The sequence below is a fragment of the Myodes glareolus genome, chromosome 4, assembly GCF_982192425.1.
Source record: "Myodes glareolus chromosome 4, mMyoGla1.1, whole genome shotgun sequence".
Classification (NCBI taxonomy): Eukaryota; Metazoa; Chordata; class Mammalia; order Rodentia; family Cricetidae; genus Myodes; species Myodes glareolus.
Genome location: NC_142029.1, coordinates 107,638,194 through 107,782,372, shown reverse-complemented (window position 1 = coordinate 107,782,372; position 144,179 = coordinate 107,638,194). Strand labels below are relative to the sequence as shown.

The 144,179-nt window shown below is 37.7% G+C and overlaps 2 protein-coding genes and 1 pseudogene across 8 annotated transcripts; 1 reads left to right on the top strand and 2 right to left on the bottom strand.

The window, feature by feature from the left end:
* Window positions 1-9,540: 9,540 nt before the first annotated feature.
* LOC148122428 (Nuclear RNase P) lies at window positions 9,541-9,725 on the bottom strand (annotated as a pseudogene).
* Window positions 9,726-66,870: 57,145 nt separating this feature from the next.
* Chordc1 (cysteine and histidine rich domain containing 1) lies at window positions 66,871-88,649 on the top strand. Its single transcript, XM_048434250.3, has 11 exons — window positions 66,871-67,081; window positions 70,731-70,780; window positions 74,487-74,543; window positions 75,344-75,501; window positions 77,317-77,420; window positions 78,153-78,211; window positions 83,359-83,429; window positions 84,352-84,457; window positions 86,497-86,616; window positions 87,133-87,195; window positions 87,424-88,649. Exons 1-11 carry the CDS (start codon window positions 67,018-67,020, stop codon window positions 87,568-87,570), a joined length of 999 nt encoding a protein of 332 aa, XP_048290207.1. The 5' UTR covers window positions 66,871-67,017; the 3' UTR covers window positions 87,571-88,649.
* Window positions 88,650-93,048: 4,399 nt separating this feature from the next.
* Naalad2 (N-acetylated alpha-linked acidic dipeptidase 2) lies at window positions 93,049-143,979 on the bottom strand. 7 transcript variants are annotated; one of them, XM_048434202.3, is made up of 21 exons: window positions 143,850-143,979; window positions 140,192-140,312; window positions 137,685-137,815; window positions 136,948-137,059; window positions 134,237-134,423; window positions 132,457-132,558; window positions 130,781-130,906; window positions 128,308-128,494; window positions 122,586-122,679; window positions 121,393-121,491; window positions 116,753-116,838; window positions 116,373-116,492; window positions 115,983-116,065; window positions 113,489-113,552; window positions 112,431-112,498; window positions 109,039-109,130; window positions 106,053-106,143; window positions 102,446-102,710; window positions 96,848-96,929; window positions 95,672-95,764; window positions 93,049-93,357 (listed from the first exon to the last, which is right to left on the bottom strand). In XM_048434202.3, the coding sequence occupies exons 2-21, from the start codon at window positions 140,254-140,256 to the stop codon at window positions 93,168-93,170; spliced, it is 2,337 nt and encodes a 778-aa protein (XP_048290159.3). In that variant the 5' UTR covers window positions 140,257-140,312; window positions 143,850-143,979; the 3' UTR covers window positions 93,049-93,167. The 7 variants fall into 7 exon arrangements, with proteins under 7 accessions (XP_048290159.3, XP_048290168.3, XP_085546017.2 ...); XM_048434211.3 differs by lacking the exons at window positions 140,192-140,312; window positions 143,850-143,979 and having other exon boundaries at window positions 96,848-96,896; window positions 137,685-138,060; XM_085689891.2 differs by lacking the exons at window positions 140,192-140,312; window positions 143,850-143,979 and having other exon boundaries at window positions 137,685-138,056.
* Between the last annotated feature and the right edge of the window lie 200 nt (window positions 143,980-144,179).

Below are 144,179 nucleotides of genomic sequence, written 5' to 3'. Positions count from 1 at the left end.
AGTGCACAAAGCAAGTACGGAGATACGCAGCTTAAATCAGATGAAGATTTACTACATGCAAAACAGTGACCAGCTGCTCTCTAGCCCCAGTGAGACAGGCCATAGTAAACTGGCAGAAGTTGCATTACAAAAATTTGGTTCTATGTAAGAAGTGTTGAGTTTGAGAGTGGAGGAAAAATATCTCCTAAGAGGAGTATGCTTCCTCCATTCCAAAGAAGAAGTTCTGTATAAACACATAGACATAGAAACGGGATCTCCTGCATATACACAATGGGCTCCTCAGGGGTGGTCTACTAAGCACGTACTTTTCTGATGAAAGTTCCCAAAGCCGTCCTCTGGGCAGAAATAAATAATTTCATATAAGTATGTCTGAGATGAGACCAAGCAATTTTAAAAAGCTTTGGCGTCCCTTTCATAACAATTTTTAGAGCAAAGTGTCCTGTCTGAAATGATCTTCTTGACCTCTCTTACAGAAGCATCAATCGCTATGGTGAAAATAGTCTTCTCAGTAAATTTATGTAGAATTTTAATCATTGTACATAGGAAATGTAAGGTCAATGAGCTGACAATATGCAGGAAAGCCATTGCTCAGGCTTCCGAGGTTGACAAGAACAGCTACAAAACACGAAGGTCCCCATACTTCAAAGGACACTATCAATCATATGGAGAGACAACCTACATAATAGGAAAAAATCTTTGCCAGATATAGATCTGATAGGATACTGGTGTCTATAATACACAAAAAAAATTTAAAGAACTAAAAAAATGGAACTAAACATCAAAAAAATCAAACAACTCAGTTAAATATGCCCTATAGAACTGAACAGAAATTTTTCAAATGAAGAAATACAAATGCCTAAAAAATAGCTTTTTAAATCTACAATATTCTTTGCCATCTGAGAAATATAATTGAAACTACTACAAACCAGATGGTGGCACATTCTTTTAATCCCAGCATTTGGGAGGCAGAGGAAGGCAGTTCTCTGTGAGTTCGAGGCCAGCCTGGTCTGCAAAAAGAGTTCCAGGACAGCCAAGGTTGTTACACAGAGATACCCTGTTTCAAAAAAAGAAAAAAAAAGTAAAAGCTACTCCATTTAGAATAGATAAAATCAGGAAAACAAATGGAAGCATGGAAGTACAGGGAACCACTTTTTCAATCCATTTTATTGAGGGAGCAGAAACTGATTCAGTCACTATGGAAATAAAAAAGATCTTTCGCAGAATGATATTAATAGAATTACTACATGATCCAACCAAAGCACTGTTGGGCACATAACCGAAGAATTCTATATCATACTATAGAGATACTTTCTCATCCTCATCCATTGCTACTCTATTTGCAATTATTATGAAGTGGAAACGGGCTAAATTAATAAAATTACGAGTTTAGAAGGGGGAATAATGCCCTTTCCATAAGCTACAGGCTATCCGACAAATATCCCAATGCTAGATAAGAATTACCTTTCTTTGAGCTGTTCAAGGGGGCAAAAGAAACCACAGATTGAAGCAGGTAATTGTCATTCCTCTTTTTCGCCCATCAGAACTTAATGGTAGGACTGTGTTGCTCAAGCTATCACACAGTTGAGTCTAAGGATATGGAGAAAACAAGCTGGCTAGTTTTGTATTCTAGAAGGTGCTAGACAGGTCACTGGAACAAACAAGTAATCAACAGCTGTTGTACAATATTATTTTAAGGTGTGTTACTTTTGTTTATGCTCTGAAACATTTGTTTAATGATGTAAAGATGTATTTAATCAAACATAATTCACCTGTGGTCAGGAGGTTGCGTCAGCAGCTAGCTGACAGGAAATAGTAGGACAGAGTTAGGTAGAGAAGGGTTCTGTTTTGTGTTTTTTTTTTTACTTTTTAAGTGTTTTTTTTAAGAAACTATCTTTTCTTATTTTACATGCCAAATCCATTTCCCACTCTCTCCCCTCCTCCTGCTCCTTCCACCTTCTCCCCGTCTCCAATCTCCCATCCCACTGCCCATCCACTCCTTAAAGAGGGCAAGGCTTCCCATGGGGAGTCAACAAAGTCTAGCACATTGCTTTGAGGCTGGATCAAGGCCCTCACCACTATATCTAGGCTGGGCAAGGTATCCATTCAGGAAGAATGGTTCCAAAAAGCAAGAACAAGCAGTAGGAATAAATTCTGCTCTCACTGCCAGTGGCCCCACAGTTTGCCCTACTATGCAACCATCACCCACATTCAGAGGGCCTAGTTTGGATCCTATGCTGGTTCCCTCTCTGTCCAGCCAAATTTGAAAGGCTTCCATTAGCTTAGGTAAGCTGTTTCAGTGGGTATCCCCATCATGGTCTTGATCTCTTTGCTCATATTCTCACTCCTCCCTCTCTTCAACTGGACTTAGGAAGCTAAGCCCAATGCTCCTCTGTGGTTCTCTGCATCTGCTTCCATCAGTTGCTAGATGTAGGTTCGATGATTACATTTAATATAGTAATCAATCTGACTACAGTGCAAGACCAATTCAGGAACCCTTTCCACTATTGCTTAGGATCTCCTGGGAATCTCTCTAGTGCTAGGTTTCTTGCTAACCCCATAATGGCTCTCTCAATCAAGACATCTGTTTACTTGTTCTACATCTCTGTCCTTCCCCCATCTTGGCTATTCCTCTCCCTCTAGTTCTCCCCCCTTTTTTTTCCTTCTCCTCCTCCCCTTCCACTTTCCCTTCTTCCCCCAACCCCACACTCCTAATTTTTTCAGGAGATCTTGTCTATTTCCCCTTCCCAGGAGGATCTATATATGTTTCTCTTAGGGTTCTCCTTGTTACTTAGCTTCTCTGGGCTCCTTATCCTTTGCTTTACAGCTAATATTCACCTATGAGTGAGTACATACCATGCTCATCTTTCTGGGTCTGGGTTACCTCACTGAGGATGATTTTTTTCTAGTTCCATCCATTTGCATACAAATTTCAAGATGTCATTGATTTTTTTACTGCTGAATAGTACTCTATTGTGTAGTGGGAAGTAGCCTTCAATGCATGGGTGTAGGAGACCACTTCCTAAATATAACCTCAGTAGCACAGACACTGAGAGGAAACAATAAATAAATCAGACCTCCTGAAACTGAGAAGCTTTTGTAAAGTTAAGGACATAGTCAATACAGCATAAAGGCAGATCTTCACCAACCTCACATCAGACAGAGAACTGATCTCTAAAATATATAAAGAACTCAAGAAATTAGACATCAAAATATCAAATAATCCAATTTAAAAATAGGGTACAGATCTAAACATATAATTCTCAACAGAAGAATTTCAAATGGCTGAAAGACACTTAAGGAAATGTTCATCATCATTAGCCATCAGGGAAATGCAAATCAAAATGACTCTGAGATACCAACTTACAGCAGTCAGAATGGCTAAGACCAAAAACACCAATAATAGCTTATGCTGGAGAGGATGTGGAGTAATGATGTGTGTATTGCTGGTGGAAATACAAACTTGTACAATCACTCTGGAAATCAGTATGGTGGTTTCTCAGAAAACTGGGAATCAACCTGCCTCAGGATTCAGCAATACCACACTTGGACATATACCCAAAAATGCTCAACAATACTATAAGGACATTCGTTCAACTATGTTCATAGCAGCATTATTTGCAACAGCCAGAACCCGAAAACAACCTAGATGCCCCTCGACTGAAGAATGAATAAAGAAAATGAAGAAGGGTTTTAAAGGAGAGACAAAGAGAGCACCAGGTCTTCTGGAAAGACTCAAGAAAGAGAGGTGGTGAACTATTTGCTATTCAGCCTCTCTGAGGAACAGAATTCCACCTCAAACCTTGAATACTGAGTTCTTTAGAGGGACAGAAATTTAGTTAAGTTCCCTTTTTAACTGTTAATGAGTCTTGCCTCAAGGAACAGAATTTCCTCAGGCTACTGCCCTCCTAGGCTCACCACTGCTGATAAAAATGGAGATGTAGTTGCTAATTCAATCAGCTGTGGATTAAAAAGAGCAACAATTTTAAAAAGAGGACAATAATGATAAATGGCAATAACCAGCTAGGAACCTAGCAAGCTGTAGTAAGGAGCAGCCTGGCATAATATGTACACTGGCACAATACCGCAATGAATATTAAAGAGATAACCAACCACTTTCTAGTTAGAGTTAAGACCTGCTTAACTGAGTTAAATATCTACAGCTGAATTGGTTATAGGTTCTGTGAGAGAATCTATTGCTATCATTTTGTTCAATGGAGAAAGTATCCAACACAAAATGTTTTCTTTATACTCATAGATTAGAATATTTCTCAACACTCATCAGAATAGCTTCATTTTTTCAGTTAATGGCAGTTAGTATAGAGACTCATAATACTCAGAGGGCAGAGAGTGAGTGACTGTGGCAAGCTCAGCCTCTAAGAAAACTGCTGCATCCTCCTCCCTTCCCCAAGGGCTCAGGGATCAGAGAAGAGGAAGCAGAAAGAGTGGAAGAGCCACAGGTTTCAGAGGAGTGCTACAAAACAGAGTTTTCCAGACAGGGTGGAATGTTGCGCACATGAATTCACACTGGGTGTAGCTGCATGCACAAGACCAAGATCAAGCCAGTCAAAAATTCTAGCATGAATAGAGCAAGACTTGCAAAGTTCAAGTCCTAGCTGAAGAGTTATTAGCAGCTGAAGGCTTCTCAGGAGGAGAAAGTCAGTTTTCTTCTGGGATGTGACCTCAGATAAGTTGTCAGTGCTCCAATGATGGCCTTACATAGAAGCACATACTGGTATCATTAATTGGACACAGTGGGTTCTTTTTTTTTTTTTTTTAGCCTTTGTGATTTATTAAGACAATAAGAGTACAGGACAATTAACAATACTGACTTTATGAGTTTCTTAAAAGAAAAAAACCAATACAAAGAATTAGAGGAAGGTAGATATGTTATCCTGAAGGAAAAATAATAGAATCAACAAATATTCAAAACTTGTTTGTGTTTAGGACAAGAAACACTAATAACATAATACATGTCTGGAGGAACTATGTGGTAGAAATAGCAATTATTAATTCTATGTAGACAGTGTCCAGGATTGACACAGTAGGTTCTTAAAAAGTCCTAGAAATTATGAGGAAAACATGGTAGGGTAGTTCTAATAGAAATTGGAGGAGAGATAGTAGATGGTGAATTTGATCAAAATACATTGTATACATGTGTGAAATTTGCAGAAATAAAAGATGTTCTCAATCTTCAAAACAATATAAAAATCATACAGTCAGCTAAACTACATGCTCAGCATTGTGAGGCATATCTGTAGCTGCAGCACTCAGGAGGCTGAGGCAGGAAGATCACACATTCAAGGAAAGTCTGAACTACATAGTTAAGCTACACTGAATCAAACTTCATACTTGGCTTTGTTCCCAGACCAAACAAAACATCAGTCAACACAGAATAATATTCAGAATGTATCTATGAACTTGATTTCACAGTCAATTCCCCCAAAGTAAGTCATGTATTATCTTGATCTATGAGACATTGAACTTCATTCCTTCCTTTTGTTAGAACTTAAAAGTTGACTCAGTAAGTTAGTTAAGTTTGTATGACACTGCTAAGCACAAAAACTGAAAATGGAGAGGATAAATAAAAGCCCAGATATTATGGCCAGGCAGCCTGTCACTCATGTTCATGATTTTAAATATTTTCTTATTCTAAAATTTTTAATTAATATTGGGTAGCAAACTTTCTACAGATTCAACTGTCAACCCCATCTCCAGAAAAAAAAAAAAGGAAGAAAGAAAGGAAGAAAGAAAGAAAGAAAGAAGGAAAGAAAGAAAGAAAGAAAGAAGAAATCAAATTAGGCAGAGGTACTTGGAAAGAGTAGAAAATGAAGTGATACTAGTTTTATAAATTTTGGGGGGGGCTATTGATTTGATAAGTTGAAAAGAATGATGAAGGATAACAGACTAGGAATCACTGGCCATGTGAAATCTTCCTAAGTGGCCTTCTGAAGAGAAGGTACAATAGCAATGACTGAAAGGGGAGCAACCCCGGCTGTGCAGACCGAAGTCCACACTTCTGAGGATGATCGGGTATGAAACAACATCAAAGAGAAAAGCAGAAACCAATCATCTTCGTCAAGGCAAAAAATTCCTTAATTTCTGCTCAACAAAATAACAAGCTATCTGATCTAGGCTTAGTCAACTGAAGCCCATCGCAAGCATTCACTACTTTAAGTTGGTCACAATGACCTTATCATTGCTGTTTGCTAACACCGGCTACATTACTGATCTCACTGTTCCCAGAGCACATGTTTTTAAGAGATGTGTTCAAGAGAACACTGAGAAGCAAAGGTCAACTAGATTAAAATGAGTGACATGGTAACCCTCCAGTCCCTAGTTGATCTCTCCTCACAGGTCACAATAGTTTGAGTGGCGGTTTTTGTCACTTGCAAACAAATGATGCAAACCAGTAAAATTTTCTCCTTTTTTCTCCATTGGGTATGGGAAAGAAACTAATAACATGCAAAGAAATATACTTTAGAAAGTCCTGGCTTTAATTATATGGTCACTAAGAATATTTTTCAGTTTCTATCATAGAAAGTTTGTACTTATGTGTTACAAACACAGAAATGTGATTCCCATAGTTAATGCAAGCAGTGTCTCTTGCCAGACACAGACATAGTGCTGTCTGTCTTTAAAGTATCATATTAATAAGAAATTTGAAACCAGACATGTTTAAGTCTCTGTCGGTGTCCTGCATTACTTCATCATTAATGGAAATGGCAAAAACCTCAATAAAAATTACTTCCAGAACATGAATGACGATTACAGTTTTAAACAGATGTCATATAAAAATAATTTGCTTTAATCAAAGCATGGATTGTTGCTATGATGCCACATTTATAGTTAACCTTAGGGATTTCCTCATTTAGAGTAGAATGAATTCTAACTAGACATAAGTACATTTCCTGAAAATTAAATCCACATAGTCTAATACATTGAAAATAAAAACAGGTGTGAATGACTTTTACTAGTAATAAATTATGCCAAGATACACTATCCAGCTGTGCACCAGAAATTCAAGAAATCTCAAGATATGTTCAGGTATTAGAGGCTTAAAGATATTCAAATTATGTTTCTTTATGTCTTTTATACCCAATTTAAACCATTTTACTAAAATGCAGACAGAATTTCCAGTTACACATTCTTAATTTCCCAATTGTTATTTACCAAAACTTCAACTCTGTGATGAATCATTCAACCTGTCTTTGACATAAGCTATAAATATTTTTCCAAAGCTAATTTCATTTAGGCATAAATTTGTAAACAATAAACAGCAGAGACATGAATTCATTCTTATGGTTACAGTGAAGAACCACTAAAGTCATCTAATAAAGTTGATTTCAAATCTCATTTTGCTACTTGAAGAGTAATCTAATTGCTATGACCTGAGTGTCTAGGTCCCTCCAAAACTCAGGTTGGAATCTAATCCCCAACTAAATGATGTTAAGAGATGAGAGCTTAAGTGGTGCTTCAACCATGAATGGGTTATTCTATGAAAGGCTCTAGATGGCTCATCTTCTTTCTTCCCCCCTCCAGAAGATACAAAGTAAGACCTCATTGGTGTGGGAAGTTTTTCTATATATGTGTTGCTTTTATTGGTTTATGAATGAAGAAGCTGCTTAGGCATAAGTCAAGGCAGAATGGACCAGAAATTACAAGCAGAGATAGAGGAGAAAAGAAGGCAGAATCAGGAAGATGTCATGTAGCTGCTAAAGGAGACAGATGCCAGAACTTTACCTAGAAAGCCACAGCCTTGTGGTGATGCACTGAATAATAGAAATAGGTTAATTCAAGATATAAGAACTAGTCAATAAGAAGCCTAAGATAATAGGCCAATAGGCAGTGTTTTAATTAATATAGTTTCGATGGATTATTTCAGGTCTCGGCAGCTGGGAAACAAGCCAGCAGTCTCCATTTACACCCCATCCTGGAATTACAGGTCCCTAGCAGACAGCAAACCTGCCTTGAGGTTTCTATAACTGAGCCAGTCTGCAGCTGTTTGCTAGAGCGGTGCGGCGCGCATCCTGACCAGCAGGAATGAACGCCACTAAAAACGAGAATTCCTTCCCTGGTCACGTCTTTATTCGGAGCCCTTTGATTGAGGAAAATTGGGGGAAGGGAAGATAGAGCAGGGACAAGAGAAAGCTTAGAGAGAGCGGAAGTAGAGTCCCGAGGCAGCTGCTTTTAAATGGTGGAGAGGCTTGAACGCTGTCCTGATTGGTTAATGCCATTCTGCTGGTCTGAGCATGTGCAAGCAAGGGTGCAGGCAAGGGTGCTCAGCCCCACGTGGCTACCTCCAAACTGCAGGACCACCTGTGCCTCCAGGTGGCTCCCAACAGCTCCCCCTATTATTGTCTTTAAGAGCAATAAGGCAAAACTATTTTCCAATCTGGTCCCCACCTCACTTGGGCTAGCAGGTAGCACACCAATCAAAGACATACAGCACTTCCACCTAGACACAGCATGTCAAGAATATCTCTGCTCCCACCCATTCCTAAGGAAGGAAAAGGCAAAGTAGAGTCAGTCAGAAAATTGTTAAGAGATAAGAGGTTGCACAGGGTGTTGCTCAAGTCGATGGTGTGAAACAGCTGCTCTTGGCACCGCCCAGAAGGTCATCTCTGCTGCCTCCGCACGAATCTTCCACAGCAGGACACTCAGCATCCACTGGATCATCTTTCTTCTTTATTTCTCTTGTCAGTCTCGCTGGCACCCAGATGTATGTCAGCATTTCTAGAAAAACATAAACAAAACTCTCCTCCCAAATAAACATTTAAGAGTATTAAAAACTCTCAGTGTAAAAATTCAGCACAATCAGTACTGGAAGTAGGCTGGTTTTGAACTTAGAGACTTGCAGGTCTCCGTTTCAAAGAGCAAATCTTGTTTGTCTGTGCCATCAAAGCAGGCCTTAGAATTAGATGGAATTGCTTTCAAACAGAGCATCTCTGTCTGCTGTTGTTTTTCCAGCAAAATTTTGAATTAAAAATTAAGTGTAAAGAATGCAAGAGAAATCCTTTCTCTGGGGGAAGCTGTCACTGGTAGTCCCCCTCTTTTGTCTAACACCAAAACAGTTGTCACTGGGAATAGAACTCATGACCTTTGGAAGAGCAGGCAGTGCTCTTAACCATTGAGCCATCTCTCCAGCTCCCCTATTCAGATGGAAAAACCTCTAGGTAGCATTGTTTTATTCCACCCGTTGCCTCAGGCAAAAGGTCCGCCTTTGTTACCTAGGATACGGTAACCAGGTTGACGCGCCTTTATTATGATAATCACGACCAGTTCTGCCTGAAGTTTATGAGGGAAAATGGACGTCGTTAATCTCTCTGGCTGCTTCCTGCTGACGACGGGACGATGTTTGGGGGATAAATGTTTTTATCTGACTGAATTTTTGGCGACAAATGTTTTTATCTGACTAAATTTTTGGGGACAGCGGCTGTGAGCGGCGGCAGCAGCAGCGGACGGCGGCGGCTGCCACAGCTCCGCCTCTGAGGCCCATTATGGCGCGCTCCGCATGGCCCCGCCCCGGGCCGTGCGTGTTTCCGCGGGCGATCTGTGCACCCTGCCTCACCTCAGGCAATGAACTCGTACCGCCGGCCGTGAGTCTCCGGTGAGGGGGGGCCTCTCCTGCCCAGTCAGGGCCGTGGGGGCCCCAGTCTCAGACCTTCCCAGGGGCCGGGGAGTGACGAGCACTCAGCACGTGGCCCCGCCGATGAGCTTCCTCCACCCGCCCATGTTGCTATGGAAACGCGGTTCAGAGTTTGGCCCCTCTCCATCTTTAGGTCTTTAGCGGCGCTGCTGCTCAGAGCTCAAGTGCTGGGATTAAAGGCGTGCGCCACCACCGCCCGGCCACTTCCTCAATCAAAATTAAAGTTTTCTGTACGTGAGAGCCAGAGACTGAGCTCTCTTAACAAAATTAGGCGAAAATCACCTCAGAAAGTTCTGTGGCTCTTTAAGAACAGGAAAGGCAGTGATCGAGCCCGCCTCCCTACGAGACTGTTGCCTCGGGGTCTCTAACAGCGAGTTTGGACGGAGGAAGCCGCGGATCTCCCAACCGTAAACCTCGCTTTTTCTCAGTTCCACCTGCACTGAACTTAAGGGGTTTTTCTGCCCCGTTGCTTCTGGTACCTTCTTTCAGATACCTTAACTTTGATTCTTTCTATTTTCTTTTCTTTTTAGGCCTATACTTTTTCCATTCTTTTTCCTCCCCTTTCTGGAGGATTTAACTGACGTCACTCACCGCTCCACGTGTTCAGAGTTCTGAAATTCACGGCTCTCTGTGTCCTGGTGTCTGATCTCGGCTTTTTCTCCCGGGCTTTCAGCACGTTGCTGGGCGCTTCCTTCTCAGGGTCCCCCGGCGTAATTGTCAGGGTCCCTCGGCGTCCCGGGGTTTCGAGCACCAGTTGCGGCGCGCATCCTGACCAGCAGGAATGAACGCCACTAAAAACGAGAATTCCTTCCCTGGTCACGTCTTTATTCGGAGCCCTTTGATTGAGGAAAATTGGGGGAAGGGAAGATAGAGCAGGGACAAGAGAAAGCTTAGAGAGAGCGGAAGTAGAGTCCCAAGGCAGCTGCTTTTAAACGGTGGAGAGGCTTGAACGCTGTCCTGATTGGTTAATGCCATTCTGCTGGTCTGAGCATGTGCAAGCAAGGGTGCAGGCAAGGGTGCTCAGCCCCACGTGGCTACCTCCAAACTGCAGGACCACCTGTGCCTCCAGGTGGCTCCCAACAGCGCGGCAGAAAGGAACTAAGACATTCATCATAAGGAAGTGAGTGAGTGTTCCACTAGCTGCTCTGTTTGCTGGGTTGAGGTCTACACACCGCACTGCACTGTGAGTGAAACTCTACCGCAGATCAGAAATGATGTGGTGAGGACACAAGTCCCTCAAGAGCGCCTTAATTTCTCAATGTGAAGAACTCATTTTAGAGAAGTATCTAAGTCACTTTCACCATAACTGAATATTTTAAAGTATTTAGATATGCCTATTAATTGAAATGTAAATTGCAAATATTTCATGAAGACCTGTGGTTCCAGCAGTATAGAACATACTACAGGACTCCTGCAAATGAGGAAAGCTATGTGTGCTTTAGTAGGAGGGATTTTTATAGTTAATACAGGGTCATGTGGCTGTGCTTTGCAGAGTGTGAACAAAGTCTGAAAGTGTCAGGCGACAAGGACCAGAAATAAATGAAGCCAGAGAAACAGAATAAACACCAATTAACCTTTATCAAAGAAGATAAGAATAAGTATATAGTACATTTACAAACTAGCATGGACCTCCATTTTTTTACTTCTAAAATTAACTCATCTAGAAATACGAGGTGGACTGGCAATGTTTTAAAGAGGAAGTTCTCAAAGATTAACAATACCACCTTCTAAAAATTTTATAGTGCCGACAATCAGATAATTTCCCCAAATTTGGCAGGATTATGAATTAACTGATATATAACAATATAAACTGTCCAACCTTCATTCCAGAGGATAGATGTGTTTAGACTTTAAGCTTTCAACTGCTGACCTTCTGAAGTTGCAACTAATATGTGTATTCTGCCTTAATCTAAGCTATGTGGAGAAATGCCCTAACAAAAAATACAAAGAAACAGAAGCTGAAAAAATTGACTATAATCCTGGCTGAAATGTCCCGGTAGTAGTGGTCTACAGGACTCAGAATAGAAAAGGAGTTCACATACATTACCATTGTCAACTGAGATAGGATAGTGCTGCAATTGAAACCATCTAATGTAGGTGAGTATCAGTGTCACCACTTGCAGGAGCAGCAATTGTTAAATTGTATCGCCTACACTCACAAAGCTAATTTATAATTCACAGTAAATATGTGTCCCATGTGAGGACTTAGTAAGGATATGTGACTGCATTGTAACAGTAAAATAGAAATGAGAACTGAAGTATTATTATCATTGCTATACAAGTTTTCTAACTAAAATTTCAACTAATCTAATTGTGTTTCAGAAATAAATGAAAGCTGTAAAAATTAAAGATTTTAAAACAAGGTTATAAATAGGAGGAGGATTGCTGTGGATCTACAGCAAGTCACGGGATGTTTTTAATTGACTAAAATGAAATGTTTGGTAAAATCTCCCATCATGAAGAAATTAAGAATAGAAGTAACTGTATTTAATCTAGTAAATTCCAACATATATAGTCATTTCAGTTTTTAATTCAATAACAAAGAAGTGTCTTTAATATGACAGCATTTTATACAAATAGAAATACATATGTGTGGTAATGAGATTTTAAACACTTTATGCAAAGCAAATGAAATGTAGAAACAAAGAGAAATAGCAAACTGAAGATGGGAGAGAAGGGTGAATATCTACTTTTAAGAACACAATGTCATATGTCATGGCATGTTTGAAATTAACCCAAAGGACAAACAAGTGGTGACTCTTTGTCCACAGTGTACAATCCATTTAACAAGGGTTTCTTTTCAGTTTATTTCTGAATGGACTGAGCAGTTCAGCAGAATGCAGAGCTACTGAATTCCATTTGGAAGAATAGAATAAAACCAAATGGTGAGCAGGCTGGGGAAACATGTAGAGCCCCATGCAAATTAGAAATGCAGGGTCATTTGATAAAAAAAAATTACTGAGAAGTTCAGAATTAATAGTAATTAGTATTAATCCAGTGTAGGGCACTTCTAAACAAGAAGCTGGGGGCAACCACACAGGGCATGTTGCCTAGAACCTAGTTTTGACGATAAATTTGGGAGAACAAATGTTAAGGATCAGACTACAATCCTGTCAAAAGTTGGGGGCATTTCAGAGAGGTTACTGTGAGATTATTGATTGCCAGGTGGTAACTGTAACTATTAAAACACTAGGCCACAGGTGTTTGTTTGTTTATTAAACCACATAATAAAAACCCTGTTAATATCTGAGAGCAGGTGCTTAATCTATGCTAGGAAGATCATCTTTCTAGCAACAGAAAAAGTTAGCTGATGAACTTTCACTCTGATGCCTCAAGTCTCCTTCTATGTGAAACATAATGCACCCTTTTGTGTTAAGGACCATTCCAGAATTTTCTTTCCTTCTCAGACAGTATTTTACTGAACTTTATGGAAGCTGTGAGCTAATTTAACACTCCCGCTAACTGTAAAGATTTTTCCTCTGAAGGACCTAAATAGAGATGTATTACAAACATACACTTACTTACAAATTTTGACTCAACAGCTTGTCTAAGGTTATATGTCATATAAGATGTTACATGGAAAACATTTCACTACAAAATAGAGGTTCAATTAAAGAATATGATTCTCAAAGTCATATTTTCTACTCTCACACTAAAACATCCTTGAAGTTAATTACTGATATCATTTGTGTTTAGAAGTGTATGTAAGTGCAAAGTGTTTGTCTAAGCCCCAGGCACACTATAATTGTCTCAGAAGAGAAAGATAAAACTCATTTCTCTCTGTCTCTTGCTGCTCAGCACTTAATTCCCTGTATTTTAATCAGAAAATTCAGCATCTTCATGGAACAGGACATCCCAAAGAGACTTAATGCACAGCAAATAATGATAGCCACTATAATCCCTGATTTGTCACTTGATTCACTTGATTATAAGAGAAGAGTCTCATTACTACCCTTGATTGTTACAGTAAGGTCACAAAGCCCTGTCGTTAAGCATGCCCTTCATAATAGACCCTTTGAAGAATTACAGTTTAGTTTTACTAGTTCTGTATTTGGATGCATTTATGTTTGGGCATGTAAATTACCTGAAATAAGCTCTTTTTCGTCCCCTGAATTTATGATTTCATGTTTTGGCCTAGTAGAAGATGAGAAGATTGCTCCATTTTGTAAACTTCTTAATTCTAAACTTCAAGACTGCATTCTGTAGTTTTCTATGCAAAATGTCAGAATATCATCCATTTCCTCAGCCTTTCTGGATCATAGCTTTTTTATTTATCTTCCTTAAAAGTTTTATTTTTTTTATTTTTTTATCCCCTCGTATTTGCTTGAATATAGCACATGCATACATGCTTGTGTGCTCACATGGGTGTTTTTTCTGTGTATGTCTCTAAATTTTTACATAAAACCTTAAGCTACAAGAAATTCACTCAGTGAAAAATAATCTGAACTGAGGTAGAAGATGGAAAATCATGTGCTTTATTTTACTGAGTATCTATCCACAAACCTCAATCAAGAATGAGAAGAATATTAAGTACATGACTATAATGTCTATGGCTCTTATTCCTACTAATTATTATCAAGGATTTTTTAGCCTCTGAATACGTTTCTCAAAATCTCAAAATCTATTTGGCATTAACTAAGTCCTTTCTCTTTTTCTATGCCTCACTATATAGTCCCCAGTCTTTACTGGGGAGAGAAAAAGCTGATTTAACGGAAGTGATATTGTAGATATTCCAGCTGAGACCAGGAACCACCCCACAATAACTCTTTTATGAAGTTTTTCCATGAAAGATGAGAACTACAATTATTTGTAGATGAAAGGATACATATTCAGAAAACAGTTAAGAATCACAATAAACATTAATAATAAAGTACCAGTAGCGGGTTTCCCTCTAGGGTCATGACTGCACTGGTCCTGGGTAATTGGCTAGGTTTCCAGCACCAGGTGTTTTCCCTCTTGTTCAGTGGGCAGTAATTAGAGAGCCAGTGGTCATCACCAGGGTACAAGTACTACTGTTGTGCCCTGTGGATTGTTCTGACGTGGTTTTTGTTATTGTGGAGATTCACAGCATCATAGCTGGGTAAACTATTGCTTTCTTCACTTTCTTTGGAAGCTTGCACGGTGCCTCCTGGTACCACTAATACCAGTGCTCAGGGGGGAGGCTTTCAGTTCAGATCTAGTTCAGGTACTTTGAGTCTCATGTCCAAAGTGCACGGTGTCTTCAACAACCAAGACTTAGCTTCAACATCTGCAAGGCCATCAAGGAACACAGCAATAGATTACATTTTGGAGAACGTCTCTTGAATTCTCTTGAGCAACGACTTGGAAGAGGATTTCTTGTTACTTGTTTTGGTGTTTTTGTTGGTGATGGCTCTTGGTAAGAAGATTGTCAGCCCAAATGGGATAACATCATTTAAACTATGTGTGTATCCATCATATGACTGGGCATGTCTTTTTTATGTGCTCTTCTGTAACCTGTTTCTCTTCTTCACTGAAGTATCTGTTGAGGTCCTAAACCACTGTGGGGGTGTCCCATACGTGGCTGACAAAGTGACACTAAAAACCACCAAGGGAATCATCAATATTATAAGCGAGAAAAGCGTGGGAAGGATGCATGATTCCAGCAGCATTCTCCGATGTCCTGATGTCCACTGCTTCTTGCCAAGTGAGAAACTGTCTCCACGGGCTTTGCCTCACAGAGGTTGGACAAACATTCACATGCTGCTGCAAAAACGAGGCCACATGGCTCCCAACATTAGTTTTCACATATATCAATGCAATGTTCATGAGAGGTAACACATGTTGTAAGCTCATATTTTCCTTTCCAAGAAGTCGTCCAGTGAAAGAGCCACTTAGCACTAACTTTGACCATCAGCCTCTGCTCCCACCTGTGTTGCTGCTACTACAACATACTCAGCTCATTTCTCCTTCAATACACTGTTAGTAAATTACTTAGACCTCATGCTTGACTTCAGAATTCCCAATCTACTACATTCATGTAGTTCCCATGTTTACCTTTCATCTATTAGAATCATTGCTGCACTTAAGTCTTTAACTTGCTACTGTGTTTGATAAACTGTTCAGTTAACATCTACTTGCAAACGGACCTCCCAGTGCTGACTCACTCACCCCACTCTTGAGCTGCTCCCCAGTTTCCCGCTATAATGGTGCACTCTTTCCTCTGTGCTTCATGGTTATGAGCCTACTTATTTCTTTAAACTGTGTCTTCAGCGCCACCTTCTCTATGATTTTATCATGCTTTCATAGCCCCCTTAACAAAAGCAAATCTGTTATCCTCTGAATGTGTCACATTGTCTTGTTAATTTAACATTTTCTTGTTAAAATGTGCAGATTACATTTCACTTCATGTTAGGTAAATATTTGGCAAGAAGGAAATTATAAGGAAAGGTCTAGGGAGCATAAAAAATCAATTAAAATAAATGTCTTAAAAATCCATAAATAAAACTAGAACACAATATCATGCAGTAGGTATTTTATAGTGCACGTGATTGTTCTCATAGTGTTCTCATGATTTCACACATATACCAAAAGCCAACTAAACACTTAGGTTTCTATGCATTTCCTATTGTTGCTCCATATACAGATCTCCACCTCTGTGACCTTTGATTACTACTATTCTGCCCCACCTATAGCAGAATATTTAGGTCTTCTTGGTTCTTTGTCCAGTTATAAAAAGACTTCTACTGCCGTAAGATCTTGAAATGGTCTGTTTGCTGAAACCTGGACCCCTGTAATAAGCCTTGTGTCTATCCTTTCAGCGCTTCTGCTAGAAAGGACTGAATTTCTCAATTGGATCCTCCCTAAGAGCCTTGTGAGAGCATGGGCTACACCTCAATTGGATCCTCCCTAAGAGTCTTGTGAGAGCAGGGGCTACAACTCTTTGTCAAACTAACAATTGATCAGAGTCCATCAATAGAAGTCCTTCAATCTTCTATTTCCCTCCCGTCAGGGGTTCTACTTTGCTGCTGTTTGGGGTGCCTGTGTAAAGACACTGCTTATCTCTTCACATGATTAAAAATAATCACTAAGAAAAAGAAAATATCACATTTATCATCTCAATTGAATTTAATAGGAAGCAGGTTCAAGTAGTTCAATACTTTGAGTCATCCAATAGTTTGGATAGCTATGTTGTGAGAGTAGGATTTAGTAATTGTTTACGGAATGCAAAGAAATCTTCAGCTTTCCATGACTTTTCAAAGTGATCACTTGCTCCCCTGATTTATTTACTTGTGAAAGTTTTTATTGATTCTTATAAGATGAAATTTGCTTTTCTATATGGGATAGAATTTCTCAGTGCAGAAAGGAATACATTGGCTACAAAGTTTTACTAGCCACATTATTTTAGAGTTTGAGATAGAATTCCAATTATAATAGCTTTGTTATTTTAAAAATATACACTATAACTAACATCATAAACTTTTAAACAAAAATTTAGGTTTTATGATTTATAATTCATAACAATTATTACTGACTCAGAGAACACATATACCATATTACATTGTTCAGAATGAACCTTAACTCTAACCTTATTTCTCTGCTCTTTTAATGGTTTCTCTTCAATGTTCTTTTCTCAAAGATGGTATCAATCCCTAATCATTGCTTTGTATCATACTTAGAAAGTTACATTAGACTCCAATAAAAAAAATGCTATAGTGATTTATTAGAGGAGTGAGAAGACAAATTATTCACATACTTTATGCCCAATACTTGATGAGTTTATCACATTCTACAGACACTTAGAAGAATTATGTACTTGTTTTCATTAAATAGTCAGCACAATATCTATGCTTCTAGTTCATACATCAACTGACTCTCCCCTCCCCCACTTATCTCTACAACCAAGCTTTGACCTCTGTGATGGCAAAGGCCTTGTCTCTTGTTAACAGCCATTTCCAAGTTACAATCCAATGGAGTTATATGGAGTGTATGTAGGGGAGAAACTATTCAAAGGATGGATGAATTGATTTAATACATCAACAAGTTGACGGAAAATTAAATGTTTTACTTATATGATGTGAAATACCAATTTTATAATGGAAGATAGATTAAATTGACTACTTTATAGTAAACATGCAGGAATGATAACTCAAGAGAAAAGAACTAGCAGTCATAATAAAGAAAACAATGACCATGAAAATTGCTTCTTAATTCTTTATCATTTAAAGAGAAAGTATTCTTTCTGATTGTATTGTGGTTATTCATAACAAAATTATTTTTCTGATTATATAATTAACACATGATTTTATAAACATTTGTTTTTTAGTCTTCAAAGAAAATAAAAAAATATATCAAACATAAAGGAAAAGAGTTAATGTTTTACGAAGAAGCACAATGAGCTCCACAAACCACTAACATATTTCTTAAACAATCAATAATGATATGTCAACACAGGAGGTCCATTTATCTGGATTCTCCCCCACACACACACTTGTTCCTCACTGCCTGTGGTAGGTTTAAGAGCTGGATTGAAGTCGTGATAACAGGAGCACTGCCTCTGACTCTCACCAGCTGCAGCCAGACTGGGCAGCGCAGTAGAGCTGACCCTAGTGGTATAGGTGAAATTGAGCCAGCTCTGAGAGTGTGAAAACAGGAAAACCGACCCCGCCCCTTGCTTTCTGCTACATAGGGTGAACTGGAGAGCTCATCTTGGTGGTGATGACTGGGAAGAGCTGGTGGGCTGGCCAACCCTGCAGCCACCCAGGTCCAGAACCAGGGCTATGAGTTAGTCCATCCCAGCGTCCACCCCATCTATGATCTGCTGGTGCACATGAAGGGGCTGGTCCTGCAGACCCAAAGCTGCAGGATCTCCATGACACAGGACCACAGCAGGATCTCCAAGAAGAGTCGTGGGAGGGCCCTGTGTCGACAGTGTAGCAGAAACAAGAAGCCTTGAACCAGATCAATGACTCTGCAATGAGCATTTGCGAGTAAAGATATATGGACTAAAGTTGTTACTGTGTGATTCACAGTCTCACACTAAAGCTCCCATGTCAAGGTTTTTCTTTCTCTCTTCTCTTTTTCTTTTCTCTTAAATTTTATTTTGTTTGGGGGAGAGATTGCAAGGGCAAACAGCTGATATAAAGGGACAGGGAGATGAACGGGATTGAGATGCATCATGTGAAAACCTCAAAGAATAAAACAAAAAGTTTAAAGAAATAAAAAGCTGAGCACCGCAGGGAGGCAGGAGCAGGAGAGTCCGTACAACCCACTGGCCAGTCAGTCCAGCTGAATGCATGAGCTGACTCACTGAAAGATCCAATCTGAGAACAAAATTGTTTAAAGGTGGAAAGCTTTTAGAGAAAGATACTTGACATTGATCTCAGAACTGTACATTCATACGCATAGATGTGCACCAACATTCACATGTGCACATACCTATTGGGAACTGTGAACCTCCAGATCCTGAATTTCTTGTAAACAACTTGTTTTCCCCTGATCTGAGTGCCTACAGCTGCTCTGACCATGAGACCCTCAGGAGTTCCTGATGACAGGGGAATGGTTTCTGGTGCATTTGACTGGGGCGTGGCTATCCCCATATAAGCTGCCCCTGGACACAATAAAGGGGGCATTCTTGGGGCATTCTTGTTTCAAGGATGACCCGTGTCTTTGTCTGTGTGTCTTTGTGTGTTTCAATCTCCAGCCCCTTTCCCGGTTCACAAACTGTATGGCGGCACATAGAATGCAGACAGGCATGGTGTGCTGCACGTACCTATCCTAGTAAGTATGTACACTACACCACAGACACAGGAAGAGCATTCCAAAGGCTAAAATATTGAACTGTTTAATCAGAGCATATTATAATATTAATAAAAAAAATCAATGTTTGCTTAAACTGTGACTATCCTATATTGCACATGTTAGAGATGCTATAGAATTAAAGACAAGAATATTCCTGCTAGAGCCTCTATAGCATCATTTTGTACAAACATTTTGTTGAATGTAAATTGCAGTTTGACCTGAAGATTCAGCATGTTTCCACAGTGAAAGTAACAACATCTTCCATTTCGTCTTTCGTCTTTACTTACTATTCAAGTTGTCTGATTATATTTTAAGGGTTATTCCTGTTTAACTCGTTCCAAATCTGCCACATCCTTGTGTTGTGAAGTAAAAATGATAGCTAGATGATACCACTAGAAAAGATTAAACAGTAATCAAAAAAGAAAAACAGTTGATTAAAACCTGCCACCACCCACCCACAGAGCCCTTCTGCACTGCATCCAATCTCTGTCCAGAGATATCACTCACATTCTTATCCAGGGTCTATCTCTGGTGGGTCCCCCTAACACTTTCTTACCCACACTTTCTCCCCAACCCACCCGATCTAATCCAGATTGCACATCCAAAGACACAGTCTAGGTTAGCCATAACTACCTGTGCAACAACCTTCTTTTAGGAAGTCTCCACAACCAGCTCTTCCTGTCACCACCCATAGATTCCTGTTGTTCCATATCCAACCTTTCTTCCAGGCCATATTTTCCATATCTTTCTCCAGGAACAAACTCGGTGAGCTCATGGACTTGCCCCATTCACATATCCTCACACAGACCTAATTATGCCCCACATCCCATTCTACTCTGCCCATCCCTGTCTTCAGGGTTCTAGGCTTCTCCACGAATCCTCCCTACCTACTCCCTAACCCATAAGCTGCCAGCATGGCACATCCAACTATTCTATCCAGCCATATGTACACCCACACTCCAGAAAGAGACTAAGAAGTATATCCTGTATACCAGCCTAGTTCCCCATGTGACCAGACTTCATTCCACGCAAGTAATTTCCAATATCCAGGCCCAACCTGCCTACAGATTCTCTCTTCTGCCCAAACCTAGTCTGCTCAATTCAGACTTTGAACTAACAATAGAAGTCTACATGCCCACATCTTATTGCAAATACAAACAATGTAAAAGATTGACCCAATATGTTCTTTTCACAACCTACCAGGCATCTAGAAATGTTTGCCTTAATCTGTGTGAACTCCAGAACATAGAATTTAAAAGAATAACCACAAACTTCATCAGAGAACTCAAGGAATTTAAAGAACACACACACACACACATCAGTTCAATAAAATTTAGGAAAATAAATGCCTGAATGATGCTCAAGAAAACACAACCAAATGGCTGATGAGAATGACAAAGAAAACCAATGACATGAGAATGAAACACTGAACAGGAGGATTTAAGATGAAATGGCAATGGAATTTTAAAAAAAAAAACTCAATGAAAGAACTCAGAGGAAAGTCTTATGAGTAAAATGAATCAGGGGTAAGGTAGAATATCAGGACTCAAAGATAAAGTAGAGGATCTAGAACAAATAATCAAGTAATATGAAAATGAACGCACATACACATATACACACACATGTACACAAAAGGAACATACAAGAAATATGGGACAACAAGAGAAAATCAAATCTTCAGATTGCAAGTATAGATGAGAAAGAGTGGACCCAAATCAATGATACAAACCAGGTCTTCAACAATATCATAGAAGAAAACTCCTGCCAACTAAAGAAGAAAATATCCATACAGATCCAAGAAGCACAGTAAACACCAAATAGAATTTTCAGGAATGAAAATTCTCACACTATGTGGTGATTTGAAAGAAAATGGTCTTCAAAAGAAGAAGTACTGTTAGGGAGTATGGTTTTGTTGGAGTAGGTGTGGCCTTGTTGGAGGAATTATGTCATTGTAGGGGTGGGCTTTGAGGCTGCCTATGCCCAAACTACTCCCAGCGAGACAGTCTATTTCCTATTGGTTTTTTATCAAGAAGTAGCTACCAAGCTTCCCACCATGATGATAATGGACTGAACCTCTGAACTGTAAGACACCACTTCAATTAAATGTTTTCTTTTATAAGAATTGCTGTGGTCATAATGTCTCTTCACAACAGCAGAAACCCTCACTAAGGCATAACATATAGTTAAATCATTAAGTATGTAACAAAGAAAGTGTATTAAAAGATGTAAGAGCGAGAAAGTGAAGAAATACAACTCATATATAAAGGAAAACCCATCAGAATTACATGTGGTTTCTCAGGGAAAACTGTGAAAGCAGTAGAACATGAAGCAATGCATTCCAGGTTCAAAAAGACTGTGGCAGCCAGTCTAGACTAATAAAATCAACAAAATTATCCATCATAGTTGAAGGATAAAAAGAAAAACAAGAAAACAACCAAACTGTCCCACAATGTAAATAGCTTGAAACAATTTATATAACAGGAAAAATACAAGAATTGATATTTGAGGCTACAGAGAGAAATGAACACAGAAGAAAGTCTGTGAAAAAAAATGAGAAGCCATAATTATTAAAATACAAAGTATCAATGAGAAACATACCTCAACCTCAAAGACAGACATTGCCTTAGAGTAAAAAGCTGGGGGGGGGGGAATTCCAATCAAATGGACCTAAAAAAAATGCTGGTGTAGCTATTCTAATATCTAACAAAATAGACTTCAAACTAAAATCAATCAAAAGAGACAAAGAAGGACATTTCATATTAGTCACAGGAAAAATCCATCATGAGGAAATCTCAATACTGAATGTCTTTGCCCCAAACACAAGGGCACTCTCATATGTAAAAGAAACAGTTCCAAAGCTTAAGTCATACATTAAACCACACATTCTAATAGTGGAAGACTTCAACACCCTACTCTCACCACTGGACATGTCAGTCAGACAAAAATTAACAGAGAAATAAGGGAACTAATAGCTGTTATGACTCAGATGGACTTAACAGACATCTATAGAATATTCCATCCAAATATAAAAGAATCTATCTTCTTCTCAGCATCTCATGGAACCTTCTTAAAAACTGACCACATACTCGGTAACAAAACAAACCTCAACAGATACAAAAAGATTGGAATAACTGCAGGTTTCTTATCAGATCGACATAGAGTAAAACTAGAATTAAATAGCAACACTAATTCCAAAAAGCCCACAAACACATGGAAAGTAAGCAATGCTCACCTAAATCATCAATGGGTCAAGGAAGAAATAAAAGACTTCCTAAAATTCAATGAAAAATGACCACACAACATACCCAAATTTATGGGACACAATCAAAGCAGTGTTAAGAGAAAAGTTTATAGCCCTAAACACCTACATAAAGAAGCTGTTGTTGTTACAACCACTATTGTGCAGAGGAAAGAATACAAATCATGTTGTTCAAATTATATTTATATTAGTGGAACTATACCAATTTCAAAGAAAATTATGGGATTCCCAGGGGACCATTAAAAGAAAAGTGATTGTTCACAATTTTTATTAATATTGATTTTATTTCATATATTGTCTAGATTTTTCTTAAATATTAATACTAACATTATAATTATGAATATGTAGTAAGTTGTACATGTACAAAAATTTCCAATAATAACCAGAATGATTCATTTGTTAAATAAAAATGCCTCGCAGACATGGCGACAAGCCATCACGAGAGTCAGTTCCTCAATGGATGTTCACTCTTCCCAAGTGATGGTAGCTTATACCAAGTTGATCAGCACACCATGAGACTTATGAAATCAGGGAGTGTTGTCTGAACTGATCATTGTCTACCTGCTAGACCCTTGCATCTAGTGGATATTCAATAAATATTTTAGAAGATATAAAGAGAAACCAAAGGGAGGAAATCAAAAATTAGCACAATGAATGCATGTGTCCTAACCAAAATAAACAAAGAAAACCCCAATAATGGTGTATTAAAAAAAACAGGAGATATCAATAACTGTGTATTAAAAAACAGGAGATATATAGTACTGGAACAGAACATAGAATATAACCCAAGTTTATTTTAATGATATGTAAAAAAAAGTTCCACAACTCGTTTGATAAGAAACCTATCTTATAGAAGAAACAGAGATATTCAATACAGGCTTCTAGGCTTTCTGAAATGTTCAATTTTGGAAAGAACATGGATGCGTAGACAGGATAATTTAGGCTTATCAGGACTGCCATCTGAAAACAAAGCACAGCTTTGAAGTAAAATATTATACCTTATAGAACATTGTACTATAGCTATAGTTAAAGTAAGTGCCAGGCTTTTTAAATTGGGTTGATGTTTCTTCAAATACATAGCCATTTAGAAAGAAGAAAGTTCAAAGTGTAATGATGTTGCTCAAACATTCTTACTTTATCCTTCATTAATTTGACTAAAATTTCCTTGAACTAATTCATGTTTAAGCCTATAACATTAGATAGAATTTACTCAAATACTTTTATCTCAAGAGTAGTTTCTTAAGCTTGAAAGAATTACTCCAGACAAATAAGTTAGTATTATGCACAGTTTCCTGTATTTAAAGCAGGGCCTTGCTAAATTACCTTGGATGACTTTAGATCACAAACCTCCCAACATGATTTCCTGAGCAGCTGCAATCAGATCATTATACCCAACCTGCTACATGGTCTCTTAATTTTAGGGGAGTAGTACCTAAGAGTTAGATTTTCTACTGAAAATCTTATATTTTAAGTTGTTGACAAATATGTAAAGACTCCAAATTTCAAGTCATATATGAATTATATTTGTTCAACACAGTTTGCTAAAATACCATCTATTGCCGGGCAGTGGTGGCGCACGCCTTTAATCCCAGCACACGGGAGGCTGAGGCAGGTGGATCTCTACGACTTCGAGACCACTTTGGTCTACAAGAGCTAGTTCCAGGACAGGCACCAAAGCTACACAGAGAAACCCTGTCTCAGAAAACCAAAACAAAAAAACAAAAACAAACAAACAAATAAATAAATAAAATGTTATCTATCTTATAACTCGCATGCATTAATTATATGATTATGGAGTTCATAGAAAAATACGTCAATTTTCTTATGAATGTTGTGGTGTGAATGTGAACTGTCCCTCATAGCTCCGTGCGACTGAACGCATGGTTTTCGGATGGTGGTGTTGTTTTAGAAGGTTATGAAACTTTTAGGAGGTGGATGGAGCCTTGCTGAAGGAAGTGAGTCACTATGCTAAGTCTCTAGGCGTTGTAGGCCAGCTCCGCTTAAGGCTTATGTCTGCTTCCTCACTAGAGATTCAAAGCGATCAAGTGGCTCTGCTCCTGTTGTCAGGCCTTCTCTGCCTGGAGCCATGTCTCCTTCACCATAATGGAATGATGCCCTCAGATTATAAGGCAGTGTAGGTTTTTCATCCCTCTAAATAACTCTCTGTCTGGTATTTTGTTACAGAAACAAGAAACATAGCTAATAAAATGGATGAACAAAAAACAGTAATCTGTAGTAAAAAATAATTTATAAGATTCATAAGTCATAGCCAGGGGTGGTGATGCGCAGCTTTAAGCCCAGCACTCGGGAGGCAGAAGCAGGCAGATACCTGAATTCAAGGCCAGTCTGGTCTAAATCACAAGTTCCAGGACTATACCTAAACCACAAGTTTAGGACTATACAAGAAATGCTGTCCTTAAAAACAAAGATGAACAAATTATTAAAAACCACATATAAATACTATGTTTCTAGGATACTAACCCCCAAATACATAGTTAAATAAGTAAATGTCTTGAGTCGTGCTGTTCTTAGGAAACAGAAAGAGAAGCTCAGGGTCAATGGAAAGAGGGTGCTGTGCTTGCAGAGCTGATGGACCAAACAATGGCTTTTATCCCTTACTGCAGCAAGACTGCAGAATTCATGGATTTTAATGTTTGATTTTAAATAACTTTTATTTAATTAATTAGAAAATACATTTATAATAAAGAATTTAATATATTTAGTAATATTAAGTGTATTCAAATTGTTTTTTATCTTTTTTCTTTTACTTAACTTTTATTGATTCTTTGTGGATTTCACAACATGCATCCTGACCCCACTTATCTCCCCATCCCCTCACGTGCAACCTTCCCACTGAAACAAAACAATATTTAAAAGAAAAGTCAAAAAACAAAGGAAGCAATCAAACAATAGAGGGGGGGAGAGAGGGAGGGAGGGAAGGAAGGGAGAGAGACAGAGAGAGAGAAAGAGAGACAGAGAGACAGAGAGACAGAGAAGAATCTCATCATGGAACTTATAGTGTGGCCTGCTGAGTCAGGGCTGGAGAGATGGCTCATTCTCTAAAGGCTAAGCTCACAAAATTGTTTTTGTAGCAATCTCCAAACCATTTTCATTTTGTAAAATTGAAACTCTATACTCATTAAAAACTCATTTCTACTTCTTGCCCATGGCAACTTTACTTTCTGGTTCTGAATCGGCAATTTTACTACTTCACGTATAAATATTCTATCATATGTGATATCACAGCTTATTTATTCATTGATCCAGTGTTGAATATCTGATGTGTTTCCACTTTAAGCTATTATTACCTCTGAACACATGTTATAACTCAAAGTTTCGCCTGTTGCTCTTCTGCTTTTGTATAGACCATGAAAGCAGAGTTCATGGCTTTCTATCATACTTATTGCATCAAATTTTATTATAAATATGCAATTGGATATAAAGCTTGTCCTATGATACTTGCTTTATGCTTCCATTTAGCACTACATGTTGCTGTGTATGTACAGAGCAAATTGCTACAATGCTAAGGCACTGTATCTAACTCCAAATAAGCTATGATTCAAATCTAATTTCTTATAAACCACAAGTTGATGGAATTTGGGAAAGATTTTACCATGGATTATTCCTCAAGGTATTCAAATTTGAATGGGCCATAAGGCTGTGGTGGAAACAGTGGATGGTAGGCCTACCTGGAAGAAGTGTGTCATGGCTATATGCCACCGAGAGATATATGTGCTCGTGAGATTTAACCCTTCACCTGCTAGAACTCAGGATCACTCAACAAGAGAGTTCCTGTTGAGGAATTGTCTAAATGAGGTTTGCCTGTGGACATGCCTGTGGAAGATTGCCTTGGTTGTTAGCTGACATAAGAAGACCAAATCCATTGTGAGAAGCACTATTGCCTAGGCTAGGTTCTGAACTGTATAAGAATAAAGAAATCTAGGAAGCAAGCAAGTAGGCCTCGTGTTTCTGTCTGTTCTTGGCTGTGACCATTGGCGGTCGCAAGCTCGTGTCTCTGACTTTCCTGGAATGACGAATGTAACCTGAAACTGCACGCCAGATAAGCCCCTTCCTCCCCTAATTTACTTTTCCTTAGGATGTTTTGTCACAGAAACAAAAAAATAAAAGAAAATAAAAGGAGAACAAAACTAATACCCTGCCCCCAATGTCCTCTTTCTGCATGGTGTTTTGTTTTGTTTTGCCTGGTGACCATCACTGAACAAACCATCTCTTCCATCACATGCCCACGGCACCATGCTGTTCTGCTTCACAGCAATACCAAAGCAATGGAGGCAGACAAACATGGGCAACCACCTCTAAAACTGTGAGTCAAAATAATCTTTCATCCTATAAGTCTCTTTCTCCATGCTTTGTCTTAACCCTGGAATACTGAGTACACGTTAGGCAAGGCTTGAGGATTTCCATTTGTCCATGTCTTGTATACATAATAGACTATACAGTAATAATATCATTGTATGTATTTATGGTTACTTCACAACAATTGCTGGCTTATTAATTCACCAACTGACACACAATGGTGGAAGATATTTACAATCAGGTACACAAAACATTTATTATCAACCTTAGCACTTGTTCCAACTTTGAGAATTTGGTGAATACCTTTACAATATCGTATGTTATCTCTTCTACAATGTTGCACATAAATCTCCTTTACGATCTCACAAGTAAACACAGTCTTTCCTTTTGTTTCCCGACTTGAGCCTGTACATTGCTGGCATTACTATCCATCCACATTTTGTGCTTCACTGCTTTTATTTCTAGGAGTTTAATATTCTCTTTTTCTGTACATTTCTCAAGAGCAGAGCTTGTGCCTTCACTTATCTTTCTTTCACTAAAAGACTTAAAAGGAGCATCTACTAAGTTAAATTTAGACTCCAAAGTACTTCATTCTTTGTAATATATATAGCAGATTCTTTATAATAGTCTTAATTATTATTCATATACAAGATAAATATAAGAGGTATTATAATATTGAAAGTTTGAGGAGTCTTAAGATTCAAAACTTACCTGTTTTTAAAACATGTCTATTATTTATTAAACATAAAAATATATATGATTCTAAGATTCTCTGGAGAGGTCAACCAAAGCAATATACAGAAAAATATTGGATGTCAGTGTTAATGTAAGTGCAGCTGGTGTCTCTAACAATCACAGGGAGCTATTATCTCACATAGTGAGAATTGCAAGAGAATCAGAGTTTATCTGATTGTAAAAAAAAAAAACCCACAAGGTTTTACAATTTTATTTTTATTTACTCAATAGGCAGATATGAATATTACACCATCCACATGAATTACTTCAGTTTCCAAATAAACCATACTACATATGGCCTTTGGAAATTTTAACCTCACTCTTTCTATGAACAATCTTCTTCCTGGCATCTGGGATAGTTAATCTCTATGTATTTCAGAATAGTTCAAATTTTCTTCAGTAAAGTTTGCACCATTTTTCTCTCTAACACCAGCAGAAAGAAAAACTCGACCCTTGTTGTGTTGACTCCTCTGTAGCCATGTGGTCCACAATGGGGCAGTGTCTTAGCTTCCTTACTTCCACATGAATATTTCATTATCTTAAGTTTCTAAAGCGCTGAATCTACACCTTACTCCTAATTTATTTTCAGACTGTCATATACCAAATAAACAGTAACATGTTAATATAAATGACTGACATAAGTGGTTGAATAAAGACTGTGAGAACTTTCTTAACTGGAACTGTCTTACCAAACATCAAAAAGGATTAAAAGAAATCAGGAGTAGTGGCGCACAGCTGTGATCTCAGCATTTTGGAGGTGAGAGCAGGAAGATTTGAGGCCAATTTAGGCTATGTGTGAGACTTGGTCTATAAATAGAAATAATAAACAAGGTTAATATGTGTATTTGAGGACATATAGAGTAAATATGAAATGCCTTTCTGTGTCTTGCAATTATTTATGTCATCCCTACATTTTCTGTTTCTAAGTAACTATGTATTTTGTTTTATACAACCCCAAATATTAATAATCAAAAAAAAAAGCTGGATACAGTAGTAAGTCAGTCTGGCTGTATGGAATGTGATGATTCATCTTCAAGGAAACATAATTCTAGATTTGTCTTTAGAGAAGGTTTTAACTTAGGCAGATGACAATATTCTATGGGTGGAGTCCTATATTGAATCAAATGGAGGAAGCAAGTGGAGCAGCATCATTCTTCTGTTCCTGCTTTTGAACTGCAGGTGCCAAGATAGCCAGCCACCCGTGTTGTCTGCACTGCGGCTTCCTGTCCGTGATGGACGGTACCTCCAACCATAACACAAGATGAATGCTCATTGCTTAAGCTGATTTTGTCAAGTGTCCTCTCACAGAAACAAGAAAAACAATGGCTTTATAGCAATTTGTTTTCAGAGAAATAAATTTCCTTGAGAAATACATGTAAAGCTGTCATTGCATAAACAAAAAACATTTTTATAATTATCAGTATTATTTAGTTAATAATGATAATACATTAGAACATTAAAGACAGCTGTTCTTTTAGATACGATGAACTGTAGAAAAGACAAAATAAGAAGACACCAAAAATTCTATTGGAAGCTGGATCCAATACTTGAAGCACTGGGTCATTTCTGAGATTAGTCATTTTCCCCTACTGCAGTGGGGTCAGTAGGAAAGGTCTGAAGTAGAATGGTAAATGTAATGAGAGGACAAGCTGAAGAAATTATTCTGGAACACATTATCTTGGTTTCAAATAAAGATACTCTCTAAAGTATATTTCTTTCTCTGAAGGAAAGGAAATTGGTGGTCTCAGTTTGCTCCCTAGCAATTCCTAGAGTCAACTCCTGCAGCGGAGATGCAATGTGAATGCATCAATGTGTTTTCCATATTGAAATCTCTGTGGCGATGTATAGTGAGCTCCTGGTGGGGAGGTATTTGTGATCTGCTTTTACTGCCAGTAAATGCATTTATTGTTTGCATAGCTGCAGTGTGCCGAGATGCTCAACAAAATTTAAATATTTTAGAAATTAAAATAATTTGCAGTTTTCTATAAATAGTCTCCAAGGCATCAAACTAAGAACAGAATAAGCCCCAAACCTCAAAATCTGAAGTCTCCCTCACCCAAGTACACAGTTTGACTACTGAGGCTAACATTCACAATGGAAATCAAACATGCTATGCAGCATTACTAAGCTTGTTTTCAGAATGGAATACAATGTCATTTACTCAAAATATAATTCACTGGTTTGAAACACGATCAGTTGGCACGAAGTCAATTGTGTTTGATGACTTATTTCCAATAAACACAGGTTTAGTTTTCCCTACTACTTAACAGTTCATTTTTAAAAATCCATTTACACAATTTAAATAAATACAATGCAATAAACTTAAAGATCTATCTCTATCTCTTTCCATTTTCACCTTTTGCAATCTCTTTCCTGTGTATTTGTTTTAAAGGAGAACACTTAAGTGATGAGGGCCTGCCATCTACTGGTGTACAGGAAGCATTCCTAAACACTATGAAGTGTTAAAATGACTCACTGAAGAGCATTCCCCAGACAATATAAAAAGTGGTGACTAAATTCTAAAAATGAAGCCCTGATTAACATAATAATTTGTTTATTCTCTCACTTCTTTCAATAAATCAAATCTGAACCAGCCCAGTACCACCAAGAACTAAGCTAACCCTCTAGAATGAAAAGTTCACTCAATCTATAGCACTTAGTAAAAATCATTTCCCTCTTCTTGAGTGTTGTCAGTAGTACACAAATAGGGTTTTGTAGCATGAACTTGGGTAAATGGATTGAGACTTTGAAGACAATTACTAGAAGTGATTAAATATTTACAGGCTATGCCACTGGCAAAACTTCCAAGGGAGCATGCCCAAAGCACACAAATCTCATAAATTCCTAGTGTCTTCTCTTTCAAAACTCAGAACACCTATTTCAATGTACCTAATGACCTCTTTAAATATCACCATTTGCCAAGAATGAAGTAAGGACTGAAATGTAGCTCTGTTGAGTTGGCTTCTTAATGAGAGCAGGAGCCACAGAATAGGAATCCTGGATGTGGTTTCCACATCACACATGCTGGTCTCACCGCTCTAGTACCGATGCACATCAGAAATGGTTAGAGCACTCTAGGACTTTGACTGTCTTCCTATCATACCTACACTACTGACCACATCCACACAGAAACTTCTCGGCTGGGGAGCTAAAACATAAAACCTTTCTTAAATACAGATGCACGGCTTCTATGTCATCAAATTGGTCCAATCAAAGATGTGGAGAAGAAAAAGTGTGGCATTGTTAATCAATAGGCTTGAGAAGGTAAGCAAAGCTGCAATATGTTGCCCCTTAGCCAAAACTCATTGTACAGTTAAGTTCTCTTTGGACTCAAGCTTTAATTTGAATGTCATTTAAGTCATTTTTCTTCTTATTTTGAGTAAATACGCAAAGTAGCATGTTTCATCGTGGTATTTTCATGAATATATGACTATACTTTGCACTAATTCATACCACTTCTGCAACGCATTTCTTGTGTGCCCATTTTAAGCTTAGCTTGCACCTTGTATTATACTCTTTTACACAACTGCATTTGCTTCTTATTTTTTGTTCAAATTGTTCTATAAATTTTATTGTTTAATTGATACATGAACAAAAGCCATACAAATTTAAAAAATACCATTAGTATTTAAGTAAAATTTTATATTTTAAGGTTAAAATTTGATATTTAATTAATTATATATTACATTATGTTAGATATATATTAGATTATATATATATATGAAAAGCTATATTTCAGCACAGAAAAAAGTATTTAAACACTGGAATTTTATCACAAAACAGTACCTATGCCATGTATTCTTTATTGTATTTATTTATTTTACATCCTGACCAGTTTCCCCTCCCTCCCTCCTCTCCTCTCATTCCCTCCCCCACTCCAGTCTTACCACCACCACCCCCAATCCACTCCTCCTTTGTTTCTGTTCAGAAGAGGCAAGCATCTCATGGGTACCAACAAAGCATAGCATATCAAGTTACAGTAAGACTAAGAAACTCCTTTTATTAAGGATGGGCAAAGCAATACTGTATAAGGAATAGCTTACCAAGAGCCAGCCAAAGCATTAGGGACAGCCCCTGCTCCCATTGCTTGGAGTCCCTCAAGTAGAACAATCTTACACAATTGTTACATATATGTAGAGGGCCTGAGTCTGTATCATGGAGACTCCCTTGTTGTTGCTTCAGATTCTGTGAGTTCCTATGAGCAGGGTTAATTGTTTCTGTGGGGTTTCTTGTGATATCCTTGACCTCTCTTGTTCCTACAGTCCTTCCTCCCTTTCTTCAGAAGGATTCCCCAAGCTCAACCTAATGTTTGGCCATGGATCTCTGCATCTGTTTCCATCAATTGCTGGATGAAGGCTCCCTGAAGACAATTAATTGGTGACAATAGTCACTGTTCTGATAACAGTAGACGTTCAGTTCAGGCTATGTAACTACTTTTGCTAGGATTCTAAGCTGCAGTCATGCTTGTAGATTCATGGGTGTTTCCCTTACATCAGGTTTCTACCTGACCCCTAACTGCACCCCTTTACAATCATCCCTTTCAGTACTCTCCCTTTCCATTCACCCTGCAACATGCATCCTCAAGTTTTCATCCCCATCCACCCCCATTCCACTCAGGAGATCTATTCTATTTCCACTTCCCAGAGAGGTCTGTGTGTTCCTTGTTGGGCCTTCCTTGCTGCTTACCCTCTCTTGGTCTGTGGATTGTAGTATGACTAACTGAATGTCAGCATGTAAAGACTTCAAATAGATTCATATATATCACCCCATACAAAAATCAAGTCCAAATATGTTGTCTGAAGTTTCTGTCCTACCCGGTCCTTGTGCTGCCCAGTTCCCATAGTCGTTAATTCCCAAAGAAATCACACAGAGGTCTACATTAGTTATAAACTGATTGGTCCATTAGCTCAGGCTTCTTATTAACTCTTATAACATATTAGCCCATTATTCGTATCTGTGTTAGCCACATGGTTCAGTACCTTTTTCAGCGAGGCAGTCACATCTTGCTTCTTCTGTGTCTGGGCCAGGACTGCCGACCAAGCTTCCCTCTTCCCAGAATTATCCTGTTCTCATTGACCCACCTTTACTTCCTGTCTGGTTGTCCTGCCTATACTTCCTGCCTGGCTACTGATCAATCAGGGTTTATTTAAATATAATTGACAGAATACAGACAATTGTCCCACACCACAAATGGATCAAAGATCTCACATAAATCCAATTAAATGAACCTAATAAAAGAGAAAGTGGGAAACAGCTTTGAATGAACTGGTAAAGGAGTCAAATTTCTGAATATAACACCAGTATCACAGGCACTAAGATCTACAGTTAATAAATAGGACCTTGTGAAACTAAAAAGCTTCTGTAAAATAAAGGACACCATCAATAGGACAAAATGGCAGCCTGCAGAATAGGAAAAGATCTTCACCAACCCCACATCTGATAGAGGGCTGATCTCTAAAATACATAAAAAAAAAAACACAAGAAAAATCAAGACATCAGTAAACCAAATAATCCAGTTTAAAAATGAGGTACAGATCTAAACAGAGAATTCTCAACAGAAGAATTTCAAATAGCAGAGAAACGCTTTTAAAATTGTTGAGCATCCTTAACCGTCAGGGAAAAGCTTTTAATACTTTAAATGCTATTTTGTCATGCACTTGCTTCTTTATGCAGTTACCTCCTGTGCCTCTGACAAAATAAAAACAAAGAAAAAAGAGTCTTGTGTCTTCCACCTCTGTGTCTGTGAAATTTGACAGGGTTTAATGCCTCCTAGACATTACATAAATTTCTTGACTGATGACATAAACTCACTTTTCACAGATTTTTTTATAGCAATTAATCAAGCAAGATCTGAGGGTGTGACCTGGAAAGTGTTAATCTAAGCGCTAGAACAGAAAACAACAGACTACTGGCCAAATACAGCTGTCACATTTGTTAGTAAAATGATGTTGGAAGACAATGTACGCATGTGGCTCTTTATGATCTATGACTTTGGTGATAGTTGATTAGTTGCCATAAAGACAAGCTCAGAAGCATACAAATTTTCTCTCATGTTCTCTTATGGAATCTGTTTGACATTTCTATGTGTTGTTGTTTAATAGTACTGAGATCAAAGTCCAGGCCTCATACGTGATGCCAGGCAAGGGCTTTCCATTGAACAGTGCCTGGTCAACTGTCATCTCCTTAAACATACACACTTGTAGAGAACATGACGTCTGAAGCAGAGCTAATCAAGTACCTGTTGCCTTAGCCTTAAACCACAGGTGAGTACTCAGTGGTGGTACACATACAATTCAATTGCCTCCCACACCACAGCCCACCCCATTGTGACTTCCCTAGAGCTAACATCTCAGGACTTATGTATATTTTAGTAACAGTTTGTGTTTTAAGTTTCTGTTATGAAACTTAAATCCTTTAACTCTTTCCATCAATAATATAAAGGTGAGGACATCTCATTCCTGTATTCTAAAGACTGTCACAGCAGTCTAGAACTTTCAAGGTACAGACACCAATTAAGCTGCTATCTCTTATGACTTCATACGCATTTTGAAAACATTGTACTTCTTGAAATTTATTGAAATGTGTGTTGTTTTGTTGAAATTCTATTAAAATATAATTTTAAAATTCAAATAAAAATAGCACTTAAGTATTCAGCTGGCAATGCGGCTTTGTGACAAAATGTGAAATCATACACTCTCCACCTTCCAGGACCCTTGAAGCGGTGGGAAAAACTGAAGGTCTGACAACAAAGTCTTAGATTATCCTAAAAAACTCCTGTCTGTGTCAGCATCCCAGCTTTTAAGAAGTGGCAATTTACCAATTCCATAAAAGAACTATGGCATAGAAAATGACAGTGACAAATGATATATGTTGTTATAGCAACACCATTCCCTGCTCTATAATGAAAAGTCATCTAGACATCTGGTTATAAGGGATGGGACAATGAATTTGAGAAGAGCATCACTGTGAACCCATAGTCTTTCATTTCCTGGCTTTCTCTACTCAGTTATATCCTTGAGTATCACCTTAACATGAAAAACTAAAGAGGTTAGTGATACAAAACCAAAACGATAAACTCCCTGGTAGCCAGAGACGAATGTGGAGATATTTTATAAGGAAACTATACAATATATAAGATATTCTCATAAGAATGAAACATACAAATGTTTTTATAAGCAAATAAAACAATTGGAAATTGAAGGAAATAATCTTATTCCAATAGCCTAAAGCTACTACTTTTAATGTGTAGTAAAGACATAGTGTTTTTTCTTCCATGATTAAAAGGCAGATATATTGATGAAGTAAACTCAATCCACCAAATTTTTTCACCAGCTTCTGAGACCTGAAAGACATCAGAATGTATGCCAAAGACTATGGCTGGCCACTCTTCCCATTTTACTAACACCCACAATAAAAGATTTCTTCTAAAAATGTAATGCTTACTCAAAACATGTGTCTATTATTATGAAGATATTCTTTGGGTTCTTTTCCTTAATTGGATCTCTGAAAGGTAGAAAAATGACCTAGAGATTATGGTCTTCTATTTTGCATAAAAATATTACCTAATGTTCAGATCTTATAAGAAGAACAAGCCAGAAAAATAATCAATGCTGTGTAAAAAGTTATGAGTGTAGAGTTAGGCAGAGAGCACCTCTCAAGGAGGAGGTTGAGCTAAATAATAATAATAATAAAGGGAAAGAAGGAAAGGCAGAAGGTGATCAGGTAGTGACTACCAAAAGCACACATTCTAATGTTAGGAAAGAACCCTTCATAAAAACCGCTGATGATGCTGGTAGAGTGTTCAACTACTAAGCTCAATGTCCTGAATTTAATTCACAACATGCATGCATGCACATCACTTTCATATCATCGAAGAGAATGACGAAGAAACTGGCATGAAATGGCAGGCAAGCAGGTTTCAGTTTACATGTAACCTTGTGGCAAACAAATTGTGTTTAAAATATAACTTAAATACTAAATATCCTACTATGTGATTTTCAGTAGTAATGATATTACTTGAATTTTGAAAAACAGTCATACTGTCTGAGGTGTGCAGACTCTATTGTGTGATGTGACTTTAATTGCATGGATTGCTGTAACAAATCATCAAAGATAGAATAACTTAAGCATTAGACATTTATCTTTCATTTTTTTATTTAGAAGTTCAAGATGATGATACTCTCTAGATGATAAAGGCCCTTATAAGGGTGAACATTCTCCTGTCTTGTCACCATTTTCCTCATGAAATGGGGGAAGACTACTCCTATAAGGGGGCTAACTCATCATGATGGCTCCTTGCTCTTCAGATTTTATCCAAGTCTCTATCTGTAAATGCTATCCCGTACTGGGGGTCTGGGTTTTAACATGAATCAGGGACACAATTTGGACCTTAATATGGGACAAAAATAAATTGTAGTCATTGTTTTGGTTTTTCCATACCTCCTTCCCCTCTCTGTATTACTGTGGTTTGGGTGAGACTGACATAATGTGAATTCCACATTACTCCTCCTGACCAAAGAAAACAATGGCAGCCAGGTATGGTGGCACACACCTTTAAACCCAGCATTTGGGAGGCAGACACAGGAGAAACAGAGTGATTTTGAGACCAGGTCGGTCAACATAGTGAGTTCCAGAAGAGCCAGGACTACATAGAGAGGTATATGCCATCTGTAGGGCCAAATCACATCTGACTCTTCCAGGATCCCATAAGTAGGACCAGAGGTCACTCCTACACTATCTGTATGACCAGACTCTCCCTAGGCTCCCCCAAACAGAACTGGAGATAGTTAGTAGCTCAGGTGACATCTGCACTATCTGTATGACTGAGACAATACCAGATCCTCCCCTAGGCCCTTAAGGTGACACTTGTAGCTGGGCAAGGGTGACATATGCCTTTAATTCCAACACTGGGGAGAGGCAGGCAGATCTCTAGAGCTAGTTTCCAGGACAACCAAGAGTATACAAAGAAGCCCTGTCTTGAAAAACAAACAAAACCAAAGTAGCACATGTAGCCTACAGAGAGAACACATCCTCATGGAATAAGTGATACGTACTTTTTGAAAAGAGTCTCCATGTAATTATGCCTCATTGTGTACTCAGGATTTCATTACACAAGGAATTTTTTTCCAAACTGTACTGTATCTAAATATGACTAAAATGAATTGTCTGGTGTCAAACTCTAAACGTTTGAAACAGTGCTGGTTACTGAGTTATACTGACCTGAATTTCTTTCTTGCCTCATATGGATTGATATGGCAGGTCTGCCAGCCCTGGTGTTTGCAGAGATGCCCGACAGAAAAAAAGAAAAGGAAGAAAGAAGGAAAGAAGGGAGGGAGGGAAGGAGGGAGGGAGGGAAGGAGGAAGGAAGGAAGGAAGGAAGGAAGGAAGGAAGGAAGGAAGGAAGGAAGGAAGGAAGGAAGGAATCAAACAAAAAGCAAACAATGGCCTACGACTTAGTTCTGGATTGTTCACAGGATTGGAATCTGATTCAAGAGAGCTTTACCTGACTGTCAATGGGGCAAATAACTAGGAAGTAGAAGAAATGAAAACATCATTGTGTCACTATATCAAAACTTGGAAGAAAATTTTTAAAAAATTGAAGTCAATAAAATTAGAAGGAACTTGAATAATCTAGAAAAGGTTGATGGTGAATTCATTTCAAAAGAAGGACATAAAGAGTCTGTACTGGTAAGCATGTCACTAAAGTATACGAGCTGACCTTTAATAGGACAGACAAAATGTTGAATAGGACTGCTTCAACTTTTCGTTATGTGGTTGAGTAAATGGGTGCCAAAGTGTATAAGGGAATAAACACACAACTTTCCAATAAAGACATCAATAAACCTGTTCTTGCACTATTAATTTTATACCAATGGCATTTTTCAATATTTGGGGTAATTATGTATGAATCTGAATCTTAAGAGATAGACAGACTATGTACATTGGATGAGGTATGTAGTAAACATAAAAAGATCTCAAAAAATGCTCAGATCTAGTCTTGTTTTATTCAGTTTTAAATTGGTGTGTTTTACTGGCACAAAATGAGGAATGTCACTATAATTTCTGATTCAGTGTTGAGACAACCCTATAAACAGACTGTAAATCAGCAGAATGAATCAGAAGACAAAGGATGATAGTTGTCATTATTCATTATATCTCTTACTTGCTGTTAATTAAAAATGTTGATTTTAGCAGAAGCTCAACTAAAATATTAAATTATTAAAACATTAACATATTACACTAAAAATAGGCATCTAAAATTCCTTGGAAATACAAATATAAATGTCTGAAAAGATGCTATTTTACACTTATCCAGAAAAAAAATGTTTTGTTGAAATATTTTTCACCTACACTGAAGAAGCTGACCATTTGATAATGCTCTCAGAAAAATCAGTGGTGGAGATTCTGAACACTTCATTAAGCACTGGTACTTTCCAAACTTGAAATTCATTTCAGTTTTAATTTTCAGAGTAATGAAAATCAAGAGTCAGCAGCAGCTTAGTGAAAAAAACATTGGTAACTTGTGCTAATTTTGCCCATTTGAAGTGAAACATCTTGTATGAACCAAATGATCTCAGTCACTGAGGATTTAGTAAAGTGAACACAAAGTATAAAGCATTACTGAAGAAGTAATTCTAAATTCAGGCAGAATGGAATTCTGTATCCCATTGTGGAAAAAAATGTTAGTTTTTGCCTAGTGATGTTTTTGCTTAGTGACTTACAATGGTTCAAATTTTTATGACATAAGAACAGTACATTCAAAATAATGATTAACCAAAAGTAGGTACTTTATAGCAATGTATTTGTATAAAGCAAAATACCTCCACATATAGCATGGAGTAATTAATTTTAAGGTAATATAAATTCCTTGTATTAAAAGGAACGGAGCATCTTTATTTAAATGCCAGATGCTGTCAGGACAGAAGCGATGGTATGCTAAAGGAGAGAGACCATATATACTTTTATGAACTTTACATTCAAGTAAACAAAACAGTAACAAAATAAGAACTACAATAGTAATGATCCTGGTAGAAATACATTATCAGGATTGGAGTAAAGATCAGGTATACTTATTAGATTTCTGGGCAGCATGAAAACTGGACACCCGTGCTGCTTCCAACATAGGCCATGTTCCCAGATTATGCAGGCTGTTAATGCTAGAAGGGAAAAAGTATACTATTCTGCATCACACCAACGAAGTCCACTGCCCAGGCCACATGTATATGAATTATCTAAAGCAAAGTATCTCCCTTTCCTTAAATGACTATTAATGTAAGTATATTACATCCATTTACTGTAGAGAGGCTATGTGGAAGATGTATACACAGAAAAATAAAGCTATCCCAAACTCTTACCTTATTGATGATTCTCAGCTCCCTAAATGGTCATTATACCCACTAGTTCTTTGCCTATAATACATGACCACTTTTAGAGGTCTCCTTAGAAAATCAGTAAATCCATAGAGCCATACCAGTTTCCTGAAATATCCCTCTTAAGGAAGCCTTTCCAGCTATCTTAAGAAAAGTTGATTTATTCTTTAATGTTTTAGAACATAGCTGTGGTGGTTTGAATAAGAATGTCCCCTCCCCCACATGAGCTCACATATCTGAATACTTAGACATCAGGGAGTGACACTGTGAAAGAATTAAAAGGATTAGGAGCTATGGCTTTCTTGGAGGAAGTATGTCACTTGTGGGGAGGGTTTTGAGATTTCAAAAGTCCAAGCCAAGCTCTCTTCCTGCTGCCTGTGTATGTGGATGCAGAACTCTCAGATACTTCTCCAGTACCTTATCAGCCTGAATACTGCCATCCTTCCTACCAAGGTTCCTGCTATGATGATAATGAACTAAACCTCTGAAAATGCAAGCCAGCCCGGTTAAATGATTTTTTTTTTATAAGAGTCGTTATGGTCATGGTATCTCCTCACAGCAGTAGAACACTGACTAAGACAGTAGCCATCATTTATGGTGTGCTTCCAATATACAAGAACTCTAACGAGCTATATACAATTTTATTTTATAAATCAATTTCATGAATTTATTTCATTTAATCATCATATCAGTACCTCAAATTACATAATTTTATCCATGTTGTATACACATGAAACTGGATCATAATGATATTAAGCATTTCTCAAACACACAGATATCTAAAGATATTGAATCAGTAATGGAATCTAGGCAATTTGAACCCAGGGCCAGCATTCCTAAGTAATGTCCTTGTCTTAGGTGACACATGGATTAAATTGAGGCTAAATATTCTCATTAATGCATTGCTTCACAATAGGCTTTCTAGTTTTCTGTTGTTTTGCTTTGTTTATTTGTTGTAGTGGTAGCTATTAAACCCAGGGCCATGAACATCCTAGATAAACATGCTACCACAGAGATATATCTCTGATCTTCTTTAATTATCTTGGGTTTACCAAAATCATGAGAAATCCATCTCATTCACTTGAGCGCCCATATGGAAAACCAATGCAACATCATATTTGATGATTCTCAGTAGTCCTCAAGATTTATTATGTATAACACACTGGACATTTTCCTTTATAAAACCATGAACATTCCGTTTCCATGAAAATCCCCATTTACTAGTTCAATCAAGCTCTTTGAGGCTACAGGTACATCACCCTCTCTATTTTCTACAGAGTTACAGACTTTGGAGTCTGAATACTTTCAACTTATCATGCAATCTTTTGTTTAAATTATTCTGTTATCATTATCATGAATCTTCCTAGTTAGTTTGCTCAGCGTCTCCAATTAGAATTCAAAAGTTCATTTGTACTATTTCTGGTCTACCCTCAGAGAAATGAGCATGCCTAAACAAAATGTCATTTTATAATTCTATCAATAAATAGCCTGACTTACCCAAAATCTCAATATTATTCTATGATTATCTTGATTTAACTTATATAAAAAGAATTCTAAAACACCTTCCATTTTTAGATCCATTGAAATTGTCTCTGTTACTCTTCTTTCTCTACAGATAATTTAGTTTCACTTAAGTAACGCAATAGGATAGCCATCAAATAGAAATTCCTTAAGTACTCTGCTATCAAATCTGTCAATAATTTGTTTAGGTTCCAATTTTTCATCAAATGTTTCTGATTTTTAAAAAAGTAGTATATGTTTGTCTTCCTTTTCAAACACAGTTTCTTTACATGTTATCTGACGCACAACCCTTTACTCCAGTCTCCACCATCTATGTTAATATGTAATCCTTTTACTTCAAGGAGTATTCTTTATTATGACCCATATATAAACAAGAATATATATATATATGATATTTGTAACATATCATTTTCAACTTAATGTACACATTATTACCATCATTTTTATATTTTCTATACATTATGCATAAAAACATTGCAAACTTTTCTATTTTTTAATTAATAATTTATATAAATAATGAAAGTAAAGACTTCATAATACAAAATTACCTCACTAGGCATGAACAATCAACATCTTATTTTTATTTCTCTTGCAGTTTAAAATATTGATTATTTCTTGAAAATTAGAATTACTTTACACAAAATACAAAAAACAAAATCTCTCATAACAAAGAACATCATCTCATGTTTTTTACATGTTTAGACTTATCAGAAAGTTAGTATTAGTTTTTTGTTATCCCCTTAAGTTCTTAGACCAGTGATCTGCCTCATACCCACTGCCCTTTCTGTGTGTCTCTGCTCCCTCTGATAAATTGAATAGCATGCCCCCGCCATCATCCCACTTTGTTACTTCGTAGCAAAGTTTGGCAGAGATGAAAACATTTGCTTCAGTTTCATGATACACTGTACTTCATAGGGTCTTCCTTCTTCGCCTACCTTTCTTCAGCCCCACTTTTCTGGAGACTTTTACAACACTGGACAGCACCTGTGCATCTTGTCCTTCTCTCTCAGCGTCTCATTCCCAACCTTAGTTGAACTCTTGCTCTAGCTCATTTGTTCATTCTTATAATCAAAAAGTTTTAGCAAAAATGTAAGATCTATAAACTAGAAGTTTTGGACTTTGGCTATGTATTAAACACACACACACCCCAGAAGAATACGGGAATGGTCTCAATAGTGTAGAACTTCAAAAGTGTCTTCTGGGGCTGGAGAGATGGCTCAGAGGTTAAGAGCACTGGCTGCTCTTCCAGAGGTCCTGAGTTCAATTCCCAGCAACCACATGGTGGCTCACAGCCATCTGTAATGAGATCTGGTGCACTCTTCTGGCCTGCAGGCAGACATGCAGACAGAATGCTGTATACAAAATTAATAAATAAATCTTTAAAGAAACAGCGGGTTTTAAAAAAAAAAAAAGTATCTTCTGAACCATTCCAGGTTTTCATGGTTCTACAGCAAACATACTTCTCACACACTCTGCCTGTATGCTTCTAAGTCTGACCACTCTTGCTTCATTTAGGGTTGATGATAACTTTTGTCATCAAATATAACTATTTTGATATCAAACTGTAACAAGACTCTATGCAAGTTTCTGTTATTAAATTCAAATTTTATTTTCTCTGTATAGAGTTTGCATGTGCCTGCAGATTAAGTTTCACTTAGGAGTAAGCTGAAAGTCGTTGAAGGTGACATGCTTAGCATCAGAAGGGTAGATTTTTATGAGCTATGAGTCACCATACCAATCTTCTTTGCTTTGCAGCACAATGATCCATTCCAAAGATTTTGGCAAATTCTTTCATCTTTAATTGAATTGCCTAAAATACAATGAGAAACTCTTTTTCAAATATCTAAATAACAAAATGAAATTCAGCCTTTTCATCATGTGTTTTTTCCATAAGTACTGTAAATCACTTAGTTACAACGTTAAGCATATTCATATTGCGGCGGTACTGGCTGGAGGCATTGCACCAGTGATCCTCAGGGGATGAAAATGAAAGCCCAGTGCAGACTGACTTTGTCAACCTGGATGAGACTTCAGGGAGTCTAAGACCAAGCCGTTCCTTGTCAGCATATTTAAAGCACAGTATAATTTGTGTAAAGGTTTCCAGGTAACAATTAGTACAATTAGTTGAATTCCGGGTGCACAAAAAAGCTTAAAGTCTGAGTACATAGAAACTCCTTTTCAAAGTACATGTGATCATGAGGGTGGGTTCTATAGATGAAAGACCTAGAATCTGGTGTCGTCCCTGACTGGTAGCATAAAGGTCAGCGGGCCACACAGCACATGTGACATCTAGGGAGGGAGGAGCCTGGAATAATCTTTCTGGGGTCTTTGGATGAAGTCTGCCTCGATAGCACAAGGTGGGTAAGGTCTGCCTCCCCAGATAGCAAAAATTCACGAGGTTATTAGCACAATCCACTCTCAGTTTTCTGGGTGGAATTTAAGTATTTGATTTGTATCTTCACCATTGAGGAGGTGGTTAGCATTCTTGGTTCTCACTTGGTGCTTCTCTGTAAACACAAGGACTTCTGTGACCCCAACACAGAATGTTTCAGTGAGAACTACTTCCTCCATTTATAACTTCCCACTTTTCACATCTATGTCATGTTTATTTGCACCCAATAATTTTCCTTTTAATATTGTACCTGCAATTAACAATTTTATGAATTTTGAGTTGAGTTAAGATTCTAAATTAAATTAACATGCAATTTCTTTAGTTATCCATTTGTGAATTATCTACCTCAGATGACTAGATAACTATACACATTCACAGTGAAGTCTGCATTCAATGAGGGCCATACACCTATTCATGGCTTTATCAAAGTTTTGGCAATAAGACTGGAAATTTAAGTTTAATTAAACAGTGTACTTCAAAATGTTAAAAATGTAGAGACAATACATCTCAGAATCAAATAAAAATATTAATAGGACCTCATGAAATTCTTTGAGAAAATTAAAATTATGAGGAACTTGTAAGGATTGTAATAACTTTGTTTTTTGTTTTATGCCGCATTCCATGTGGCATAAATTCATTTACTATGAGGATATGTCATTAAAGCTTGACACAATCTATGTATGCAGCAATCATAAAAGTGAAAGTTAATAATGTTCATGTGTAATAGAAAGCCACTCCGTTTTTTCTATAATTTCATCACTCAGGTTATTCCTACTGTCCCCAGAATACCTTGGTTTTGATTTTAAGATGATTAACATACATTATTCTGGGGTTGGAAAGATTAATTCATGGTTAAGAGCACTGCCTGCTCCTTCAGAAGAATCTCTCCAAGTCTCAGCATTCACATGGTGGCTCATAACCATTTTTACCTCCAACTACAGGGGTCTGACACCCTCTTTTGGCTTCTGGAAGCACTGTTTCCATACAAATACTTACATATATAAAATAAAATAAAATCTCAAAACAATGGTTTATTACTGTAAAGGCTGTAGTCATTTTGTCCTTGAGAATTATTTAAAATTAATCATATTTGTATTCTTTCACCATTACAATAACAGTAAAAAGAGACACAAAAATCAACAAGACCATAAATTTTTATTGGGGTAAAATATTAATCTATTACTATCAATAGTGGAGAGAAAACCATCCATAAAGAGATCTGGTGCCCTCTTCTGGCCTGCAGGCATACATGCATGCAGAACACTATACACCAAAGAAATAAATCGTTTGAAAAAATAAAAGCTAAATCATCAAAAACATATAAACATAAATATTAGAATTTTACTTATTAAAAATTACAAATAAAATGGACACAACTGAGATCCAATCATTTGAATAAAAACAGTAAATGGTACTTCAATATGAAGTTACTGTAAATCTCAGAGGAAAGCAACTTCCTTGCTGTTTTTAAATGCCACAGATATCTACCACGATGACCCTTTATTAAACCATTCTTCTAGAGTACAACCTGTCCGTATTCACTCACCCCAGAACCGTCAGACTTTAGACTGTCGCCTGAACCCCAACTGAGACCTGATAGCTCACAGGACATCTGCGTGGTCTTCCTCTCTCTCATAGAGCTGTTCAGGTGAAACAATTTCAAGAGAGGAAGTCTAGTCTCCCAGCCTCATCTCTTATGAAAAGTTTAATTAAAACAATGAAACTATCATTTTCCATTCCTGTGTTTTGTCCATTGTGTAATGTTACATGTCTGATTCATAGAGTTCCCTCATTCTTTCTTCATTCCTTGGGCAAGTATCTTAAACCTCTTTTGTATCCAATACATATAAATTCTGAGATGGTTCTGAAATTAAAATGCAAGTAGTTTTTATTGATCCTTTTGTGTGACATTTTATACATTTTAACTGATACTCAACTCTCTTCCTCTTCAGAAAATAAATATATATGTCTTTAAGGAAACGTATATATATTCTGGGCAATTTTAATTTAACTCAAAGTATTGAACATTTTAATATTTAAGTAGCACTATCTTGAAAATTAATTAAGGACTTGTCCAATCTCTGAAAGAAAATCCTGAGGGGAACTTCACAAAAAGTAACCTATTTTTTCCATGTATCACCTATCACCTAATTGCAAGCCAAGCTCTGTTTGGAGCTAAAAGAAATGGAAAAGGTGTGGGGAAAGCAGTATGGACACACACACACACACACACACAGAGAGAGAGAGAGAGAGAGAGAGAAAGAGAGAGAGAGAGTTATAAGAGCTAATAATTAGCCTGACCTAATGGGCCAATCAGTTTATAATTTTATGGAGTCTTGTGAGTGATTTTCTTTGGGGTTTGCCGGCTGTGGGGTACTGGGTGGGACAGAAACCCTAACAAGCCGGCCCTCATGTTACATAATCCAATATTTGTTCTATTTAAATAGTATATCAAAAATTGTGTGTCAACCTGTATTATATGACATTATAATGTAACTTGTAGACCCAAGTGACTAGAAATGTGGCCCTTAAGAACCTAAACTAATAATGATTTTGCTATCCTTCTGGAAGCAGTAATATTGAGTAAAGGGTAAATGACAGACATGGGCTGCTGGACCAGGGTGCTGGTTTCAAATGGTAACGCTTTATGTACAGAATTGTGGGCAAATTTTAAAACTATGAATTAGTTACTTTTACTATTTAAAAAATGGAAAATATAATGATGACTTTACAAAGTTACTTGCATGGATCTCTGATATAATATCCCAAAGGAACATAGAATAGAACCTGGAAGAATAAGAATTTGATGAAGGTTAATATACTTTATCACATATTTCGCATAAACCTTTTATACGAATATGTTTATTGTACAGTGATAATCTTCATAAAGATATTTTCATATAAATATGAATTAAAGTTGACATTTATGTATATATGTAAAATGACAACTGTGTATTAAAGTGATGGCATCTGCAAAGATGTTTAAATCATGTATGTTAGAGAAAGTTAAAATCACAATAAGTTATTGCTATATACATACTAATGCAACTAATGTTAAATTTCAGTTAAAACACAAAAAAAAATGTCATGTGAGGAAATATGGATGACATATCTTTCCAGTGGTAATGCAAAGCAGAATAGCTGCCATCATTGATTTGATAGCTATTTTGTTATCATAGAGCCTGGAGATGCACTTTGGGAGCAATTACTACAGAGAAATCATACATATGTTTACCCACATAGTTAGTTAAAAATAACATAGAAAAATGTTCCTAACAGCTTTACTTGCATTAGCTATAATCTGAAAAAAAAAAGGCGTCAATCTGTAGGAACACGGGCTTGAAACACTGTCTTGCCCATTAGCTCTGGCCTTTTATTGACTAACTCTCACATCTTAATTAACCCATATCTATTAAATCTGTGAATCACCACAGGACTGTGGCTTACTGGCAAGATTCTAACCTACATCCATCTTGGGTTGGAGAATCATGGTGTCTGCCATACTTCCTTTCTTCCCAGCATTCTGTTTTGTCTACTCTGCCCACCTAAGGGCTGCCCTATCAAAAGGCTAAGGCAGTCTCTTTATTCAACCAATGAAAGCAAGAGAAATACAATTTATCAGGAGGAAGTCTCAATCCTGAATATCTATGCCCCTAATATAAAAGCACCCACTTATGTAAAAGAAAAACTTTTTGAACTCAAGGCAGTCATCAAACCACACACACTAATAGTAGGAGACTTCAACACACCTCTCTCACCAATGGACAGGTCAATCAGTCAGAAACCCAACAGAGAAATAAGAGAATTAACAGAGGTAATGAATCAAATGCACTTAACAGATATCTATAGAACATTCCACCCAAATAGGAAAGAATATACCTTCTTCTCTGTAGCTCATGGAACCTTCTCAAAAATTGACCACATACTCGGTAACAAAGCAAACTTCCGCAGATACAAAAAAATTAGTAACCACCTGTGTCTTGTCAGATCACCATGGATTAAAGTTAGAATTCAATAACAATTCTAACACCAGAAAGCCTACAAACTCATGGAAACTGAACAGTCAACTACTGAATCATCCCTGGGTCAAGGAAGAAATAAAGAAAAAAATTAAAGTCTTCCTTGAATTTAACGAAAATAAAGACACAACATACTCAAACCTATGGGGCACAATGAAAGCAGTGCTGAGAGGAAAGTTCATAGCACCAAGTGCCCAATTAAAGAAAACAGAGAAAGCACATATTGGAGACTTAACATCACACCTGAATGCTCTGGAAAAAAAAGAAGCAGACTCTCCCAGGAGGAGTAGAAGAAGACTGGAAATAATCAAACTGAGGGCTGAAATCAACAAAATAGAAACACAGAAAACAATCCAAAAAATCAACGAAGCAAAAAGTTGGTTCTTGGAGAAAATCAACAAGATTGACAAACCCCTAGCCAAACTAATCAAACGGCAGAGAGAGAACACTCAAATTAATAAGATCAGAAATGAAAAGGGGGACATAACAACAGACACAGAGGAAATTCAGAGAATCATTAGATCTTACTACGAAAGTTTATATGCCACAAAGTTGGAAAATGTACGAGAAATAGATTGATTTTTAGATAAATACCATTTACCAAAGTTTAATCAAGACCAGGTGAACAATCTAAATAGACCTGTTAGTCGTGAAGAATTAGAAGCTGTTATCAAAAACCTCCTGACCAAAAAAAGCCCAGGGCCAGATGGTTTCAATGCAGAATTCTACCAGAACTTCCAAGAAGAGCTGATACCTATACTCCTTAAGGTATTTCACAATATAGAAACAGAAGAGTCATTGCCAAATTCTTTTCATGAAGCTACAGTTACCCTGATAACAAAACCACATAAAGACACAACCAAGAAAGAGAATTACAGGCCAATCTCACTCATGAACATCGATGCAAAAATTCTCAACAAAATCCTGGCAAACCGAATCCAAGAACACATTAGAAAAATTATCCATTATGATCAAGTAGGCTTCATCCCAGAGATGCAGGGCTGGTTCAACATACGCAAATCTATCAATGTTATCCATCATATAAATAAACTGAAAGAAAAAAAGCATATGATCATTTCATTAGATGCTGAAAAAGCATTTGACAAAATTCAACATCCCTTTGTGATAAAGGTGTTGAAGAGATTGGGGATACAAGGATCATACCTAAATATAATAAAAGCTATTTACAACAAGCCGACAGCTAACATCAAACTGAATGGAGAGAAACTCAAAGCCATTCCATTGAAATTAGGAACACGACAAGGCTGTCCACTCTCCCCATACCTCTTCAATACAGTGCTTGAAGTTCTAGCAATAGCAATATGACAACATAAGGGGATCAAGGGGCTTTGAACTGGAAAGGAAGAAGTTAAACTCTCCTTATTTGCTAACGATATGATAGTGTACATAAGCGACCCCAAAAACTCTACCAAAGAACTCCTACAGCTGATAAACACCTTTAGTAATGTGGCAGGGTACAAGATCAACTCCAAAAAATCAGTTGCCCTCCTATACACAAAGGATAAAGAAGCAGGGAGGGAAATCAGAGAATCTTCACCTTTCACGATAGCCACAAATAGCATAAAATATCTTGGGATAACTCTAACCAAGGAAGTGAAAGACCTATTTGACAAAAACTTTAAGTCTTTGAAGAAAGAAATTGAAAAGGATACCAGAAAATGGAAAGATCTCCCCTTCTCTTTGATTGTGAGGATCAACATAGTTAAAATGGCAATTCTACCAAAAGGAATCTATAGATTCAATGCAATCCCCATCAAAATCCCATCAAAATTCTTCACAGACCTTGAGAGAACAATAATCAACTTTATATGGAAAAACAAAAAACACAGAATAGCCAAAATTTATATATATATATATATATATTTTTATATATATATATATATATATATATATATATATATATATATATAAAAGGAAATTCTGGAGGTATAAACATCCCTGACTTCAAACTCTATTACAGAGCGACAGTATTGAAAACAGCTTGGTATTGGCATAAGAACAGAGAAGTCGACCTATGGAATTGAATAGAAGAGCCAGATATTAACCCACAAACCTATGAACACTTGATTTTTGACAAGGGAGCTAAAGGTATGCAATGGAAGAAGGAAAGCATCTTTAACAAATGGTGCTGGCATAACTGGATGTTAACCTGTAGAAGAATGAAAATAGATCCATATCTATCACCATGCACAAAAATCAAGTCCAAATGGATTAAAGACCTCAACATTAACCTGTCCACTTTGAACCAGATAGAAGAGAAAGTGGGAAGTAGTCTACAAGACATAGGCGTAGGAGACTACTTCCTAGGTAGAACCCCAGTAGCACAGGCAATAAGAGAATCAATGAAAAAATGGAACCTCCTGAAACTGAGAAGCTTCTGTAAATCAAAGGACACTGTCAGTAAGACAAAAAGACTACCTTCCGACTGGGAGAAGATCTTCACCAACCCCTCATCAGACAAAGGTCTGATCTCCAAAATATACAAAGAACTCAAGAAACTAGACACTAAAACACTAATTAACCCGATTAAAATCTATGGTACTGATCTGAACAGAGAATTCACAACAGAAAAACTTCGAATGGCCAAAAGTCACTTAAGGTCATGCTCAACATCCTTAGCGATCAGGGAAATGCAAATCAAAACAACTATGAGATACCATTTTACACCAGTCAGATTAGCTAAACTCAAAAACACCAATGATAGCCTATGCTGGAGAGGATGTGGAGTGAGGGGAACACTCATCCATTGTTGGTGGGAATGCAAACTTGTGCAGCCACTGTGGAAATCAGTGTGGTAGTTTCTCAGGAAACTGGGAGTCAACCTCCCTCAGGACCCAGCAATTCCACTCTTGGGAGTATACCCAAGAGATGCCCTATCATACCACAAAAGCATTTGTTCAACTATGTTCATAGCAGCACTATTTGTAATAGCCAGAACCTAAAAACAATCTAGGTGCCCCTCAATAGAAGAATGTTTAAAGAAGGTGTGGAACATATATACATTAGAGTTTTACTCAGCGGTAAAAAACAATGACATCTTGAATTTTGCATGCAAATGGATGGAAATAGAAAACGTTTTACTGAGTCAGGTAACCCAGACCCAAAAAGAGGAATATGGTATGTACTCATTCATAAGTGGATTCTAGCCATAATTAAAGGTCTTTGTGCCTATTATTCGTGATCCTAGAGAAGCTAAATAAGAAGGTGAACCTGAAGAAAATCATGTAGTTTTCCTCCTAGATATTGGAAGTAGACAAGAGTGCCAGGCAACATTGGGTACACGGGGGCGGGAGTGGATGGAAGCGGGAAGGGTTAGAGAGAAGGGAGTAGGGGAGGATTGGGGAAAGCTTGGGGGATTGGGCTGGGGGGAGGGAGGAAGGATGGATATGGGAGCAGGGAAGTTTATATCTCAACTAAGGGAGCCATTTTAGGGTTTACAAGAGGCTTGACTTTAGAGGGGTTCCCAGGTCCAAGAAGAGATCCCCAGATTGTACCCTGGACAGCAGAGGAGAGGGTGCCTGAACTGGCCTTGGCCCATAACCATACTGATGAATATTTTGCATATCACCATAGAACTTTCATCTGGCGATGGATGGAGATAGTGACAGAGACCCTCATTGGAGCACTGGACTGAGCCCCCAAGGTCCAAATGAGGAGCAGAAGGAGCGAGAACATGAACAAGAAAGGCAGGACTGTGAGGAGTGCGTTCACCCACTGATACAAGGGGACTGATCTAATGAGAGTTCACCAAGGCCAGTTGGACTGGAACTGAACAAGCATGTGATCAAACCAGATTCTCTGAATGTGGCTGGATTCTCTGAAAGTGGCTGGCACGGGGACTGTCTGAGAAACCATTGATAATGGCACTGGGACTTGTTTCCTCTGCATGTTCTAGATTTTTGGGATCCTAGTCAGTTTGGATGCTCACCTTCCTAGACCTGGAGGGAGCGGGGAGGAACTTGGACTTCCCACAGGGCAGGAAACACTGACTGCTCTTAGGGCTGGAGAGGGAGGAGGAGAGGGAGTGGGGGGAATGGCAGGGTATTGGGAGGAGGCGCAGAAGTAGAAACTTTTATAAATTAATAAAAAAAAAAGAAAGAAACTGCCTTGGCCTAGTTAATAGGGCAGAACTTAGGTAGGTAGAGAAGATGGAACCGAATTCTGGGAGGAAGAAAGCAAAGTCAGGAAAACGCCATTTATCCTCCACCTGAGACAGATGCCGGTTAGAATCTTTGTTGGTAAGCCACTGCTATGTAGCTATATACAAATTAATAGAAATGGGTTAAAATAATATAAAAGTTAGCCAATAAGAAGTTAAAGCTAATGGGCCAATCAGCGTTTTAATTAATACAGTTTCTATGTGATTATTTCGGGGCTAAGCTAGTCAGGAAACCCGAATGAACAAGAGGCCTCTCTCCTACAGAGTACTTGTTGGAGGAAGGCAGGGTGAGAGGGAACCACCAGAGTCATACATGCCTAATCTTTGCTGGTAAGCCACTGCCACATGGCAATATACAAATTAATAGAAATGGGTTAAATTAATATAAGAGTTAGCCAATAAGAAGCTAGAACTAATGGGCCAAGCAGTGATTTAATTAATACAGTTTCTGTGTGGTTTTTTTCGGGACTGAGGAGCCAGGAACGAACAAGCAGCCTCTCTGCAACAAGTGAGGATCTCAAGCTTTTGGGGTTGAGCAACAGCAAAGAGAGGAGGTAACTATGGCCTCTCCACTTCTCTGATCATTCAGGTTCTTACCCTGATATTTGGCTCCTAACTTTGATTGATAAAGAATAATTAGATAAACTCATCGGTTACACAAGATTATAATGGAGTTGAGAAATGTCTACTTTGTGGTGATGCTACAGTCTCAGTGACGAAGCTCAACACACTCAACATTTACGGAAAAGCTGTTATAACACGCCTACCCCTGAAAAAAGAGCATAGTATATACAATTAATAATGATAATAAATATGCCTCTGGTTTGTGTATTTAAGATACTATTACTTTTCAAAAATTATTATTTTAGAGTATATATCTGCTTTTTAAATGTTAAATACTATGCCATCTTAGTCCACAAGTGGTCTAACACATCGTATGTTCACCACACTTTTTGAATGCATTATTTTTCTTTTGGTTATTAGAGGAAAAAATAAAGTTTTCTGATACTGTTTTACTCATTATAGCTCCAAGAACATACATAATCAAGGAGTGTACATATGTCAGGTGTGTGTTTATAATATAGCTAAGGTGTGCAATAGCCTAAATTATCCCCATTATGTAAGAATACTCTATGCCACACAATGACAAAATTATTAAAAAACTTACTTTTCATCTTGACATTAAATATTAGGCAACATTTGACTGTATGTGCAAAGCTGACATTGGACTGAGGATGTCATTTTCCTTCTTGCAATATGTGTATGACAGTGTTACAAGATGCTGCCATAGGAGGAAGCAGGAGAAGACAGACAGAATTGTTATGACTATTGCAGTTATTATTTTATAACACTGTGCATCTTCAGTCATCCCCAGAATAAAAGTTTCTTTAAAAAATTAATTCACAGGGGTAGGGAGAGTTGACTCAGTGGTTAAGAACATGTACTTGTTTTACAAAAGACCTGTTTCAGGTTCCAGCCATTATGTGGAGTGATGTACAACCCCCTATGACTCCAGATTCAGGTGACCCAATGCCCTCTCTGGACTCTCAGGACACTGGTATATGCATGCACACATACCCACCCCACATGTACACATAAGGAAAAATAAAATAAAATTTTTGAAAAGTTAATACATAGAAAAAAGTAGTTTTTAAATACTGCATCTTGATCTTTAAGAATGTTTAAAACATAATTTATTCATGTGCATGTTTTAGGCATCCACAGGATTACACAATAATATTATAAGGTACATAAAAAATGAAAGATTAAACATTAGCTACAATTTCTACCAGAAAATGTCTTCAAATTACTTACAAAGCACACTACAACATACATTACAACTCTGTTGTACTCATTGTATAACCTCAAATACTTTATAAGAAGCAAATTTAAAGTGATTTGGTTATTAGTAATTGAGTACATGAATTCTGTATTCCCAATGCCTGGGTTGAATTACAACTTTGCAATCCACCCACTATGACAACTTAATTAAATTGAGTGATTTATGCTCCATCTTTCTAACCTAAAATAATCTAGATAATTAAGTATTTGTGTTAGGTTGTGGATGGAAATTAGAAGGAAGCCTGGTAGAGAATAAGCACTGAAATTCTATCAGATATAATTATCAAAAATAAATGGCACAATTTTGTTTTCTCAGCTATCATTAACAATAACATACAACAAAAGCAGGGTTTGGGGTATTATTGTTACGTATTATATAGAGAGTACGACATTAGTAATATATGTGGACAGAAGATGAAGTCAGGAGCCATGTCAGGGCCCTAGTTCTTCAAATTCATATGAATGGCAAAAGCTTCCCTGAGTCAGTTCAGGAAAATAACAAAATCTCTATGGTCCATGTGTGGATGTTGACAGTGTATGCATAAAATGTCCACCACCACTTCTTTCTCCCACACGTTTACAGCCTGAGACTGCTCCCATGTAGACATCTCCTACCATGATTAGCTATGCCTGCCTTCTTGTTCAGTTGTATACAGTAAACCCTACTCCTTAGTTCAGATGTATAAAATAAACATACTCCTGTATCTCCATCTCAGAGCACAGCCCACTTGACCCAGCATTTCTGGGTAACTCTTTCTTCATTCCCAGTCTTCACAGTTAGGTCAATCCTAAATCATGCATGCCATGAAAATATATGCATTGAGAAATAATTTTGTTACACAAATAGATCAAATGTATATATCTGGACATTTTGACTGAGTTTTGTTTTGAAAAAGTATTATCTGATTTTACCTTTTTGAAGCATGAAATACCATAATATTATAGATATATATGCTGTTTGAACTCAGTGTTTACATTATAATTTACATCACTGTCTTCCAGAAATTTTATTTATCAATGATTTAAAAAATAATGAATATTAAATGTTCAACTAATGACATATTTGTTATATGAGATCTTGAAATGTGCAATGCTACAAAAACTCATCTTTAAAGGGGGAATTAAATGTTTTCTTCTTTAACATATGTGAAACAAGAACACCTGGAATTCATTTTTGTTTTAATGTGAACAAATTCTTCACGACCCATTCCTATTAAAAGCTAGTGCCTTTTAAAGTGGTTAACAGATGTTTCCTGCCTTCTCTTTTATTTATATTTTTTCTTTTTATTATACTAGCACTCTTCCTCTCCTATGTTTCATTTTATATAATTATTTTTCCAGGAAAGTAATACATGTGAATAAAAACTTATAATAAAGCCTGCCGATACTTCATAACACATTTTATTTTCAAAATTCTTTGACGTTAATCAACACTCCTATAATTCGATAGGTTAGTAAAATGTTGGTAAATTTTATTAGAAGACTCATGTTACCTCTACTAGCCACATTATTTTTAAATTTCTATTTTACAATGGCAAATACTATGTAAAAACTGCTATTTTACTTTCACTATACAAAGTAGACGTGGCAACGGCTGTTAGACTCCTAGGCAACTCAACCACCAAATAATACCACTCCCAAGAGTTGAGCTTTTAATGATATTTCCAAGCTTGTCTTGAATAACTGAATTTTCATACTTCCCATAGGACTACATTTCATGAACTGGTTTTAGCAGTAAAACACTGTTCCTAAAACTAACATTTATTGAAAATTTTCTTACAATACCATATCTCTTCTGTCCTTTAAATAGACTGCACATTTGCCCTGATGAAATTTTTTACTCAGCTATCATGTAGTCAACTAACGAGCATTTTGTTGCTACTATTTTTCATAAACAATTTATAGCAAAAACTACTCAAGAAAGGAAAAAGCCCTAAGCACATAAGTTCTCAGAATCACAGACAACTGACCAAATATAAGACTTGTTAATATCTAATTGACTATTTACCAAGGTGACATTTGCTTTGTTTTAAAAGATGAATACAATATAAATAAAGCAAAATTTAAAAACTGAGTTGGAAAAATTGCTAGGTCACAAAGTTATTCAGTCTATTAGGAATAATTAGTAGTAGAAACTAAGGTTATAAATCAGTGGTAGAGTGTTCTTCTAGTATAATAAAAACAATAAAAAAATTAATGCCCCAAATAGGTAAGAAACTCAAATGACTCAATATTTTAAATATGCATAACAACTTCTCAAAATGGACAAAGATTCTAAATTGCCACATGGCAGTGGCTTACCGGAAAAGTTTCCATATGTCTTTCTCAGGCAGCAGATCCATGGCATCTTCTTTCTCCCGGCATTCAGTTCTGTCTTCCTCGCCTACCTAAGTTCTGCCCTATCAACAGGCCAAGGCAGTTTCTTTATTCATTAATGGTAATCATAGCACACAGAGGGGACTCCCACATCACACTTTCAAGGCCAGGGTAGGCTCCAGTAAAAACAAGACTCTGTCTTAATCTCCCAGGCTCCAAGAAAAGAAAAAGAAGAAAGAAAGAAAGAAAGAAAGAAAGAAAGAAGGAAGGAAGGAAGGAAGGAAGGAAGGAAGGAAGGAAGGAAGGAAGGAAGAGTTAAAATAAAGACGAAGTTTTGGCAATGATGGGGGTAGCAGAATGCTTACACACTGTCTTTGCACAGTACCTTCCTGTACAACAGTTCATAGCTCTGTTCCTCATTGCTGATTCTCAGCAATCATGTTTCAGTTTGTCAATGCTATAAGAACTGTTTGGTAGTGGTCACTATCTGGCATGCTAATTGCCAAATCTTGGTGATTGCCCTTTACCTTTTTTATCAGTAAATACCTCAGCAGCATTTCATATAAAATTATTCCTTTTTAAAAGTCTTTCAGAGCTTGTCATATGACACTGGTGCTAACCCAGCCTTCTAAACATTCTTTATCTGTCCCAATGCTATCCCCTCAGCTTCATTTTTTTTCACTTATTGTTAAATGAATGCAGCTACAAATACGGGAGAAATATTTTGGTCCTATTTTATCTATACACTGAGAAACATAGACGTTCAGAAACTGGTACTATGTTGTATTTGTGTACATCTGAAAATGTTAGAGAGGTGATAATCTGGATAAGTTTCATTTTCATCTCTTTTAAAATTATGAACTAATTTTTGAAGCTGGGCAGACAATAATAAACCACCAATAGATACTATATATTTTACAATAACATTTTAAGCCATCCAAACAAATTCATCCCTCACTACACCCTCCTTTCCACTTTCAAGAGCACTTTACCAGGTAGGAACTCTACTGCAACTGTAACCCCACAGTCCGTGAGCCACAGTTGGAGCTCCTGAACTAATCATGTTTTCCTAGTGCTTTACATAGTGTGTAACCCTCAGGCCCCTCCCCTGAGGACCTCTAACTACCAGGTTCCACTCACAGAACATTCTGACTGTCCTAACTAATGAACCCAGTCCCTGCCCTACAGAGTAAAGCTTCCAGTCTCTGGATGTGAAATTCCACCAATCCTCACCCAGGAAAGTTTCACCCTGAAAAGTTCCACCCCCTCCTCAACCACTATATAAACCCTGTCTTATGTTCAGTTCTCTGAAGTTTCTTGTCCTAGCAGAGGCAGCCACCTTGCATGAATTTTGTGGTGTGACTGGTATTCTTTGGATTCCAACTGTCAGGATACCTTTCCATTTGAGCTGTAATGCTTATGCATAGTGCCTTGTAAGAACAGACTTGGGTTAAGTAGATGGTTTAACTGAAAGAATCATTCTTCATGGTTTGGGAAATTGTTGATTTTTTTAGGAGTATATTTATGTTTAGATTAATCTTAGATGTTTCATCATCTGGAGCTTAACATTGGGGTCACATCTTGAGAAATGTGACATTAGACAGTTTCATTGTTACGTGAAGACAATAATGTGTGTTTATGGAAGCCGCATTATAGACAGTTTAGTTCAACTGCCTGCCATGGCCTCTTGAAACAAACAAGAGCCATAATAGCCACAAGATACAGGGAACTGTTGCAAACATAAAACAGCATGTTGCGGTGAGTACAATTTGATGAGTAGAAGTAAACTCTAAAATCACAAGACAGGAAATACATGAGCTAGTAACGGTCATTTACTATCATTGACAAGTACCTTGTACTGTAAAGACTTGCTTGTGCTACACTAACAAAATCGGCAGCACTCACTTGTTTTTATCAGCATCACCAGCAACACATGGACACTCACTGAGATTCAATGCTATCAGTGGGGAAATGTTTAGTTCTATCATAATATCGTAGGCTTACTGTGGTATTGTTTCCTGCCATTGACAGAAATGTCATTCTGTAGACTACATTTTAAAAATTAAATACAAGAGGAGAGTAGGAAGACGAAGGTATTAAAGGACATCAAAACTGTAAGGACTGAACACACAAATTTCCTAATTAGATGTCCTGTAAGGAACAGCAAAAGGGAAAGCAAAACAACAAAATTCTCCACGTTAATTATGCATTAATTTTTATAGTTGAGCATCTTTTGGAGTAATGACCGACTGTTAGTAGTGCCAAAATAAATCTTTGCTGCCACCTTGTGGAACAAAACAATTCTTATATTTCTATGTAATTGAGTTTGGCAAGGTTTGCAATATATCTTTACTTATATTTTTCATTTTCTAAAGGGAAACTTCAAATTAACCCTTAAATATCTACAAATACTCCTTCTGTTGCATTCATGAAAAACTATCACTTTCTTATCTATATGCTTTTCTGATCTAATATTGTTGCAGTAATTGTATTCCTAATCTAATTTCTTTATTGTATTTTGTTTTTAATTTTGCTCCAAATATACTAAGAAAAATTTTCATGATGACTGTAAGTTTACTTATTGAGTTCTTTTCATAATGTGTGTGAATATATATGTAAATATATATGTACATGTATATATGTACATACACATACACACACAATTAAAATTTTTATTGCTGTGATGAGACACCATGACCACAGCAACTCTGACAAAGGAAAACATTAATTGGGTGGCTTACAGTTCAGAAGTTCAATCCAATATCATTATGGTGGGACACTGCAGAATGCAGGAAGACATGGTACTGGAGAAGTAGCTGAGAGTTTTACATCTTGATATGCAAACAACAGGAAGGGAACTGAGACACTGGTCATGACTTGAGCATATACGAGACCTCAAAGCCCACCTCCACAGTGACACACTTCCTTCAACAAGGCAATACCTACTCCAATAAAGCAACACCTCCTAATAGTGCCACTCCCTTGGGAGGCCATTTTCTTTCAAGCCACCCACCACATATACATATACACATATTTTGTGTGTGTGTGTGTGTGTGTATATATATAATACATATATATATGTATATATATTCACTTGCTCAACATACATGTCAACCATTGCTGTAGTAACATAATAATAAAAATATAAATCCCTGTTTTCCACAAGTTACATTTTAGTGAGACATATAGAGTACATTGAATGTCCTCATTGTCTCCTAAAATGTGTTTATATCACATAACAAATTGCATAATGCCTTCCTAGTTTAGAAGGAAGGAAAACAAAAGACACACCATTTCTTTCTTGAGAAAGTATAATTCAAAATACTTCAAAATTAGAGTAAGGAATAGAAAATGTAGAAACTTGAAGATTTAGTAATTTCTTGCATAGATGGGATTTCAGAAAAATTTAACACAAATAAAGGAGTAAAAATCATAATTTTGGCAATCCCAACAAGACATTTTGTCTAGCATTTATGTATATCATCAGAGATAAATTTTGATAAAATACCGAGGACATTGAGTACCAGCCTCAGTACTCCCTCAGGACTCAGAATTGGATGTCTATGACAGGTGATGATCTGTGGGGAAAAAAAAAATTAGCTCAAGATGTTACCTCTGCATCTTCTTTTTTTGTGCAAGGGGGAAAAATTGAAGTGAAGGAGCACTGAGGAGTGGAAGAGTAAGGGGAAGAAGAAGAAGAGTTAGCAAGGAAGAGAAGAATAAAAGTAAGGGCTGATCTCCATTCTAGGCAAGGACAGAGATAATATACATATCAAAATCACAAAAATAGTCAGGTAGAACCTGACAAAGCAGTACTCCAAAACAGGTGACCCGACCCAGGAAATAGTCAGTATTCAAGGGGAAGTACCTGACATTCTAAACCAGCAGATAAAGTTATTGAACAACCCTGAATCCTGGATTCATCCATCCTCCTTATCTAATGTCTTTTGTGATAACCAGCTTTGGGAATGCCCAGATCTGTTTGTAAGCAAAGGTGGAGCATGCTGCCTTCCTGCTCAGTGTCTTCTACAGAAATTTAATGTGGTAATTTTGTGGAATTGACTCTGTAAATTTGACCATTAGAAAAAAGAGTGAATGTTATGGCTCTAAGGACTCAAGATGGGGCAGGGGGAAGGACAGGGATGAAGAAAGGTCAATCTGTTGCCCATGCAGAGGTTACAGTGCTGAGGTTTTCTGGGAATGAATCCCAGTTTGAGGGAAAGAATCATGACTTCACAAAGTTTCCACAGATATGACAGCGACTTTCCAAAAGACAAGTGTTCCCATAGCTCTGCACAATGGGTGCCCCATAAGTTGTACACTTGTGGGTCTGCCTTTAGAATCTGTCAGCTGTGCATTTACTGTATAGTCTTGTGAGCTCCAAAAATAAAAAACTGAAGTAGTTTTTAAAACCTAATATTTTAGAGCTGGAGAGGTTGTTCAGTGGTTAAGAACACTGGTTGATCTTCCAGAGGACTCGGGTTCAATTCCCAGCACCCATCTGGTGGCTCACAACTGTCTGTAACTCCAGTTCCAGTGAATCTGACACCCTTGCACAGACAAAACATCAATACAAATGAAATTAAAAAAATTAAAAAAATAAAAAGCTAATATTTTATATAAAAAAATGTAAGTTTTAGAAAATGCTTGCCATTATTACACAAGGAAGTCATTCCTAATTGACAAGAGCTGTACGTAAAGTTGTCCCCTTTTTTGTAGAATTTTTCATCCATAAAAATAAGCTATGATAAATTTTATTTTTGAGGCTTTGATTTTTAAAAGAGATGTTTGGTAAAATGCATATATTTAAATATTTTAATTTGTTTGAGTCTGGGTCCTCTCCAACAGCATAGCTAAAAACAAAAATTTTAAGCAAATAATGCATTTTAAGAAATTACCAGTCAGAACCTAGACACGACCTAAATGTTCCACAACCAAAGAATGAATAAAGAAGATCTGGTAGATTTATACAATGAAGTACTACACAGTAGAAAAAAATAATGACATCTTGAAATTTGTGGGCAAATGGATGGTGTAAAGATTGTTCTGTCTCTTTAAGAGACAAGCCACGCCCACTCCCTCCTCTGAGGCAAGCTGATCTTCAGCTTCCAGTCTGAGTTCTCTCTTCCTCACCCCGTCTTCCTCTCTCTTCTCTCTCTACCCCTACCCCATCTGCTTTTCTCCCCTTCCCCCGTTCTCCCCTCCCTTCCATAACCACTAAATTAATACCAACCTTACTATACATAGCGTGCCAATCTGTCTGTCTCTCACCCGCTGCCATGTGGCTCACTGCCCAGGACCAGCCGCCTTCAAAGACCTGCGGCATGGTCTCCTGTGCAGTCCCTGCTCTGGGGACCCGCTGTCTCCTGCCTGCCACCATATGACTCTCTGCCTGCCACCGCTCAGGGGACCTGCAGTGTTTCTGGCACTGCAGCTACTCGGGGATCTGCAGCAATTTTTAATTTTTCCATTACAGATGGATCTAAAAGACATCATATTGAGTGACATAACCCAGACCCAGAAAGACAAATATCATTTGTACTTGCTCATAAGTGGCTTTTAGACATAAAGCAAAAAGAAAAAAAATAAAAATAGAAAAAAAAAACAGCCATGGATCTAATCTACATAAGAAATAGAAAAAGACAAGATCTCCTGAGTAAATAGGGAGTGTGGGAATCATGGGAGAGTGTAGAAGATGAGAGGGAAGGAAAGGAGGGGAGCAGAGAAAAATATATAGCTCAGTAAAAACTATTTAAAAAAAAAAAAAAGAAGTTACCAAGAAGAGACATAGAACACTGAACTGAAAAAGAAAGGAAAAATGAATCTTGTTGTATATCACCCTAATTGCTATGGTTTTTCTAGAGTTCAATCCTAAACCTTACAGAAGTCATTTTATGACTTATCAAACCTATGAACATCCACTTGTGCCTACTGTCATCTTTAGGGCTGGAATATAGAGTGCTTACTCACCAGGCAGCAACCCTAGGTTGGTCAAGGGTTACACAGTTTTATATTAACTCTTGTACTTCCGGGTTTGTGATCATAGTGTTTCTCTACACGACTTAGCTGACTAGTTAGTTTTTATTTTATTTTTTTCAGTAGTGTTCTATTTATTCTTTCACAATTTCATCCATATATACAATATATCTTGACCACATCCAGCCCTACAACCCACTCCTCTGTAGTCCCAAACACATCACCTAATCCTGCCACCAACACAATCCTTTCTCTCTTTTGTGTCCTCTTGTTTTATAACTCACTGTCTACTCCTTCAATGAAATGGGACTATCCACTGGGACATGGGGCACCTATCAGTGGCCTCTAATCACCAGTATCTCCTCAGCTAGGGGTGGGTCCTCATGGCCCCCTCATCACCCACACTGTACTGCTGACAGGAAGACAGTGTTTCACAACACTCCTCTGCATGATTCAGGTCTTACAATTTTGTTCCTTTCTTCTGAAATTCACTGTGCCAAAGCTGCTGGAAACACTGATACAGACGCCCCATTTAGGGCATGGAACTCAACAGTCACGTATTCTCAGCACTTTTTGAGTCTCTATAAGGAGACATGACTTCATTGTGAAAAAGAAACTCCTCTGACCAAGCTTAGGAGCAACAGTCATGTACCAGTATAAGCATAAGTAGTTAGAAGGCAGTTTGACAACATGGCTAATTAGCAAAACAAGAGTAGCTGGTTCCCTCTTAAGATCCATAGGCTTTTGACAAGGTATCACAAGGTATGATTCTGATGTTTTTTGTGAAACTACTAAAGTTAATAATAACACTATCTTCAATAAATAAAAAAACATGAATAAGAGTTTCTTGGGTTTTGTTTACTTGATTTTCAAAGACAGCATCTCATTATGGAGCCCACCGGGCCTTAAATACTTGATCTTCCTGCTTCAATACCTGAGTCCTGGGATTACATTTGTATATCACACTTAGTCATCAAGATTACTATAAAGAAATATTTTCACAATTTTTATATGACAATTTAATAATGTGTTCTCATCAAAACTGCTATATAAAGAGAAAATTCAAATATGAGTAAGAATAGGAAAACCTGTAGTCTTCAAATATTCATGTATATAAATTGCAGTGTATTCTTATTTATAATATCTACTGTTTATTTATTTCATAAGTTATATTGACGGGGTCGGAATGTAACTCCAATTCAGACATGGAGCAACTCCATTGTAGGTAATGACCCTAAGCCTGAGTCCAGGAAGTACCCCAGCCAAGTTTAGCTAACCAGTTAAACAGTCTCAAACCTGACCGTATAAGTCTGGGAGACTCAAAGTTGCAGGATAAGGCTGTTACTATCGATGACTAAAAAGCCCACAATGGGTGAAACTGTTACTAGCCTCATCCAATCAACACATGTCCCGTGTAACTATTCCTTGATTGTCCAATTAGAACAAAGATTAGCTCACCATACTTAGAATTTCCCAAATTTCCTTCAAAAGGGCACGCATGTCTTTGTCCTGGGTAGTCATTGCCCTCTTGTGTGGATGATTGACTCCTGAATGCTGGCGATTTCTGCAGAATAAAAGCTCTGTGTGTGCATACTATTTGAGTCTGGAGCCTTTCCTCAGAGTTTCAGACACCAATGGTACTATGTATTTCATCCTGGTCTTAAACTCACAATCCTCTGGTCTTATCCTCCTGATTGATGGAATCGCAGGCATGCCACACCCATCTTGCACTCTTTGTTTTCATAGTATTTTTATTGATTATTTAGTAATTTCACATCATGAAGGTGAGCACACTCACTTCCCAGTCCTCCCAGGTCTACCCTCTCCACCAATGAACCCTTCCCCCACAAAAAGAAGGCAGAAAAATATTTTTTTAAAAAAAAGTTTAATTTATGCTCCCCTTTTAAAACGACTCTTAGCCGGGCGGTGGTGCACTTGGGAGGCAGAGGCAGGCAGATCTCTGTGAGTTTGAAACCAGCCTGGTCTACAAGAGCTAATTCCAGGACAGGCTCCAAAGCTACAGAGAAATCCTGTCTCAAAAAACCAAAAAAGAAAAAGAAAAGAAAAGAAAACGACTCTTGTTAGTTAGTTCAGTTGTAGATGTCCTCGCATATACTGAATCCTAAATTCAATCTCTGGCAGCACAGGAAACTGAGTAAAGAAGTAAATGGTAGTACCTACAATCCTTGTGACTGGGAGGTAGCTGCAAAAGATCAGGAGTTCGAGGTCATTCTATGCTATATAGTGAGACTGAGCCCAGTGTGAACAATTGAGACCCTGTGTCCAAAAGCAAAAAAGTAAACAACAAAATCACCCCAATTTAATAAAACTTCAAACACTTAAGGTTTTGTAGCAATTCAAATTGTCAATATTTAAAGATGTTTAGCAATTCTGAATGATCTGTAAGATATTAAGTTTCCATTCCTGGAAAAAAAGGCTAAGGTGCCGACATAAAATACCAAAGCAGACCTGGCCTTCAGGCTCTTCTAGAATCCCTGTCCCTACTTGTTATAAGAGGTGGCTGGCATACCTTGTGCCCTCTATCCTGAATGATTCAGCCCGAATGCTAGGCTGCCCTTCTCCAGAGACTCTCCCTAAGTAATCCAGAGTTTTTGGTTACCCGCCCCTTTTGGACCTCTGCCCTCCAGGTTGTGGCACCTGGTTCCTGGTTTCCTTCCCCTCCCCCTCCCCACAAGGTCCAGTTCAATCTAGTCATGTCCACTCTGAACTCTCCCAGATGGTCATTTTTTTAATCTTAATTTTATATTTTTAAATTTATATTGTTATGCCCAGATACATGAAGTCCCCCTAAACCAGCAAGGAGACCGAGTTCCATAAGTAAAAGCAAAGAGCCTTTATTTTATGCAAGTTTGTAAACTCGGTCTCTCTCCTTGTGTACAACGTATTGGAATAATCAGAGAGCCCCGAGCTCAATTATTATAGTAGTAAGGGTGTGGAGTGAGGGATTTCTAAGGTTTAGGACCCCTGATTGGCTAACATTTGTCTAGGGGTGTCTTGGTGAGTGTGCTGGCCGGTGATCCTATCTACAACTGTTGGAACACTAAGCATTTCCTTTAGATAGTCTGTTCTTGGGTGCTGCTTGGGTAAACTGTTCGTGGTCCATCCTGCAACCAGGTAATTGCTTCAGGGTAAACTACTGAGACTCAGGTCTCCATTAAGTTTATCATGGCTAGGCCCAACACTGGCAGGTGATAGTGGTTGGAAGAACTTCCTTTGGGTGGTCTGTTTCTATTAAGCCTATCATGGTTGGCTCCGACAATATACTATAATCAATTATTTTCTGAATACAAATTTGTATCAGTGAAAGACAACTAACATTAAATATTAAGACTACTTAAATGATTCATCTAACAACCCCACAATGCTGTGACCCTATGATATGCAACACTGGAGCTGGCCAAAATAAAAACTTTAGAGCTTCTCATCCATTTCTTATTGTTTATGATTAATTTCTATGGTCTACTATAGCAGATATCCGTGGCTAAAATAAAAATGGTACCACCTCTTAGAAATTAATTGGCAATATATATTCTTTAAAAACTTAGAAGTATTTAAAAGGCTTATGCCCTTTACACAGTATTAGTTACTTCCTAAAGGAATAGAAAAAAATAAATAAACAATAAATTCATTATTGATGGGCATAACTAAATTGGTGAGTGTAGGAGCCAGCCATGATAAGCTAAATAGAAACAGACCACCCAAAGGAAGGTCTTTACTTCCAACCATCATTGAAAGACCCCTGATATGGGGAGACTCTCACTCAAGTCTCAGGATAACACAGCCCCCCCCAGTAACTCACAAGAGACCATCCTTGCTGCAATCACATGAGGTTTAATCAACAGGAAGACAGGAAACAGTGCACTGGGACTGAGACTCAACCCACGCAGGGGAAGAGTTCGACCCTGAGTGACCAGAAGGGCTTTTTAAGGGAAGAAACCACAGCCCAGTAATCCAAAGGGGTAGGGAGGTCCAGTGGTGATCAGTGGGGGGCGGGCGGGGGGGGGGGGGGGCGGCAACTCCCTGTTCCTCAAGGTTATTCTCAAGATTATAATCAGCTAGTTCCTGAAACACAGTGCCCCTAAAATACCAATGATAATCACAAGGGGGAAACTCCTTGTTTCTCAAGATTATTCTCAAGATTACAATCTAACTTTATCTTCAGCTAGTTCCTGAAACACTGAACCGGCTAATCCTAGATTTCTGATTCTTCCCTCCCGGCTTAGATTTTTTTGGCTCTATTTGTTTCTGCTAGGGGGATCTGGATTTATCCAGGTCTTTCATCATCACCTGCTAGAGTAGGACTCGGCCGTTGATAAGTTTAATGGAGGCCTGAGTCTCAGTAGTTTACCCTGAAGCGATACTTGGTTGCAGGAAGTACCACAGACCAAGATTACCCGAACACCACCCAACAACAAACCATCCAAAGGAAATGCCTAGCATTCCAACTGTTATAGATAGGATCACCTGCCAGCACACACTCACCAGGACACTCCTAGACAAATGTCAGCCAATCAGGGGTCTTGAACCTCAGAAACCCCTCACCCCACCTTTACTACTATAAAAACCCAACTCTAACTGAGCTCGGGGCTCTCCCTTTATTCCAATAAGGAGAGAATGAGTTTGCAAACTTGCATAAAATAAAGGCTCTTTGCTTTTACATATGGGACTCGGTCTCCTTGTTGGTTTGGGGGGAACTTAGCAGATTTGGGCATAACAGTGAGATTATAGGAGAACGTGTAAATGACAGAATTCAACAAACATCCATCATTCCTAAGAATGACTTAGCAATGACATAAAATGGAAATCATCTTAGGTTAAAGAAATACATAATTTTATTTATTTTGAATACATAAACTTGATATCTAGAGGTATTAAATGGATATGGAAAAATAAGAAGTCTTATTATTGGGATGTAAGCAGGTCTCCATTAATACTAAAAATGAAGTCTTATTATTGGGATGTAAGTAGGTCTCCATTAATAATAAACTTGGGCTCGTCGGAAAAGTACACATCTTTTTGGTGTATCTCATCAACGGTGTTTGCTATTTCAAAAGTATCTGCTCAGGATAATACTGCTTGTATGTTGTCTATTCATGTATGTGCTTTGTACAATGGACCTGAAATTTTACTGTATGAGACCGACTGATGGACCGGTAAGTGGCAGCTAATGTGAAATAGCAACTTAGAACTGGAACGGACTGCGGCTGCGCAGATCCGGACCCAGAGACCGGTTAAGGCGGCGGTCCTCACCCTCCTCACTCACCCTCTGCCTAGAGAGCGTCTGCACGGAGGACCTGGGCACGCGCTGCCTCCGGCCCACGAACTGCGCAGCACACACCACCACCTCCCAGAAGATGCGGGGCACAAAGGGAGGGTGGCTCTCGTGGACTTCCGCTTCCGACCCCGGGTGTCTCATCTATAACTGTCCGGGTCCACCCCCACTGTGCTCTCCCGCGGGAGTCCGGCGGGGAATCTACCGACCAGCGCCTGGCTCGGGCCCAGCTTCTCGACTCTTCTGCGCCTGTGCAACCCGAACGTTCGCGAAAATTCCTGAAGCGGCACCGGCGGCTACCGGAAACCAGCGCCGTCCTCTGCTGTAGTGCTGGCGATTGGCGTGGTGATTTTCTCTTAGTTCCGGCGGTGTGAGTTTCACCTGGGAGACTGAATGGCGCTTCTGTGTTACAACCGCGGCTGCGGCCAGCGTTTCGACCCGGAGACTAATGCGGACGGTAAGGAGGACCCTGGCCCTGAGCCTCCCCGCCGCTCGCCGGCCCGGTCTCAACCTCCCGCCGTTCCGGGAGCCTCCACGTGTCTCCCACGCCTAGGGCTGGCCGCTGCTGTCTCGGGTGCCTCTCATCCCTCACCGGGCACCCCCTGCACCTCCTCAGCTCCGGGGCTAACGTGACCCGGTTTACGCTTTGTCACTGCCTTGATTTCTGGGCGGGGAGGGCCAGGGAAGTGGGCAGTAGACCGGTCTCGCATTGGACTTCTTGTCGCATTTTGAGTGCTAGTGAGAAGCGTATCGTCACTCGTTCAGCCCACCTCTCCTATTTACTTGCCTTCTAAAGAACTGTGCTTGCTTGCGGAAATGACTCTCACACATCTGTCTCACAGTAGCAACGTTTTCGGTATAGTTTTGGCTGGGGCCTGCAGTTTTAAACCACGCCGACCGGCATGAAATGAGCCCCAGTGGTGCTCCAAAAGCCAGTGTGCTCTAATTAAGAATGTACAGTGAAAGCAAAGCACCTATCCAGGGTGAACCCAGAGGTATGAGTCTCGTCATTGAGTGGGATAATTATGCAGATTATTGGACTACTGTGGAAAGTGACACTTGTCTCAGATTTACCAGGCATGTATAATATACTTTTTATATACAAGGTATTGAACTGTCACTTCGTTATATAATTTAACTACCCTGTGAAGTATCTCGCTTCAGAGCAGAGTTCCGCGTTGTGAGACGTTTAAAACCAGTACCTTAAAGGTCTTTTTCGCGTTTGAGGTGTTTGAAATATTTATCTTGGTATCCATGTAAACTGATGAGTTTTTTCTAAATACAGGATTTAAAAGTAAAGATGAAGCCACGCTACAAGCACTTGTTAAACTGCTGTGGTTATGTGCACATTTTACTTTAATACTAAATACACTGCTGCTTTAGGTAGCATGGGGCAATGTTTTTAGGGTACTAGAGTCTAGTCCAAAGTTCAGGAGTGGTACCAACTTGTTCCTGAAAAAGTTAGTCTATCCACGTGTGGAATGGTGTATTACATAGAAAAACCAGTGTAGGAAAGCCACACGAGTAAAGAAGTAGTCATCGATTTGGGGTTTTAACAGCATCACCTACAGCAGGGAACTCTAGTCACCTGGAGAGAAATGTGTTCACTTTAGCAAAGTTGAAATTGTTTTAGAAACTAGGGATAAATGTCAAGTAAATTGGTTGAATGAATGGCGTTGATAACACTGAATTTAAGAGAAAGTTTTTTGGAATGGGAATAATTTGATCTTTTACGTTGAAATTATAAATTAAACTGTTTATGTTGAAGGTACCCATGTGGTCTATGCTCTCAGGGAGTGCAGTGATGCTGTTTTATTTGTAAGAAACTGTAGGTCTGTACGCAGTCTTCCCATGTATAATAGTGTAGTATAATTTCCACGTTTAGTGACTTATTTCATCCCTTTAGTTTTGTTTTTGTTTGTTTTGTTTTGCCTCGAATGCAAAAATTAGACTCTTTTCAACATGATAGAACGTTTTAGTTTGTGATTCAAGTACATGTTATAAAGAAATATGAGTCATAGCTTACGTGTGTTAAGTACTCTAAAGGAGACATGTTTGCAAACAGCACAGCAGCTGCGAGTGACAAATGAAGATTTCAACTAAGCCTAGTGTAAAAAAGCCCTTCAATATAGCCACTAGTCTATTGTAAATAGGGATTTCGGCAACACTGGTAAGCCTGAGAAATGCTAGAGGAGGTTCTCCTGCCCATCTAATGTCATTTCCTTTTGAAATACAGTTAACTCGGTGCTGTTTACATGGTGAAGATGCAGCTGTCCTGTTGTCCAGCTGTGTTTATACATCGTATACTTTATGGTACTGATGGTAGTGATTGCACATTAAATTAAATGATCTGCTATTCCCTCTCAACTTCATATCTTTGTTCGTACACATTTCCATGCCCAGCTTCCTCCTAACTCTGCAGTATGTAACTGGTAGCCTCTTCCTAATCTGTGGGTTCTCTTTGTGTTCCATTCCATTAGCTAGTACTTTGTATGCATAACCAGCATTTAGTAAAGAAGTAATAGGAGATAATAGTAGAGGGTAGAGAGATTTCAGGGCAATACAGGGAGTCAGATTGTTGGGAAGCCGGGGCAGGGTGCGGGGAACTAAACTTGGAAGTTTGAGTCAAGTAAGAAAATTACAGAAGAATATAAGTGCCTTTCTCTAACATCATGGTGTACTGCATTCTCAGATAACGTGTGTTTATTACAAATAAAATACTCCACATTGCTAGTGGTAATAAACGTATTTTGTGTACGAGTTAAATAAGTTAAAATTTCTGTAATATGGAGAGAGACCAGAAATATAAAATGATCAATAGCAACCATGAAATATATTATTATAGAACTGAACTCTGGCTTGTATCTAGGAATTACTTGTTAAGAATGCTAATGTAGCAATTAGGTATTTCTGCAGTTATTAAAATGTTGAGTTAATTCTTTTTCATAATATCTTTTTAGCGAAGCTTGGGCAATTTTTATGGATCAGTTTATAAGTATACTTAAATTTGATATTGTTGCCGGGCGGTGGTGGCGCACGCCTTGAATCCCAACGCTTGGGAATCAGAGGCAGGCGGGTCTTTGTGAGTTTGAGACCAGCCTGGTCTACAAGAGCTGGTTCCAGAACAGGCTCCAAAGCCACAGAGAAGCCCTGTCTCGAAAAACAAAAACAAAAAACAAAACAAAACAAAAAACAGAAAGAAAGAAAGATATTGTTTTGGAAAGATGGGAAGGAGAGCTGCGAAATTCTGTGCTCAATGTGACGTGGCTGTTCCAAACATGCATGCAGCAGCCGTGGTTGTCTGCACAAGACTGCCCAATACAACATTGTCTAGTTCATATTCCAGCCCAGAGGGAGAAGGAAAGTCTGTGCTTCCCCCAGGCTAAGCTGAGAAGCTGTTGGCAGATGATGGCAGCTGGGACAGGAATGACTTCTTCAGGGGACTGGCTAGTGAGGTGCATATAGACAGCACTGGTTGGGCTCAGTGGGGGTGAAGTTCTGGGGAAGGGAGGTGGGTAGGTGAGTAGGTGGAGGGAGCAAGTGAGGAAGGTGGGTACAACTGAGATAATTTGTGCACATGTATGAAATTCTTAGAGAATAAAAAAAAGATATTGCCAGAATGATTAGGACTTAAAGTTTAGTAGTAAAGAAGTTTTATTACAAAAGATGAGAGAATGCAGAGTAGTGGTTCTCAGCCTGTGGGTCACAGCCCCTTTAGGACCAAATGGCCCTTTACAGAAGTCTCCTAAGACCATTGGAAGACAGATATTTCCATTATGTTATGAAGTAGTAGTAAAATAGTTTTATGGTTGGGGGGAGTCACCACAGTATGAGGAACTATATTAAAGGTTCACAGCATAAGGAAGGTTGAGAACCACTGCCACAGGGTGTTCCCGAATGTTATTCTTGAACAGTTCTATATTTTGTCCCTGTATATACTCTTAGAGATTTAATTGTTACTTTTTTTAATACAAAAACTTAATGAAGTGTTAAGAGTAATTTGCCTGCTTTTGGAAAAACGATCAAACCCTAACCACCCTAAGGAGGGATACATAAACTTGCAATTGATAAACAGCTGTGTTGTTTCCTTTCTCTGTTTTGACCAGATGCTTGCACGTACCACCCAGGTGTACCTGTATTTCATGATGCCCTGAAGGTAGGAACAAGTTACTTTTCAGTTTCTTTATACTTGCATGATAAAGTTAAACATACAATTTTTCTTTCCTGCTTCAGCTTGTCAGTTTTTCTTAATGACCATTTGAGGATGCTTTAAGCATAGTCTTTAAAGACAGAAGATAATAGTCAGTAATATTTCCTCATTATAAAGTTATTTACATTCCAACTCATTTTCTTAATGATTTATTCCCTTCCTAAGTTTGAAGTTAAATAAAAGCAGTTATACTTGTCTTGGTCTTTAGTCTGTCAATGCTGGCTAATAAGAAAGGCTTCATCTGAATGGTTTAGTTTTTTTTAATATTTATTTATTTATTATGTATACAATATTCTGTCTGCGTGTATGCCTACAGGCCAGAAGAGGGCACCAGACCCCATTACAGATGGTTGTGAGCCACCATGTGATTGCTGGGAATTGAACTCAGGACCTTTGGAAGAGCAGGCAATGCTTTTAACCTCTGAGCCATCTCTCCAGCCCCTGAATGGTTTAGTTTTGTGTGGTTTTGTTTCTTTTTTTGTTTTGTTTTGTTTTTCTGAAACAAGGTTTCTCTGTAGCTTTGGAGCCTATTGTGGAACTAGATCTTGTAGACCAGGCTGGCCTTGAACTCACACAGATCTGTCTGCCTCTCAAGTAAGGGGATTAAAGGCGTGTGCCACCATCTCCTGGCTCTCCTCTGAGTATTATATTGGTTGTTTCAGATGTTTAATGCTTCTACAAGTGTTTTACTGGAAAAGTCATACTGTATTTCCTCCTTTATTTCCTCGGTGATGAGCTGAAGAATCAGAAATACCACAGTGAATTTTTTGTGTGTGTTTGCTTTGTTTTGACAAGGTTTTTGATTTTTTTTAAAAAAATTCACGATTAATATGAGGTGTGCAAGTTCTCAGTAATTTATACATTTTTAGAGAAAGATAAACTTAATTTTGTAAGCATGAGGCTACTTATAATCTTTCCTTGAATATTAACATTAACAGAACTTTTCTCTCAATATTCCCCTTATAGTACTGAAATGTTTTATTGTTGTTAATATAAATTTAACTGCTCATTTCGTTAAGTAGAGAACTATTGGCTTTGTATCAGTACTTGTAGTACCTGAAATTTACTGGGTCTTAGGATCCGAGGTTTATAATGCGTAGTGTAGAATACAGACAGACAACGCAAGTCGGAGAGTGATTGACAGTGCCATCATTCGTCATCCAAGCATGAGACCTAAATTTGGATCCCCAACACATACATAAAATCAAAGTGAAGGGCCTGTCTTTAACCCAGGTCCGGGAAAAGCAGGTCCTTGGCCTTTCTGTCTAGCTAGTCTAGATGAATTATCAAGCTCCAGGCTTTGTAAGAGACCTTGTCTCAAAAAGTTAGGTGGAGAGCAGAGGATTGATTTCTGGCCTCTACACCCACCTTACACATTCACACAGTGAACAGAGCTAATGAAAACCAACACAACTATAGAAATAAGAGTAATACAAACACTTCAGTTTAGGAATAGTTTGGTGTTATCTGTAGAGCACATGCCTACAGAATATGCCTAAGAATCACTAGACTAGAGTTGAAAATTTGAGGACACAAACAAATGTACTTTAGGAGCAAAAATGAGAAACATCCCTATGGTTAGAAAATAGGAGAAAGTAGAAGGGGAAAATGAGAAGTAAAAAAGTACAGTAAGAGGGTAAGGAACAGTAATCAAGAAAGAGAAATACACCTTCATAATCGGTTTCAACACACATAAAGGCTGTTAATGAGGCTAAGAAGATCATAGCGGGAGCTGGACAAAGCACCCTCTCTAACGGTGTTTTCCTCACACAGAACTGAGCAGATAACACAGACTTAGCTGCTTGCACCTTGTTTACATTTTTTTCCATGTACCAGTTAAATGCTAAGTCTCTGTCTCTGTCTGTCTGTCTGTCTCTCTCTCTCACACACACACACACACGATTAAATTTGTTGAATAGTATCAGCACTCTTTAAATGCTGTAAGAGTGTGGTAATTGGTTCATGTGCCTCTTAATCCAAAGTTCACACGAAAAGGAAAAAGAGTAAATTATAGAATATTTAATTTTTCTTTTTAAGAACTGGAAAGATAACCTGATAATACATATAATGTTATAAAAAAGCAAAATTCACTACCAAAACTTCTTTGCGTTAAGCCTGGCCCACATGAATTTAATATAAATTTGGGGCCACAAGGGTACTGTATTTCTATTTCCTTACTTCCTACTACATTAGAGTTAAAATCAATAACTGAACGCCACCTTCATAAGCTGTTTATGGTAAAGTACCTGGTTTTTGAGTGAAATAATTAAAATTAGACCTCTTCCTCAGTGGTATAACACCAGACAAAGAGAAGATGGAGGCCAGCAGAAAAGCCAAACAAGCTTTTAATGAAACCAGAGTACAATGAAACAATCAAGTACATCTCATAGGTGGTGGTGAGGCAAGCAGTGGAAGGAGAGAGTATCAGAACCGGGGCCTCTGTTCTTTTTCCTGTTGGCTTCTATTGAGGATTGAAAAAGAATCAAGATGATGAAGGCTTCTAAAGACCAAAGCAGTCACTTCTCTGGCTAGTCAAGGAGGAATTGTTGATTGAACCTTGCCTTAATGTCATTGGTTTAACTTTCTAGTCACTTAAGGACTGCTCTTATTACCCAGAACCTAAGATGCCTATTTGAGATGGTAGACCGCTAAAATCATTTATTACTATGAGCATGTTTAACTCTGAGTAAGCTAAAAGCCACCCCGCTGATTAATTCATTATAAACATTCTGCCCTGACTCATTTTTAATTTGGTGGGTAGAAAAGGGCATTATAACAAGTGACATCTGTCTCCTTCCCAGGTTTTATAAACTCCCTACTTGAATCCCAAAGAGTCATTTGAGAGTTGGTTAAAACCTTACTTACTTCAGTTGCTTTTGTCTGCTCTGCTTCTGACTGAAAGGTTAGTTTAACTGTTTAGACAGTGCTATAATTGTTACTTAATAGGCTCCCCCCAAGTTAATGACCGTATGCGTCAGAGCCTTTAAATACATGAATTAGAGGGTGGTTGTTTGGAATTTGTAACATCCAATTTTGTGTTACCCCCTCGGTACAGTTTGCTCGCCACTGTACCTTAAAGCGAGTTGGGCAAGAGCCTGGAGATTGAAAGAACACACAAGAGACCTGGCTCATCCAAAGGAGATCAGCTGAATGCCATTTATTCAACTTTGGGGAAATCCTGTTATACCTAGCTGCTGCACAAGGATTTCCGCCCAGGCAGGTGGGGAATTACCATACCAAAGATGAAACAATGCCTTACAGCTAATCACCAGGTGAGGCAAAGGGAGCACAGGAACAAACAGGATATTTTAGCTGGCTGACCAGAAAACTGTCCTCAAGATGCACCCCAGGAGCAGGGACACACCCGGGCACTGCAGAATTGAACTTGGCCCTAGGCAAGAATTCCAGTGAGTTACATCATATTCCAGTAGATGTTTAAAAACTTTTTTTTCTAAAAGTCAAATAATATTAATAAACAAATCAAAAGCTTCTGATTTTCTATTTTAAATAATTGTTTATTTTCAGAGTCATGTGATTAGGAAGCACCTTATGAAAACTGAACTCATGTATGTTTGTATGTGTATATGTCAGGATTCAAGGAAAGAAAAGTTGCACAGTTTTAAGGGTCTGTTTGTTTTTCCTTGTTTTATAGGGTTGGTCCTGCTGTAAGAGAAGAACAACTGATTTTTCTGACTTCTTAAGCATTGTAGTAAGTACTAATTTATTCTTTTTATTTTTCTCCAAGGATATCCTCCTAGAAACTCCAGGTGGAGCAGTCAGATCGCTGCTATCCACTAACTCAGCTATCAGGTCACGCCAAACTCAGCTATCAGGTCACGCCAAACTCAGCTATCAGGTCATGCCAAACTTTACAAAGGGGATTCATCTCTTCCATAGCCTCTAAAAATCCTTTGTTTGCCTTGGAGAATAGGATTTTATTATGTTAAGTACAAACCATGCATACCATATATACATAAATATATTTTACATTCTTGATTTTGGTAGTCCTGAAAAGAAGGAAGGAAGTTAGAGGCAGTAAATTTTATTTATCGGGAAACCAATGAGATGGTTCATTGTTTTATATGGCACCAAGAAAGAAAGCTGTTTCTATATTATAGATGAGAAAAATGAGTTGTAAAAGATTATTCAAGCTAAGACATTTCAGTTTAATAGGAAAGTTGAAACTTAGATTGAGAGTTTTGTTTTAAGGCAGGGTCTCACAAAGCCCAAGTATAAGTGAGGATGACCTTGAGCTGCTGAACTTCCAGCTTTCAAATCCAAATGCTGAGATTACAGCTGAAACTATGCCAGGCTTAGTGGTATTGGAGGTCACACTCAGAGCTACATGCTAGACAAGCACTCTACCAACTGAGACTGCAGCCTGTGGCCTTTTTGAATAGGCTCTGGCATATATACATAATGTGCTTCATAAAGCACCCAGAATACAAACATGCGTAATACATAAAGTAGGTGAAAGCATGACTGTTGGTTTGTGTCTTTTACTGACAGGGATGTACGAAAGGTAGGCATAACAGTGAGAAGCCACCTGAACCAGTCAAGCCTGAAGTCAAGACTACAGAGAAGAAAGAGCTGTCTGAATTGAAACCCAAATTTCAAGAACACATTATTCAAGCCCCTAAACCAGTAGAAGCAATAAAAAGGCCAAGGTATACTCTATACAGCTGCTTATATTTGTAAGACTATGATAATGGTGTTTACCAGTGGTAATTGCTTTTAACATTGTATATAAAGGCATTTCTAATGAGGCCACTGTATGTGTTTTTTCTTTTGACAATAACCCTTTCATTTTTGAGGGCATGCCTTCAATTGGGAAGTTGTACGTCTTCATTTTCTGGTGTATATTTCTCATGTGACATGGTGGAATTCAGTAAAAGAATTGTCCATTTATACAGTTAATTTAAATTGAAGAGCCACAGAGGCCTACAGTAAAGGCCACTTACCATTACTTTCAGGTTGAATATGAATTACTTACTCTCATTGGTACTTGGAGAGTTTTCTGTTTGGTTTGTGATAGCCTGCTTGTCAAAATACTTTAAAAATGGCTTTTGCCTCAGTTTGAAGTAGAATTAGATTGTTCATAATCTCCTTCTGTTCAAACAAGACTATATTCTGAAGCATATTAATGGGTTTACTTGTGTAGCACAAGGTCCTCAACCTACACTTAAATAGTGGTTGTTTTAGAACTTGAACTACAAAATGTGAACTCAGGATTTGGGCTCCAGATATGTCTCTCAGATGAGTTCTTTTTCAATACAAGCCTAGAAATCATTGAAATCAATTGAAGCTTTTATTCACACTATAAATTTACAGTGTTCCCTTTTCCTTATTATACTTAAATAAATTTATAGACTTACATATATAGCACAAGATAAGAATTCTAATTTCTGATGTTTGTTTGCTCATTAATATTTTGAAGTATTGGCTATAGTTCAAGATCAGAATGCTTTTATTCCAGCTGCATTATTAATTCAATCTTAGTAGACTGTCACACATAAGCCTATGCCATTAAAAAAAGTACTGGAAAAAGATAAGAATTCTTTTACACTATAGTTTATGTTTTAATCTGTTACATCACAGTAGAGCTTCCTAGAATATAATAATAGTATGACTTAATACCATTTTTTAAATGATGGACTTCAGATTTATAAGTTCTACTTAAGAGGCTATGAAAAAAATTAAATGTATAATTTTTTTCTTTTAAATCTGTATGGGTATGTTTTGGCTGCATATGTATCTGAGCACTTCCATTCCTGATACCCATGGAGAACATCTGATTCTCCTGGAACCAGAGTTAGAACTCTTGATCCCAATCCTTTGAAAGAATACTATGTTCTCCTAATCAATGAGGTAGCTGTCCATCTTTTAAACGTTTTATTTAAATCCATATGATACATGAGTTAAATGGTTTCAGTGTACTTTATTAATGTTTCCCAGCTTGTCACTGTGAATGCAGAGCTAATTACCTATGATATTTTATTGCTGTATTTATTAATAGTCTTAATATTCACTTATTGTCAGACTTGGAAATTATATATAAAAATCTTAACCATTATGATTTACACTGTCATAAAATTGTATCTAAATTTGGAAGTCTGTATGTCATCTCTCAACATAAAGTTAATTGACTCTACTAATATAGATAAGTATGCTTTCACTTAGTGCTTAAGAATTTGTGCTCAGAGTTTACATTGCTAGTCTTTACTCGCTATAGCTCCACTGTGTAGTAGTGTCTTTTAATGCTAGCAGTGTCTTTAATATTTGAAACTTAATTTCTTAATAGAAGAATCATTTTATTAAAAGTTAAAATGTTGATAGATTATGACATTTGTTTATAAAATACTTTTTTAAGGAATAACTTAACAAATATTTAATGACTCATGGAAGATTTTTAAGGTCGTCAATATTAAGTACAAAGAAATACTTTGGTCTATTGATGATAATATAACTTCAAAATTCTCCAGCCCAGATGAGCCAATGACAAACTTGGAATTAAAAATATCTGCTTCACTAAAACAAGCACTTGATAAACTTAAACTGTCATCAGGGAATGAAGAAGATAAGAAAGGTAAGTCCGTGTTTTTGTTTTCCACAGTCTTCTGTGTAAGAGGTAGCTGTGGAGCACTGAGTGTGTGGAAGTGTAGCACGCTGCAGGGAGGAGCTTACTTCATTCCCAGATGCTGGTGGCACCAGGAAAGAGCATTCAGTTCATCGATTTTGTCCGTGTGCAAACTTAGCACCCCTTCATTTTTTTAACAACTAAATTTCTTCAATAACAGAAATGAGTTTTGTGCTTCCTATAAAATCTATTTTCTTATCCATTGACCTCTGCCTACTATGAAGGGGCGAAAATACCTTCCGTGATTTCTGCTGTATAAGAGCTTTAAAATTGGATAAGCTCTGCATTATAGAATGAAAACACATTATATATATCATTTGGGGGCATATACGCAAAACATAGATGTCCAGCTTTTTGTGGGTTTCTTTCGTTTGGAGAGAAGAATTGTCCGGTAGCTTGTCTTGGATGTTGCTGTGTGATCAAGGGTGTCTTAGAACTCATAGCTATCTTGCCTCGGCCTTCAAAAGGTGCTGGAATGTAGAGCACCAGATCGGCTGGGCTGTGGGTTTCTTTTTCTCTATTTCCTTTTCTTTAAATCATACTCGTTTTATAGAAAGATTATTTTTTAAAACTAATACAACTGTGAGGTTCTATTTTAATATTGTAGTTTTAGATTTTATTCCTCTGTTTTAAAAGAACATAGTTATGAAACTTTGTGTTACCTTTTTTTTTCCATTGCAGAAGAAGACAGTGATGAAATTAAGATTGGGACTTCTTGTAAAAATGGAGGGTGTTCAAAGGTATATATTATAAACTTTGGATTTATGGAGTAAAATTTTAACATGGAAGCAGAGGGTTCTGAATCACTCTAAAGGTAGCGAACACCTGGATGCTAATTAAATATTGGGCACTTCGTTGAACACTAGGACTATAAATACAGTAGAGATTTTCTAAGAGGAACATCTTGTAGAATTATGGGAATAAATCTAATTTGGTTGACAATTACTAAGCACTTGATAATATGCTAGACATTGGTTCAGGGGCTAGAAATAATAGTATCGCACAAAAACCTGAGAAGTAAGTATATTCTTATGTGAGCAAGAGAACAGACTAGGCCATTGAATAATTAATTCAGAAACACCTGAAATAAATTTAATAAACAGAGCCACTACAGAGGTTCCAGTCAGGGGCTACTTAAATAAGATTTGTTGGTGAAGGTCTTTCTAATGCGGTACTAGGTCAGAATTGGGGGGAAGAGGACTGTAAACCTGGGAGTAGAACCATCCCTAGAGGGAGCAGCAGAGGTCGAGCGGCTTTAGAACTGTGCTGCTCAGTGCATGCAAGGTCCCAGGGCTTGGGCAATAATTGAAAGCCATGGGTAAGGAAGTACTCAGGATGGTGAAAGGTCTCAACCAGGATGAGGGTTTGAGCTGCTTCAGACCGTGATGGTAAGCCATTACATTTTGGGGAAGGTGTTTTCTATTTGGTGAGGCAAGCCTGGCGTTAGACTTCATTCCTGTCCCTCAGCTGAGTGCAGGATTATGATTGTGTACCACCATGCCCAATTTAGAGGTAAAGAGATCACTGTCACAAAGGGAAATGGAAGAAGAGAAACCAGCTTGTATATTGTTATAGAAGACCAGGCAGTGTCGTTCTGGAGAGGAGGTTGCTAAGAAATGACTAAATGTGGGGTATGGCTAAACATCGTGAGATCTTTTGCTGTCTTCTGAATACTCTCTCATGCTTTTTCATCGGGAACACTTTTGAGCTTGGCTCCTTCCATTACCAACTACTGCTGTCTCATGGTGAGGATTATGATAACATGGCTTTGTCTGCTTTTTCGTTTTATGATGAATGCTTGGAACAGTGCCTGGCACATAGCTGGTGTGTCTACAATTAATGGTATACTTTGAATACTTGTGCCTTCAAGAATATGGGTAATTAGTGAATTTAGGGTCACAGCCTAAGCCCCAAGAAGCCAAGTTTAGACACCCGTCTTTGATAAGCCAATTTTTCAATAGGTAAATTAATCTGAGAAAAACAGGAAAGTCTTTCTTCTTAATACATGTGATCACACTGGGAAGAAGGACAAAGATCCAGGAGCCCCCACCACCAGTCCATTTTGTGTAAGAGATGACTTAAATGGAGGCCTAGAGGTGTGCATAACTAAGTGGTCCCTGTTGGGAGCAGCCCATTGTTTGTTCTGGCCACTCACCCAAAATAATCACTCAGAAACCATATTATTTGCAGTACTGCTTGGCCAATAGCTTAAGCGTATTGCTAGTTAGTTCTTACATCTAGAATTAACCCATTTCCATTATTTTATATTTTACCACGAGGGTTGTGGCCTACTAGCAAGGTTCCAGATGGCGGGTCACATCTTTCCCCTGTGGTGGCTACATGGTGATTCCGTGATTCCCCCTACTCTTTCTTCCTCTGTCTGCTTGGAACTCCTGCCTTGTCATATTCTGCTAAGTCACTGGCCGAAACAGATTTATTCATTTATCAATAAAAGCTACAAATAGACAGAAGGACTTCCTACACCAGGTCCCAGTCAAGGTCTGGTTCCGCCAACCATAAACTCACCGTTGTCTGGCCTTTCTATTTGACTGGCCCAGGATTTAGGCCTTCTCTTCCAGCATGATATTCCTGTGAGTAATTTCTTTTTTGGAGTCCACTGTTTAAGTAGTCTGTTGGTTAAAATAGGGGGCACAAGTGTCTGAAGCGATAAGAACACGGGCTGCTCCTGCATAGAGCCTAGGCCTGATTCTAACCATCTGTATGGCAGTTCACAACCATCTGCAACACTAGGTCAGGGATCCATTACACCTTTTGTCCTCCCTGGGCTCCAGGCACACATTTGGTGCACAGACATGATTGGGCAAAACACCCATGCTGATAAAAATAATGAAATAATAATAAAAGTGGTATCTTTATCCTTGTCGGACCAGTTACAGTTGAGAGTGAAGATGCGGTGTCAGCAGGTTTGTTTTCCTTCTATGACGTTTGAGATTCCCTTGCTTACTAAAAGTAGAATGGAAACAGAAGTATAACCTCATATGTATAAGATAGAAGTAGTAAGTGAAAGGGGATAATTTTTTTTTCATTTTCAATTTTATTTTTTTAAATGTTTCATTCAATTTAATTTGGTGATAGTCTTTTCATACTCCCAAGCCCTTCCAAATCCTCCTACCCACCCAACTTCATGTTCTTTCTCTCTCTCTCAAGAAATAAATAAATCACCGAATCATAACTGAAAGTGCACACATATAAAAACTGGAATCTGTTTTGTGTTGGTCAGCTCCTCGTGAGCATGAAGCCTGTCCTGGAGCATGGTTGGATTTCCCCCCTTTTCTCACCAGGTACCAGTTGCAAATTGCTTCTTGGTTAGGTGTGCCCAATTTCCTTTCTCCGTGCTGGAATTTTTTCTGATCCCGTCCCCCCTTTTTTTCCAAGTCTTGTGCATGCTGTCACAGTCTCTGTTCATATGTACATAAGTTGTATCTGGAGCGTGCTGTTTCATTGGAGTCATCCACCACTTCTGGCTTCGTAGATTCTTGAGCCTTGAATATTCAGACATCCCATTTATGGCTGAGTGCTCCAAGGTTTCTCATTGTCTACCCACTGTCAGATTGTCTCTCTGTTAGTTACCATCAACCACAAGAAGCTTCTCTGATCTATGGTTAGCAATATGTATTTTCCGTGCGTTTTTCATTTAGCAGAGAAGTAGTCGTTTTCCCCCAGAGCACATGGCCTACCTGTCCAGCCTCAGGTTCTGGCCTCATTAATAGTTTGAGGTGTGGATTGAATCTTCTGGAGTGGGCCTTGAATCCAGTCAAGGCAATTTGTTACGCCCTCATATTTGTGCTACCGTTGCCCCAGTCTCCAGTCTCAACAGAGACTGAGTCACAGGGTTCATAGTTGGGTGCCGTTGGTAGAGAGTGAGAAAGGCAGTACAGGTGGCAGAGTACAAGCGGAAATTCAGCTCAATAAAAGTACCAACCATGGTTGGAGGGAGGTGTATCTCATAAACCTGATTGCAGTAATACAGAGAAAGTAATGGGAATGTCATAATACTGTTTCCTTATATGGGTTGAAGTAAGTGGTGAAAAATTAAATTTTTAGATTATAGAGGATTTAAGAAATATTTAATCTATTTCATTGAAATAGTAAAATTTGTTAGAACTTGTTCACATATAAATTTAAACTTGAGAACTTTCAAAACTAAGCTAGCAGTATCTTCAACTTCTTCACACGATTCCCTGTCAGCACGCATCTTGCTCTCTTTGTCCTTCTTTCCCTTGGGTTTGTTAGATTTGTCTTAGGGAATATAACCATAATCTTGCTGGTTTTGGTGCTTTGTGAATGTCATTGTTGAGCATGTGCTACAATTGATAATTGATTTTTCCTTCCCATTTTTTTTTAATAACACTGACCTTAAACACTTCAGTGTGTGACATACTAGAAATGGGGATTATATGTATGTGTTCAGTTTCAGCAGATACGTAAACATAGGGAGATTTCAAAGGTTGTATAATCTATATGCTTGTCAGTACTGATGAATTGGATCCACTTGTCTCCACATTGGCACATTTTGTCGTATCAGTGTTTTATAGTTCAGCTGTTGTGGTAGAGCATACAGTTTCCTCACTTTGTGTTTCCTTGACCTCAGCGTTGTTACGGTTGCGTGCCCGCTAATGTTCCTACTGCTCAGGTCTTTCCTCTCTGACCACATGCCCGTGATCTCTCCGCTAGCCTTTCTTGTCATCCTTTCTCTAGCAGCCTTGTAGGAACTATTCATATCTTTTAGATCCAGGTCTCTTGTCAGAGGTATTTCATTTGATTTCCACTGGCCTGATGATACCATTGATAAACAAAGGGACTTTTAGTTTTCATGAAATGGAAGTTTTCCTGTTTTTTTTTTCCTTTATTGCCAGTGTTCTACTTTATTTAAGAAGTACTAGTTCTGAGCTACATTTTCTCATGCAGAGGTACTTTATGTGAAACACTGAGTATGGTGGAAAATATGATTTTTTTTTTAAATAAAGGACATTCAAGGAGCATTTGCTAGTCCTTGAGTGAATTTAAACAGGTTAATCTTTTGAGTTTGACCAGATTTTGTGATAACTTCAGAGGTAGAGAGGATAGATGTACAGATTCAGAGATGGAGGACTGGGTCATTTGGTGTCATGGATAAGATAAGAAAAGAGACATTTAGGTGGCAGTAATGATAAGTTCAGATTCTAATACACTGGAATTTATGTACTTAAGGTGATAAACACCTAGTACTTTGTGCCTACAGAAAAGAAACACAGAAAATCTTGGTCTTCTCTACTTTAGTTAATATGATTATAAAATTAGAGAACATACTGCCAGCTACATCCATGTTTTATTAACATAACTTTTTGTGAATTCATCTGTAGAGCCATCATGTACAGCAGCAGTGAGGCCCGGATCTTCCAGACAAAACATGGATGTTTATATAGGTCTGCAGCTCATTTTAACATTTGTAGGATAAGATATCACCATTTCCTGAAACTTCCAGAATTGCTTTTTAGAGTTTCCATATTAGTGATGCCCACACAGAGTATACTAAACACATAAATCATACTCTGTTTGGGGGAGAGTGTAAGTCCCCTGATTCCAACACGTTTCTGTAAATTTAAATATTTGAACCTAATTCATTGTAACCTCATGCCTGAAAGCCTTAAAGCATTTTACTTAGTAAGTTGGCTACCTTTCTGTTTTTTTTCTTTACAGGATTCTATAGTTTATTTATGTTCAAAAGAGAGGCATTTTCCATTTCTTGATGAATTTACCAGTGTTTTTGTAGCTGCTGTTATTTAGGTATTTTCTGAAGGCCTTTTAGGTAACGAGTACTACAGATAGTGTAAGATGCAAGTGTGAGATGAGCAGCTAATTTTTTCTCTCTGTCTTTGTTTTTTAGACATACCAGGGTCTACAGAGTCTAGACGAAGTCTGTGTGTATCATTCTGGAGTACCTATTTTCCATGAGGGGTAATTTATGCATTCCTAATAAAAATTTATAGTAGTGATTCAGAATATTAAACCTTTATATTTTTAAACATTGCCATGCAGATTTTGGAAAAATTTTACCTACATTACCATTTAATCCTTATAATAACCTAAGAAAAGGTCAGAGGCAGTTGCCTTCATTAAGTACAGGAGGAAAATAGAGTTATAATTTTTAAGTAATCATTGTAATTTTTCAGTGTGATCTTATTTAGACTTTGGTTGTGTGCATTGCCTCTACCTCAAGATACTCAGGCCTTAGCCTCCTGCAGAGAGCACTTACAGGCATGTCCTACCAAGTAGCCTGAATTGCTTTTCTTAAAGGACTGTCATTCATTTTTAGGACATTAGAATTTTTGGCCTTGGAGCAGTAAAGCGCCGTCACCCAGGAAAGCCCATGCTTTTCCATAACTCTCAATTTTGAGTTTGTCTCTATATTGTGATACAATCTTCTACTGTTTCTAAATGCTTCAGATGCCTGGAGATCTGTAATTTTTTAGTTACCTGTGCAGGATTTTTCCTCAAGTTAGTAGTGGTGGTTTTCCCTTCTTTGAGATTGTTCATCATGTGTGGAAGCACTAGTTTCTACCTTGTTCCATGGTCTTTAGTGGGTTGTTGAAGTGTGGCTATTGCAGTATTCATTCATATCACTTTTGGTAGCTTCATGAAGGAATTAGGGTGTACATTCTCAGTGAGAAACTAGACTTGGAATTTGTGATTATACATTTATTCAAAAGCTAAGTTAATACAATAAATGTCACCCTGGTTTTTAAATAATTAGTTTTCCTAGTATGTATCCATTTTAACTGATCACTAATAAATACTTGCAAGATATTTAAAGTTGGAGTATTTATTTCTTAATTACATCTGTTATAATGATAACTTTAATCCATTGTCTGATTTAAAGGATGAAATATTGGAGCTGTTGTAGAAGAAAAACCTCAGATTTTAATACATTCTTAGCCCAGGAGGGCTGTACAACAGGGAAACATGTGTGGACTAAAAAAGATGCGGTAAGTCACCTTTCAGGCTCACATATTGACCTGTGATCATCCAAGCCATGTTTAAAAAGATCTGAGATTAGCATGTGTTTATAGCATAAAACTAGCTTTCTAACAAGGTAAGTAAAGCATTGGCATATGTACAAAGTAGTTCATCTCAATCCCCAACAAAATAACCCTGTGTGTATTGATGCAGGTATGTAAGTTTTCAGAAATACTTTAAACCTACTAAAATTGGAAAATGCTTGCCTTATTAAAATTAGTTTCACAGGGGCTAGAGAGTTGGCTTCATGAATAGAGAGCACTTGTTCTCTCAAAGGATTGGGATTCAGTTCCCATCCCATCACCCAGAGACTCACTATTAAATACCATACATGCAAGGAAAGCCTTCACACAAACACAAAGTAAATCTAAAAACGTATTCTACAAAATTAGGTTCACAGCCTTTCCTACTTTGAAAATTGTCTCATAAAAGCACTTCATTAATTTAATGTTACTAAACCAATAGTTAGGCCTCTAATTCTTTTTTTGCCCACAAAATCATTCTACCATACATACGGTCCCTCTATCTAGTGTTCACAGTGGGATTGAATGCCTCTGCTTGCTCTGGGGAAATTTATCAAGGAGGAAAGAGTTGCAGGGCATCGATTCCTATTTCCTAGGTTTATTTTCAAAATATTTTAGGGCTATGAACATAATTCCCTTAAGCTCTTTAAGTTGAGAAAATAAAACCAGTTTGTTACTACATAAAGGTTTGTATGCCAGATCTTATTATTTTAATAACATGATTAATCCAAACATTTTTGTGCCATGCTGACATTGGTAACTTGAGGAACCTTTCTGGTTCATAAAACTTCTACGTTTTAACTCAAGGATGAACTTTCAGGCTAGACATGTGTTCAATCTTTGGTATGTCACTGTTGTCATTTTGAATCATAGATTACTTACCATAAAACTTGCAGAAATATTTTATTAGCAGAAAATAAGGTATGCTTGTATATTATCTCTGATGTCAAAACCTTAAATACTTTGAAAAAAAAATTGTATGCTTCACTTTTTGTTTAAAAGTTAAGAATGTTATTTCTTGGTGAAATGTAACTATTTTTTCTTTCTTTTAAATAAAAGTGTTTCAGGGTTTCCTGAACTGTTTTTGCTAAAATGTTCTTACTTAGAAAAATCATAATTTGTTCATTTGTTTTTGAAATTGATACTGTAGTAAAGCACTAGAGAATAATGCTCATTTCCAGACTAGCAGTCAATAGATAATTTCTGTAAATCGTGACGTTTTCTGCATGCTAATATGAAAGGACAAGATAATTTAATAATCATAGGAATAGTTATTAGTTGACTGTGTGTGTGTTCATACATGCATGGTATGATGGTTCTGTGTTTGATGTCTTCTTATGTCGCCAACGTATTCGATGAAACATGGGTTCTCTCTAAGCCTGGAGCTTATCAGTCCAGCTGTGGGATCTTGTGATCAGCCTTCTGGCACTAGGATTACAGAATCATGCTATCATATATAAATTTTTTTATGTGAATGTTGATGTTCCAAACTCAGCCCCTCATGATTGCAAAGCAGGCATAGTACCAACTGAGCCAAGTCCCCAGCCTTAACACCACCTAAAACTCTTCATTTGTACAAAATAAACTCAAGGTTCTCAGACTTTCAAGTTCTTGTGTTGTCTTTGTTTATCTTACCAAACAAATTCCTTTCTCATTTCTGTCTTCAAAGAATGATTCTGTGACAAAACTTAATGGACGATAGAGTATGACGGGAATAAAGTTTAGTAAGGCTTATGAAACTGTCTCCTGAGTGAACAGTAGCCGTATAGCCCTAAAGGAGAAATGCGGGTGTTCTCACATCATAAGCTGTAAGATATTTGTATCACAGTTTATTGTTTAAACCTCTTGGTGGAATCTTTAGATGTGTTACCCCGAAGCATCAAGTGCTTCATTGTGAATGGTGAATTTTCCTCTATTAGCTGAGCGAGTTCTTTTGAAAAGGTTGTGTTGTATCTTAAGATGACAAGGTTTTTATTACATTACAGGGGAAGAAAGTTGTTCCATGTAGACATGACTGGCATCAGACTGGGGGTGAAGTTACCATCTCAGTGTATGCTAAGAATTCACTGCCAGAGCTCAGCCAGGTGGAGGCAAACAGTACAGTGGTGAGTCTTTGAGCTTTGAGTCTTTAACTTTGAATAAAGTTACCCTTAACACATTATTTGTTCATATTTTCTCAGAGTTCTTAGCTCTGATCAGAAAGCTAAGGACTTTTATAGAAACAGAATTTTTAGTGTAAAATCAGTGTTTCTGTGTATTTCTAAAGTTTCTTCTTCAGAACAGTGTGTTCTGAAGTTTTCTAAAAAAAAAAATGTAGTATCTTAGAAGAATCACAAAATACAGGTTTTTCAGTATGAACCTTCCAGTTAATTTTTTTATTCTCCTAATCATTTTCTTAAAGGAAGCAGGAGGTTGGGGAGCCACCATTGACATTTTCTCATGGCTCAAGTAATGTCGTCTTGTCTTTGTAACTGGTGCTTGGTTTCACAAACCTTCACTCTGCTTTGATTAGTTATAACTCTTGACTGGATGTGGTTCAGTGTTTTACTACATACTTAGTGTGTATTAAGGCCTGGTTTTCAATATCTACCACCAAAATAATAAGAATTTATCTATTTCAGTTAAATGTTCACATTGTATTTGAAGGAGAGAAAGAATTTCATCAAAATGTGAAACTGTGGGGTGTAAGTATTATGAATCCACTTATTTTTTTTCCTGATAATGAAAAAAACAAATTTAGAACGAATACTCATGGAAAGCTGATGAATATAACCTTAATGTGTCTATCAAGATACTTAAATTGCATAAAAAATGGCTCCAGAGGCTTGATTTTTGACATTAGAATAAACAAGATGTGTTTTTCTAAGACCAATAAAAGCACCAAGTTAATGTTTACTCTTGATGTGTTGTAGGTGATTGATGTTAAACGGAGTTATGTAACTATGACTGCAACCAAGATTGAGATCACTATGAGAAAGGCGGAGCCCATGCAGTGGGCTAGTCTTGAACTGCCCACAACCAAGAAGCAGGAGAAACAAAAAGAAGAAAATGCAGATTGATTGGAAGAGAAGCAGAAAACTCTTGTCTGATTTAGAGTTCTCAATGTGTGTGGTGAAGTAGTAGCTTGCTGCTGTAACCTTTTTGTTGTTTTTAATCTGCCATTTTAGGGTTATCATGAGTTTCCTTAAAGCCAAAGTCTCTTGATTTTTTTTTTTTGTGCCTCTATCTTTCTTTTGAGTTCCATAATAAGACTTCAAGTCTCCTCAATAGTAAAAACATAGTTGTTACCCCACACACAAAGGGAGGAAAAAAACTCATAAGCATAATTGTAGTATTTCTTAGTAAAAATTATTATAAGCAGAGAAATAAAAGGATTTTTTTTTTATCCTTATATCGCCGTTACCCTTAGAACGGTAGAAAGATGTAATTTAAAAAGTTTAATTGGCCTTTTCATGAACTTTGTTACTGTAATTCTTGAAAATCTTTAAGAAAGGAGTTCTTTGTTTCCCCTATGAGGCGGTTACTTCGGTAGTGTAACCCTGAAGCAGTGTAGTCACTGTCTCTGTGTACTGCTCACAGAATTTGTTTACGGTTCCTTTAATTTCAGAAAGTTACACTGATATCTATAGTTCTTGTCAAGCAGTATAATTTAAGACTATAGGAAATAAAATTAAGTTTATAGAAACATCAATTTGGTTAAAATTCATCATTTCATAAGAGTAAGCAATAATGTTTTGAAAATCTTTTTAATTATTTAAGGGTGTTTTATGATGTTTTGACTAAATTTTATTAAATTTATAGTCTAAATCTCTTAGAGATCATTTCTATCTCCCAGATGAAAACTGTGTCTGTAAAATTGTGACTGTAGCTTTGTTGAGATGTGTTAAGGTGTGTGTGAGGCTTGAGTCTGAACGCCTCTGAGAGCTTGTTTTGAGTCCCCAGTTTACAGCTCTGTTTTGAAGGCGTGGAACTTTTGGGATGTTGGGCCTGGTTGGGTTCTCAGAGTGAGCCTTTAATGATTATACACCCCTGCTGTCATGGCATGGAGCCACCTCTGTTGCACTCAGTGCTGCCTCCCCAGCCATTGTAAACTGTATCCTCTGAAACTGTGAGCCAAAATAAACCTTTGCTCCTTTGATTGTTTCTGTCGTGTGCTGTGGTCAAGACGACAAGAACAAAGTATGTGGTACAGAACAAGTAGGACAGCTGCGTGTTCTATGCTCATGTAGCTGCTTGATTCTTTGGAATTTTTCTAAGGGTTTCATGAAGAGGTTGACAAGTTTACCAGTACAATATTGATTATATGTTATACCTCATTTCTATTAATTGTATGTGACACAGGACATTTATGTTTATGCCGATTACAGCTGTTAATGAGTAGGTTACTTTTTGAGGCACAGCTCAAGGCAAAACTTGTTATGTGAACATTAGAACTCTCGTAAATTGGTGCCTTAAACTGGTATAAATCAAAATGAAAGTTACTTTGGTATTAATGGAATTCTTACAAAGAAAGTATGAATATAGTCAAAATATTATCTTAGTTAATAAAGAATCTGGGTGGGCACTGGAGAGAGCTCCCTTAACAGCACTGGCTGTTGGGTTTGATTCCCTGCACCCATGTGGCAACTTAACGTACTTAAGGGACTCTGCTTCAGTTACAAGTCCCTCTTCTGGACTCTGGGCACCAGGCAAGTGTGTTGTTCACGTTAGACACAGCCAACTGTATGCATCGTTCTGTCTAGTTCTGTCAACAAGTGTAAAGACACAAATCTAGCCTATAAGCTCTGCTGATACAAGGACATGCTAACATTTTTTGGCATTGAAAAACTGGGATCCAAATATTGTCTCTAAGTTTTTAGTTAGACATGAATTCATTTAGAAAAGAGATCTTATTTTCTGCCTGAGGGAAGAGGTTGAATTGGTTTGATTCAAAATATTAATTGTATCACTTACTTTCTGAGACTGTTTTGTTTTCCCTTGAGTAGTAGCTTTGTCTGTTGAGGTAGAACTGTTGAAGCAGATGATGTTTCCTAACCTCAGACCTGGTTGCACAGCACTGTTTTATTTTTTAGTACATTGTGCGGTGGTTACATTTGTGACCATTTAATTGTTAGTTCCTTCCAGAACCTCTGTATGTCACTCAGATAAATATTAAATGAAATCACCTTAAACTCTATGTTAAAGTGACAGTGTTTTTAAGGAAAAACGTTTTACTTTGTCAATTTATTAAGAAAGGTTAATGAAATGCTTGTTAGCTCGAAGACATTATTTCTGTTAGATACGTGCATTTTTATTAAGGCATCAAAACAGCCAAACCTACATATATTTTATACATGTTGTAACTCATTGTAGCATGGGGGCCTTAAATGTTATTTTTCTTGCCTAGCTTTTGCTTGTGCAAAGGAATTAATATCCTAAATTGGCCTGTCTTTTCTAACTGCTTATTTTGAAATAACTTTAGGTTGCCAGGATTATAACACTAGTACAGGAGTTCTATATGGTTAGTATGTCATCTCCCCATATTAAAATTTACATGATAAACAGTTTACAGAAGTAAGACATTAACCTTTACATAATTTAAAATAGAATGGTTAATTTTAACCTTTTTAGTGGAATTCTTAAAGGGAAATTTTTGAAGCCTGTCTTATAATGTAAGCCAGTAATGTAAACAATTAAAACATGAATTGAAATCAGCTGTTTATAGGCTGACTGTACATTTACAGAACTATAGTCAGTGCACGGGTTGAGCTTTGTCATTTGTATCTTGTGCTAGGGATTTTGTCTTTACATAGATCTTGTTTGATTTTCTTATCAGTTCATCAGAATGAAGAGAACTATTAAAACATTCTTGCAGATATTTTGAGTTCTGAGTTAGTGCTTCTAACCCTTTTGTTAAAATGATTCTCTGGGAACTGGAGAAATAATGTGCGGTGGTTAAGAGCACTTCAACTAAGGAGGAGCTGAGTTCACTTACCAGCACCCATTGTGGGTAGCTTAAAACTTCTGTAATTTCAACTCCAGTGGATCTGTTGCCCTCTTCTGGCATCTGTGATGAGCACCCACAAACACGGAGAATGAATGAATGAATGAATGAATGAATAAGATTACTCTGAAAATTGTGTGTTGTATACACCCATAGTAAACTTTAAAAACTCTTAAAAGATACTTGAGTATATATTGTTTTGTTTTAGGTTTTTGGGGTTTTTTTTTTTTTCAAACTCTACTTTTTAAGTTTGAAAAGTAAGGATTGTTTTTTGCTGGGGTTTTGTTGCAGGTTATATTATTTGACTTTAATCTATAGTAGTTTATCCAGTATTGCTCCATGGCTTTATTCTGAAATATGAGCTATTAAGTTCAGCTTGGTATTTTAAGGTTTTTATTGATATGTTTGATTTCTTTCGTCAGTAGAAAGTCATGTTTTTCCCTGATTGCTTGTCTCTTGTTCTTAGAACTACATTTCATTCCACTTGGATGGGCCTTTTAATCAATAATAGATGTCCGTGCCCTTGGACGTGTAGCATTATACGTAAAATACCTAGCTTGCCAAGTTTCTCTGTATGTACTTTGTGCTTTGTTTTTGAGTTTTTGTGGCATTCTTAGATGTATGAAATTTCTTCAAGAATAGTTCATTTATGGTCTTTAGACATTTTTAGGTCACTTAAAGATTTCTTTATCAAAATAGCTTTATTTGTTACTCCTTTTCCACTAAGCAGATATGCTATTCAAGTAATTAAATTATTTAATTATCTTTTAAAAAAAGATTTTCCTAATTACAGTCTAATGATTAAACATGAAAAAGGAAACCCTCCCAAAGCTTGAAACACCAAATAAACAGCAAAGATGTTGGATAAGTCTATTCCTGTTTTATGTGTTTTATTTGTTAGTCTTTTTGCTGCTTGCATGTTGCTTTGGCTGCTTCTGTTTTGGCCAACTAATGGAAACCTATTTTCTACTGCACTCACTATTTGGTATATTTGGGTATACAAGCATACACCAGTAATGGACTGGCATTGTTTTAAGAACATCAGTGCATGAAAACTTAACTGCTCACGGCTACTCTGTGATGGATGTTATTTTGTACTACAGGTAAGGAAAAGGATTCATGTCACTGGTTAAATTCTTCCAGAGTTGAAACCAGTAAGCTGTGGAATAAAGATAGCACACTCAGACGAATTTGTTCCCTGTGTCTGTGTCCAGACATACTCTGTATTGTTTATCAGCCGAATGGATAGGTTTTCTAAAATACTGCCACGTTGCATGGGAAACTGGTCGCTGTTAGCAAATGTTATGTTTTGTTAGAAAATAATTTCATAAAATATGTCATTTTTGCCTGGATGGCTTTGGTTGATAGTCTATTAAAAACTCATCATTTGTGATTTGACAACTCTTAGAGTCTGTGGTTTCTCCAAAGATGATTGAAGGAAATCTCAGAATGCTCTGTTCTGTACTTCTGTGCTTGATCTGTGTAGATAACCTACACTTGCTACACATTGATGTGTACACCAGTAATGTCCAGAAGACCATTTCCTAGCATCCCATCCTCAGCTCATATATTCCGTCCACACCCTCACTGTTGATGCTCCCTGAGGTTAAGGGAAAGGACTGTTCTAAACTTTTATTTTCAATTATTTGGCGAAGTGGTTAAGTAATCAAGCTTACTTAATATATGAGTGTATATGTACTTGTATACACATACATATCCATGCATGTGTGTGTAGTACTGAGTGAAAAAACTTGGCTCTTGAACAAATGAAACAAGAGCCCTACCGATGAGCCAAGTCTGCATCTTTTCTTACTGAATGAAACTTCAATGGCATTGTAATTATTTGTAATCCCAAGACTCTGTCAGAACTTTTGAACTTTTTTTTTTCAGAACTGCTGAACTTTTCTTAATGGAATTAGGGTAGCGAGTTGGAATGGTTATTTCCTCATTTGTTAGCCTTACATATTTATTCAATAGAACTGAATTATCAAAGTACCATTTGTACTTCATTTATTCCTTGTTCATTTTACAAGCAATGATGTGCTATTTCTGTTTTTTTACCTGACTTTTTTTTCTTTTGGTAGGGTTTCCCCATTATAATCAAATTTACTTCAGCATAATTTTCAACAAAATGTAGACATTTCAATGACAGCTTGATGAGATTTGGTAAATGCATACACTGTGTAACTAACATTAAGCTGGAAGTATGGAAAATTCCATTTATCTCCAAAGCCTCAGCCTTAAAAAAAAAAAGATAAATAGTACTGTAGATTAGTTTGGTCTTATGGGCTCATTCTTGGCCAACTTTTTACTCAGCAGGATCTGCCAATAATATTGGATGTTTATCAGTTCTGTGTGTGTATCACATGGATGTCCATGAACATTTGGGTTGCTTCTAGTTTCAGTTTCACTGAATATGCATGCAAGAGTTTAAAAAGAAAAAAAAATGACAGATAAGTACAGTGGAAGTACAAAACATGATCTGAGAATCATGGTTTTAGAATGTCCTGGCCTCTTGAATCACCAGAGAAAAAGACATTTTGTCTTCAAGACATTTTGTCTTCAGATTCTGAGCAGCCTCTACCAGTGAGTCCATATGCACGAGACTCCCTCTAATGGTTTGACTCTCAAACACCGCGGTACTTCTAGTGATGAAGCTACTTGACAAAAACTTCATAACACATCTGTCAGGGTCCCTGCTGCTGCTTGAATCGTGAAAGCTGCAATAGAAATATGTTTCTTCACTTCTGCCCAGGCCGAGTGAGGGTCTGCTCTATTTTCGATATCAAACATGGCATCATAAATCCCAGGGAATGATTCTCCAGCATATTTGTTGTGGCTACTTGGAGCGAAGATGATGTGCCTAAACAAAAAAATTGATTATTTTTATAACAAATGAAAAATTACAGATGTCATAGCTACATTTATCTAAGAGGTTGTTGGGCAAAGTATAAGTATACAATGTGTCATACAGTCATTCTACAAGATCTTTACAATAACACAGTAACATTATTCCAGAATACTGCAGCCAACTAAATATGAACTACTTTAGTATCTACATATTCAATTAACAGTTTAAAACGTAATCTTAACATATAGCATGGTAGTTTTGGAGAACATTTTGACATATTCTCATCAAACTTTAAAATGTGTTGTCTTTTTTGGCCCTAAATACCAGGTCCTGATTATAGAGATACTAATATTTATAAATGCTCAAATAGAACACAAGGACATCTTACAGAAGTGTATTTCATAATGGGTGAGAGAAGCTCATCTAACAAATCTCAATAATAAGTTATTAATGCTATAAATGAAAGCCAAACAATGAAATACTATATGGGGGATTAAAGTGCTAAAATCTTCCATGCCGACATCAAAGATGAATTCTTGATTAAAAAAGAAAAAGAAAAACTTTGTAAAATAATGTATGGCTCCATTTATATATTGAAAAAAACTGTATATGTATATATAAATACACACATTTACATGCAATATAGTACATGAATATAGGAAGCAGACTTACCCATAAATGTGTGTGTACAGTTAAATTTAAACATGCATATAAAGTACACATTTATATACACAGACAAATACATTACATAAGTGTGGTATCAGTTCACACAATGTTGAGGTCCCCCCTGAAAAGATTAGCAGAACTATATGTACACATGAGGAGGAAACTGATAAGATAGAACTGTCTCTAGATTCCGTGCTTCACAGTCTGAAAAGGTACAGACGTTTTCATTATAAAAAGTGGTTCTAAAGGATCAATAAACTAGTAACTTCTGAGAAAATACTAACATAGTGGATTTTCTTGCCTGTTATATATACACACATATACATAACTATTATCTCCAATTTATATCTGTGAATAAACAGACATTTACAAATACAGCTTACGCCCCAGAGCACCTTCATCCTCTAGCTCAGTCTCCAGAAGCCTTAAGTCTACAGGCCTCGATGGTAAACAGCTAAAATCTCCATTTGCAGCTGAGAAACCAAAGGGTTAGAGAAATAATCTCCCAGGTCACAGTGGAAGGCCCCTGCTCTAAAAGTTTTGTTTATATCATTTGGATGTTAGTCCTAATCACTAACATTTAGAAAGGCAATCACTGGCCTTGTAAAGTAGTATTTATTATGCTAATTCAGACAGGCAAATCCTAGAGGCATGCTATTGAGGAGCACTGAAACCCTGAAACTGCACGCAGTACTACTTTCCATGACAATGAGTGAAGATTTTTCTGACTTTAAATGCTAGAGCCATCTTAACTTCCATCAAGGAACCCTTTAGAATGGTTTTTTAGATGTATTTACATTGTTATGTGCATAATTGCTTTGCCTGGGTATATGTATGTGTACTGCATGCATGCCTGGTGCCTCCAGAGTTCAGAAGAGACTGCGTTGCAGATGGTTGTGAGCAACCACATAGGTGCCAAGAATCAAGTGCCCTTAATCACTAAGCCATCTCTCCAGTCATAAAGACCTAAAGAAAATAAACTGGGGGAGGCTGTGATAGCTTTAAGATACTAAAAGAAAATATGGCATAGATACAAAACAAAAAATAACCTGAAACAAAACAATATTTCTTTCAAGAGATATGACAACTATCTTAACAACTTAAATCATTATATGGAATGAAACTAAATTTAATAAATGTAATTTAAATGTAATAAAGAAAACTTGTTTTACTTGGGGAAAAAAGATCAGGTTAGATGAAAACATTATACAGGATAAAAGATTTGAGATCTTTATGAAAGAAATTTTCTAATAATCACTCCTTCAAAAAATATAATGAACTTTTCTGGGGACCAGTAAGGTCTCCATCAAAGTCTGAAGCAGACTGAATATCTACCTACCTGAAAGTATGCAGGAAGGATTCACTAGACTTGGCCTGCATGTGCGCTAAGGTTCGTTTCGAACTCTGTGGCTGGAATATTGTGTTAAAGTTCTTTCTCAGTTTTGCCCATAGTGAAGAACTAATTGATATGAGAAGTAATTCTCCAATACTATATTTTATACCATTACTGGATACATAATTGTATTCATATTACATTTAGCATTTATATCAATACAATTCATACTACTATGATGGCATTTATTTAAATCATCTTTGATATACCTCTTTGACTATTGTCAGGTGTTTGGTGCCCTCTGCAGAACACATGTCTTCCTCTTACCTGTAGAACCGCCTCCCAGGTAAACCAAGAGGATCTATGAATGCTCTTTCCAGAAGCATCAGTTGGTCATTCACAATTCTCACTGCAATAGGACTTGGAGAATAAGAAACACATCATTAAAATCTCTACTAGCAGGCCATAGTTCAACTAATATTAAATAAAGATAAAATGCATGGGAAGATAAAATAATCAGTAGACCATTAGGAGAAATAATGTTGACATGGTAATATGTCACACAGCAAGCAACATGTAGCAGCAGGGTCATCTTAGCATTTACAACAGACACAGAATGCTATTGAGAAGTGGATCGTTTTGTTTTTCAAGGTCACAAAGTGGTCAAAAAGAAATGAAAGCTATTATTTACTTCTCTGTAGGCTAACCAGACCGCCCAGAAAGATGGAGGACACTGCCAAGTCATTCCTAATGACTCACACAGTCCTACTCTGGAGGAAAGAAACAGAATGAAGATGAGCAACAACACAGGGTAAAGGTTTCTGAAATCTGTGAGAAAGGGAGGGCAGCTTGCCATGGTGAGCAGGCGGTCCTTTCCCGTTCACAGTCCTTACTCTGCTTCTGCAGAGCTGACCTACACACACCTTTGGGCTCTCCTCGAAATGACTGATAGAGCTTACTGTTTAAGTCTGAAAAAATAAACTATACTTGGTGCAATTCGTATTTATTGTATAATGTTTTAATATAATATAAAAATTATTTTCTACCTAAAAGTGGCAATAACAAAAGAATTCCAGAAAAAAAAATCTATACAAAAGAAGTAGTTGATGGGTGACTAGGTATTAAGAAGGAGTATACAGAAATATATTCAAAGCACCCAAGTTTATAGCTATGAATTACCAACTGTAATTCTCATCACACAAATTCAACTTTGCTTTAGTGTAAATTAAAAAAACAGAACTCTGAGAGTCCTAGTTATTACAAAGAAGAGGCCATGAACTTGAGAATGAAGCTAGCGAAGGGAACAACAGAGGGTTTAAGCGAGTGGTTGGAAATGACATATTAGAGGAAAGACAACTCTAAGCATGTCTTTCTGGGTGCTAAGAAGCTGGTGAATCTTGCTGATGCTGCTGTCTTGCAGACCATGGCTTAAGCACCAATTACTTCACATTCTACACACATGAAGACAGTCTGCCCTTCTGAGAGTAGGCAGCTGAAACTTACTTAGTAAGATCAACTTGTGTGAGTCTTCTATGAAAGTCTGAAGCAGCCTCTGAAAAGTTTGTCACAGCAGAAAATAAGGAATCTTTTTTTAAAAAATAGAAAAGTAAAAGAAATTAGTTAGTGGTTCACATTTCAGAGGTTCACATTTCTGCCCTCTCCCTGACAGGACCAAACAATGGAAAACCTTTGTTCTAGGGACCCTTCTTGTAGATTCATGAAAAGGATTGGGCGAAAAGATGGGAATTTTAAATGTAATCAAACTGTGTTATTTTGTTTTGTTTTTTGTTTTGTGTGTGTGTGTGTGTGTGTGTGTGTGTGTGTGTGTGTGTGTGTACTTGTGTCCTGGTATCCATGGAGGTCAGAAGAGGGGGTGAGATCTCTTTTGGAGCTAGAATTACAGGTATTTATGATCCTCATGACATGATGAGTCTTGAGATCTGAACTCCTGTTCTCATGATAGACCAGAGATCTATCATGATAGACATGCTTTTAATCACTGAGTCATCTCTACAGCACTCCCCTAATTTGGTTCTTAAGAGAATTCCTTTCACAAGTACTGGAAACAAATAATACCACAATCAATTACTTACCCAAACTCCAGCATTCTTTAATTGAATATATTTATTGGAACAATTAGCAATTATGATATATTAGTGACTGGATATATGTATAAATGTGATATTAACTGCCATTATTACAGGATTAAAACAATACCAATTCTTATTTTTCAAATAATGATATATTAACATTTTTTTCAAATGGTGACTTGTGATAAATTAATATATCTTGATGGAGAAACAGTATGAGGTTTGATCTGGACATATTTTTCTTTATTTCATAAAATTTTAAAAATATAATTAGACTTTCAGCACATAGTTTTTATTACAACAACCTATTTGCCATGTTGTGTGTGTTCTAAGCAGGAATTGACATGCATGATTGATATACTGCTTGCATTTGAGTCTGTTTTGCAGATCAAGTGCTTGTAACTCAGATCACATGACTCTGCTACATCGGCTGTCAATGGGGTCAGGCCTTCAATATAAATACATTTGGCATTTTCAAAAAAGTCCTTTCAACCTTAATTTTCCAAGCTTTGTTTAAAATGTAGTCAAAGCAAGTAATCTAATAACAGGTATGATGGAAGCAAAGGAAACAGGACGTTGAAGAAAATCTAAATTTCATGTATCGTACAGAAATCAAGATAAAAACTGAAATATGTCATTAGGATTCATCAGAAATAACATTTACAATGCAGTAGTAGTGTTACAGGAGCATAGTGAGTTGTTTAGTGGAAGATAAAGAACTGGGAGTATAAATTATGTATTCATTGATTGATTCACTTATTCATTCACTCATCAGATTCACATTCTTCACTAATACATCTTCTGAATAATCATTGCTTCCTGCTACTAAACAGAGAATTTTGATTGTAAAGGTGAGACACAGCAGAGACAAATGCTCCTGTTAAAATGGAAGAGATATGACAATATGCCATCTGATGGGTATTCACTAATAGAGACACATATGCTATCAAAGACCTTAATATAAATTTAGTTACACTGAGGCTGATAGAAGGGAAAGTGGTGAATAACCTTGAATGTACTGGCACAGGAGACTACTTCCTGAATATAACACCAGCAATATAGATATTGAGATTGACAATTAATAAATGGGACCTCTGAAACTGAGAAACTGCTGTAAGGCAAAGGACACAATCAACAAGACAAAACGGCAGCCTATGGAATGGGAAAATATCTTCACCTACCCCACTCTGACAGAGGACATCTCCAAAATATATAACACACTCAAGAAACTAGACATCAAAATATCAAATAATTCCATTAAAAATGGGGTACAGATTTAAATAGAGAATTCTTTTTTATATTTATTTATTTATTATGTGTACAATATTCTGTCTGTGTGTATGCCTGCAGGCCAGAAGAGGGCACCAGACCCCTTTACAGATGGTTTGAGCCACCATGTGTTTGCTGGGAATTGAACTCAGGACCTTTGGAAGAACAGGCAATGCTCTTAACCTCTGAGCCATCTCTCCAGCCCCTAAATAGAGAATTCTTAAGAGAAGAATATTGAATGGGTGAGATACACTTAAAGAAGTGTTTAATGTCCTTAGCTATCAAGGAAATGCAAATTAAAATGACTCTGAGATGCAATCTCACATCTGTCAGAATGGTTAAGATCAAAAATGCTAATGATAGTTTATGCTGGAGAGGATGTGGGATAATGATATGGGATTCCCCTCTGTATGCTGTTAATACCACTGGTTAATAAAGAAACTGGCTTTGCCTGATAGGGTAGAGTAGAGCTAGGCAGGAAAAACTAAACTGAATGCTGGGAGAAAGAAGCAGAGTCAGAGAGAAACCATGTAGCACCACAGGAGACAGATGCCAGAACTTTACCTCATAAGCCACAGCCATGAGATGATATACAGATTAATAGAGATGGGTTAAATTAACATGTAAGAGCTAGCCAATAAGAAGTTAGATCTAATAGGCCAAGCAGTGATTTAATTAATATAGTTTCTGTGTGTTTATTTCAGGTTTGGGAGTCTGAGAAATGAACAAGCAGCCTCCTACAACAGGGTAAAGGAACTCTCCTCCATTGCTGGGTGGGAGTGCCTCTGTACAGCCACTTTGGAAATCAGTATGGCAGTTTCTCAGAAATTTGGGACTCAGTCTACCTCAAGTCCCAGCAATATCATTCTTGGGCATATACCCAAAGGATGCTCAACCATATCCCAATGCCACTTGCTCAACTATGTTCATAGCAGCATTATTTGTAAAAGCCAGAATGTGGAAACAACCTACATGCCCCTCACTTGAAGAATGGATGAAGAAAATATGGTATATTTACACAATGGAGTAATACTTATGCAATACCAATGACATTATAAAATGTGGAGGCAAATGAATGGAAATAGAAAAAAAAATCATCCTAAGTGAGGTAACCCAGAAAGATAAACACTGTGTGTACTCACTCATAAGTACATATTAGATGTAAAGGATAGCCAGGCTATAATCCTCAGTCCCACAGAAGCTAGGTAACAAGGAGGACTCCAAGAAGGGTGTATGGATCTCCCAAGGAAGAGGGAGTAAATGGGATGACCTGGGGAAACTGAGGGTGGGAGAGAGTAGAGGGGAGAGATGGGGGATGGGAACACGAGGGATCAGGATGGTTGAGTTGTGAGCAGGATGGAGCATGAGAGTGATGATGGAGATAGCTTGATAGACAGGGCTACTGCGGAGTCCTGGAGAAACCTGGTGCCAGGAAGGCTCCTGGCAACCCGTAAGGATGACCCCATCTAGGACTCCCAGAAATAGTAGAGAGGGTGCCTGGACTGGCCTTTCCCTGTGATCAAATTGGTGACTACCCTAGTTGTCATTGTAGAGCCTTCATCCAGTACCTGATGGAAGCAGATACAAAGATCCACTGCCAACCACTGGGATGAGCTCTGGCAGTCTGTTTAAGAGACGGTAGAGGAACAATATGAGCAAGGGGTATCAAGATCATGATGAGGAAACCTGCAGAGACCGCTGACCTGAGTTTGTGGGAGCTCACAGACTCTGGACAAACAGCTCGGGAGTCAACATGGGACTGAACTAGGCCCTCTGCATTTGAGTGACAATTGTGTAGTGTGGTCTTTTGTGGGGCCCCTAGCAGTGGGGCCAGAACCTGTTCTGATTCATGAGCTGGCGTTTTGGAACCTAATCCAGTTGGTGGATGCCTTGTTCACACTTGATAAAGCGGTCGGTTGGGGGAAGGGGGAAAGCTTGATCCAGTCTCAGCTTGGTTTGCCATGCTTTGTTGATTGTACTATCTAAGTGGAGACAGAGGAGGACAGGATGGGGATGTAAGGGGGAAGGTGGGGGTTGAGAGGGAGGAGAGGGGGAAAGGGAAACTGGTTGGTATGTAAATAGTTTTAAGAAATAATAAATTTTTTAAAAAATAACAAAAAAATAAAACAGAAAATGGCATTAACAGGGAAGATTGGTTCATGAGCAGGTAGGTAAGCAGAGGGAGAAATTAACTTGTCTAAAGAAGGCCCTGGCCCTAAGCTTGTACAACATCTCTCCTGCCTGGATCTCAACCTATGCAAATGAAGAGGCATTTCACCAAAAGGCTCTCAAGATCTCTCCAGATGTTTAAGAACTCCATGTGCTGCACAGCTGCACAACTGTGAGCGTCTGTCTCGATGGGCCTGGTCGTTTCCTCCAGTTTCATCTCTTCATTCCCCTCATTGTGCAGAGATACTCTTTCTTCTTTCCTTCTTTTATTTCTTGTTTTATTTTTCTCAGGCAGTCTTGCTATGTAACCCAGGCTGGCCTAACACTTGGGATCCTTCTACCTCAACCTTCCGAAAGCTGGGGTTATGGGATAGACCAGGCACACCTGGCTCTTCTTTATGTCCAGATTGAAGCACCTAAGTGGGGGCTAGCAAGAAGGGTCAGTGGGCAAACGCACTTGCTGCTATGCTTGATTAAATGCCCGAGACCCACACAGTAGGAGAGAACCGATTCCCACAAATTGTACTCTGACCTCCACATCTACATGGTAGCACACAACATCTACCCCTACAATGGCTCTAGAAATGTAATTTTTAATTTAAAATGAATAAAATACCTGCTGTTCTTTATAACTTCATAAAGGTAACTATTCCTTATGTAATAATTAAAATAACATTCACCTGTTGCTAAAGACCAACTCCATCCCTATTCTCTACATGGTTAGTTATTCTTTTTGCACCTCTAATAACTTGTCATCTGTACTTGCCTTCCCCTTTCTCACATTAAATTTCAAACTTTTTGAAAAACTTAACAAATAGAACTTTAACACTAATAATATACTTGGTACACAGAAGACATTCAATACAAATTTGACTATTTTGGTATATACAAAGAATATATATCTGGGAGTCAGGAAAGAAAATATTTATAATTAGTGCCAGTAGGCAACGTTCACTGAGTACATAGCACTGAAAGCTACTGAACTACAGATTCCCTAATAATCTCCCCAACAGTGAAGCGTGTTTTACTGATTCATGGCTTAAGAAGTTGGCAGCCCAGAAGTTAAGTGTTCTTAAGGTCACAGGTACTAAGTGGAAGGGGCAATATCTGAACCAGGCCAAGATCCAGCGCTTCCAGTTCCAGTGTTTAATGTCACCACATTGTGCTGTGTTTCACCCCTACTTTATAGAAGACACATGACATGAAGAGCCAGTCATAAAATGAAAGGCTGACCATATCTATGCAAAATAGCCTTCATGTACACAAATACTGATGAATATATTCAGCAATAATAGTATATATACAATAATTTGTGACTATAATTTTTATAATTTGGCAAATATTAATAAGAAGAGAATAACATAGAAAAATATTTACATAATTTAATTTTTGTAGCACTACTTCATAAGTAATGGTTTCATCATAGACATTTCAGATTAAATCAGACCCCTCATTCAGCATTTATTTAAAGTTCTTGTCAGAAATAATTAGTAAATGCGCAGGCATTTCTTCTAGAATGCACTGACCATGATAGGAACTTAAAAAGTTTACAACGAAGTCTATAAAATCTTACCAAATGACACGGCATGATTTCTCAGTTGCTGTTCATGCTTCCTGGATAAATTGAAGATACTTGTTGCATAGGTTTTCAAGGCTTTTGCATAGTCTTGGATGTTGAAAGGAATGACTACAGAGTCTGCGAGCTCATACGCCAATGCTCCTCGCAACTGAGCCACAGAAAGCTGTTTTTTAAAGGTGGGGTCATAAAAGTTCTCTACTAATTCAAACGTCTCATAGATGGTATGGTATACAGGATAGCTACTGTATTTATCTGTTTTCTAAAATGGAGCAAGAATTGAAAAATAAGCATTATATTTTCAATTTATATTTTAATCATACACATGATTAAAGAAAAGTAGATGGCAGCCCTGATTTCATCAATTAAGTGAATAAGTTAAAAATATATTTAAAACACTACAGCCAAAATGCTCACTAACTTAAATTTTTATATTCCTATCTTCATTTTGTAATTCATGCAACCTTCATTCAACCTTTTGGTTTTTATAACTGAAGAAATACTTATTCAAATCAGCACAATTGAAAACTATGAATGGATCAAGTGTATGAAAAGTTCTGGGTAGCTTAATGTCTACAGAAAGTTAATGTATTCGTTCCCTAACCAAGCAGTGCTCAACCAAAGGTTATCAACCCTTGATAATACTCTGGGAGTATCTGTAGTGAACATGTTATCACATGCTACTACCATGTGGACATAGTTTGAGATCTTCGGTTTGCATATCCTAATTTTATTTTTTACTATCTGCTATAGTCTTTTTTTTCTTATTATGTGTACAGAGTTCTGTCTGCATGGATGCCTGCATGGCCAGGAGAGGGCACCAGATCTCATTACAGGTACTGTGGGTGCTGGGAATTAAACTCAGGACCTCCGGATGAGCGGTCAGTGCTCTTAACCAATGAGCCATCTCTCTAGCCCATAGCTTTTTTTTTTGTTTGCTTTTGGTTGGTTTGTTTGTTTGCTTGCTTGTTGAGACAGGGTTTCTCTGTAGCTTTGGAGCCTGTCCTGGAACTAGCTCTTGTAGACCAGGCTGGCCTTGAACTCACAGAGATGCTCCTGCCTCTGCCTCCCAAGTGAGGGGATTAAAGGCATGCGCCACTACCGCCTGGCCTACTATATTCTTATAGGACTACCTTTCTTATTACTCTGGATCATAAAAACCAATCCAGTATTAGTCTCCTCTCTTCTAATTGTGTATTTCTTGAGTATTAGACAACTTTCTTCAAACTTGTGACAGAGTGTAATAGTGAATAAAGTGATATAGTTAAGTCATACTTCTCACGTGCAGTTGACCCCTAAACACACAGGAGTTAGAGAGAACCAATCTAATTTCCACATAAGCACATATATCAACTAACCTACTACTAGTATAAACAACATATATTGTATATACTCTGTGTATTCTGTATGATAAAAATATGTGAGACCCATAACACATTACTTTTTACTATAGTATGCAACTTACTATAGAGGTAAAGAGCTCAAGACCCACATGATTAGTTTCACATGGCATTTTAAGTAAATACTCAAAACAATCATACTACAGAGCTATAGACAGGGCTGTAGAATGACTTTAGTAGTATATTATATTCTGTAGTTAACTTTATACAGCTATAATTTAATGTAATATCTTCACATTTACTTATATTTTGTTGAATTTCAAATGGTGCCATGTATAACTGAATAAATAACTTTGATACATTTATTTTTGCATTATTTTGCACATATTTCATAGCAGCAAAAGGTGAGAGTAGACTCATCTGCATATATTTTATGTAGGACATACCTAGCTCTTAAAAGTTTTTGACATTTCTAGAGTATGTACTTTGTAATCTTTTTCAAATTGCAGAAAAATATCAAGAATATTTACACCTAAATGGACTCATACCATTTAAACTCATGTTGCTTGATGTTCAGGTGTAGTAAAAAAAAATGAATACTGATATACAGTATACAATGCCCGCTCATCTGATTTACAGTATTCTGGAACTATCTTTGATTCTTCATCATTGGTTGTGTTCAGGATAATCAAACAGACAACCAATATGAATTTTGTACAAGCAAGATGTTGGTATAGGTACTTTGGGTTTGGAATTGATTAAAAGATGCAAAGAAGCCAAGTCTACTAATATGTGGTGTATGACAGAACTTAAGATATTGTCAAAGCAACACAGCACACATTCACTACTTCTAAGTACCTGAAAGTCATCAGAATGGTTGACTGACAATGATATGAACTAAGAAGTACAGAATAGACAGTAGGAGGAAATTAAAAATTGAGAGAAATTTGTTCTGTTCTCTACCCACTGGCCTTGCCTCATGACAGACAAAAATATAGAAGGGGAACTGATAACACACAACCCTAGCCCAGCATGCCCCTCAACAAAAACATTTCCTCTGAGGAAAAAGCATATAGAACCTATACAACCAAACTACAAAATGAAAATTTATTTATTTACTTGTTTTTTTTCTAATTTAGTTTGAGTGAGAAGCTAGCCCAGGCTGATCTCGAACTCTCTATGTGGCCAAGGATGACCCTGCATTTCTTTTCCAAATACTGGGATTACAGGCACGTACTACCACAGTCCCTTTTAGGGAAAGGCACCGAAGGCTTCATGCACCCTGGGCAAGCACTCTACCAACTGAGCCCCATCCACAGAACAAAATAAGATTTTCCCCACACATTCTCTTTTGAGAAAAGGATGCAAGTAGTTAATATGTATAACCAACTGTGAATCTGACATTTATACATGAACTACCATTTACATGAAAAACCTTAGTAGTAATTCATTCACAGAACAGCCCAGATTCCTTCATAGCGTATCTACAAAGGAGCAGGAACAAGCAGTCTGTCTGTATCTCTGAACTCTTCTTGGGTCCCAGGTCCACCTACTTCCTGATGTCATGCAATTCTATTCTAGTTCATATTAGTGAAATATTGCTATGGTTTGGAGCTGGAATAACCTCCGTCCAAAGACTTATACAAAGACATGCAAGTTCAAGCTGATCCTCCCAGTGTAGCAGAACAATTTTTAGAAGTGCTATAGAAAAACGGATGGAGCTTGAGCTCCATTTAAACAAAGTCATACAGAGAATAAAAAGCATGGTATATTTTCCCAGTTTACAGAATCTACATATCTAAATTTAAAACAAAAGACATGACAGTAGATGGAGTATTGTTTGAAAGAGAACAAAAACTACGGGGGAAGTATGAGAGTGTGTAGACAGTACAAGGGACATTATGAGCATTGTTAAAATTCATTGTATTCATATATGAAAAAGTCGTAATGAAACACACTATTTCATAACTGAAAAGAAATGCCCCCAGACGAGGTACTGGGAAATGCCCTAGGAGAGGAAGTGGCAATTCAGCTCCTTCTAATCTCTCTTTGCTGCCTGGCTGCCTTCATGTGAGCAGCTTTCTTCCCACCATGATGTACTGACTCACCACAACCCCACAAGAGCTGGTACAAACACTTCAGGCTGAGACCTCCGAAACCATAACAAAACAATCTTCTTTGTGAGGTGATCATTCCAAGTATCTTGTTAGAATAATGAAGAGTGAACCAATATACTACTTATTAATAATTACTAGATGTCCTACCCTGTTTTTGGTGTAGCGAGCTCTGGCTGAAGCAATTCCAAGTCTCTGAAAATAAGCTTCAAAATCACTTCCAGATCCCAGCTTATTGATTCTAGATATAAAATATAAATAAATAATACATGGATAAAATAATAAATAATATGAAATCAAACAGATGGGAAAATGAATCCTGCTCCAAGAGCAGTTAAGAATTTGCACACCAAACTGCTAGAAGAATTATAAGCTAAACAATGTCAAGTTATTCCCTGTTATTTACCAGAATATTAATGTGACAAACTACATTGAATATGACCAGAGTTTGTCAGTACTACAGAACACTGAAGTCTAATATTTTTTAAATTAACAGAAATATTTGAGTCACTTAATAAACCATTTTCATAGGCCATCTCAAGCTGTGTATAGGAAGAGCTTGCTTTTTTTAAATTTTTGCTGAATAAGCATATGAAACTTTTATAATGGGAGAAAAACATTTAAACTTTTGCAAGACTAATTTGGGAGCCATCAAGATGGCTTAGAGGATAATGACTCTTAAAAAAAAGATTTATTTATTTACTATGTATACAGTGTTCTGCCTGTATGTATGCCTGCAGGCCAGAAGAGGGCACCAGATCTCATTATGAATGATGGGGAACCATCATGTGGTTGCTGGGAACTGAACTTAGAACCTTTGGAAGAGTAGCCAGTACTCTTAACCACTAAACAATCTGTCCAGCCCAAGGATAATGACTTTTGCCAACAACCCTGATAACCTGAGTTTGATCTTAGAAACAACATGAAAATGGAGGAAACCAAGGAAAAATTGTCCTTTGACATCCACACAAATATGTGGCATATGAATGAGGATACACACACACACACACACACACACACACACACACAAATCAAAATAAATAACATCCTTATCTAGGATAAGGTCCAAAACAAGCTAATAAAAGAAGGTCACATGCCCAGATCTAGCCACAAAAATACAAATAATATTATACAATATCAAAGCAGTATACTCACACACACACACAAAAAAATAATTGACCAGTTCTAAGGAAATGTGTGCCAATGAACACTACCTAGATGAACCCCAGGATGCAATTTAAAAGAAAAATTACAAACACAATCAAAATTTTGAAAGGTTTAAAGACAAAAAGAAATACCTCAATGAACTTAAAGAGAATAAATGCCCCAGTAATGCTTCAAAAAACAAAACAAAACAAAACAAAAACAAAACACAAATGTAAGACTGATAGAAATGATGGAGACAAACCAGGATTTAGAAAAAGAATTCAATACATAGAAACATTGAAGAGGGACTCAAACTGTAATAAAGATGGTATTGAAAAAAAAACAATACCTTCAAGTAGAAAGCTCAAAGGAAAGCCTTACAAGAAGAATTAATCAAGTAGAAAATAGAAGATCAGAACTCAAAGACAAAATAGAGGATTTCTATAAAAAAAACTTTAAAAAAGGAATATACAAGAAATGTGAAACACTATTTTTAAAAAGCCAAACCTACAAATTATAAGAATAGATGAGGGAGAAGAATCCCAGGTCAACTACACAGACCAGACCTTCATCCAAATCACTGAAGAAAACGTTCTCAAGCAAGAAAAGGCATACTCATACCAGAACGCCCTTTATTAAATATAAAACAAAAATGAGGGGGTTAGGGAGATGAGTCAGTGGGCAAAGTGTTTTTTATGTAAGCATGAGGACTTAAGAGTTCAGATTTCCACAATCCACATAAAAGCCAATCGTGGCCACTCATATCTCAAACCCCAGGGCTGAGGGTAAGGGTAGACAGTCAGATTCTGGAAATCCACAATCAGCCAGTTTTGCTGGGTGCTCCAGGTTCAGTGAATGATCTATCATGAAAAAGTAAAAATAAATAAGGTAGAGGGGCTGGAGAGACAGCTCAGTGACTAAAAGCAAATATACTGCTCTTCCAAAGGACTTGAGTTCAGTTCCCAGAACCCACATCACATGGCTCAAATTGACTATAAATTCCATTTCAGTTTATCCAACTCATCTGGCCTCTGAGGACACATGCACACGCCCACACACAGATGCACATGTATACACATCAAAAAATTATAATAAATCTTTTTTAAGAAAAAAATAAGGTTGGGAATCAATGGAGAAAGATTCTGGCATTAACCTCTGGCCTTCATCAATATGTATTTACCACATTCACATACATACACACACACATATATATAGCACATCCACATACATGCACACATACACAAACACCACATCCACACACATCAATATGTACACTACATCCACTCACACACACCCATACATACATATACCACGTCCACACATTATGTACACCATGTACACACACATGAACACTCACTTTGATACACGTCCAAACACATGAACATACATATACATCCATACACACCCACACTCATGAACACTTACAGTACATTTATATTTACATCATTATCTCATGAAGTTATGCTATTATCTAAAGTATATACTACATATCTAAAATTACATTTCTGTAAAGATGCCAAATAATGACTAATAAATAGCAAAATAATTGTAAACTTTATTTTACTTATATTTATATGCACATATTTGCATGTATAAACAAGGATGTTCAGGTGCCCACGGAATCCAGAAGAGGCTATTGAATCTCCTAGAGCTGGGGACAGATGGTTGTGAGCCACCTGACATGGGTGCTGGGAACTGAACTTGGGTCCAGTGGTAGAGCAGCAAGCACGCTAAACTGCCAAGTTATTTCTCAAGTCCCCACAAAATCAGTTTAGTTGAAAATTTTCAAAAATATAACTATCTATGTTACACTGAACACTAAAAATGTGTTTGAGCTGAGTAGTAAGCAAAACAGCAACTGACTAGACAGCTTTATTGAATTTATTTACATTATTGATAAGCTCCATAAGAATTGCAAGTTTGGAGGAGCAAGGGAAAAGGAGCAATCTATATTAATCCCAGGGTAGAAAAGCTACATATGTTAATTTACCTAGGAAAAACTTTATTTTCAGGTGAAGGGTCTTTTTCCAGCCAGCTTTCATAAAGTGATTTGCTTTCAAAACCATCATCAGGGCTGGAGATCTAGAAAAACAAACAGTGGTCTTCAGGAGGGGAAGCAAATGTGTAATCAATATAACTCCATCTGCACATTAGTATCAACTTCTGTTGCTATCTGCGCATGCATATGTCATGTTCATTTGCATAAAATAGTATATTTGCAGCGCCTAAGTAAAGGACAAAACTAGCACAATTTCTTCTACATCTATGATAACTGTTGTTGGTAATGTTGCCAGCTACCTAAAAACGGGGATTTCCTTTTTTATTAACATTTTAAAGGAAAGTTTTAAATTGTTTCAGGTAAAGATACTGGAAAAAATGTAGACAATTTTCTATAATCAATTGCCTTTATCCAAGCAGATGGATCCTACTTTTGCTGAAAAAGAAGTCAGGAATAGTGAGAATAATTATTTATATTTTTAAATTATTATTTTATGTTTAAGCAAAGCTGGATTTTCTTAATGTGAGGAAATGGAAACTTATACATTGGTACAGTCATTGCGGAAATCAGTGTGGCACTTTTTCAAAATAAAAATAGATCTTCATAGGACTCAGCTATACCACTTCTGCACATACACCCAAAAAGCTAACAATAGAGACACTTGCATATTCGTGGTCATTACTACATTCTTCACAATAGTTAGGGAATGGAATCACAATAGTTAGGAAATGGAATCAAACTAGATGTCCATCAACTGAAATGCAGGTAAGTAAAATGTGTCACATTTATACAATGCAATTCTATTTAGCACCAAATAAAAATGAAATTTGTAGAAAAATGGGTAGAATTGGGGGTAATAGTTACTGAGGTATCTCAAATGTTATGTGTTCTTTTTTTATATGTGTGTCATACCTTGTAATTTAATTTTGTATTTAACTTGGAATGTCGATAGAGAGCAGAAAATCATAAAGGGAATATGGGGTTAGGGAAGAGTTCTAAAGATGGATGGCTAGTAGAACTCATGTGGTATGAGACTGGAAGGGGACATACCAGGATGCTGAAATTTAAATGAGATTGTGGGGAGAATTAGTAACGATATAAGAAGTCATGTGGAAGCCTGTTGTTCTATTAGCTAACCAAAAATATTTTTTTTTAATGAAAAGAGTTTATGGGTGGTGAGATGGCTCAACAGCTAAAGGTATTTGATCCAATGCCTAAAAGTTGAATGGAGTTCCCAGGACCTACATAGTAGGAGAAAACTGAGTCCTACAAACCACACACACATACACACACACACACGCACACACATGCACACACACACACACACAATTTCTTTTTTAAGACTATGGGCTGAGAAGTGGCTCAGCAGTTAAGAAGCACTTGCTTCTCTTTTTTATGTTTTTTAAATTGTTTTTATTGAGCTATATATTTTTCTCTGCTCCCCTCCTTTGTCCTCCCCTCCCCTTCTACCCTCTTCCATGATCCCCATGCTCCCAATTTAGTCAGGAGATCTTGTCTTTTTCTACTTCCCATGTAGATTGGATCCGTGTATGTCTCTCTTAGGTTCCTCTTTGTTGTCTAGGTTTTCTTGGATTGTGCCGTGTAGGGTGCTAGGGAGATAAAGCCATATAGTCTTACGTGGCTGTGAACCTAAAAGTCTCATTTATTTGAATGATTAGTCCCCAGGTGGTGGAACTGTTTAAGGATTAGGAGGCATGGAGGAGGTATGTCACTAGGGGTGGACTTTAAGATTTCAAAAGGCTACGCCATTTCTATTTACATCTCTCTCCGCCTTCTGCTCAGAGGTCAGTGTGTTAGTTCTCAGCTACTGCTTCAGTCTCATGCCTGCTGCCTCGCTACCCATCATGATAGCCACAGACTCACCCTCTGAAACTGTAAGTCCTCAGCAAACTCATGATTCTATAAATTTCTTGGGTCATGATATCTCTTCATCACAATAGAAAAGTAACTAAGATGTGGGGGATGGTAGAAATTGTAATAATCTGTCTACAGGAAGGTGAAAAAGTTGTTTTAGTTACCCAGTCTTTGTATGACCATAAATAATAAGTATGAGTCTTTTCACAAGGTGCACAAACAGTAACTTCTACTTACTGGTTCCAAAGGTCTTAGCACCCCTGACATCAAAGACAGGAGCCATTTTTCAATCATAAAAACATATTCTATAGTATTGCCCCCATAAAGATTCTCTTTACACTTGCTTTTAGGAAAGAAACTATTTTGAGACGTTCCAATAACAGAGTAAGAAAGCTGGGTGGTGGTGGTGCATGCCTGTAATCCCAGCACTCAGGAGGCAGAGGCAGGCGGATCTCTGTGAGTTTGAGGCCAGTCTGGTCTACAAGAGCTAGTTCCAGGACAGGCTCCATAGCTACAGAGAAACCCTGCCTGAAAAAAAAATAAAAAATAACCAAGGAAATAAGTTTATTCAAGAGGGTAAGAACACCAACAAAAGGGAAAAGAGAAATATAGTAAACACTTTTGCTTGAAAAAAAAACCTATTTTTAGAGACACTAGCAGTAAACAGGCAGGTAGGGCAAGCTTACAGAGATTAGGAAACAAAACCTGCATTAGCCTGACACTCACATCTTACTTTTCACTAAGGCTGATCTTAAAGCAGCAAACACTTCTACAAGCAAATTCTTTGGTTTTAAAGATTCATCTCATTTTTATTGATGTGATTTTCTGGTTTGTGTGTGTGTGTGTGTCCTCCCAAGCACCGTGTCTTTCAGGTGCCCAACGACGTTGAAAACGGTGTCTGATTCCTTGAGCTGGAATTACAGGCAGTTTTAAGACACCTGATTGGGCGCTGGGACCCAAACTCCGGGTCCTCTGGATGAGATCCGCTGATGCTCTCAGGCACTGGTCCCAGTGCCTCTGCAGCACTTCTCTAAGTAAATTCTCTGACAGAGGACTGCCCAGAGTGTACAGATGTTGGGAGCACACTATCTGATTTTACTTTGGCATTCAATGTGCTTTAGTTCTCATGAGTACTTAACATGTATAACTAGTTTAATTTTTATGGTGTTTCTGTGGAATCACCAGTTGGAGACTTTCTCCCCTTTTGGCCTTTGGACTGACTACTCTCCACTCTACCCACTAAGTTGACATACAAGGAAATGTCTGGCAATAAAGACCAATGATTTCTGCATTGCCAGATTTCTGAACTCCTTGGCTTATTTTTAATACTTTATTTCTTAGCATCCTCACAATTATGTCACATAGTAAACTGTGTATGATAAATTTTGTTTTAACAGGTACTTATGGGAGTCATCAATGTTCTGACAACTTAAAAATAAATGGAGCTAATCATGCCAGAAATGTGTTACCCATTCATCATAAAAAGTAAGCCAGGTGTCCTCATTTACCTCTCTTGCCACTTTATACACCAGCTGGGAAAGAAGAGGAGTGCAGTCAACTCGTAAGGTGTAATTGCCTGAAGGAGAAACCAAACACAAAGGTCATATTTCATACAACCAAATGAGTCCACTTATGTCTAATTGCACTCTCTATTTCAAATATAATGTAACCGTCTAATTCAAAATGCTCCTGAAAAGTGGAGAGGGTGCAGTGCGTTTATTAAACAGACGAAGCGATGGTGGACTCTGGCGGCTGACGTGGCAGCTCCCACAGTCATCAGCCAATTCTGGTCGCACCATCTCTCAGGGGACAATGCCAAAGAAAGCATTGAGACCACAGAATTCATTCTTCATTCTTTCATTGTCTTAGATCAGTGTATTAGAAAGCAGTATGCGTGTTGTAACAGTTTCAGGGGCAATAAATAAAAATGCACCGAACACACTGAGAGCTAAATACAGTGTGTCCATTCCAAAACAGTTTCAATTAATTGTGGAAATATTATTTTATTTCTCAAGGAAATGTTTTATTAAGAAAATATTTCTGCATGAGACATTCTTCTGAAATACTGCAGCCAATTTTCTCTAATTCATCCACAAGAAAAATGTGGTGAATGTTAGGCCTTTATATCACAATCCAAGGCAAGCAAAGATAAACCAAAGATAGATCAAAAAAAAAATCAGGAGTCAGCTCAGTTGTGAGTCATAAAGATTGATATTAATTACTTTTTCCTGTAGTAAAACTAAAAGCTAACTTAGTACTGCATAGCCTTATCTACATATAAGATTTGAGATACTACTAAAAATTTATAGACTTAAGAAAGCAATAAGCCAAAAAACACCGTGGGGCGCTACGGTGCACTGCTATAATCCTAGAACTTAGCAGGCAGAAGTGGGAGATGAGGAATTCAAGGTCATGGCCACACAATTGAGGCCGTTGAAACTCTTATCTCAAGACAGAAAATAAAAAGTCAAAACAAACAAAAGAATGGCATACTAACTAGAAACAAAATTACTAAAAATGGAATTTACTTTTTGAACGTCATATTTCAAAATAAAATAAGATGCACCTTCTATAGATGAATCTGAGTTGATGTAAGCAATGCTTCTCTCCTGTAAGATCTTTGCGTTCTCCTGCAGTTGAATCAAAGTTGTTAGCATGCAGTTTTTACTGCTTTGAAAATATAAAAAAAGTAACCACAAAAATCTCCTGAAAAAAATGGTCTGTTGGTGTTTATAAGTCAAATACATTATCTGCCTGTGACCACAAACTTGTAGAAAATTCTGATGACTGCTTAATTGATGACAGCAGTAAAAATTAAAATAAGAAAACGAGAATGTTATGAAGCTGTGTACTAAAAGCAAAAAGCCCAGGAAAGATATTTTTAGGTGTAATTCCTTCATTCTCTGTATCTAAATAAGCTAAGGTGAGGGTCCAAAATTTGGTAGTTCTCCATAAAATCTACGGAATCTAAACTGTTCAGTGAGGCCTGAAACTGTTTTCTAACAGGCATCCTTAGAAATTGATCCTTCTAACCAGTGAAGTCTGAGATTCAGTAAGTAGACTCTTAAGTATAGTATAAGAGTGAAAAACACATAAAAGTCCATTTGTCTATATTTATAAAAATCTATAGAGAAGTGAAAGAATAAAACAAAGAAAAGCCTATTCTCTATGCTAGTGTTCTGGGCTGAAGGAAAGCAAGCACCAGCGTTTATCTAATTCATTTTCCTGACTGTGGATTTAATGTGGTCAGTTGCTTCTCAGATACGTCCTCACTACTTTCCTGCCATGATGGGTTGTACCTTTGAACTATGGGCGGAATAATCCCTTTGGACCTTGAGTTGCTTTTCTCAGGCATTTTGGACCAACAAGAAAAGTTAACTAATATGATTGCCGTGATTACAGTCAAAGTCTCTATTACAGCGTTTGCAGGATCTCATTGTGTATCCCTGGCTGGCCTCAAACTATATAAATCTTCCTGCCTCTGCCACCTGAGTGCCAGGAATTAAGGTTTGCATCACCATTCATAACTCCTTATATGTTCTCAGAGAAGTTAAATGTGGTATTGACTATGACAACATATCTTGTAGAAAACTGTTGTGGAATATAATTTTAACTAGACAAGGATATGTAACATTTGTTTTCGCTGCAGAATATTACTTTAACTGTGTAAAGGTGTTACATTTATTTATGCTACATTTGTTTAATGATGTAAGGATGTGTGTTGAATTATGTAAAGATGTTTGCTTCACCTTGCCTGTCTAAGGTATCTGATTGGTTTAAGAAAGAGTCGGAAAGCAGTTGCTAGACAGAGAAGAGAAAAGGTAAGGCTGCTGGGCAGAGAGAATAAACAGGAGGGGAAGTCTAGGCTCGCGATAGAAGAGGATAAGGAGGAGGAAGGAGGGAGCAAGGGATACGCCCAGGGCCAGCCAGGCAGCTGTCAACCAGCATACTCAAGAAGAAGTGAGAAAAGTAAAAAGTCCAAGGCAAAAGACAGATAAAGAGAAACAGGTTAATTTCAGTCAAAAGAGATGAGCCTAAGATGGGCTGAGCATTCAAAAGTAGTAAGTCGCTGTGTCATGATTTGGGAGATGGTTAATGGCCCAAAAGAAAAAGCCTGGTACAGAAAACTTGGAAGAAAGTTGAAATTATTTCTAAACTCACTTGTGTTATCAATGCAAATTTACTATTGCAAATCTTAGATTTCTTTGATTTTTATTTTGAATTTCTGAAATTGAAGGAATACATTTATGCACACACACATTATAAGAAGTCAAACATTCTAAAAAAATTACTTTGATCAATAGTATTTAATCAATCTAAATTAATGTTCTACCTCCAAATTTCATATTTATGGTACCAGTAACAAATGAAACTTTATAATGTAAACATAAACAACAAAGGTAAATGATATCAGATAAGTAGCTATATCTGATATTGCTTCATATTTTATAGTTATGTAAAAGGGAATGAGTCAGGAGAAAAGCATTTTGTAAGCTATACACAGATGTGCATAGAACACACCAATAACATTTATGCTTGTATGTGACAGATGATAGAAAGCCAACACTGCAAAGCGTATCAATGGTATGAAAATGTGTGCTCGCTTTCCACATGTAAGAACTTAGATATTACCAACGGAGGAGAACTGGAAAGGAGAAAGACGGTGTGTAGGAGAGGCTCTTTAAGAGTTAAGAGCCTGTAAGAAAGAAAAGAAATAGACAACACTGTGAAATAGTAAGTTAAGCTACTTTATTAAATTTACAGAATTATCACTTTATATTTAACAATCGAAGCACATGAATGCTATGAAAGGTAAAAAGATTAACAGCTTGCAGACTCTAATTATTTTCTAAGTTTACTGACTTTGTTTTCACAACACAAATGCAAAAAAAAATTGAAATATTTTGATAATAAATAGGTTTAGCATAAGAAGTGACTCGGCTGTGCCAAATAGATTTGAGAGCAAAAACAAATGCCATGTCTTGCCCTCCCTTGAGTCATTCTCTATTAGGTAAGAGAATCTACCCAGGATTACGATGAGTACCTTTGCTGTTACTTACTTCAGCCCATTCAGTTGATCCCAGCAGCCCAAACTCTTCTGCATCCCAGCTGGCAAAAATAATAGTTCTCCTAGGTCTCCAGCCTGGAATCATGTTAGTAAACACAGTTAAATATACCTGTTGTGGGAGTAACTTCCGCTGCCTCAACCAATAATCACTGAAGCAGGAGCCCACAGTGCAGCGGGGAGCGACTTCCGCTCCGTCAGCCAATAGCTGCTGAAATACCAGCCCACTGGGGCGGAAGTTGCTCCCCGCTGCACTGTGGGCTCGTATTTCAGCGACTATTGGTTGAGGCAGCGGAAGTTACTCCCACAACATATACCCACCTACAGGGACAGGAATATAAGCAAGTCACTTTCAGTCAGCAGTTACCTGAGAGATGCTAGTTACCTCGATTCATCAGTTTTCCAAAACTTTGGGCAATCTCTTGCAAAACTGCAGTCCCCGTGGTAGGGTCAATCCCTCCAAACACCCAGGAGTCACGATGGCCTCCCAGAATGACATACCTATCTGGACAAGAATGTGTTCCGAAAGCTTCAGCTTGCATGCATTACAGGCATTAGTCACTTATGTAATTAAATTAAACTTTCTTCTGCCTGAGTTAACTCCACAGAAGACAACCAATAGTGTAAAGGAAAATCTTTTAAAGTGGAAATAGCCTTCCCCTGAATTTCACTTTCAAATCAGCCAGAAAAATATGTTATTAACAGAATTTCATCTTTCCTTAATCTTCGTTAAAAGAAAATGTCTTCAGATTTTTAACGACTCACCAGGTTCCAGAGACCCCCTGATAGTTCCAATCACATTGTAAATCCTTGTGATTCTGTTAATGTTACTGACATGCATTCTAACTTTCCTAGAATTGTAAAAAGAATAAGTTAGTTCAATGAAGCATTGTATTTAGTTTCATTTAACATTTTATTGTGAAAAATCTCAAAACTATGCACTATACACTAGGACAGTGAATTCTCATATCTTTGATACCTCAATAATTGGATTATTTGAAAGATTTCTGAAGCATCATTATAATTTATTCCTGTGTATTTAGGTATGTACCTTAATGTCAACTTTAAATACCAATATTTTGTGTTTTTCTTCATAGCTGTATTACTCATTCTTACTTTTAACTGAAAATATTCTATTAAATGTCTTAAAATACTAATTTTAAAACTTTATATTCCCACTACACAGGAGCAACTGTTTGCTATATACTAACTGAAAAGATAAATTTATTGTTTGAGCATCTGTTTTTATAAATCCCTGCGTAGCACAGTGATGTCTAAATCAGTAACAGATCACACATATGATAGTATCCCAAAAAGTACAAAGGAATTAGAAGGATCTATTAACACGGCACCTGCTATGATGCCACCGTATAATGTATTACTCGCGTATTTGTGGTGATACTAATGGAAACAGACATTATATTGCCAGCCACAAATGGAGAGCAATGCAGCTCTGTACAATGCATAGTGTACTTTCATTATTCATTTAAAGTGTGCTCGCACTTACTAAAAATGAGTTTCCTCTAAGACAGAGTACTGTTAGGCTGACAGTAGCCTCATTTTTCTTGCTTACAGAATCCCAATGGCATCTAGAAGTCACATACCAGACTTTTTGACTCTCCAGGGAGACCTCATCCTCTCTGAGGAGTGCGTGGGGAAAGGTGGTGGAGGGGAGGGAGAGGAAACTAGGATTGGTATGTAAAATAAAAAAGATTGTTTATAAAAGATTTTTTTAAGCCCCATTCAGTGATTGAGGTATGTGTGAGCACACTCTGGTGTTCCAGTAACGACACATTTCTCAAAACACATCCTCCTGGTAAAGGACACATGATTACAGTAATACTTCCTATTCGTTAACTTTCGTCACAGCTGAAAGCGGTCTATAAATATATTACTTAAAGCTGACCTGAGCACTGACTGAAAAAAATATTATGAATTCTATTGTTAAATAAGAATTTAGGCCGGGTGGTAGTGGCGCATGCCTAATCCCAGCACTCGGGAGGCAGAGGCAGGCAGATCTCTGTGAGTTCGATGCCAGCCTGGTCTACAAGATCCATTCCAGGACAGGCTCCAAAGCTACAGAGAAACCCTGTCTCGAAGCCTCCTCCCCCAAAAAAGAAGAATTTAGAATGTTGTGCTAAGTGCATAACTACATACTGAAACTTCCCTGGGCCATCCATCCATTTTGATTCTGATTTGGGCTAAACTTTAATATTCCTTCATGATTTTAACCAATTTAAAAGCAAAGGCAAGTTCAGTCAAACTCAGCCAGACTTCCTCCATCTCAAAGGCAATACACACTATATGAATTCCAGAAGGGCATGAATAAATATTGAGCTTTTTCGTGGGAATGGAAAACGAGCCTTTGTTTTCTCTAGATCGAAAAAGATCTATAATTTGTTATCCATGATGGAAGGAAGAAAACGGCTCCCAAAGCTTGAACAATGTGAAGTGCCTGCAGAGTCTGCATCCTCCTAACATTTTTCTAAATACATAAGTAATCCTAAGAGTAATTAATGCATAATTCAGCTAAATGCTCCATCAAGAGCAAAACCAATTAACAAGTGAGGTTATTAAAATGCATTAAGCAAAAAAATGTATTTTGCTCCTGCAAAGTAAACACAAGGAGGAGCTGGGGAAGGCTTCATGGTGGAGCCACTAGCTGACAAAGAAAACCCCAGGTTCAGTTTTAGCAACAAAACACCAACTGCTACAATGCAGAAACGTTTTCAGCATCTTCCTGTAACTAAGAGCTTAAAGTCATGGGGCACTTTGTGTACAGCTAGTGTTCATCAAGTATTTGTCGAATGCATTAACACACTCCTATCGGGAAGAGTAGAAAAGACTCGAGCTCATTTATTCCGGTCACCTGTATCTTTTGTTTCATTTCATTATATAACTAGACTGCTATATGCATCTCTGGAGAGACAGACTGAATAAATATGCAGAATCATGACAAAACACAATTCACAGTAGAGTCATATTTGGTACACATTCATTTAAGATGGCTTACCACTGTAAAAGCAAGTTTTCCTGCAATTATGTTCATCTCAGCATTCCTAATGAGCTGATTTGATGTATATAAATATGTGTGTGTGTATGTATCCGTGAACATATCATTGAACCAATTTTGCTGCTGTTGTTGTTTTTTTCTTTGTTTTTCAAGACAGGGTTTCTTTGTTTTGCTTTGCAGTTTCTCCTGGAACTAGTTCTGTAGACCAGACTGGCCTCGAACTCACAGAGATCCGCCTGCCTCTGCCTCCCGAGAGCTGGGATTAAAGGCATGCGCCATCACCACCCTGCTTCTTTGAACCAATTTTAACACCAGTCCTTGTTCCTTTATTAGCTAACAAGTCTAGTGAAAGAGAGAATAAATTCTCATTTCATACCTGTCCAACAGTTATCACTTTAGTTACTCTTTATCAGTTTTGCAGGTGCTGCTGAGATATGCTATGACTTCATCTTGCAGGAACAATGTGGACAGTTAAAATTCCATTATTTTAGCTATCTATATATCTAGGTTTAACTTTGCTCTGCTGCTTTTGTGTTTATTTCTATTTCTATTTTTGTTAGGAACAAATTATTCTTCGTTGATGCCAGCAATATGAGGAAGTATCTTTATGTCGTGTCATTTGATGGTATCCCTAAATAGACAAATAATTATCAAGACCTCTGTGAGGTGAAAGAGAAGAAAGAATCTCTCAAAGCTTTGCTGTTATTGCTTACTATGTATCAATCCGATTTTGAACTCAAATCACAACAATGATGAACAGTGTTGGACAGCCAGACCTACACTCTATATTTCTTATGCTTTCTGAGTTTAATCTTTTTAATATATGCTCTATTCATGTATTTGTGCATGTGTATGGAGGGGGCAAGGAGGTCAGAAGAGGGAGGAGGGAATTTTAGAGCCCTTAAGAGCTGGAGTTACAGACATTCTGTGGGACAACATAGACACTGGGAGCTGGACTCTTAACTTCCAAGTCATCTCTCCAGACCCCTGAGTAAACTCAGAAATTACAACGTATTTTCTCAATGTCTGTCTAATTCTGCTTGTAAATTAAAAACAAATAAATGTTATCTTGTGAAACTATGCTATCTTTCTCTCTCTGAAGAATATAAGCAAAATAGATAATAAATTTTCTAATTGAAGGAACACTGTTCTGATTGAATTATGGTGATTATTAAGCCCTTACATAACTCAAATTCTAAATTCCCATAAAAGGAAGAAAACTAAACTTGTTTCAATTTAGCTGATCTAAAACAAGCCAATTCTAACAATAAAAAACATATTCTGATTATCAAAGTTCAAATAGATAGGTAAATTATTAGCAAACAAGACTGACTAAGCAATGTGGGTTTAATAAAATAAACAGCTATCTTTATCCTTTCTGGTTTATCAGCACTAACATTTCCCTTTCCACAGTCTTTTCAGTATATTAGATTTCCCACCATGTTCTGTGTTTCTATAACTATGTTGCCTGACTGCTTTTTCTCAATCCATCAGGCACATATGATCACTCGACTGCAACAGTCCTGTGTTTAAAAACGATAATAATTATATAGGGCAGTGGTGACACATGCCTTTAATCCCAGCACTTAAGAGGGTCTCTGAGTTCAAAGTCAACCTGGTCTTTAGAGCAAGTTTTAGCACAGTCAGGGCTACATAAAGAAACCTTGTCTTGAGTAGAAAAAGACAAGTGCTCCTGAGTAAACAGGGAGTGAGGGGATCATAGGAGAGGGAAGAAGGGGAAGGGGGAGGGAGAAGAGAGGGTGCAGAGAAAAATATATAGCACAATAAAAACAATTTTTAAAAAAAAGGAAAAAAAACCAAATATTTTAATTCAATTCAAATATTTACTTATAAATAATGTACACTGACCATTTTCTTATTTTAATAAATATGGTTTACTCCAAAAAAAAAAGAAACCCCGTCTTGAAAAGAAAACAGCAATTCTATTTATAATGAAGCATCTATTGAGGATTATTGAATTGTTGACCAACATGGTTTCCTCATTTTGATTCTTATGCCATGGAGTAAAGGTTAAATAACTGAGGGCTCCTTTCTCTCTGCCCTTTATCTTCTCTCAACTGAACCACCATAAATGTCACTAGGAAAACTGATTTAAAACGTGAGTTGAAAATGGAAGCTAAAAAAGACAACACTGCTTGAAATGTTACAAGCCTAAGCTCAAGCATGGTAATATTTCATCTAATAATACAGCGTCACCACCGAGTAATTCAGTAGTTAATTTTGTAAGTCCTTCCGAGTTGATATAAAATAATCAGTTGCTCACTTGTGACAAGGAAAACAGGAAAAGCATATTTTACCTGGCAGAGCATTAGTCTGACATTTTTCTGCTAAAAGCAAACTTTTTCAGGCTTTTAAAGATTCACAACGTTACCTGGAATATTTGCTCCCTGTAAAGCCAGGCCCGATATTGTAACTAACATTTAGGGTTCCCTTCCAGCTTCCATCTGGGGCAGCAGTTCCTCCCAAGTTTCTGCCAAGTGCACACAAAACAGCACAAAGATTGATCTTGAGGAAATCATGAGATTGGGTATGATTCTGCAGAGCAGGAACTATTTACACAGAGGCCTAACCTCATGGAGCTCTCATTCTGGAAAGAGTCATAGCCTAGACAAATTAGTAACATGCAACATGTTACTTATAGAGGTGAAGGGAAAAAATAAAATCTGGAGGACAGATGTGTGGCAATAGCCTCTTCACACTTCACATAGTTGGAAAAGCAGGAAACTGAGGCTATTAGAAAGGGGAAACATTAAGAAACACCTAATTTTAAAAGCAGCTACTGACTCCATTGGGAGCACCTATAAAAGGGAATTAAGGGGACTGGAGAGATGGCTCAGAGGTTAAGAGCACTGGCTGCTCTTCCAGAGGTCCTGAGTTCAATTCCCAGCAACCACATTGTGGTGTACAATCATCTGTAATGGGATCTGGTTCCCTCTTCTGGCCTGTGAGCATACATGGAGGCAGAATGTTGTATACACAATAAATAAATAGATACATCATTTAAAAAAAAAGGGAATTTAGTTACTGTGGTACAACCATTTAGGAAATGGTAGTTGGGAAACAGGCAATAAAATACAGAAAACATTACCAGCGAATATTAGCTCAATGATTGCTGTACTGGAGACATAAGAAGCTGGGACATAAGAAGCCGGACATAAGAAGTCGGACATTAGAAGCGGCACTGTTCTCATTTTACAGGTGAGGACACTAGATCAGCAGCAAGGACGGAACTGGTGCAAGGTCACACATCTAGTAGCTAGCGTGAGTGTTTATACCATAGATGAACAGCTAATGAATATCTAAGGAAGCCTAAATATTTAAATGTTTTAGATCAGTACTCGATTTTAATATTTAAACAGGATTTCATATTTGAGAACTTCATTTGAGCAAAGAAATGTTTTATTATTATTTCTTAGTAGTTAATCTTATTGTTCTTCTCATAAAAATAGTGTTCCTACTTCAGGGCTTATTTTGATATATGTTAGTTTTAACATAGCTGACTTATAGAGCAGAAAATGGACAATATAGGGCAAGACATGCTCATCTCCAACTAAATGACTATACCGTAACAGTATCTCTGCATCATTATAGCCGATTGGATGTACGGGTATATTCGGAATCCCTACTCCTTCTTCAACTTGAAGTCTGAAGGTGTACTCTGCAAGAATCAAGTATATAAGTGAAAACCATTGAAGAATACAAAGACAATGGTATGCAGGAATTTCTTGTAATATTATTACAGATTTGCTATATTTTGACAATTAAAATAAAGTTAAAGGTTACCAAAAGGTCAGATTGTAGTATTTAAACTGGCCTATTTGAGTCAGCAGTAAAAATTAAGTCATTTATATTTTAAAGTAAAATCAAATCATAGAATTTATAGATTTCAAACTAAACACTTGAAATGATTTTCTTAAACTTTTTAATATTTTATTTGCTCAAAAGATATTATGAATTACTATTATAGAAACTCCAGGAAACTGTATGCTTGGAAATGTGTCTATATGTCTAAAGTCACATATAATGGTAAAAACCAGAAAACTTATGGGATATTGATTTAGGAATAATTACATTTATCCAAATAATAAGACAAAGTTTTCTTCAAAGCATGATTTTGAAGTGCTGTCAGACTGATAATCTCTTCATGCCTGGCTATCATGCAGGATGGATTAAAATGGAAACCTTCATGCTATATCTGAACCAAGTGAAAAATGATAAGACATATGAAACAACAGCTCAAATATCTTTTTCTTATTACTTATTTTTATAATTGCCTATTGAAACAAAAAGCCTAACTATATTGTGATATTATGGGCCATAAAACATGTTCCACTAAATGCAAAAATCATACAAAGTGTATTTTTTGACAATAGTGGGATTAATTATATTGGAATTAGAAATCAATATTGAAGAAAATATTTCCAAAGCTTCTGAGTATCTAAACACCAAACAATGATTTTCTGCTAACCCACAAAAGAGCAGATAGGCTGCCTGCAGACCCTCTCTTCCCTCTCTGGTCCCCCAGTTTGAATACCAGCTCAATAGAACACCCTTGGCAGCCCCTCCTCCCATCTTCCATGGATCCCACAGATCTTCCCCCCTTCTAACCTTCCTCCCCCTACTTGTTGCTTTGCCCCAGATGCCAACCCCAGTGAGCACCCCCTGCTAATGGCCCTCTTCTCTTAGGGTGACAAATAGGCTGAAGGCAAGCCCACACCTGTGCTGCTGCTCCCAAGATCCACGCTAGTACCAGTATCATCCCCAGCTCCACAGCAGAAAACCTGCTGTAGTTTCCCTTTCCTCTCTGACCCCACTCCAATGGAACACAAAGATCTTCATCCCTAACTCTCCTTCCTCACCCTCCCCCCAACAAATCCGAGTATCCCAACTTCCAACACCAGAAGGCATTCGGTGGGAACACAGCAACCTAGGAAAGCAAGGGAACAGCCCCCAGCTCCAGTCCACATGACCATGTTGATTCACAGGCCACTCCTGTAGGTTCCCTCCAGATCTCTATTCTTTCTCTGTTCCATCAGTTCCACCCACAGTTCTGCAGCAGAACACGCTTGGCAGTGTTCCCCCACCCCAAGCCCTCCACCCACTCCCATCTCCAGTGGATCTCACAAATATTTCCCCTTCTAACGTTCTCCCCGCTCCACTCCCCACCCCACACTATTGCTTTGTTCTAGATCCCAACCAAGCAGACAGCCCTGCTAACCCAGGGGCCCCTCCTACCAGAAAAAGAAGTCTGGAGTCAGATTCACACCTCTCCTACTGCTCCTGAGTTTGAATCCCTCCATTTTCATCCCAAGCTTTCTATCACGAAGCCTTCTATGACCTCCCTTTCCTGTTTGACTCCATCCCCAAGGAGCAGCGAAGACCTTCCTCCAACCGTACCTCCCCTGCCTTGTCCCTGTATCCCAGCCTATAACACCAGCAGGCTATCCCTGAGAACACATCAGCTGGATGGGACAGGAAACACTCAGTCAACACACTCTCTGAAAATCCAGAGAGAAAATCAAAATCAAGGATTAAAACCAAAACAAAACAAATCCAGAAATCAGCACCTAGACCTATAATCAACCCAAAACCGGACGCTTAGATGCCAGCATTAAAACAGATTCAATAACAGCAAGGGCAATAAGTCTCCTTTAGAGCCCAGCTATTTTACTACAGCTGAAACGCAAGAAAAATACCTTAAAACCAACTATATGAAGATGATAAAATTCCTTAAAAATGGAAATTAAATCCATGAAAACAAACAGTATGAGGAAATGAATAAATCACTTAAAGAAATCCAAGAAAACAGAAATGAATAAATTACTTAAAGAAATCTAGGAAAACACATATAGTTAAAGGAAACAAATAAAACTGACTAAGAACAGAAAAGTGGAAATAGGATCAATATAGAAAACTTAAGATGAAGGAATTCTGGAAATAAAAATTTTAGGAACTCAAACAGTAACTACAGAGGAAAGCTTGACCAACAGAATATAAGAGATGAAAGAGAGTTTCAGGCATTAAAGATACTATAAAAGAAATGAATACATCAATCAAAGACAAAGTTACATCTAAAAATTTCCTGATACAAAACATCCAGAAAATCTGGGACACTATGAAAAGTCCAAACCTAAGAATAATAGGGATTAGAATAAGAAGATCTTCAGCTCAAAGGCCCAGAAAATGTCTTCAACAAATGTTGGGGACCCTTCCCCAACCTCCTCAGTTATGGATGACCCTGGGTAGTGCTGCAGAAATCAGGACACAGGGGATGCAGAGTAGGAGATACAACTGCATACTTTATAGCAAAGCCAGTGCTCTTTCTATAATACTCAAATCACGATTCAAACTAGGTTTCCAAAATACATGAAAATAGTTTCATAGACTAGTCACTTGGTTGCAACTAATTTCAAGAACTTTGTGCCTAGCTAATCTAAACGAAAAGCTCGGTGTTATGGGAATAAGTCTTGTTGTAATATAATATGTAAAAACACCTCATCAGAAGACAAACCACAACCTAATCAGAGTCTTTGAACTACAGTGCACATCTGTGTTCTCAAGGACTGACCATTGGCAAGGCACTCTACTGATAGAAGAGGTATGCCTCCTCCCGATTTGGTTTGCCAAGTCTATCAGCAAGAATGGTATCTCAAGTCTCCCTTGCACAGAGTTTCTATGCAGTTCAAAACCAGCCCTCTACAAACAAAATCATAAAATAAATTTCCCTAATCTCAAGAAGGAGATGCATACAAAGGTACAGGAAACTTACAGAACACCAAATAAGTTGGACCAAAAAAGAAATTCTCTCCAGCAACATAAAAATCAAAACACTAATCATACAGTACAAAGAAAAAATATTAAAAAACACAAGGGAAAACAGCCAAGTACGCATAAAGGCAGACCTATTAGAATTACACCCAAGTTCTCAGTGGAAACTCTAGAAGCCAGAAGAGCCTAACCCTTGCAGACTCTAAGAGACCTGTTCTACCTACTATACCAGCAAAACTTTTAATCACCATAGATGGAGAAATCAAATATCATAGATATTCCATGATAGAGCCAAATCCAGCATGAAAGAAGGTACAAGATGGAAAAATCCAAACCACCAATGTTAGCTACACCTATGAAAATGTAGGAAATAGTCTTCTATCAGCAAAAACAAAAGAAGGAAAGCTCACACACACCACAGCCACCATCACCATCACAACCAACAACAAAGTAATAGAAATCAACACTCACTGATCATTGATATCTCTCAGTATCATTGATCTCAATTCCCCAATGAAAAGACACAGACTAACAGACTAGATGCAAATCCTTCTGCCGCATCCAGAAAACACACATTAACAGCAAGGATAAACAGTACATCAGGGTAACGGGTTGGAAAAGGATTTTCTAAGTAAATAGATCTAACAAGAAAGCTGGTATAGCCATTTTAATATCGAAGAAAATAGACTTCAAACCAAATGTAATAAAAAGAGACAGGGAGGGACACTACACATTACCTTAGTTAGGGTTTCTATTGCTGTGAAGTGTAAACAGGGAGCTTTTCTTTTGTCCTAACCATCTGGTCCCAGATAAACACAGAGATGCCTATATTAATTACAGAATGTTTGGCTTATAGTTCAGGCTTATTACTAATTAACTCTTACAACTTATATTAACCCATTTCTGTTCATCTACATTTTGCCACATGACTTCGTGGTTTTAACTGTTTTCTAGCATCTTGCTTCCCTGGCAGCTGGCTCATCTCTCCCTCTCTCCACTCTTTTTTGTCCCTGTCTCTCCATTTGGCTTTCCTGTCTGGCTTTATTCTGCCTTGTTATAGGTCAAAGCAACTTCTTTATTAACCAATGAAAGCAACACATATCCACAGTGTACAGAAGAAACACCCCATAGCAGTGAAAAGACACCATGACCACAAAAACTCTTATAGAGAAAAGCACCAAACTGGGGCTGGCTTACAGTTTGCAGTGGTTTGGAAGAAAATAACCCCCAAAGGGAGTAGCACTATTAGAAGACCTGGCCTTCTGGAGGAAGTGTGTCACAGTGTGGGCGGGATTTGAGGTTTCTTTTCCTCAAGCTTTCCTCAGTGTGACGCTCAGTGGACTTCCTGCTGCATTCTGATAAAGACATAGCCAGCACCACATCCGCCTGCAGGCCACCAAATTCCCTGTCACGATGATAATGAACTGAACATCTGAAACTATAAGAGAGCCACCCCAATTAAATGTTTTCTTTATAAGAGTTTTCATGGTCAGGGTGCCTCTTCAAAGCAATAAAAACCTTAACTAAGACGCAGCTTCAGAGGTTTAGTCCATTATCATCATGGCGGGAATGTGGCAGTACGCAGGCAGACATGGTGTTGGAAAAGGAGCTGAGAGTTCCACATCTTGATCAATAGGCAGCAGAAGGAGTCTGTGCATCACATTGAGTGTAGCTTGAGAGCATGAGACCCCAAAGCCTGCCTCCACAGGGCCAGGACACACTTCCTCCAATAAAGCCATACCTACTCCGATAAGGCCACACCATCTGATAGCACCACTTCCTAATGGCCAAGCATTCAAACACGTCTATGGGGGCCATTCCCATTTAAACCACCACGTTCCACTCCCTGACCCCAAAACAATACAACCAAAATTTTTCCTGAAAGAGAAGACTGTCCAGTCTCTCCATGTCTACTCATAGTACTCAATGTTTTAGCTAGAGCAGCAAGACAGCTCAGAAAGATTAAGGGGATACAAATTGAAAAACAGGAAATCAAAGAATCATAATTTGAAGATGATATGATAACCTCTATCAGTGACCCTAAAAATTCCACCAGGGAGCTCCTACAAAGAAACTGAGAAAGAAATGAGGGAAACAATACCTTTCACAATAGCCTCAAATAATAATCAAAAAATCAGTAGCCTAAAATAATAAAAAAAAATATTACCAAGCACGCGAAAGACTTGTATGATAAACTTCATGTCTTTGAAGAAAGAAATTGAAGCTATTAGAAGATGGAAAGATCCCCCCTGCTTATGGGTCAGTAGGATTAACATAGTGAAGATGCCCATCAATCCACAGATTCAGTGCAATCCTCTTCAGAATTCCAAGACAATTCTTTACAGACCTTGGTAGTACAATTTTCAACATTATGGAAAAAACCAAAAAACCCAGGATGGAGAAATTACTTATTTCTGAGCAGTCAGGATTCCAAAAGACATACAGTGCTTGTTTTTATACAGTTAGAACAGCAAGGAGTACTTCACAAAAGGGATCAACCAACAGATTTGCCCATTACCTTTAGCTGGATAGCCTGGTGTAAGTGGATCACCTGCTCCATTCAGATTTAAAACATTTCCTCTCTGTGCTGCAGTTCCTGGAAGGTTCCATCCTTTGGGATATGGCTCTACCTCGGGGGCACAGTAGTCAGCTGGGTCAGAGTACAGGATGATTCCCATGGCTCCGGCTATCATGGCATTTTTCACCTGCAAGAGCAACGTGCAACACGATGCAGGAATGCAAAAGACTGGCTTGCTCCAGCAAAAGTAGATTAATAACTGCTTTTGATGCTGTTGTTATGTGCTTGTTATCTTTGCTTCCAAATTAATCTCCTTCACGGTAAACTTAACAAACAGAAGAACTGTTTCTGTCATTCCCAAACCTGCAAAATTAGTCTTCTTTCTTTATACTTATTTTATATATTTCTATCATAGGAAAGTTTATGATAAATTAAAATATCTTTCTAGTGTTTGTCTTCCCTACTAAAATGAGAGGGTTGATGAGAGTGCGAATGATGCTATACTCCTAATCAACTACCCACACATCTTGCACATCACTGAGTAAGCACTCAAATACTTACATAACCAAACAGATTGTGAACACTATGTAGAATAGTCATAGTGTGTTTTTCAAAATAAACTTTGTAAGCATCAAACCATCTGGATTAAATTTGATAAGAACAGAAAAACTTTATTCTGTGAGATAACTAATAACTGAATTGTTTTGTTTTTGTTTTACAAGACAGGGTTTCTCTGTGTAACAGCCCTAGCTGTCCTGTAACTAACTCTTGTAGACCAGGCTGGCCTCAAACTCACAGAAATCTGCCTGCCTCTGCCTCCTAAGTGCTGGGATTAAAGGCGTGCGCCACCACTGCTTGGCTGAGATAATTCTGAATTCTTAATCATCAGAAATGTTGCAGCAAAAAGTAGGTAATTCTCATTCTTGGGTCTTTTGTATGTATTACAATGTTAAGAAAGCACTCAGCTTTGTCAACATCTCAATTTTCTGGAAAGGAAATTAGATTATTTCATCAAAATTATGAAATAACATTAATAATATATATATATAATACATACACTTAATTTTTATTAATGTATATCACAAAAACTGGATGCAAATGTTTGAAGTATATTGGAATGTTAACAATGGAATTCTTTATAGTAATAACATACTGAAGCCCAGCTAAGGAAAGTATCTGTCAACAGGAGAATGATTAAACATATTATCAATTCTGAAAAATACTATGTTCTTATTTTAATGAATGAGGGACTTAATAAAGAGTCACATAGAAAGTGCTAGTATCAGTTTGCTACTGAGATGCTCTTTCCAGTATAGACTAGGATCCTATGAAGAACTCTACGGTGTCAGTGCTATTAGCATCCATATTCTGCTCAAGAGGACTCTGGGACAGAGAGAGTAGGTGACAGTGAAAAAATCTAAAGATTCAGTGCCCAGACTAGTCCCGACCCAAGGATGGGGAACCAGGGTCCTAGCCCCTTTACTGCTACTATATTGTACAGCTCTTAGTACCTTACTGTAGGTGTGCATAGCAGTAGATGGGTGGGAACAAGGTTACAGAACAGACAGTGGGTCATGGTCTCTTTAAAATCGAATTGTGATAATTGCATAAAGAGTACATATACTCAGATTTAGAATTCAAAGAATTAAATCGGGAAGGGGTGACTAAATTTGAATAAGTCTAGTGATGTGACATTTCCCTCTGTGTGCTGTGATTACCATTGATAAATAAAGGAACTGCTTTGGGCCCATAGTAGAGCTACAGGGGAACAGAGTTAGACGGGGAAAACTAAGCTGAATCCTGGGAGAAAGGAGGCAGACTCAAGAGAAGCCATGTAGCCTCGCCGTAGCATTGTAACACTGGAAGTTTAGCTGGTAAGAAACAACCACGTGGTGCCACACAGATTAATGGAAATAGGTTAAATTAATATGTAAGTGTGAGTCAATAAGAAGCTAGAGCTAATGAGCCAAGCAGTGATTTAGTTAATACCGTTTTCTGTGTGATTATTTCGGTTCGGGGAAGCCAGGACAAACAAGCAGCCTCCTCCCAACAATCTAGAAAAAATAAGTTAGGTAATACAGAGGAAAAGTTCCTTTTAATTGATAGAAATTTCATTCTATCAATCTTTAAAAAGCAAATACTGCTTTTGTAACAAAAATAATGTTCTTTCCAGAATTAAAAAGTTACACCAGGCAGTGTTGGTACATGTTTGTAATCCCAACACTAGGGAGGTAGAGGCAGGCAGATCTCTGTGAGTTTCAGGTCAGCCTGGTCTACAAAGCGAGTTCCAGGATAGTCAGAGCTACACAGTGAGACCCTGTCTCAAATAAGAAAAGACATATAAAGTTATATAAAATAAAGATTTCTGTGTACCCATGAGAAAAAAGAGCAATTTTAGAGAGTGAATATAACTGACCATTTATATTTGTATGATCCAACCTCTCCCTTTCCCTCTAGAAAAAAAATACCCTACTTTATTTCCTCGAAAGATCTTCCCATATCTTGCAATAACAATCTTCCCAGTACAGCTGATGTTCATCTCTCTTTCTAGTTTGAAGAAGTCTTCAGTGCGAGCATAGTTGACATAGACCAGCTCTCCCTACAAGAAAAGGGAAATATACGTATGCTGCTGCCTTCAAGGCAAAATTAAAATACTTTGTTCTTCAAAAGTCTATTGACAATTTTCTTTCCTTATTTGGAACTCAACAACACTGTTTTAACACTTCATAAACTTCTTTATGGAGCTAAGACATATTTGAAATACTTATCCTCCAGAAGAAACTATCAGTAGGAAACAGGCAATACAAATTTCAATGAACCCAGCTTTGTTTTAATTTTTATTGCCTATCTTTTTTTCTTTTATTGAACATACTTTTTTAATACATATTCCAATAATCGTTTCCCTTCCTCTTCCTCCTTCCAGATCTTCCCCATCTCTTCTCCCATCAGAAACCACACCCTTTCTGTTTCTCCTCAGAAAACAAACAGGTATCCAAGGAATGATAGTAAAGTAAGATATGATAAAAACAAAAATGAACAAACCAGAACAGGATGACATAATCAAAAAAGAACAAGAACAAAAGAAAAATTATAAGAAATGCATATAAATGCAGGCCCTTGTATTCATACACACGGGAATTCAATAAACACACAAACTGGAAGCCATAGTATACATGCAAAAGACTTGCAAGAATGAAAAAAAAAAAAACCTGACTTAAAATTATGAGAAAAAAAGCCTCCAAAGATGCTGTTGGATTCATTTTGTGTTGAGCATATACTGCTGGGCATGTGGCCAACCCTAAAGAGTGGTTTGTTTTTCCAGGGAGACTTCCACGGAGAAAACCAATTTTTCATTTGTAAGTGGCTATCAATTGAAGATAGCTTCTGAAATCCCTAATGTATTTAATTTCCAACCACAACATTATTTTAAGAATATTTGTACTATGAACTTCAATAACAGGTGGATAAAAATAATTTAAAAATTGCATTGTAGCTGGACGGTGGTGGTGCACGTCTTTAATCCCAGCACTTGGGAGGCAGAGGCAGGTGGATCTCTGTGAGTTTGAGGCCAGCCTGGTCTACAAGAGCTAGTTCCAGGACAGGTACCAAAGCTACAGAGAAACCCTGTCTCGAAAAACCAAAAAAAAAAAAAAAAAATCACATTGTAAACAGTGGGGAAAGCTGCTGAAGGCGCCTGCTGAGAGCACAGTTGGAGGTTTGCATTCTCCAACTGCTGCAGCAGGACTCTTTAAGAGATTGCTCAGGAGTTAAGAGCACTGGCTGCTCCTCCAGAGGTCCTGAGTTCAATTCCCAGCAACCACATGGTGGCTCACAACCATCTGTAATGAGATCTGGCACCCTCTTCTGGCATGCAGGCATACAGGGAAGCAGAATGTTGTATACATAGTAAATAAATAAATAAATAAATAAATAAATCTTTTAAAACAAGCAGGACTCTTAGTGTTCTTTTCCTTTCATTTTTCTCTCCCTTAAGATCTTCTCATTCTAAATTTTGAAGGTGCTCATAGTACTGAACATGAAACCATGAATACACCAATATGTAGTCTGCATGTGAGGTCCTCTGAGTGGTGTTTCTATACACTGGCTTCACAGAACAAAGGAAGGTGTAAAGGCGTGCATGTTTTTTACCTCTGGCATGCCACGGGCTGCAAAGGCATTATAGGGCGGTACGATGTTTGTAACATTCTCATATCCCTCTGGTGGTGGTTCAGGGTATGAAGTTTTAAAAATCTAGCAAGAATTCAAACATGTCAAGTTTCAGAGAATAATCTCACATCATTATCAGGCATGGTCTGTCTTGCCCGCTAAATTACACTTAGATAAGGTTTTATAATTAAACAGATAAATCCTCCTGACAACAATGAATAAGTTTTACATCATCTTCAAAGTAATGGTCCTAAGTGATTAAATGTTCTCTTATTAAGTGTGGAAGCAGAGTTTCAAAGGTAGCATTCGTGGGCTGGGGTGTAGCTTGGTGGTAGAATACTTGTGTAGCATGTTGAGTTCCATCCTCAACACTGCTTAAAAGTAAGCGAGCAAAAGAAATGCTACCAGTGGTGGTGCCTTTGTGATTTCCTCCTTTGTCTTTCTGTTGGTTTCTCTTTCAAAGCACTTTTCTTTCGCCATCATTTAAATGATTACCATCTTCTATCCCTATACCACTTCTTGGTAATTTCCTATTCTGTCCAGTGTAATTTCACTATTGAGATTGTGCCAACACGTAACAGGCTTCTGGGGTCCACTTTTTTACATTCCTGTATTTACGAGCCAGGTGATTATTTAGCTTTGATCTTCAAACTCAAGATATTAAAATTTGCTTTTATCTTCTACCATGCTTATGACTCTACATCTCCCACCTGTGAACTGTCTCACTAAGTAAGCCACCTGCACCAGGCAGTTTTGTATGGAGAATCAGTCATCCTGATTATTCATACACTTCTTCCTTGCTCAGGTCAGCCGTGAACCGTGTTGCTAACAACACTCCTGATTGCTTATCAAATTCATCCTTCACCTTTATTTCTGCAAATAGCCTAATTCAGGGCTTCGCCCTTGACTTGAACTATTACGTTACTGTTGTAACTTTGACTCCCTGCCTAGTCTACATGGACTGTGCAAGAGCCCTCCCTAACATGCTTTGCAGTCCTACCGTTTCCTTGCCTATGATTTTCAGAAGGTCTCATAGTTGACTCTTGCCATCTAACTCCTTAAGATACGATATAATACTATGACCCATCTCCAGAGCTTATCTATTCCTGTCCCTTTCTGCAGTCCACTTTGCTTTCACATTATTGTAACACATAAAATCTTTAGACTCTACCAATAACACCGAGCCAGGATACACACCCATTCACGTCTAGTGTTTCCTCTGACTAAAACTCTCTTCCTTGCTTTAAGTTTTCATGTGGTCAAACTCTTATTCTCTTTTCTCACTCATGTATCAGTTCTTCCAGCAAGACTTTTTATTTCCTTGTTTGGGCTAAATGGCTTAACCTTAGTTCTCTCTTCCCAGTACTTACCCTACAGATTTTAAATGACATATCCCTTTGTCTGCCTCAGCTCCCTAAGCAAAGGAACTATGTACTAGTCTTCATTCTGGCCTAAGGAATTAGTACCATGCTTAACACAAATAGACACTGAAGAGTGCAGCACATCACCCTTTCTGAATTATGTGAGTGGTACCACACTATCAACAAATTTATATTGGTACTTAACTCTGCATTCCAATTAGCGAAGGAGCAAGAAACAAGCAATGAATTAGGTTGAATGCACCTTGCCACAGATTTGAGGACAGTTTGGCTCATGCAACAGATTCTAGGCCAGCGAAAGCTAAAAAGTGAGATCCTGTCTCAAGGGCAAAGTACAAACCAGGGATTTCAAGATAAGAAAACTTCCAAGAATTGCACATCACCTCAGTTCCATGGCCATCCACAATCGACACATAGTTTGCATTTGTCTCATTTGGGTAAGATAAGAGAACATCATAATGAACCAAGTTGGCTGAATCTAATCCAAATTTCTTCCACTGTGTTTGGATTTTTTTGGCAAGCAGTAAATTTTGCTCTGTTCCTGCCAGATGGGGAAATATTGTAAAGGACCTGAAATGAGATGAATAGAATCGGAAGTTAAGAGCGTGCACCCGAATAAGGCTGCACAGCTCACCCTTCAGGCAGTCCATGTCAATTACGTATCAGGCATAGAAAAATCTCAGTCGGATATACAAATTCTTTAGACATGACTCTTTAAAGTAATTAAGCACAACTTCAATTTTCATGTTATAGCTGGGCACGGTGGTGCATGCCTTAATCCCAGTACTCAGGAGGCAGAAGCAGGTAGAGTTCAAGTCCAGCCTGGTCTATGTAGTGAGTTCTAGGACAGTCAGAGCTACATAGTGAGATCCTGTCTTGAAAAACCCAAAACCAAACAAACAGTTTTTCTATTGTGCTCCCATTATGACGCATTCCATGGTAAACACACCAGCCCGGGACCAAATGCCAGAAGACACCCTTAAGAATGTCACCGTTCTATGACAATGACGCACCACCCTGATGTTTATGAGTAAATGGAGGATATTTTGCGGGAGAAGTCTCAGTATTTGCTCAGGGACAGCCAGGTACTCTGCATTTGGCTTAGATGCTTCTGTCAATTGTAACATGTATGTAGCAGTGTATTTACTTCATTGAAATTAAGGTCCATGAACTTTTGCATTCTTAAGTGCCAAAGTCTTTTTTGTGACTTGAGAAGCACAGATCTGTCAAACTTCTTTGGGTGATAGTTTCTTAGTTCTGGGTGGAAATGAACTATAGCATTTTAATAACCCCACAAAGAGTTATTCATAAGATTTATTTCACAAATATTATGTTAAGGGTTTCTTCTCTTTTCCATTTACAACAGTAGAGAAAAAAATACACATTTTTTTGTAAATTAGTTTTAAAGTTAACTAAAGGATGACCAAAAAAAAAAAAGAAGAAGAAGAAGAAGAAAAAGAAGAAGAAGGAGAAGGAGAAGGAGAGGAAGAAGAAGAAGAAGAAGAAGAAGAAGAAGAAGAAGAAGAAGAAGAAGAAGAAGAAGAAGAAGAAGAAGAAGAAGAAGAAGAAGAAGAAGAAGAAGAGGCGCATTGGAAACTTGCATCTCCATCCTTACCACCACTCTTCCATTCCCCTAGTTTGTAATAAGGGAGCTGAGAAAGTAGTTCATATTTTATAGCTAGAACCTGAAATTATAATTTTCTGATTTTGAGAAATAGTATTTTTCAGTAGTTGGTCTGCTCTTATTGCACGATTGCTCAAGATACTCGGACAGTCCCATATCATCTGGATTAAAATCCTCCTACCCCAGCGTGCGTCTGACCCAGCCTCCTTCCGTTACTGTGCTCACAAGCTTCCACTCAACAGCACTCTTTCCACTGTCTTTGTTGTCGTTTGTAGACTTTGCAACAGCCCTTCTTCCCAGACACAAATATTTCTCCCTCTGCTTGAGTCTTCCCTTCCCCCACCTGCATAATATGACTGAACCATGAAGACTCAGGTATCAAGCTCTGTGGAGCTTTCTCTGTCTAGTTAAGCCATTAAGTGAAAACTGCAGGCTATAAATGTTTAATAGGTCAAATTTTTTTTTACAAAGTACAAATGAGGTTAGACAAACTATTTTACAACTAGAGAAAAATACATGGAGCCTAGGTATATTTGATTTCTACTTTACATTCTTTTGTTGGTTATGGGTTTGTTTTGTTTTTTGTTTTCAACTTGACAACCTAGAGTTTTTTAGAACAGGAATCTCAATTGAGGAATTGCCTCCTTCAGACTGGCCTTGTAGGCAAGTCTGTGGGGCATTTTCTTGATTAATGATTGTTTTGGGAGGGCCCAGACACTGTAGGCAGTGCCATCCCTGGGCAGGCAGTCCTGGAATCAATAAAAAAGCAAACTGAGCAAGCCAGAAGAAACAAGCCAGAAAACAGTTATAAAGCCGCAAGGCTTTGAAGTGTGTAGTTTATGTAAATTATAATCCAACAAAGCCGATTTGTTAGTAGCATTCTTTCTGAGGGAGTCTGAGAACAAAAATGTGTCATAGGAACGGCCTTCCAAAGGAAGCTGAAAAGTTTACACTGTTTACTGTTTCCATTTTGTTCAGTGTTTGAGAAAAAAAGAAAGAAAGAAAGAAAAAGAAAAAAATGCAAAATGAGAAAAACCGCAATCAGAAAGGCTGATCTCTTTTCTAAGTCACTGCATTGCCGGTATCCTAACTCTTAACAGAATGCAGTAAAGAAAGGGTGCTGGGAGAAAAGAAGAAATAAGATTCTCCTGATTAAATTCAGTATACTGACTAAATCCATGCACAAGGAACAAAAACATCTCATTCATTGCAGTTCAAGGTTACATGAAGAAGAAAAGTCTCTAAATACACCAATCAGACCCTTCCCTGCAGGATGAAGTTATGGGTGAGAAACGGCCCCTCTGTAACAAGCCATGGATTTCATCCTTAGTGGTTTAGACACATTTTAAAAAATCAGTGAATTGATGAACAATGTATAATTTCACATATAAATAAAGGCTGGGCAAGTTTAAATACATCGGTTCATGCAACAAACACTATTTCTACGATAAAAATGCAACACAAACTTACCGGAGAAAAGATCTAATGTTTTCAGCCTTCATTTCCGATAACAGTGTCCGCTGCATCCTCTGGTGAGAACGAGCTGAAGTAGATGTTTCTTTGAGAGGTTTAGTAAGCCAGCCTGGGGGTAGAGTGAAATTACAGATACACACTCAACACACAGAAATACACAAACACTCATAAAGAGGCAGAATAAGCACACTAATTGCTTCTGACAACCAGAAGACAAAATAAAAACAACAACAAAACAAACAAACAACAACAACAAAAAAACGAGGTGATACCTAACCAACAGATCACTGTGCACTTTTGGGGGGAACAGGCTAATTGCAGAAAGCTATTAAAATTCTCGTAGACGTGTAACTCTCAGCTGGTTAGCACAGGTTTACTTCAGGCACTGTTCTTTTACTTCCCTTGTACTGTGAATATATGAGGCCCCTGACACTCCAGAAGCACTGCAAAAACATCCAGGTAAAAAATGGCTCCAATTCATAATTATTTAGAAATAGGCATCTTTTCCCCATCCACGTAGATAGATAGTGGCAACCGGTGTTTTCTTCCCAGCAGCCCACAGCAGTGGTCTGAACTCAATAAAAACTTAAATGAAGTTGAATTCTGACTGAAATGCATTGTATTTGTTCTCTACTTTTGCTGTATTCTTTTGGAAACTCCACAGAGCACACCCTAAGCCACTCTGGGCTTTTCCTCCCTCCAGAGAGATCTCCTGACCTGACTTTCACACTTACCCATAGTAAAGCCGGCGAGAAAGGACGCCACCGCTGCAGCAAGGCAAATCCCCAGACCTCTGAGCTGCCGAGGCCTCGCCATGCCGTCCTGGGCCCGGGAGCGCAGTGGACTGCAACAGCAGGCTTGGGGGCTGCAGATGCAAAGCCGAGGGTGAGCAGGAGACTTTGCAACGACCCAGAGACTAAGACAAACTGCACCACGGCGCCTGCTCAGTCTGCCTGCAGTAGAAGGCAGGGCAGCGGGAGGAGCTGCTACACAGAGCTCTGATTATTTACTGAAGAGACCAACCAGAGCCTTTTGTCAACTGCACCCCAAGAAGGACGTTTTCGTTGAAAATCTCACTGATGAGTTCCTTTTTCCGCTTTCATATTCTTCCAATTGCTACCTGAACACACTGAGGCTAAGTGTGTCCTGGGCTTCTTCTGTAACAAGCCGGAGCCTCAATCCCTTAACACCAAATCCCAGAGACTGAGTGAGACCTAATTCCTCCCACACTCACCCACCACACGCATATCTGAACAGGCCTCCACATTTCTGCATTTCTATAGCAGAGGTTTTAACACACCTCGTTGGAATAATGTAGCTGCAGGTAAACAAACTTCACCATTTCAAGGGCCGTGCGCTATTACTGGCAATAAGGTCTAAATGTCATTTCTCTCCTCGTCCTTCTCTTAAACTTAAAAAGTATTTCCCTTTAACCATGTTTACAAGGTTCACACCACAGCTGGCTTTTCACCCGTGTCTCCCAAATGGAACATCTAACAAGTCATGGTTGACTTTCCACCCCTAGCCAAACCAAAATTCCCTAGAGGATGATGAAGACGATAACGTCTTACCACGTGCCCAGCAGTTCTCCATGTCCTGTCCGAAAGGCTTTGCGTAACACACCTTACTTCCAGCAAGTTGCTGGAAGCTCCTCATGTCTTTGTTTCTCTTGGGTATCATTATTGACTGCTTTGTCAAATGGCTTTTCTTTTGTAACTTTGCAAAAGCCTTAAAAGCTGCCTTTAAATAAAATAGGTTTGTTTTGTTTATTGTTTATTTAGGAGTCTCCCAGTCTGGCCTTGAACTTGCTATGTAGACAGGCAAAGGCAGGCAAAGGCAATCTTGAACTCCCGAGGAGTGTGCCCCCACGATGGGAATGGAATCTTCTTACATGCTAGATGTGGCTTCTACCAACTGTGCCACATCCCCTGTCCTGACAACTTACTTCTAGACGTTTGTAATCTTTTAAAGCCCCTAATAATATCAGCTCCTTCAATAGTGGCTCTCTGGACTATCCAAACCCATGTCTCTGTCACTCTCATTTTAGAAATAAACACTTTTTCAAATATATTTTTATATCAAAATTAATCCCCCTACATATGGATGAATACATAGGAAATTAGAATAAAATTATTTCACAGGTGCAATAGACTGTGAAGTAGATACACTCCTCAAATACAACATAAATGATTCCACAATCTAATATGTAAATAATGTAAGGATTTTGTTTGTTTTGTTCATTTGTTTTATCTTTCCAGGAAAGGGTTTCTCTGTCCTATATCTTGCTCTATAAATTAGGCTGACCTTGAACTCAGAGACGGCCCTGAGTTTGCCTCCTGAATGCTGGGATTAAAGGTGTGCACTACCATACGGGCTTTAAATAACTATCCAGTGTCTAATAACTGAGACAAAAAACACCTCCGTTCACAAATAATATGAAATGTTACTTGTATGCCTCATAAACATTTTGGTGTAGCATCAATAATAAAAACCTAGAGTCAGATATTGGTATTCAACCCCAAAACCAGAAAAACAAAGCAGTCAAGCCTCAAGAGAAGTCTTATCACTACCAAAGTTGGGCAACTGCAGGCTAATCTAAACCTCTCCCGCCTCGCGTTTTATATTCCCTCTAGCACTGGCATTTAAATGTGTGACTCCTTAGGACTGGGATTAAAGGTGTGAGGCACCACAAGTGGATTTGGTTCTGAATTGGTTTTGTGTAGCCCAGAATGACCTTGAACTCAAGAGATCCACCTGCCTGTCTCTCAAATCCTGGGATTAAAGGTGTAAATTGCCACTACTTGATCTCAAGTGGCTTTACCTTTCCCTCTGGTCTTCAGACAAGATTTATTTATTAAAATACAAATAATATACACTATATTTTAGGAATTGTTTATATAATTTTCTGGTTTCTAGAACTTTGACTTTATCTAAAAATACACAAAAATTCATTAAGGTTTGTGAGAGAAATGGTGGAAACTAAAGATTAAAGAAACTAAAATTATATTTAAATTTTAATTTTTTCTATCCTGTCTTAATTTTGACAGCCAATTGAAGTTTGATCTTTCATCACTTTGTCCATTTGCTTAACCTTCCAAAATTAAAATTAGAATACTGATTCAGTGAGTATTTACTCAGGAGCTATTGTGTGATACACATTGTACAAACTTTCGAGGATGCGATAAGGTAAGCATTGAATAAATTATTCCATGTAACAAATTCTAAGAAAAAGCAGAATTACCTCCAGTATGACCGCCGTCGATGCCCTATCAGGCGGCATCTGCAGTCTGAGTCCTGAAAATCCATTGTAAAAAGTGGAATTGGCTGGCTCCAGAGTCTTTGGCCTTTGCTTTCTATGGAATCTGTAAGCATTCAGAATTTCAACTTAACTCCATTAAGTGTGTTACAAAAGGCTGCTCTTAAGTAACACTTTGTAATAATTGACATTGTAACAGATATTTGTATCTTGCAAAGCACATGTAACCTTTTCTAAAAAAATTCCTTTAAAGCTAAGTTTGTGTAAAAAAAACCAAAAACAAAAACAAAAAAAAACCAAAAAAACATTTTCTCTGGAAACCAATCTCTCTCCATAAAACTATCTGATCTAATTATGCAGTGAGCCTCTAAAATAAACCATTTTCCATTCAAGCTGAAGACTCTTATACAAATACTTTTCTTTCTCTTCTCACATCTTAGAAGCATCCTTTTAACTCTAAAATCAAGCCACTTCAACCGATTTATGACTAATCTTTTGAAAAACGGTAAGGTAGAGCTAGGTGTTGTGGTACACACTTCTAATTCCAAAACTCAAGAAGCTGAGGAAGAGATTTACCTCAAAACATCTGAAGACATCCTGGACTAGGTAATGAATTTCAAGCTAGCATGAAATACATGGGCCCTATTTTTTAAAACAAAAACAGTCAAACCCAATGTGAAATGTATACAAATAAAGCAATATATATAAATATCTTAATAATATTTTAATATTTATGTGTTAAAATGGGTTTAGTGACTAGATATTTATCGTATCAACATTCTCAACAATGGTTATATAAAAATTCTATCCTTTAAAGATTTAGCTTTATTCTAGAAAAATTCCAGATAAAATATTCTTTATAAATATAAGCATTAAGCCATTAGTGATGCCACAAGGTAACTAACTACAGAAATGTGACTACTTCGGAACTGGTCGTAGGCTATATGATATTGTCATCAAGACAGCAATGCTTACTTTCCAAAAGAAAACACTGAGTATCTTGAGTGCTGTGATTCATGAAAAGAGAGGCATTCCAGGTGAGCATTTCTAAGATTCTGGGCACAATTTTTCTTACAAACATAAACTTAGATATTATAGTGTTAGCTGATCAAAATACAGAAACCTGTTGGTCAGATGAGAGATAAATAAAGGTAGTGAGGAAAGACTAGCAAAGGGGAGGAGAAATTTAGAGAAAAAGCAGAAACCATGGTTTTCCTTCTGATGTCACAATTACTCTACTCAACAATAAATGTAGAAATTAGGGAACAGCCGCATATTTCCAGTGGAGTTGGAGGACCTCTGCCTCATGGCTCCTGTCAAGCAGACATTCCAGATAGAAACAGAATACTGGTAAGTTACATACATTGGTCTTTTTTTCCTACCTCTCTTATTTTCCATTGTTCCTCTCTTATTAACATAGACAGTCAGCCTGTTACCCATGACGTTTTGCCAGCTTTAAGCATCTGGTGTCTTTTCTTTCTGTGTTCTCAACTTTTCTTCAGTAACCTTTGTGATTCAATGCCTCTCCATCCTCTCCAACCGTACCTTTCCTGAAATCTAGTTTCATTTATTGATCTTTTTTCCCGAAAACTAGCTAACCAGCCATTTTCTCTTCCTGCCATCCTTCATCAGAGGTCAGAAGTGAAAAACTTTTGGTCTGCTGTCTTGTTCTGCTCTGCACTGCCCTTTGAAGTTCCTCTTGGACCTTTGCTTCATGTTTGCATCCTTCCTGCAAGCTGAGCACCCACTACCCTTTATGCTGGTGGTAACAGGTGTTCTTTGAATTTTGAGTTGACAGAGGTTTTTGTCCCACAGTCAAGACCATTATCCCACCACACTTCCTCTCCCTCTCCTTTTCTTTTTCAAAGCAAGAACTCTAAATCTAATCCCCTTGTTTAATTTTTTTTCCTGACCATTATCCCTAGTAACTTGTAACCAACACTCTAAACAAAGACAAACATCCATAATCCATTTTTTGGGAATGGGGGCATAGTTTTCCAGGTTACTTCCTGCTGATTGGGGCACAGATAATCTTATGGGGACCTAAAAAACTTTAGCAATATGGTCAAGTCATAACTGGAATATTCTATGAGACTTGATCATCTCAGCTAGCAGTCTTGAAAATGTTCTAGATGTAGAATTCAGAGGAAATTCCAACAGGGACCCTCTGAAATGTTGGATCATCTGGGCCATTTGCTCTTACCAAAGATTTCTCAGAAGGCTTTCCTTGATCAAACCTGATTCTTCTTAACTCAGAATGAATCCACAGCCTCTCATTTTTTTTTTGTGGAAACAAAAGCAAAGCCTCTTCTCCAAAGTAACATATCTTTTTACTTACATTTTTAAGTCAAGGCATTGATTAATCCAGCAGCGTTTATAATCAAATATCTTTTATCAGCTGCTGGTCCTCCCTCAGCAGTCAAACAATTCAAAGACAACACAGTAACATACAGTATCCAGATTCTCTGTATATTTTCCATACTTATGTATCTTTATTTTAAACTCTGTTTCTTTTCTTTTTCTTATTTATTAATTTACTTATTTGAGACAGGTTTTTTTTCTGTGTATTTTTTGGCTATCATGAAAGTCACTCTGTAGACCAGACTATGCTTGACTTCACAAAGATCTGCCTGCCTCTTCCTTCCAAGTGCTAGGATTAAAGGTGTGTGCCACCACACCCAACTACTCTTTTTTTTTTTAAGGACTTTATCCTTTTTCTTTTCTCTCACAAGCCTACATATATTTTTTAAACACACTGTAAACCAGTATGGGATTTTTTTTTCATCTGAATCTATCTTTACTGTATATATCTCTTTTTCTGACCACATGAGTCTTTAATTTGCTAAATAATATGGCTAGCATTGAAGCTGTGGCTTTGATGGCTGGATCCACCCCACCCCTTAGCTCTCTGAGTATAGCTTCATGGTGGAGGTACTGACAAGAGTCATGCTTATTGCCACAACTCTGTGGAGTTTTAAGGTCCCTGCCACCACCAAAAAGCATGTTGTCATCTATTCATAAACATTTGAGTGTTTGGTGGTAGGGCCTCTTAAAAGAGTTGCAAGGTTGTTGTAACTAAAGCTGAGTCAGGAAGCCTCTCTTAAACAAGATGCACTTGCCTCTAGCAAACAGAGCCCATCCAAGAAAATGCTGATACCAAAAAGCTGTGCTTGACTCTGTTCTTTTGTGTCTAGAATTGTTTCCCAAGCTCTCTCAGGTTTTATGTGGATATAGTTGTTCACATTGGTGCTATTCTGTTGACAGAGATTTCTGTCTGCCCAGTTCTGCTGCTGTTCATTCCCAAAGAAACACACAGAGACCTACATTAATTATACTCTGGTTGGTCTATTAGCTTAGGCTTTCTTATTAACTAATTCTTACATCTTACATTTACCCATAATTCTTGTCTCTGTTAGCCATGTGGCTTGGTACCTTTACCAGTCAGGCATTCTCATCTTGCTTCTTCTGTGTCTGGGTGATGACTACAGACTGAGCCTTTCCTCTTCTCAGAATTCTCCTGTTCTGGTTGCCCTGCCTATACTTCCTGCCTGGCTTCTGTCCAGTCAGTATTTTATTAAACCAGTACAAGTGACAAATCTTTACAGGGAAAAAGACCATTGTTCTACAACAATTTTGCATTCACCTCATCTTTGGCCTCAGGGTTCATATTACTTCTCAGTTTCTTTCACATCTCACATCCCGACCTTCAGAAGGCTGTAATGATTCCACAGTCCAAATACAGCTGCTTTCCACGTTCACCAGCTTTCTTCTCACTACTGTTTTAAAGAAACAGATTTTTTTGACTTAACAAAATTCTTCCTGAAGCTTCCTAAAGTCAGATCACTCCAAAGCCTCCCTTTAAACTTAAAAGAAGAAAAAAAATCCAGACTTGTAACAGTGGCCAACAAAGTCCACATGATCTAGTTTTAAACTTCACCTCCCTTCATGTGTAAACTTCATCAAGGAGATAAAT

Bases quoted from the DNA above. Each gene is read 5' to 3' on its own strand.
- Chordc1 (XM_048434250.3), top strand. From the start codon at position 67,018: ATGGCGCTTCTGTGTTACAACCGCGGCTGCGGCCAGCGTTTCGACCCG. The intron at 67,082-70,730 runs GTAAGGAGGACC...TGTTTTGACCAG, and splicing joins CCCGGAGACTAATGCGGACG to ATGCTTGCACGTACCACCCA. The intron at 84,458-86,496 runs GTAAGTCACCTT...ATTACATTACAG, and splicing joins TGTGGACTAAAAAAGATGCG to GGGAAGAAAGTTGTTCCATG.
- Naalad2 (XM_048434202.3), bottom strand. From the start codon at position 140,256: ATGGATTTTCAGGACTCAGACTGCAGATGCCGCCTGATAGGGCATCGA. The intron at 134,424-136,947 runs GTAAGTTTGTGT...ATCTCATTTCAG, and splicing joins AACATTAGATCTTTTCTCCG to GTCCTTTACAATATTTCCCC. The intron at 121,492-122,585 runs GTATAGTCATTT...TGCACTTGGCAG, and splicing joins GATGCAGAGATACTGTTACG to AAACTTGGGAGGAACTGCTG.